The sequence below is a fragment of the Crinia signifera genome, chromosome 1 (genome assembly GCF_055691185.1).
Source record: "Crinia signifera chromosome 1, ASM5569118v1, whole genome shotgun sequence".
NCBI lineage: Eukaryota > Metazoa > Chordata > Amphibia > Anura > Myobatrachidae > Crinia > Crinia signifera.
In genome coordinates this window covers 351923753-352067931 of record NC_139217.1, presented here as the reverse complement: position 1 = coordinate 352067931, position 144179 = coordinate 351923753, and the positions used below count along the sequence as shown (strand labels likewise).

The following is a 144179-nucleotide window of genomic DNA, read 5'->3' as shown; positions in this document are numbered from 1 at the left end:
CCACCATGAGGCATCTGCAGTCGGCTGCTTTACAAGAAACCCATTCCAAATTTATAAATAGGGCATATATGGCCCCAGCGCAGAGGGCGCACTGTGTTCCCACAGATACTGGGGCATGTTATAAATGTCAAAAGTCCAGTGCCTCCTATTTTCATAACTTTTGGGAGTGTAGAAAAATCAGATCCTTTTGGGACAAAGTAATCAACTATATAAATAATATATATACATTGAAACTTCAAAAGCACCCGACTGCATGCCTATTCCTATGTTTCCAAGTCTGGGACCTTGGCCCCAGGAAACCACAGATCATACCTGTATTGACCATTATTCTCACTTTAGCAAAAAAATGGATCCTTACGCACTGGATCCATAGAGTGGCCCCCTCTATTGCTGAGCTAAAAAAATCCATTATAAATACTCTGTTCTACGAAAGACAAGCAATGAGATCAGACCTTGAGAAAGGGGCTCCACGCTTTTATAAAAAGTGGGAGACCTACATATTGAGTCTTGAACAACAAACTCAGCTACAAATACAAAAAATATTTGAGTCCACCACCTGGTTTCTTCTCCGACAGATTTAGATTTCACCTTTTTCTAATGAGATGTTTGTCTAACTTAGAGAGATCTATTTACTGATAAACAATAGACTATATGAAGAGAATGTTATGTTATAATTGAAAAAACTTTTTGGTTCTGTCTTGTGTTCCCCCCCCTCCCCCCCCCCCCCCCCTCCTTGTTCCTTCCTTACCTTATCTTACCCATTTATTATTACCTCCAGATTGAAATATAGAATAATACTATTTTGTCATAAATTAAATTATGTTAAATGAAGAGAGGTATAAGATAGATACTGGTTAAATATTTTGAGGATGATAGATATATTTAGGACATGGTATATACAATAAGAAATAAGGAGCTCAGACAAAGTGAAGGATAGTACTATGTTTATTGATTCGTTCTTTGTTTGACGGACAAGGCAACAGGACCATTGGACTTGACCAATATTCTTTTTATATTCAGATATAAGTAACGTTACATTCCAAGAGGTCATGTCTTTCTGATATATGGTAACAATATTATTTCTTATATGAAAAACATGTATATCTGGTTCTCTGAAAACTTGTCTCAATATTGTATACCTCAATTCATGTTATTTGTTATCTGTATTAAGCTATATTGCTTTATTTTGTAAAACAATAAAAATTGTTAAAAAAAAAAAAAAAACCTCATTCCCTGTGCCCCTCATTCCCTGGTTTTGAGATATTCTAAACTCTGTTTTAAGAGTGTTTCCATCAATTTCCATCAATTTCCCCACTACTGATATAAGGCTCACCGGTCGGTAGTTTCTTACCTCTTCTTTGCTTCTACTTTTGTGCAGTGGGACTACATATGCTATTTTACAGTCCTCTGGAATTACTCCAGTAGCTAGTGACTGGTTGAATAATGCTGTTAAAGGTTTTACCAGCTCCCCTTTAAGCTCTTTTAGTATCCTTGAATGTAGCCTATCTGGCCCCATTGATTTATCCACTTTCACTTTTCAGAGTTCTGTTAGAACATTCGGTACTTATGTATTAGCAGGGTGTCCGGCTACGCTATGCTGACAACATACCTTAGGCTACTGCTTAATTTTAAAATGGGTGTGGCTTAATGTAAGGCGTGGTCTAGCAGGAAAACAATTACCTTATATCACACTTTTGCAACCTGCATGACCAGACATTGGTCTCGCGCCCGAGCTCTGATTGGCTGACAGCGGCAGCCCAGTGACTTGAGCGAGGGGACGGAGAGACGCACGATGCGTTCCCCTCCCCTCTCCAGCGTGTAGTCGGGCCGGCTGGAGAGACTACGGCGGCGGCGGAAGCGGCTACGGGGTGTTGGGGGGGAGACTGCCGGGCGCCCTGGCTGTTTCAGAGGCGGACAAGCCGTGCGGCGCCCCGGGCTGCTGCACGGCTTGTCCGCCTCTAGAAACGGCCCTGACCGGGATGACCTGTGAAGGGGTCCCGGCTCTGAAGGGCAGACGGCAGGTCTTGAGCGTAGCTGGGACGAGCTCCTTCCGGCACTCATTTTTCTGACTAACTTGTAACTTAACTGTGGCCCTTTCCCCTCTTTTTTGCAATGAAAACTGAGCAGAAATAATTATTAATATTATCTGCTATTACATTCTCCCCCAAGAAGACTTACACTCTCTGTCTTTAGTGTTATTATTTCACATTTTGTTTTTCTCCTTTCACTTATACACCTACAAAAAGTTTACCTTCTTAGGGGGATATTCAATCTCCGGCGAGCACCTCCCACCGGGGAGATGGCCACCGGGCCCTATTCAATGCTGTCTTCCCCGACAGCATTGAGCAGGGTATCTCGGCAGAACAAGCCCGACATCTCTAGCTGTCGGGCTCGTTCTGCCGAGAACAGCCGGGAAGTGACGAGCTGCCGGCTGCAGCTCGCCTCTTCCCGGCCACAACTCGCGGCCACGCCCCCTTTTCGCTCCCCGGCAGGCGGGACATTGAATCCCGCCTGCGTGTTCTCGGTCGAGCTGACCGAGAACGGGACTGGGTCACGGCGGTCGAGCAAGCTCGACTGCCGTGACCCTGACATTGAATACCGCCCTTAGCCTCCTTCTGTTTGACACCTCTTTTTCTTCATTATTCTGCGTCTGCTTATATATTTTCTAAAGGCCAACTTTTTTGCTTTCACAGTGCTTGCTACTGTACTTCTTTCGGAAACCACACTGGCTTCCTTTTCCTTGTGTTTTTCCTAACTCTCTTGTCACAAAGTTCTGTTGCTTTTAGTATTGCACTTTTTAATTTTTCACATTTCTCCTGCACTCCTTTGGAGTTCCTTCACTCTGCCAAAGAATCGCTTAGAGTTCTCTACAAAATCAGCCTTCCTAAAATCTAACACCTTTGTTTTTGTGTGCGATGAGTCAGTCTCTGTCTTTATTCCGAACCATACTTCTTGATGGTCACTGGGTCCCAGGTTTTCACCCACATTTACATCAGATATTTTGTCACCATTTGTAAGTATTAAGTCTAATATTGCGTCCTTACGAGTGGGCTCCCTCGCCAATTGTTGGATGGATGCTTATTGCAAGGAATTCAGAATGTCCCTACTTCTGGTGGAACTTGCAACAGACACCTCCCGGTTTACATCAGGTAGATTGAGGTCTTGCATGATTATTACCTCTACTTTTAATGCCATTTTATTGATGTCCTGCAATAGACTCTTGTCAAGTTCCTCTTACAGGTCTGTAGATCGTCCCTATACGAACAATCACCTTCACCCCTGTTTCTATGGTCACCCAAAGGGCCTCAGTTTTTTCTTCAATACTTTGTATTAAGGTAGTCTTTATGCTTTTTTTCACATACATTGTTACCCCTCCTCCTATTCTTCCCATTCTGTCCTTCCTAAATAAAGTATATCCTGGTATAGCTATTGTATGCCCCACCCATATTCTAGAGGAAATGATATACAGCAGTGGTTCCCAAACTGTGTGCCGTGGCCAGGGCTGCCAAGAGAAATCCTGGGCCCCGGTACATCAACTTCCAGGGGCCCTCATGAGGGTGACCACAGCATGTTAAGGGTGTGTTTAGCACATGAGAAGAACCCACTCCCAGGAGCATGGCAGCCCAAATATACACACAAAAAGACATTCACTTTCCCATATAAATACCACCACTGTAGTCCCATCTCTCCATCCCCGCCGGGTGCCCGGGTTTGTCCTACCGGAAGTGCTTTGCACCATACTTCCAGTAGGAAATCAGGGCACACTCACGTGCGTACCACTGATCTCCCTCCACGTTCCACTGGCCGGCAGTATCCAGCTACATCATAAAGGCAGATCCACGGCACCCATTCACAGGGATCTAAAATCGCCTTTTCTGTTACAGCTGGGTGCCATGGATCCACCTGTCATGAGCTGGGTACTGCCAGACAGTGGAACACAGAGGGGGAGCAGTGGAATGCACGTGAGTGTGCCCTGACTTCCTACTGTGCGTGATAGGGGAAGTAGGGTGCCGAGCAGTTTTGGGAGGATGGACCTGGGCTACAGTGGGGGTATTTATATGGGAAAGTGAATGTCTTTTTGATTGTATATTTATGCTATATCGCCCTGAGGACGGGGGAGACCCTGCAAGTGCTAGGTGCTAATGCAGTCATTTCTGCATAATTGCTTGTGAGAACTATGTAAAAACCGGACCCGGACTAAACCCCGGACTACCGAACTGGACATCAAAATCTGCAGTCCGGGTCTTGTAGTGTACGGTACGGGGGGTGTCACGTCCGGGGGGTCCCTGTGATAGCTATCATCATGGATATGGGAAAGGGGAGATTACAGCCTTGCTGTGTGGTCTGGACCATCTGGTTTTTGCTACATGCCCGGACCATACAGGGAGGCTTTATTCTCCCCCCCCCCCCCACCAGGCCTCCCCTCAGCTCCCAGCCCCTATTTTGGAATGCACTTAAAGGGCGCAAGAAAGACCCAAATATTTGTGGGGACTATGTAAAAACCGGACCCGGACCAGACTTCGGATAGGACATCAAAATCTGAAGTCCGGAGCTTGCAGGGTCCAGTCCGGCGGGTGTCCTGTCCGGGGGGGGGGGGGGGGGTGTCTTGTCCGGGGGTCCCTGTGATAGCTATCACCAGGGACATGGGGGGGGGGGAGGGGAGATTACAGCCTCCCCATGTGGTCCGGACCGTCCGATTTTTGCTACATGCCCGTACCATACAGGGAGGCTTTATTCTACCCCTCCTCCTCTACCTGGTGACGGGTGTCATAGGCAGCCCCCCAGACAGGACACCCCCTGGACCGGACGCTACAAGCTCCAAAATGCAGAGTTTTGATGTCCGGTCCAGCAGTCCGGGGGTTTTGTCCTGGTCCGGTTTTTACCCATACCCATATTTGTGTGGTATTCCACCATGTACTCCAGTTTCCTTCTATACCCCCACTTCTAAAATCCCACTTCCACCACTGTCGAGAAGAGAGAGAGAGATAGACAGAGAGAGACAGAGAGATAGAGAGAGACGTTGGGTGACATTCTATGCTATGCGCTAAATGCGAATGTTTTATTTGCGCACCACATCGCCGCAAATCGCCTATTTTAAAATCGCATTTTTCAGCCTAAATGCGCATATTTAATGTGATGCGCATTGGAGGCTGAAAAGTGCGAATAGGGGCGATTTGCAGCGAAGTGGTGCGCTGTTTTTAGTCCTGAAAATGTGCGATTTTCATGTCTGAAAATCGCACATTTGCAGGACAGCGCAAGGTTGTAAAAAAAAGAACCGAGCGCGGGGTCCCCCGCCCGAGTCTAACCAGCCCCGGGCTCACTGAGCCGGTGCTGGTGACATAAAATCAGGGTCCCCGACAAATAGGGGTCCCCTTGATTTTATGAAACCAGCACCGGGCTCAAGGTCCGGCGCTGGTTCCCAAAATACGGGGGACAAAGTGACTAGGGGTCCCCCGTATTTTAAGAACCAGCACCGGACACAACCAGCCAGCAGGGTAATGCCACAGCCGGGGGGAGACTTTTTATACAAGTCCCCCCAGCCAAAGCATTAACCCCCTGGCTGGTCAGCATGGGCAGGGGTTCTGGGGAAGTGGGGACCCCCCCAATGAAGGGGTCCCCCCCCTCCAGGACTTACCAGCCCATGCTGATAGTCCGGGGCTGTCCCCGATGCCCCTGGGCGGTGGGCATCGGGCTGATGCTTTGTGTTAAAAAAAAGAATGAAAACTATTGTTTTACACTGGCGAACTATGAGTCCCAGCAAGCCTACCCCGCATGCTGGGACTTGGGGAACCACAAGTCCCAGCATGCGGGGCATTAAAGGGCCCGCTGGCACTTGTAGTTCTGCAGTGTAAAAAATAGTGCACAAAATCACACTGACACCCTGTAAAATCAAACTTTAATACACACAAAACACACACACACTGATACTTACCTACCTTGAGCCCGTAGGTCGGTCCCTGGATCCTGGGTCCGTCCTCCGGGGCTCCAGGGCAGAAGAGTCCGGTTCCGGGGCCTTGGTCCTGGTTCCGAGGCTGGTCCTGGGGTTCCGGGGCTCCTGGCGTGAAGAATCCGGGGTCCGGGATCCGTGGTAGTCCCCAGGGGTACCGAAGGAGGAAAATCCAACTCACCTGCTCCCCGGCGGCGACAGCGCTGCTACAGACTGGTACCCGGCTTGCAGGAGTTTGTCCGGCGCTGAGATGTTTCCTCCTCGCCGTCTCTGCACAGAATGATTTCTCGGCCAATCAGGAGCCGAGAAAGTCGGCTCCTGATTGGCCAGAAATCATTCTGAATACAGACGCCGAGGAAGTAACATCTAAGCGCATCCAGAGCAGAGATGTTACTTCCTCGGCGTCTGTATTCAGAATGATTTCTGGCCAATCAGGAGCCGACTTTCTCGGCTCCTGATTGGCCGAGAAATCATTCTGTGCAGAGACGGCGAGGAGGAAACATCTCAGCGCCGGACAAACTCCTGCAAGCCGGGTACCAGTCTGGAGCAGCGCTGTCACCGGAGGTCGCCGCCGGGGAGCAGGTGAGTTGGATTTTCCTCCTTAGGTACCCCTGGGGACTACCACGGATCCCGGATTCTTCACGCCAGGAGCCCCGGAACCCCAGGACCAGCCCCGGAACCAGGACCAAGGCCCCGGAACCGGACTCTTCTGCCCTGGAGCCCCGGAGGACGGACCCAGGATCCAGGGACCGACCTACGGGCTCAAGGTAGGTAAGTATCAGTGTGTGTGTGTTTTGTGTGTATTAAAGTTTGATTTTACAGGGTGTCAGTGTGATTTTGTGCACTATTTTTTACACTGCAGAACTACAAGTGCCAGCGGGCCCTTTAATGTCCCGCATGCTGGGACTTGTGGTTCCCTAAGTCCCAGCATGCGGGGTAGGCTTGCTGGGACTCATAGTTCGCCAGTGTAAAACAATAGTTTTCATTCTTTTTTTTACACAAAGCATCAGCCCGATGCCCACCGCCCAGGGGCATCGGGGACAGCCCCGGACTATCAGCATGGGCTGGTAAGTCCTGGAGGGGGGGGGACCCCTTCATTGGGGGGGTCCCCACTTCCCCAGGACCCCTGCCCATGCTGACCAGCCAGGGGGTTAATGCTTTGGCCGGGGGGACTTGTATAAAAAGTCTCCCCCCGGCTGTGGCATTACCCTGCTGGCTGGTTGTGTCCGGTGCTGGTTCTTAAAATACGGGGGACCCCTAGTCACTTTGTCCCCCGTATTTTGGGAACCAGCGCCGGACCTTGAGCCTGGTGCTGGTTTCATAAAATCAAGGGGACCCCTATTTGTCGGGGACCCTGATTTTATGTCACCAGCACCGGCTCAGTGAGCCCGGGGCTGGTTAGACTCGGGCGGGGGACCCCGCGCTCGGTTCTTTTTTGTATTTAACCATTTCTTTTATTTTTTACAGCAGAACCCTGCACGGAACATTGCGATCTGTGCAGGGTTCTGGCTAATTCGCCTAACAGACCCAGGTCTGAAATAAGTGCGATAATTAGTCACTTAAAAAATGCGATGTGCAAATGCGCATAGCATTAAATAAGCGACTTGTATACTTTTCTGTGCGAAAACATCTGGATGCGATAAAAATGCGAATTAATCTCGCATTTTTATTACCAGACCTTAACGCACATAATATGCGATTTCAGCCCCTGTGCGCATCCCATTAAATCAACGATTTAATGGGAAAATGCGATATCGCCAATTTGTGGTCTAATTACCGCAAAATAACGATACTCGCATAGCATAGAATGTCACCCAGAGAGAGAGAACAATTAAGTATTAAGACAGGCAGGGCATAAAAAAAATTAACTTACAGGGCAGGACTCGGAGTCAGCCAGATTCAGGAGCTCCCCCGGCTCCAGCCTCCACTTCATCTTCCCCTGTCACATGCACGTCCTGCACGTGACCTTACGACCTTCCCCTCTCACGTCCAGTGTTGTGCTCTGCACTCTGCAGACACAGAGTTTCTCTATTCTCTGCAGACGCTCCGCAGCATGCCGGCCTCTGTCACTGTATGCAGACTGCAGATCTGCACACAGTAAGTGAGTGACACAGGCTGCCGCTGCTGACCCGCTCTCCCCGGCGCCCGGCCGGCCACCACCCCCCGCGCTGCCGCTGCATTACATTTTTTTTTTTTATAAAGTGGGTCTGTGTATCCCCTGGCCCGGGCCCCCCTGATAGGCCCGGGCCCAGGTAAAATGTACCCGCCCCCCCTGCCTCTCGGCGGCCCTGGCCGTGGCTCCCTGGGGTGCCTCGGGACACATGCAGGGGTGCCCTGGGTTGGTGGTCCAGGACCAACTCAAATTATTAATGGTTAATTATTTATGAGCAAAACCAGTGCTGGCAGCTGCCAATCATAGAATATGTACAAACAGAAGCAAATCCTATCCATTACCACATAACTGACCCTAAGAACCGCATATAAACCCCATCAAATTATTTTTTAATGGCCTAGGGGTGTCGTGAAAAAATTCTGATACTCCTAGGGTGCCGTGATTTAAAAAAGATTGGGAACCCCTGATATACAGTATTGAATTTCAACACTAAAAAATGCAATTAACTGTTGCAGCAAATCCACAAACATAGGTTTTTATAGTATGTCAATTTATTTTGGTTTTATACATTACTGTAATTTAATACAGTTCAGATCAATCTTAAAAGGACCGGTCGTCTCCAGAAGGCCGGCATGTTCATTTTCACAGCTGCTGAGATACCACGGACTAAAAGAATACATAAAGGGTTTTTTGCTGTTTTAAGGTAATATATTTTTCCTCGTGAATGATTATGACCATTTATTACTTTCCCTGTGACCTATTCCTCTTAAGTGTCGTTATTTATTTATAGTGTGGTCCTACTGAAGCACCTTTTAGTTGTTTAGTAGTAAATTGGTGTTAATGTGGCATCTCTGTAGCATCCATCATATTAATGCAGCTCTGAATGACCATTTCATTGTATTGAAGTCTTCCAGTACCCTGCCCTGGCCTTGCCGCTCTGAGAAAAGCTGGATAAAGCATGCAGATCTCATAAGTGACCTTCAATAGAGAGAACATTCCTTTCTGATTTATCATTCTGTTGTGTGTGTGTGTGTAGGCTGGCTACACACAGCTAAGCATTAGTGAAGGGGTAAATATTATATATTGAACACATCAGGTGCTAACCATTATAATACACAAACCCAAATCAAAGTCGACACCTACATTTCTGGCCAGGACTTGGCATAGGAAACATTATCGTATAACACTTGCCCAGTAGGTCATTTTTTTTTAAACTAAGGATTTATTGCCTTTAAGTAGTGTACACACAGTGCGATTAATTTTCTATTCAATCCCGATTGATCGGGATCGAATCGCACAGCGCCATGTACACATTTGATTAAAGGCCCCCTTACACTTCTGACATTTTGTCAGATTTGACCCAATTCAGATGGATTGGACCAATTTATCTGACAAAATCTGATGTGCCTGATATGTAGGACCCAATGCACGTTCCCATGCGCATTGGGTCTAACCAAGAGATTGATCCTCCTGCACGTAGGATAAATCTCAAGTCAATCAGGTCCAACTTCTCCCTCAGAGAAGTTGGACAAGTGTAAAGGCCCCCATACATTAGGCCGACTTGTCCTAACGACAATTCGGACTGATGTTGGCCCCGACTTCCATTGAGCTCCCCCGGTAGCTCCTGATATGATTTGGCACTTGATGTGTAATTTGTTACATTTGATAAAATCGGATCAAATTATCACATGTAAATCCGGGAGAGCTGCAGGAGAGCAGGATCTGGGGAGAGCTTGCAGGCGGGGTGGCGTCAGGGCCCGTGGCGGGGGCAGGGTCCTGGTCCTTGGGAGCAGGTCCTTGGGAGCAGGTCCGGGAGAGCGGGGACCAGAGAGCAGGGTCCGGTCTGGTCTGTGGAAGCTGCAGAAGGGGTAGTGAGTAGTGAGCTAGCGGCAGGAGAGGTGGCGGTCAGCAGGGTCAAGCTGCAGGAGGGGTAGTGGGCTAGCGGCAGGACTGGAGAGGTAGCGGCAGGCAGGGAGCAGGGACCGCATAACAGAGTCCGTGTAGCGGCGAGAGGGAGAATAGGAAACATCCTATTCAAAAGACTGGGTGTCACTCAGCCAATCATCGGCCACCCTGCCCTCTCAGACTTTTGAATAGGATGTTTCCTATTCTCCCGCTCGCTGCTACTCGGACTCCGTTATGCGGTCCCCGCTCCCCACCTGCCGCTACCTCTCCAGTCCTGCCGCTAGCCCACTACCCCTCGTGCAGCAGGACCGGACCCCACTCACCGACACCTCTCCTGCCGCTAGCTCACTACCCCTTCTGCAGCTCCCATGGACCGGACCCTGCTCTCTGGCTCCCCCAGACCTGCTCCAGGCCGGCTGCACATAAGATTTATCTTATGTGCAGACCGTCCGACATCCAGATCTGATCTGATGCGCATGGGACCACGCATCGGATCAGATCGGATGTCATACGTATGGGTATGCGATTTGGGCAATTTCACCCGATTTCTTGGCCCGATACTCCAGAATCGGGTGAAATTGGGCCAAAATTGCGTAGTGTATGGGGGCCTTAAGGGGACCTTTAGACTCTAGTACAGATCTGTACTATATAGACTTGCCTGCACAGTTTTTTTTTCTATTTTATTTCAATGCCACGCATCTCGATCGAATCGGGATCAAATGCGGCTGAACACCGCTCGATTTTGATTCGAATTTGCTCACATAAGCAAAATCGAATAGAAAAATAGACCAAATCGAACTGTGTGTACACCACATTAGAGTATTCAGGTACTATTTGTGGCCCATCTAACCTCCTTAAATCCAGGGTTGCCGACCCTCCCGGAATTCCCGGGAGTCTCCCGAAAATCGGGTCCCCGTCCCAGCCCCCCGGAAGGGTGGGCAACCCTCCCGGAATCTGGGGGACCCCCCTGAGCCCCCCCCGAATCGCGGCATGTAAATGCCGCAATTCGGGGGTCTCAGAGGAGGGGGCGGGGCTAAAATGACACAATCGTGTCATTTTAGCCCCGCCCCCTCCATAGAGATCAGTCATTTCTCCTATTTCCCGTAATGGGGGTGGGGCTTAATGAGTTCACAGTCAAGCCCCGCCCCCGATCGGGTAAGGAAACTCTCCTCTCCGGGCTTCTCCACTTATAAGTCGGCAACCCTGCTTAAATCACATCAGCAGCTGTTAAGAGGAATACACACTTTGAGATTTGAGCTAAGTGATTTTGGGTAAACTGTTTCCCTTGAACTTCCCAGGGCGAGATCACCCATGCACATAGCGATTTGTGCGAAGGGAAAAAAAAAGGTTCTTTTAAATAGTAGATCGCTATCGGTTTCTGTACACACGTGATGATTTGAACTCTTGCTAAGCGTTTAATTATATATTGACTGCATGCACACAAGATCTGAGCCATCGATAGTGATCCATGGGACAGCATATGGAGCGATTTGTGCTTAATTTCTAAGCAATCTAGGCAAAAATAGGTTAAAATCACAACATGTGTTATGCCCCTTAATGCCCCTTTCCCACTGCAGCTAAAAAACGGTAAATTGACGATTTTCAGTGCAATTTACCGTTTAAGGCTGCAGTGGGAAAGTGCCAGAGTTGAAATACCGTTTAAAGCTAAATGGTATTTCAACCCGTTTTTAAAGCCTACACGTTAAAATAACGTTTAAGAGGCAGTGGGAATGCCTCTTAAACGTTATTTAGCCTCCAGACAGTCCCAGTGCCTGATGAGACCTAGTAGTTCTCACTTTGTGCATGTGTAATGAGTGCACATGCATAATAAAGAGCCGCTCATTACATATGCACATATGTAATGAGCGGCTCATTATTATGCACGTGCACTCATTACATATGCGCAAAGTGAGAACTACTAGTTCTCATCAGGCACTGGGACTGCCTGTACCTGCATGGACCCCCGCTGCCTCCCCACTGCCCTGCATCACCGTGCGGGTAAGTACAAGGGGAGGGGAGGGCACAGGGCAGGTACGGGGGGTTAGGCACTCTTCACACTTGGGGGGGGGGGAAGGATTAGGCACTCTTTACACTGGGGGGGTTAGGCACTCAATGGTACTTAAATGGTATTTAAAACGGTAATCTGCTGCAGTGCGAATGCTAATACCATTTAAATACCATTTAAGATTACCAGTACTTTAAACTGGTCTGCAGTGGGAAAGCAGCATTACAGGCATATAGTTACAATTCAAAATATTGACAATCATGTTAATACTACAATAATGACATTGTTGCAATATCAACATGGAACACTAGGGGGAGGGTTGGAGTTAGCATTACTCCCCAACCTATGTAGATAACAGGCAGAAGTCACAATCACATGACCACTGGACCTAGAAGACCGCGCCAAGCATGTCCACATTACAACATCATGTTGAATAAAGATATCCAACCCTCTGTTACATGGTGTCCAGTTTTTCATTTAATAACCCATCATATACATCCGTTTTCAGGGTTTAGCCGCAAATATTAAGTATCACCTAAATGTATCAAAGGGGGACTGCAGCAGGAATCTCTGATCCCCCCTGCACCGCCGCCGGCTGCATCCCCCATAGGTTTCTATGGGGGATGCGAAGCTGCCCGATGTAATAACATAAGGCAGCCCGGCTTCGCATCCCTGGGCTATCGCCATTCTGGGATGGCGATAGCCCATTGTAGCCTATGGCTGCGGGATCGTACTACCGAGCGGGGCAGTGCGGTCAGAGGGGTCAGCGCATTACCGCACATGCGCAGACCCCCCGGCTTCCGGGTCAGGGCTTCGCAGGGACGGGCTTTCGGAGCCCTGTCCCTGCGCCCTGGTAATAATACATCCAGGCGGTATAATTCAAGACCACAATGCGATGTCCGGCGATGTTATCGCGCCGGCATCGCTGTATATTGATAAATGCGCCCTTTAATCACTAATGTAATATAGGCAAGTGGTTTTAACTCTAGTAAAAATACATGTCTAACGTATGGGACATGCAATTTTACTACATTGTAAGTAGGCTTTCCAAAATATCGCCTGCAGGAAATGCAATTAGCATTAGAAAACAATTAAAACAGGTAACATCCCAACTGATGCCAGAGTGTAATGGGGATGGTAACAGTAGGAACTAGGATAGCAGAATCTGTTTCTATAGTTGTTAAAAAAAAGAGTTTTAAAAACTCCAGTGGGAATGAACATAATATAGTATAATTGTCAATTTTTAGTAAAAGTAGCAAATGTCTGATACTTTAAGACTATGGGGGAATTCAATTACAGAGGAATTACAATTGCAGTACCCTCGCTTGCACCCTTTGCCTGCCTGGCAGAATTCATACAAAAGTGCTCAGTATCCTATGGCATAGCGTTCACTTTAGTGCGAGATCCGACTGCCATGCTGTGTGAAAATATTTGCCGAAAATTAAATTCCCCCCATTTAACAGCATACATAGGAAGCTTTTATGGACTAAAATGGTAACCCCTAACCAGGGCCGGATTAACAATGAGCCTGATGGAGCTACAGCTCCAGGCCCACTCTCCAAATAGGCCCATTGTAGCTGAGGGCCAGGGCTTTCCAACGAGCCCAGCCCCGCGTCGCTAGCCCCCCGGGAACCGGAGATACCGCCAGACAAACCTGGAACATTTTCCCCATAGGATAACATGGGACCCGCTAATTCCGACCTCCACCCGGTTCCAACGGCTGCCAGTTCCCCCTCTGGCATCACAGAAGCTCGAGGTTGATCTCAGTCAAACTCAAATCGCTGGGTCAATATGGGTTCATTGGTTCTAGAGATATTGCGGGTAAACCAATTTTTTTTAATTTCTGAAATGTAATTTCATGGCTATTCATGTTGTTTGAGGACAGATTTCTCTGGAACCAAACGGCCCAGGTTCACGGGACCAAAATCATTCGAAGCGTACATGTAAATGGGTCAGTTGGTTCTGAAGATATAGCTAGTTGTTTAAAGGGGGACAAGGGTGGTTTTCTCTTCCCCCTCACACCAGAAAATGCAGGGACTAGGCTGGTGTAAAAGGGGCCAGTTCGGGAATGTGTCTGCATGATGCTGAGACCATATTCCCAGGTAAATCCCTGCATTTTCTGGTGTGAAAGGGGTATTATTTCAAATAGCAGTGCTCTGAATACAGCCCCATGCTCTCTGCCCGGCTGTCAATGGCTGTCATTTCTGCCCGGCGGCGGCTGTCCCCTAATTACCAAGAGCATGTATTCCCCCTTGGCAATGAGCATGTACTCCCACATGACAACGAGCATGGAACCCCTGGCAATGAGCATGGAACCCCTGGCAATGAACATGTAGGTAAGCAACACTTATGTAGCATAAATTTTAATAGGCATTATGGTGTTTGGCATAATACGTAAAGGAGATTATGGTGTGTGTCTTAACATGTAATGGGCATTATGGTGTAAATTTTTAATGCGCACCAATGCCCCTATTTATGAAGCATATTGTGAATTATTGCTCAATCTGTTTGGTATAGTGACACAAGGAAGATTACCATTACCATAAATTTTGAGGATTATGGGTGGACCCCTAATTGTACACTGAATATTCTGTTACAAATACTGTGGCGGGTGTGCTACCACTGGACATCAAAATTGACATATATAACAAGAGAAGAAAAGTATGTCCTTATGTGGTGCACCTGTTTGGTATAGTGCAGACATGTCAAAACTATGGCCCTCCAGCTGTTGTGAAACTACAAGTCCCATCATGCATTGACACAATTTTGCTATTAGGGAATGCTAAAACTGTCAAGGCATGCTGGGACGTGTAGTTTCACAACAGCTGGAGGGTCACTGTTTGGACATGCCTGGTGTAGTGTGTATTTTGGCTCAATCCATGTGGCACAATGTGAATTTTGCCTTAATCTGTGTGGCATAACGTGAATTGTGACTCACTCGGTGTGAATTTTGGCTCATTCCATGTGGCATAATGTAATAGAGGCAAGTACAGTATAAGGGGGTTACTATTGTGTTGCATGATTTGTATTAGGGGTATATAGTGTAGTAAACTTAGGCGACCACAAAAAAGGTGCTGAAATGTTGTCTACCGGCTTTCAGTATTTTTTTACGACTGGAGTGCCACCTCACCCCGCAAGTATCTTAGGACATTGACGTCCTGCTGGTGCACCTTTGGAGTGCACCCGCCAATACAGTATATCTCCCTGCATTTTTCTTATGCCAGCCCCCTGCCTTTTCCAGGCATATATAATTAGTTGAAAGTATTTACACAAAATACAGACACACCCATGAGCAGACCACCCAACCAGAACACTGGTCATGCCCCCCACATTATTAGGTGCTGGCCACATCCCCTATTATTGCGCATAATAGGCCCTTGATCATTCAGCTCCAGGCCCATTTAGACCTTAATCTGGCTCTGCCCCTAACCTTATATAGATGTGCTCATTCTCATACTACACTCAGCAGCAGGTAATAATGGCATGTTTGCCACAATTGAGTGCTCACTGTGGCCCACGCTGGCTTCACAAACGCCGGCCCCCATTTGCACGCGAATTAATGTATTACATAGACCTACATTCACAGCCTTGCATGCGGGGCAGAAATTATCCGATGGTCACCGACCATCGAATGATTTCTAAGGCGTTCGCAATCTAAGATATTCTCTGGTGTCTCAGATTTGTGGCGCCTTGGTACGGGAAGAGGGCAGGCAGCTGATATCCGGTGACGTCAGCTGCCCGACCTTGACACCCACGTTACACCGCAATTTAAATGGGAACGCCTAGAAATGCTGGGCTTACCCATGGGCGATACCCGTCGCCACCGCCTCATGGGCCGACGTTTAATCAATTAGCTGCGCCCATTTGAACATGCACATAAATGTTTAAACGCATGGGCAGTTGCACAACATCGCTCCACTGTGCGAACGCGCAGGGGAGCGGAGCGATCAGAATGAGGGCCTGCGTGCAGGCGCTTGCTGTATGCACACGCAATCACATAGGCTTGAATGGTGCAAATACTCCCATGGCTGTGTCACACCGGTCACAAATAATCGCACCTGCGATGCTTTCGCAGATGGGTGTATAGATAACAGACAATATAATGGATATTTAAAACTATATTCAGCATGGCTTCATAAATCCGTTTACCATAACTTTCCACTGTTTTGAGGCTGTGCTTCCTCAATGGCAATGGATTCTGCATGCAAATAAATGGACAGGTTCAGCAGACAGGCAGGCAGTGGCTACCATGAAAATTAAGCTTTCATATAATTTGTTCAAACCAGTGGCGGAACTACCGAGGGTGCAGGGGATGCAGCTGCTATGGGACCCGGCGGCTAGGGGGGCCCCATGGACAGCAAGCAATCTCTTGCACCCTCAGTAGTTTAGTATATTGTAGCGCGGCCGCCGGTCGCCTGCTTTACCTTACCCGTGACCGCAGGGCAGGGGGGGTGGCACCATCAAAAAGGATCCGAACGGTGGGTGGCGGCAGGCAAAGGAAGGAGCTTGGCAGGGGGAGGCGCTATACAAAAGGGGGCGGCGCCGAGTGGAAGAAGCCGGGCGCCGTGCGGGGGCTGGCAGTGCCTAGCAGAAGCAGCCGAACCGCCGGGTGGGGGATGGCGTCAAGCAGCATCAGAGGGGGGGGGGGGGGGTTCGGAGGTGACACCATGCGGAAGGAGGTGGCGGCGCTATTGCAGAAGGAGTCGGGCTGGGGGGGAAGGCCGAAGCCGGGCAGGGGGTGGCAGTGCCAGTGCCATGCATAAGTAGCCAGACAGGGGGTGGGAGGTGGTGCTGTGCATGAGAAGCAGGAGACAGACACGGAGCCTGCTGGTGCCCGCCCCACGTCCTGCTTGACAGACATGCCATCCACCTGACCCAGCCAAGTGCCAAGACCGAAATCAATGTAGAAGATGGCCCTGCTGGCTGCTGCTGGTGAGATGGGCTACTTTACATAATAATTTTTATTTACATTTTTTTTAAATGTGTTTACCTGTCCTATGCAAATATAATCTTTGCTGTGATGTGGCATTCTGCGCCAGGCTGTGACTATTCACAGGTGGTGATTGGTGATCGTTCCTTTAGAAATTAATGGAGCAATCACTAGTTACAAATAGTCACAGACAGGCGCAGCATGCGGCATCACAGTAAACATTAACATGACTACATTGTCCTGCAGACCACACAGCGACTTGGGGGAGCCAGCACCGGCAGGGTCTGTCACCGCTAGGATGATGTTGCGCTGGCTGCAGACACATGGGGTTCACTGTGCCGTGGGAGTTCGCAAACTCCCACCCCCCGTTTGTTTTTACGTTCCAACCCTGGTGTTCTGACAGCATATTGTGTAAGGGACATTGCAGTGTGTCACATAAGGTGAAAGGATATTACGGTGGGTTATATAAGGAGCATTGTGGTGTGTTGCATATTATGTAAGGGGCATTATGTTGTGTGGCATATTGTGTAAGGGGCATTGCGGTGTGTCGCATATTGTGTAAGGGGCATTGCGGTGTGTCGCATAATGTGTACTGGGTATTGACGGGGGGCCCCATTATAAATTTTGCTATGGGGCCCACAAAGTTCTAGTTACGCCTCTGGTTCAAACATATTTTTCTTGGAGAATTACAACGTTAAACTCATTTAGTAATAAAATGGGATGTAATCAGCATTCCGGCAGTCACAACACCAAAGCCGGCATCCCGACTCCTGCCAGAAGACCAGCGTTGGAATGCCAACTTTGATGAGGATGCCAGCACTGGAATTCCAAAATCCCAAACATACAGTATGTGGGCAGCATTTAAGTTAGGCTGGGGAGAGAGATTTAGGTTTAGGCACTAGTGCAGGATATAGGTTTAGGCTGCAGGGGGAAAATTCGGGCTTAACTACAGGGAAGGTTAGGCATTTAAAAGGGGGGGGGGGGTAGGCGGCAGGTATGGGAGTTAGGGCTAGGCTCTAGTGGGAGGTGTATGGATATGGGGAAGGTAAGTATACGCACCTGAAACTCCCTCCTTCGGGATGTCAGTTCTCAGTATTCTGACCACCATTCATCCGTATGTATCCTAATAAAAGCACCTATTTATGTGATGTAGGCACATATCAATATAACACAATGCAGCAAACTCCCCCATTACCCAAGTGAGAATATAATTAGAGTGTGGTTGTGTCTTGTTCAATTAGCTGAGCCGACAGTGGTATCAACATACAGTCAACTCTTTATCTTGACTATTCTTCAAAAGCAGAACGTGAAACTCAATCAAAAGGTGAGGGCAAGGGAGTATTACCGCCCAGGATCGCATTGTAAAATGCGATCACATCACGGGGATTTATACATTTTGAGGACTCAGGGACAGGGCTCCGAAAGGAGCCAGTCCCTGCGCAGCACTGACCCAGAAGCCGGGGGTCTGCACATGCACGGTTATACGATCCCGTAGCCATAGGCTACAATAGGCTATCGTCATCCCAGAATGGCGACAGCCCAGGGAATCTAAGCCGGGCTGGCAATGTTGATACATCAGGCAACTTTGCATCCCCCATAGAAACCTTTTTTTCTGGGATTAAGCCGCAAATATAGTTTGATAAATGGGCGCCTTAGAGTGGGACATGAATAATACACTATGGACCTTATTCAGATTCCTTTGGTCCTCCAATCGCACGGAGGACGATGTTTTGCGTCTGCACAGGTGCGTTTCTGCGCATGTGCAGACACAGTGTGCGTGCACCCACTGCACGCACCCTACATGCCGAGCAGGGGGCGGAGAAGGGCAGGGGGGCGCCCAAGCAGCCCTATTAGCAAATGGGAATGCCCAGCGTTTCATGGGCATTTCCATGAAAATGCTGGGTGGGTACTTGTGTACAATCACGGCTCCCATCGCATGCCATATGTAATGGCATGCGATGCGATTTTACCGTGTTTTTATGCATTTTTGTTAAAAATCGCATGCGATCTGAAGCGATGCGATGTCATTTTTCACTGAAATTATGGACTTGGGTTGAAATCATGTAAAATGCACCCCAAATGTCATTTTTCACACTGTACCACCCGCACTATCAACGCCAACCCGAAGCGCGGCGAGCCCGCGTGGGGCGTCGATACGCGTTCTACGACCTTTTCATACCCCCACTATCCACGTCAGCGTGGAGTTGAGAATAGAAAGTCCGTGTGCACTCGCCGCGCTTCGGGCTCGGGGGCTCGCTGCGCTCGCCACACTTTCTATTCTCAACTCCACGCCGACGTGGATAGTGGGGGTATGAAAAGGTCGTAGGACGCGTACCGCCGCCCCTCGGGGGCTCGCTGCACTTGCCACGCTTCGGGGTGGCGTTGATAGTGGGGGTGGTAGTGTGAAAAATGACATTTGGGGTGCATTTTACATGATTTCAACTCGCCATAATTTCAGTGAAAAATGACATCGCATCGCATGAGATCGCATGCGATTTTTCGGTATACGATGCCCATCGTGGGAGCCGTGATTGTACACAAGTACCGCTGGGTGTTCTCAGGCTAAGGAGGCCGTGACGGACATGCGGGGGGCGGGAAGCTGACATCACCGGATGTCAGCTGCCCGCCCTGTCCTTGCACATGGCGCCCGCAGTTTAGAGTGACTATATAGGTCTCTGAAATACGTGTAAGGGAGAAATCATTCGATGGTCGTCGACCATCTAATTACTTCTCCCCACCTGCGAATGGATGATTATGTAAATCATCCATTCCCAGCCGTGCGGGGGGTACTGCGTGCGAGGGGGGCTTCTGATGGACTTGCAAGGCTGCGAATCTTGCAGCCTTGCAAGTCAATCAGAATAAGGTCCTATAGGGGAGGCCCAAGAGAACTTGTTCCAGTAAAAATGTAAATAGTTTAAAAATCTATTTTTCTCTCTAATATTTACCAAATTTAGCAGTTTACGCCAAGGGTACGATAAAATCATATAGTTCATCTGCTTGCTTGATATGAAAATGCCATTAATTGCTTATAACAATATAGTTTTAAAAAGTTTTTTTTCCACTTTTGTGAGGGAGGATCCTAATTGCATAGCAATTTTGTGATAACATTCTGGGCAATATGTAATAGGATGCGATTTTTAGCCATGTTTTAAAAGCTCTCTTAAACCACATGCAAAAAAAAAAAAAATCGCACATTTTTTTAAAAACTCACAAATGTAATAGGGTGTTTTAGACAAAGTCTGAATTGGCATGTGATTTTTAGAAACAAAAATGTGCGATTTTTAGTAATGTAATGTGCGATTATTTTGACTTTTTTTTTTTTTTTTAGACATAAAACCGCAGTATTTAGTAAAAAAAAAAAAAAATGGAGTGGGGTTCCCCCTCCTGAGCATGAGCATAACTAGCCCCGGGTTAATTGAGCCAGACCTGGTTCCGAGAAATATACAGCGGACAAAAAGAGTAGGGGTCCCCCGGTATTTCTGAAACCAGCCCCGGACTCTTGGAGCAGTCCTGGTTTCAAAAATACGGGGGACAAAAAACTGGGGGTCCACATTTCGGAACCAGCACCGGGCTCCAAACGTCAACAGTGTCATGCCAGAGCCGGGGACATTTTTTACATAAGGCCCCCCGGTCCTGGATGGAGTACCTGAGGGATTGGGATCCCCTTAATAAAGGAGTCCCCCCAGGCTTCACCCACTCCCACTTCCTCCACTCTAATGACAGTGTGGTTCCGTGCTGTAATAGTGCTATTGAAGCACTCCGTCCCGATTGGCTCTGTGCTTCTCCATGGAGATGCCTACATGCAATCAGGGCTGAGTGATTTTATAGCACTATGATAGCGGGGATCCCTGCTGTCATTAGTGCAGAGGAAGCCGGATCACCCTGTAGTCAGTGGGAGGGGAGCCGGCTCACCCCGCAATCAGTGTGACAGGAGCTGGCTCACGCCGCAGTCAGGGTGAGGCTGCAGCAGAGAGTCACCTCTGGAGCCTGGAATGGTAATGTATGTTGGTGTAAAATTACTCTATGCATTAAAGTTATACTTTTTCTATGTGTGTGTGTTTTTATTTGAACATTCTTTTTACAGGTGAACTATAAGTCCAAGGGGGCCCATTAATGCACGCATGCTGGGACTTGCGGTTCACCAAGTCCCAGTATTCGAGGGAGGCCTGCTGAGACTTGTAGTTTGACTGTTAAATGCAGTGTTTTTCTATTTTACACATAGTCCACTGCCTACAGGGACAGCCCCAGGCTTTAGCCCTGGATGGGTGAAGCCTGGGGGGGACCCCTTTATTGAGGGGGTCCCCACTCCCCCAGGTACCCCGTCCAGGGCTGGCCAGCCATGGTGCGGCCAGGGGAAAAAAGAAGAAAAGTAGACCTTCTGCGCAATCAATTAGCAGCTGTTCAAATGGAAGTGTGTAGCTCCCAACTTATATATGTAGTACAAAGGAAAAAGGGAGTAGAACAGAGCTGATGTTATACTGATGTATAGAACAATACCACGGCTAGGTAGAACAAGTTTTATTATTACACAATTAAAATGGGTACTTATGTATTATCTGGGCTCCCATGTTAAATGTACCCCATTTTTTCATACCCCTACTATCCAACTATGCATGGAGTTGATTTCATATAGTGTGGCGAGCGCAGCGAGCCACCATGCCCAAAGCGTGGCGAGCGCAGGGAGCCCCGCGAGGGGTTGCAGTCTCATAAGAAAAACGGGAGCCCAGATATTACATAAGTACCTTAAAATGTTTTATTATATTCTGTTACCATGCAATGTTGAATAAAATGAGCCTTAAATTTGTAAACAATTAAGTACTGATTCACTGCAGCTCCACACAAATATTTCCAGGTGGAGAAAGGTCCATATAAAAATCCGGTCTAATACCCTGCTAAGGGGTGGTGGAGTCCAGGCAGATTTTTTTGTCCATATTTCAAATATACTCAATAGTGCTGTTTTGCAAGGGGTCCACACATTGGAAATAGTGGAGACCGTCTCTCGCTGAGTAGGATTAAACGGTACCTGGAAGTCGGTTCGGAATTGAGTAGAATTGTATCCCTTGATGTGCAGATTCTTTTGTCCAAATAAAAGTGTGGCTCAATTTTTATTTATACCTAGCCGTGGTATTGTTCTATACATCAGTATAACATCAGCGCTGTTCTACTCCTTTTTCCATGGTGCGGCCAGTGGACCTTACTTAAAAAGTGTCCCCCAGCTGTAGCATGACACCGCAGGCTGTTGGAGCTCGGTGCTGGGGTTTTTTTTGGAACCAGTTCCGGCTCAATGCTCAGTAAGGGGGACACCACGACATTTTTAAATTTTTTATTTTCAACGTTACACATTTTTTTAAGACAGAACCATGCACATATCTCAATGATCTGTGCATGGATCTGTCAAAATTTGCTTGCCAGAACCTGGTCTATTTTATTTTTGCGTGTTTTTGGGTAACGTTTACCAAAAAGTCGCAACCTATTACATTTGCAAGTTGTATACTTCAGAATAGGAAAACATTTGGATGCAAATTGAAGTGCAACCACAAATCGCCAGGTCAAAATGTTTCGTGGCAAAAAGTGCAATTTTTACTTCATTTCGCACCCTATTAACCCCTTCACAGGCAATCCTGGAGTTTTTCCAGGCTATGCTTCAGTGGTAACACTGGCATTCCTGGAAAATTTCCGTGATTGCCACCGCCTCGCCCCTCCTTGGCGCCAGGCAACGCCGCTGTGCTGAGCTAGCGATGACCCCAGCTTCATACGCTGCCTGGCTCCGGCTCCTTCCTCCTGGCCGTGTGAACTTGCTAACGTCCCACTGCACACAGCCGGGTTGCCTGGGGCAGGGCCGGGCAGCGGCTGATATAGTGCACAGCAGAGCTGCCAAGCCCCGGGAGACAGAGTTTTTTTTTTTAGGAAGCTCTCTCCAAAAAAAACCCAAAAAAACCTGCCCTGGGGGGAGCGTTCCCTAAAAAAAAAAAAAAAAAACACACCCGTGAAGGGGTTAAATGTGCGATTTTCAGAAAATGTGGCCGTTTTTGACAATGAATCGCACGTCTAAAAAAAAATAAAAAAAAAATCATACCCTATTACATTTCGCCCTCTGTCTCCATAGTAATGGCTCCCACTACAGTTCTCATAGCAATGATAAATGGTTTAACAAAATAAAAAACATGCATTTGCAATTAGAGATGCTTTTAGAGTTTTGTATAACAAATGTAGTGGATAGATAAATCATCTGCTAGCCACTACCACTTGGAACCTGTTTCATACATTTAGAGCAAATGTAAAAATCTGGTCAGCCAAAAGCCTAGTAAAATAAGGGTTGTACTCTGAATATCAGACACGTCTCAACAGCAGCAGCAGCTTGCTCAGACTAAAGCAAGATGTGTTCTGCAGCATCACTCCCTCTTGCCCTGTTACCATGGAAACAGAAGCTTCTATAAATCTCATTCAGTTGCTGTGGAAACTGGTACAGACCTTACCCATCTCTTCCATTACCTGTACTGAAGTATGAATTATTCAGGTCACATCCAAAGGCATTTGGGGACCACTCAGCACTACTGCTTTTCCTAAATACAAGTGTCCTGCATGGCAGGTAATATGCCCACCTTCAGAAGGCTAATAGCAGGGTTGGGCTGAGCATAAAGGCTCCGATGTATAATTTATCTGCTGTGTCTCGAACTAGTAAGGACAAAGATGATTGTCAGAGGATTTATATCCATTGAAAACCTTCAACAAGTTTACTGAATATATCCAGTTTACTGGTAATATTTAAGTATACCATTTCGGAATATCTGTAAAGAAAAAAAATAATTACTGACCAAAAGTAATATGTCATGAAGCAGCCAGAATTACACTGGAGAAACTCTAGTACAGGGTCTGACACCACCTTGGCTCCCGGAGTTTTTACCTACTAAAGAAGGTGATTTAACTATTAGTGCATGGAAGGTTGGGAGCTATACTATGGATACATTACCATATCATTAACTTGAGCACATACAAGATAATATTTTAGATAAAATGTTAGGGTCACTATTACAGTTAAGTACAATGTGTCAGGTCAAGATAATTTGCACCATAAGTAAAGGTGCTGATATGGCAGTAATACCCCTTTCACATTGCAAATGCCAGATCTCCCGGCATTTGCGAGGTGAAGCTCCCCTCAGTGGCCTAGCAACAAGCTGGGTCGTTGATGCCACATGGGGGTGGGACGGAGGTACGTCATCGGGGGCAGGGGAGGAGGCCTCATCCCTATAGTGTAAATGGGACCCGGGCCGCTTGACTCGGGTTACCCGTTTATACTGTCCAGCAACTCAGGTTCAATCCAGGTAAAACCCTTCTTTTAACCTGGGTCAGAATGTTGAGTTGCTGGACCCAGTTTTTCCAAATGGTGCTTTCACACCGAACAGAGACCCAGCAATAACCCAGATTGGACCCATGTTATTTGTGCGGTGTGAAAGAGTGATATCCAATTAGCCTCCATATTTTCTCGTGGCTAATAGTTTCACCCAGGGCTATCCAACCAGCCCCAAAAAGCTGGCGAGAGCTGCTGCTTATCGGAGACTTTGTTAAACCTGCCTGAAAGCAGCCTCATAGTAGGGGGTATTCAATTAGCCCCCCCCCCCCCAAAAAATGGACTTTCCCTATTCAATTGCAGCTGTTTTTTCTGTAGTTTCCCTTATGTATGAAAAAAAATCAAAACTGCATTGGTGTAGAACATGTGGATCTTCAAGTAATTCACCAATCCATGTGTTTTCCGAATGTACTGATTTTTCCAACAGTTGAAAATTTGGCACTTGAATTGAATAGGTCAATGTAAATTCAACCAAAACTCAGCGAAAAGTGACGATTTTTCGATTGCCATTAATTGAATAAAAGTGTGAAAATGGGGCTGTAACACTATTCACAGAAACTGTGCGAGTCATAATAGGCTTTGCCGCCCTCCCCCCCACCAAAAGATTTTCACTGCTAATTGGATACCCTCTTAAGTAGTAAAAAAAAAATTCGATAGGTGACTTGAGTTCTTTGACTAGACTATGAAGACATTATTACGCGATGAGAAAAAACTAGCGGTTATCTGCATCGTACCAATCTGCAAGTACCATAGTATCAATATGTAATAGGAGATTTTTACCTCAACTACATCCCTGCAATGTAGTGCTATGTTTATACCAATTCTAAATCATTCAGCTGAACGTCTTTTGTGTTCATATTTAGAATAGGGTGCAGTAAGCCATGATGGTAAAGTGATTTTAAAGATATAACTGTAGGCTTCAGATTTTAGATGTTGGGTTCTAATAACCAAAATCAATTTTGTGGAGGTAAATCACTGGGTTGAGGATTCCGACTCTTTTCTTGGTTCTTCACACCTGCTGTTTCTACCCAAAGAGACAGTATTACTGACATACAGCCCACACCTAGAAGATAAGGAACAAGAGATACTTTCATTGTAAGTCATTTCTATCAAAGAGACAAGAGGCTCGTGCGGATATAATATCCTCAAAGCAGCATTTATTTCATCCACGTAATTCCAACACATTTATATTGGGTGTCTGGCATTTTAGTGGCATCCATCATAACAGGCTAATACACACTGTGCAGATGCAGACAGCCCCGAGGGCTGGCTCACACAAGGCTTACAACCAAATAATGAGGCCCTTGAAAATTTACCAGAATTAAAATGATTAGAATAAAAAACAAAGCAAAAAACAAACAAAAACCTCAGATACATTTCGGGCATTCAAACTCATAAGAGGTGCAGAATTATCATGCCATAAGTTAAAAGGGCAAATATAAACTTCACAAAGCTCACATTTAAAAACGTCTATTGGTAAGCTAACAAAAACAGGTGGACCTCCATTCCCCATTATGGGATCTGCAGCCAATCACAGTATGGAGCTGTGTGGTGCCTCCTTCATGGGATGAAAGGAAGTGGGGAGTCAGTTACATGCACAGGGAATGCTGCACAAATGGAAACTAAAACCAGTTTCTTTACGAAATAAAACGGGACCACTTTGCATCGTTCCAGCCCGTACGTGCCCTATCGGTAAGGAGAGCGTGGGCGCCTCTCTGAAAACTGCAGCTTCCCTTTCCCCTGAACAATGCGTGGGCAACCCGAGAAACGGCTGATGCACCAACGCAATCCAGCAATGCCCAAGAGGACGCCACGAGAACCCGTCTCCCCGGGCACGCAGCAGTATGAGCAGTTGTGCCAATGATACGGATATGATAAGCACAGGGACATGTCAAGGGTAGCGATGAGGGGTGGCATGTGATGGAGGGGAGCGGGTAGGTAATGGGCTGTAGCAAGACGCAAAACCCTCTTTAATTGTTGCCTTCTCCGGTCTCTTCATCTTGTTGGTCACTTGTCCACAAGGTCAGGTTATCACGCAGGAGCTGCATGATGAGGGTGGAGTCCTTGTAGGAATCCTCGTTTAGCGTGTCCAGCTCAGCGATAGCATCATCAAAGGCCTGCTTGGCAAGGAGACAAGCCTGTTCAGGATTACCTTGTATCTCATAATAGAAGACTGAAAAATTGAGGGCCAGGCCCAGACGAATAGGGTGGGTAGGCTGCATGTGTTCCTTGCTGATCTCAAAGGCTTCCTTGTACGCAGCTTCAGAAGACTCGGTCACACTCCGCTTCCTATCACCTGAGCCCACTTCAGAGAGATAACGGTAGTAATCTCCCTTCATTTTCAGGTAGAAAACTTTACTCTCATACTGGAAGTCATTGCAATTCTTGATGAGGAACTTGTCAAGCAGGGACAGCACTTCACTACATACTCCCTCGAGTTCTGCCTCAATCTTCTCTCTATAGGCTTTCACCTTCTCCAGCTTCTTCTCATTACCGTCAGCCAGGGTCTTCTGCTCAATGCTGCTGATCACTCGCCATGAAGATCTTCGTGCACCCACTACATTCTTGTAGGCTACAGAAAGCAAGTTCCGGTCTTCGTTAGATAACGGCTCATTAAGTTCTGTAACCTGCATAGCACAAGGGTGACATGTTCAGCTCTTACTGTACTGATAAAAAATACAATGTGTTAGACCAGCAACTCTGTCAATCACCTTCTAATGTGATGTCATACATAACTGATGCGTAAAGACATAAAGCACAGTTCCAAGTTTGAGTCACCCTATACTGTAAGTAGGCACACCCCAAGCCTAACATACACATGTACACAAAAGATAATGACCATACCATGCAGCACACAGGCACACTCACCCCAGGCAAGGCAGACAGTCCATCAAATGGCAATGTACAGACAGACACATGTGCCCAATGCATTAGTGCACTCCTAGCATTTCCATATTTGCACTCACATTAAGCACTACTCCATAACCAGGAGGAAACACTCACCCCTGGTATCATCTCACAATCATATACATACTTGGTCCAGGAGCCACATCACAGGCACATACCTACTCCCGTTGCCAACTAAAACTCCATCCAAGAACACAGTGACTCCACCCCACAGCTCGGGATTCTCTAATCTAAAGCCAGACAACCACCACAGCATGCACAATACTGCAACCTATTCCTGTACAAAATATATATAGTATATAACATTCAAAAGATGCTGCCTGTTTATAAAGTCCATATGTCAAACATAGTTAAGGTGCAACCATCTCTTACTGCAAATAAATGCTACCCGAGCTGTCAAAGATTATGTGAATAAAATATTGATATGACCACTAGGACTGTGATTGATCATCTGCTGTGTCACTTGTTCAACATTGTACAATTCCTGGCAGCTGCTAGATCCTCCATATTGCAGGCTCTCTCCCACACTTACTGTACAAGGCAGAAATGGACATTTATCCTGCTGGAATATCTTCTCTCATTTAATGTTGTATAATGAATAACGCTGCAAATACTGGTTATAAGAGCACGGCTTCATGATCAGCTCAACTGCTATCATTTTCTTCTTAATGAAGAACATATCAGGGAGGGTCTGCTGCTTTAGAAAGTCCCCAGCCATAGATCTATAGTGGCTGGAATGTGAGAACAGCAGAACCCAGACACATCTATACATACTGCTGTACACGATGCTGTCAGCATGCCATATACTCTTCTTCCTCATCTGCTATATGCATAAATTCACTCACCGATCTCATCGCTGCCGCCATATCCTCATATCGCTCAGCCTGTTCTGCCAAACGGGCTCTCTGGAGCAGCTGCTCCCGGTCCGCCATGCCGTCTGGATGAAGTGCCGGTGATGGGTTCTGCTCTCGGTCAGCTTGGCTGCACTGCTCCCGGTTCTGCTACTCGCGGCGCTGCAGCCCGGGACGCACTATGGGTGGGCGGGGCAGGTGGGCGTGTCTTACATGAATATTTCTAGGTGACGTCACGAGCTATTTATAGCCCGAGACAGGAGCATGCGCAGTGCGATTGCTGCAATGCACAGCAAAGAGGTGGGGAGCTGTCACACAGAGGGAGGGGCTGCTGATGGAAGGGGACCAGACTTGGGGTCGGCGAACATAACACATGGCATTTTTTTCTTTCTTTTTTTTTTGCAGACAGACAGCTACTGGCTTACACACTGCCCTTTCTGTACACTTATTTTACTATTAATAAGTCACGACATGAAAGTTGTACATGATGATCAATTTATTTGAGAGAATGCAATGGACAGCTTCTGTGACCTTACCCAAAAGAAAAGGTCAACTTTCACATTTTGTTTCCTGTTTAGCGTACTGCAGTATAGTATTTTACTATGTTGGAGAAGCCTAAACAACCTGCAGATTTATGTATGTTTGGCAGCTCAATACAAATTTGATCATCCTGTGCTCGGGAATTAAGAGCCTGATTCTTTGGGAAATCTCCGTTATTCCCCATAGGGGATCTGGCTGAGGCATTAGGGACTGATTCGATTTATATGAGGTGGAAGTTGCAAATGGCAATCTCAAGACAATGTTCAATGCAGGCAGAAAGCCTCACAGAGGTCAATTGAACTGCCTTATAGTTAGGGTTATTATTTACAAAATGTATTCTACTCTTAACTAAGATTCTGGTTTTCTTCCAAAGAGGAAAAATCTATAAAAATAACATTTCTACATTCTTTCCCTAACCTAAAATTTAGCAAGCAATCAATTAAATTAGCAACTGACTCAAGCTATAAAAACCGAAGTGAAGGCAAAGCGTAAACTCAGGGTTCACTCATATTCATTTTCTCCAAGCAGCTGGCCCAAAAGAGAGCAAGTCTATTTTCCCGGTTTGCACAAAAGTCTGTAAAGTCCTTTAGCAGCCGGTCTGCAAAGCGTTCATCTCCTGTGCCGCTTGACCGCCAGGTTTTGGTCAGCATAGTATTATAGGCCCAGTTATAACCGATCTTTTCTTCACCAAACAGGCTTTGAGTGGATGAGCTTGTGGAGTTTCTCCTCCGTCTCTGTTGGCCTGAAGTATACTTCCTTCTGGAATAAGGGAGCTGTAAGAATACAGTACCTGAAATCAGAATGAAATGAAATAGTCAGTCTGGAAAAAAATCTAAAACAAAACATTAAAGAAAAAAAAATGAAAAAATATCTATTTGTTAAGCGTCGATGTAGGTTGCAACACCTGCACCCAATTATTTTGTCTCGTAAGGAATTTACACACATCACTCTGAACTGTCCCTATACCATGAAAAAGATCGGAGAGGGGATAAGGTCACTAGGTCAACACTATGAATGTTGACATACATTAGGTCGACCGTGGTATAGGTTGAGACATGAAATAGGATGACATGGCTAAGGATGAAGTGGTCAGAAGGTCGACACAAAAGTATTCGGTCGACAATAGGAAGTTGGACAGTCAAAAGGTGGACATGAGTTTTTCACATTCACTAGGGCATGGAGGGAGAATATAATAGTGTGCCGAGCTGGGCACTGTGCCCAAAGCATGGTGAGCGCAGAGAGCCATGCAAGGGGACGTGGAACACTGATACTGTGTCCATGAGACTAACGGCATATGTTGGTGTCTATGTTGACATAGACACCAAAAACACGTGTCAACCTTTTGAGTGCTGACCAGGTCAACCTTCAGCTTGTGTCGACCTTCTGCTAATGTCGACCATTTTTAGGTGTCGACCTAGTCACTGTCGACCATTGGTGGTCGAAACCCTATACCAGGCATGTCCAAACTATGGCCCTTCAGCTGTTGTGAAACTACACATCCCATCATGCCTTGCCACAGTTTTGCTATTAGGGAATGCTAAAACTATGCCAAAGCGTGCTGGTATGTGTAGTTCTACAACAGCTGGAGGGCCACAGTTTGAACATGCCTGCCCTATACCATAACCACTGCATGCATTCCCAACTTCAGTCCCCAAGGCACACTATCTGTCCTGGTTTTAGTGCGATCCATGCGTAATGACAGGCAACTGGTTTTGATTTAACTATCCTGAAGCCTGGATATCACTAAAACATGCTCGGTTAGTTCTCCTTATGGACCAAAATTGGAAATGCCTGGTCTAACGTATGGCCAGCTCTATCCACATGAACTCCTAGCTGTTATCGCTGCTACAGGTGCCGCTGCCAAGTGATTAAACAAATGATATTATTAGTTTTGTAAATAATTGTCTGCTTTTTACCTATTATTTAATTAAGAAAAAAGCTTTCAGAGTATTTTTTATGAGCCAGTGGTAAAATCAGTTTTGATTACACAGTATGAAATAAAAATGTGAGAGCAGCAGTGAATATTTTATAGCTACTGTGTACAAAACAGAGGAGCAGTTATTAGCCAATGCATCTTTATTTACCTGTCACGTGTATATACTGTGGTTTATTCTCTGATGGAAAGTTGAATGCAGATGCGGAATATTTATCCTGGATGAAGCCGAATCTACAGAAGGGGACAATGTGACAGGGAATCAAGGTGGGAAAAAAAAAAAACGGATGAACGATAATGATAAGCTACTGAGAAAAGAATATTACCGAGACGCAATCACTTCCTGGAACAGGTGCATTCGTTCCCAATAGGTCTCCGGTTCAAAACCTAAAACAGGAGCAAAGGATTGCTGTAAAACGCCTCCATGTATCCTTCAGTAATGGACAGCTTTATGCTTCCTCCTCATCCTATAAACCAACTCTTTCATCAGTTAGTACTTCAAAGAAGACATTGATTTCTTTGGTGAGCCATAGCAGTAGAGCACTCAATATTTTAGCCTTTTGTTTTATTCAGGAGAGCATTATGTGTAATTTACAGCAAACCCCCTATTTGCGTATGTGTGTGTGCCAACTGTCCCTATTGTGTATTCCATGGTCCAGTCTGCACCACCACCGTAACTCATTTCAATTTTCAGCAATTGAACAAAAGAACTAGATTAGTAATTAAATAGTATAGAATTAATTGTTTTTAGGGAAATGAACAAACCGATGACTGAAAGTTAGTTTGCCCATCTTTGTTGATGGAAGGATAGAATAATCAAGTAGAACATGCGCATAAACCTCATGTGCAGCTACAGGTAGATTTTTTTATTCAAATTGGGAGACCAAATAAATGATAATGCAATTCATTTTAAAATATGGCATTGTATTTAATACATTGCACTCACAAGTAAAGACAATATAAACAGCTCAAGGCAATAACTGCTCACACGTCCAAAACGTCCTGAGAAGGAAAAGGGTCACTGCACAATCCGGACAGGCAGAGGTCCGGTGAGCAGCGATTGCCTTGGGCTTTGATGTTTTATGCTGTTTATATTGTCTTTACTTGTGAGTGCAATTTATTAAATACAATGCCCTGTTTGTTTATTTGGTCTCCCGATTTAAAAAAAAGGGGAGATCATTCTCTCCAGATCCTTAGTGCAGGATATTATTGATTTGTTATCGTTGGAGTCTTACTAATAAAAGGGACAGTACCATTTATTACTAGTACCAATTCTGTGTGAAGCACATTTGTTGTTATCTTACATGGTCACCTCGTAAGCGCAGTGGTGTAGTTTTGCTTTTTACTTCTATACTGCTTTGTTGAATGGGCACACTGCAACTCTGAGGCCCAAAGTGTTTATAAAATCTATATGGAACATCCTTTCATAGAGTTCAGTTGCAGAGCTATGGACAGTCTGTTAACCCATTCACTGGTGTTTTTTTTTTAGGGAGCGCTCCCAACAGGTCAGGATTTTTTTTACGGAGAGCGCTCCCTACCCCCCCCCCCCCTCCCCCACTGTGTCTCCTGGGGCAGGGCAGCTCTGCTCTGCACTATATCAGCCGCTACCTCGCCCTGCTCCCAGCAACATGGGTGTGCGACGTGACATTAGCAAGGTCATGCCACACACAGTCAGGAGGAGGGAGCTGGGCAGTGGCTGAAGCTGAGCTCATCGCTAGCTCAGTTCAGCACAGCGGTGCTGCACGGCGCCAAGGAGAGGGGGGACGGTGGCAATCCCGGAAATGTTCCGGGAATTCCAGTGTTACCACTGAAGCACAGCCCGGAAAATTTACGGGATTGCCAGTAAAGCGGTTAAGACTCCACTGTTAAGAACTGGGGTTATGGGAAGTGAGCCCAGCGGGATACATATCTAATAAGCAACAATCCCAATAAAGTTGTAGAGGATATTTCATGTGGGTGACCATTGATATTTTTGACACTGTGACTTCATAATGCCTTAAAAAAACCAACATTTTCACTACGCACCCTCAAACAGATGATCGCTTTCAGCCTTTATCAAGCAGGTAATGTTGAGCGGAATGAAGAGCTGAGCACGCAGTGGGTCTCCATACAGGTAACTTGGCAAAGCAAATGGACCCTCCAGAACAGGTACGAGAAGGAAGCCACAGGAGGTGGCCTTTCTGTGCCAACCCTGAACCTACAGGGGAAGCAGTAACAGATGGAGAAAGAAGTGTATGTGAAATAATGTGTATGATCGGAATATTAATGATAAATGGAATAATATAACAAGGGCCATGATTCCTATAGAGACCACAAGACATGCTCACCATCTCAAACAGCACAGCAGCCGTCACAGCCATCCAGTGTAGCTTGACCTCAAATGCAGCCGTTAGAGAAAAGTTTCCATGATAATAACAACTGCACCACTCCAGTCGGTCAGTGCGGTTGTTAACATCCACGTCCAGGGTAACTGTTCTCTGCTCTGGGACAGTGGCAGCTTAAAAGAGTAAGGGCAAATAAGAAATAGAAAAGGACACTTGGAAAAAAGAGAAGGTGGCAGTTGAAAATGATTAGGAGACATAATAAAAACATGAAATGATTGGACACAATAAAATGGAGAACGCAACATGCTGCGTATGTACTAAAGCATGCACTAATTCAAGCATAGGTGCACAATGGAAATCACCCAATAAATTATGGACCAATATCACAAACCTATCAGAGAATTGATATTAAATGACAGAAATGACACAAATATGTTCACATGATAGGATGTAGAAACCCCCAGGAAGTAAGTGGGTGAAATGTGTAACAGAGCTTGTTCCAGAGCTCCAGATAGATGCATTGCATGCAGGTTACGTGATACCCGGCAGCAGAGGAGCTGTTGGAGATGGGATTACAGCCAGTAAATCAAGAGAGGAACCAATGATGTCACATGGACACAGTAATGGTGTAGCCTTAAGCCTTGTTCTGCTGTACCTTTCCTTTGATAGAGCAGAAATGACACCATGTAGAAAATTGTTGATGAGGCATGACCAAGCATTAAGCCCGAGATATGGTAGGACAGAAGCAGCTATAGTCATCATCTCAGACACACAAAACAATTTGGTTACTGGACCCTTTTATGGAATGAGTCAATCAGAGCTAAAAACTAAATAAATCATATCACCAATACATTACAAAGAACACATGCCCATAAGCTTGGATATATCAATTTAGTAAATAAAAATTTCTATAATTGCTAAATGGTACCAACTGCTGATAGAAATATCGAGGCTGACCAAGTATTTATGGAAAAGGGATCATCTTTTTAGAACCTGTTACAAAAGCCACTGTATTTAAGATAAAATCATGGAAACTAATAATACATTGAGGCCCCTTATCTCCATGCAACAATATTTAGGTCATGGATGGTCCACGGGAGATCATTCTCTTAGACCTGGCACTCCATCAGCTCCTCTGCCCTCTGCGGGCAGCTACCTAGCAGCGCTGCGGCCTGGCTCCTTCCTCCGAAGCTGCGACTGAAAGAACTGTGCCTACTTGCATAAGAGGCGGGCCGACTGGGCAACCAAGGCAACAAAAATGGTGGTATTTCAGAGTGTAGCAGCTCCTCTTCCACTAGTGCAACCTCAAACCATTTCCGCTGAAAAGCTGTGAAGTCCTCCATTGCAGCAGAATGCCATGGGCTGGGTTGTGTCAGGGTTCCTGTTGCTGTTGGAGAAAAAAAATATTCATGACTTTTATTAAACAAAACTTCTGTACACAGGGCATGATTCAGAGGTGGACGCATTTAAAAATCAGATTTAAATCTGCGTATGCATCCCAATTGCTACCACCGGAGACACAGATGTGAATTGCATGGAGATCTGTGCAATTACGATAGCCCTTTCCGGTCTGTGACTGGAGCTTGGCTTTTGTCAGCATGCGTGCTGGTGTTAAGGACTCAGTTGGAAGACATAATTCTATTGGCACCAGTGGCCATATACAATCAAACAGTAAGAGCAACCATAGACTTTTATAATGTCCAATGCTGTGGCTGATGTCTGCTCAATGGTGCAACTATTTGAGCACCACAGTGGATTAGAGCCGCAGCTGGAGGGAGTCTAAGACCACAGTCACGAAAACAGGTACAACCTCATACAGAATCCAAATATATATATTTTTACTGTATCTCATGTATGCAGAAATGGTTCTTATTAAAAGGCACAACTGTTACTCTCACTTCTCTCAGGTTCCCTTTCAGGCGGAATCCTATATAAGTAAAATCCATAAATGAAGGTTCTAAGTGTTTCTCCGGAAGCATGAGTGATATATTGATCATCCAGCATCTTCTGCAAGGCACAAAAAAAGTTGAACATAAGATAAACATGGGGAGCCACGATATGCTTTTTATCTACATAGTTTCTAGAGAGGACAACCATGTTTCTTACCTGCATGATGTCCATGGCCATGACCTGAGTCTGCACCCAGCTTATGTTATTCACCAGCCAATGCACAACCTCAGCACTGATGAAGCAACATGGAGGAAGGCCCTTCTGTTCAGACAATAGTGGAATACCTGTACTGCATAAACAATATCAACATGTCAACTGACACACCGATTTCAACCTCAAACATTTTCCCCCTACAGTATTTCATACAACTTTTGTACAATATCTTCTAAAATGTCGGTAAAAAGGTGGTAAAGCAGCGCTGGGTTTAATGGAGATATAAAAAACATACACATGGATCTGTATATATATATATTATTTAATCATAATAACATAGAATAACAATACGAGCTTGCATTGGCAATTTAAAAACAGATAACACATATGGAATAAAAGTATCTTTTATAAATAGTAAGTCCAGATTCCTGGGGTTTGTCAGGTATAAAGGGGGCAAGTTAATATTTATATACACTGTAGTATCCATAAAGATAGTTTGTGCATTAGCACGATGAGTTAGTATCTCTTTAAGAATCTTGCAGTAGAGCGCAATATGTGATCAGGAAGTAGGAAGATACAGGAGAAGGACAAGGAGAAGGAGATCAAGCATGAGGGTTTGATGTTTATCTGTACTCATGCAAGTATTACTAAGAAATAAAATACCTAAGCTTCAGATTGCAAGACTCATTGAAATGAACAAAGGTATGTCAAGATACAACATACACCTCACCCTTGCTTAGGGCTGAAGAATTTTGTTGTGCAATGGTGCCTCTCGGATGCTAAAGGAGCAAGGCATATATAAAGTGCCGATAAGTGCAAAGTTCTGGTGAATAACCACCTTAGGGTGGAATATTTACCCTGTTCAATTGGCCAAGTCCATCTGGAATGATCTGTGTATTGGCAAGTTTCCCTCACGGGCAAGGCAACAGATATGGCATGGTTCACCATATGAAATGGCTTCGGCAAGGGCGTACCTACCATAGGTGCAAGGGGTGCAGCTGCTATGGGGCCCATAGCTGAAGGGGCCCATCTTGGCTGTCTAAGTATATGTTTTACATACATTTATCACCATCAGTTGCTAAATAGGGGCCCTTACAAACTTTTGCTATGGGGCCCACGATTATCTAGGTACGCCTCTGGGCTTCGGTACTGGTCCAGAACAATGTAGAAGCAGGCTCAATGCGTTTCAGTGTTGTCAACTAACACCTTCCTCAGGAAAACTTGCCAATACACAGATCATTTTTCTACAGAGGGTTTTCACACTACCCTCCTAAGCAGCAGCTTAGACGGCGCCCTAAGATACGGCATTCTACTTTTCTTTGTTTATCTTCTAAAATGTCCTATAAAACAATAGTGTTACAACAAGAAACCTAGTACTGTCACTTAGAATATCGTCACACACATAGAAAATAGAATATGGAGGCTTGCAGCACCTATGGCTAAGTCACATAATGATTCTTACTATGCAGTTTTAAAATACATGTCCCCCTCAATTCCATCAGTAAGAACTCCTTTTTATACTCTGGCACCTACGTTGGGTGTTTCATAGCCTCCACGATTTCACCTAGGCTGGCACTGGAAGGAAGATTGATTGGTCCAACAGACACCTGTGTCACACTAAGACAGATAAAGAGTTAAAAATGTATTTATTCAAAGTCACACAGAATACCACTAACTATAGTTACCTTGATTCAGATGAGGGAAGTGGCTGCTCTACTGAGTTCCCCCCTTGGCTAGGAGCTCTGTCTGTTGGAGCACAGTTTGTCAGAGCACTGTTCCCATCAGCGTAGGGGGAGACTCCCTGGTCAACAGAAATCTGTCGGAGGACACAATTTTCACTATTAGAATATGAACTGATCATGAAGACAGGCAACATATCACTTAAACAAAAAGTTAAAGGTATGCTCATGCACAACTACAACCATCAATCTGTAAATGCACAGGATGCACCCTTTATATATATATTAGAATATTTTACCCAAGAAATCACAAGCCAACAGCGCCTACTGCAGGACAATTACTGTAATCCAATGCACTTATATTACCTTTCAGTTCTCTTTCTTTAACCTACACTCCAGGACATTTTTTCAGAGACATTTACGATTTAATGTAAATGGTCAATGTTCACCACGTATGTACAGTATGTCCCATAGGAGTCCACTTTGTGCTGTATATTTAGCACTGCTTGTGCCGAACACACACATCAAAGGGTGATTCTAAGATACAGTATTCGCATTCCGACCACGTTAAGTGAGATGGTGTTAAAGGCATGATCGCTGAATTACCTTCTATTATGTTGTTTTTTTTAGGTATAACTAAATTCCAGAACATGGAGAGCTTTCTGACAAACTAGCAATACAATCCTCCATATAATGACATGGAGAGAGTTTTGTGACAGTGAAATCCAGTAAATCAGTATGGGTATGGATCATTGGATAGACAAGCATTATGTCGAGAAGCAATAGGTCAACACCACTAGGTCAATATGCATGAAGGTCGACATGACTGAATGTCGACATGGGTTAGGTCTACAGGGTCATGGACACTGAAAGATAGCGCCGCTGCGCTCGCCATGCGTCGGGCACGGTGCCTCGATACGCTCGGCACACTATTTTATTCTCCCACCACGCCCTAGTACATGGTAGGGCATCTAATGCCGCTATCGGCACATGTTGGCTCAAATAATAGTGAAAAACCCCATGTCGACCTTTTGACTTTCGACCTTCCCCATGTCGACATAATGCTTGTGTCAACCTAACCCAGGTCGACCTTTAGTCGTGCCGACCTTCAAGCTTTTAAACCTGATGCTTGTAGACATAGTGACCATATCCCATCAGTATTCAGTGAAAAAAACCTGGAGATAGCATTGTGACTAAACTTCAGAACTAGTAAGATGTACTTAAAGATTTATTATGGAGAGACACAGGCGTATTTAAATTGGGAAACGGCTGAGTGGGGCATACGGCCTCTCATACCACACACCTGCATCCAAAATATACTTACCGTGTGCCAGCCAGTGGTCATTCCTCCGCATTGCCACCATATTACCAGTGACAAGACTGTGGCACTGTGCAAGGACCTATGCTCTCTTGTGCTCATTTACCATCTTTCCCAAACACTAGGAAGATGGTGCCGGAGGGAGTCAGGTAGGTTGAGGGGCTATAAGGGGCAGGGGGTCCTATGGCATGAAGCTCAGAGGACAGGGCCTGCAGCACACAGGTCCCCTCGGGTGTGAATATACCCCTATTGTGGTGGTGACATGACATTTGAGCCCAAAATGTAGTACTCAGTCTGTATCTTGAAGAGTATTGTGACAGAAGATGTCATTTAATAAATGAAAACTCAGTCTATTAACACGGAGTATTATTACTAAACATTTGAGTTATTATATATATATATATTATATAATGCACAATCAGGTCAATGTAAACTGTGAAGACATTAGAACTAGCAAGCCTGTATACATTAACATATATAAATCAAGTGGTTGAGAAAATACCTCACTGCCCTTGTGGCCTGACATAATCAGGCAGAGCAATATCTAATGCTCCTCAGCTAGACTCTCAGTGTCGGGCATACCTTCTGTGGCCACTGGTCATCTTGGATCCAGACCTTTAAATGAGTGGTAACTCCTCTGTAAGTGATCTGATTGCTGATTTCACCCTATATTCTAGATTCTATAGGTCATGGCAGGATATAGATGTTGGTGTAATGGGGGGATAGGACCTCTACTAACCCAGTCTCAATTGCCTGGTAATATTAACCGCAGTACACAGAGCTGGGAAAAAGCCTTTACAATTTTAGTTGCCATTCATCAATAATGTCCACAGATCTACTGGTAGGTTTCTGATGAAATTAACCCTGGCATTTGTGGTAGTAAATATAGATATGCTCCACAGTACTGCAACAAATGAAGATGTTTAAATATTTTCTCTAAACACTGCCTAATATAGAGGTGTCATATAAGGAACCGTTAATAAATTTATTTATTGTGGTTTTATTTTCTCAATAAAATCTGGTTTTTAGGATAACTTTGCATTGTGGATAAACAATCTATATGACATTTATTAGCATGCAAGGAACTAGTGTCACATACCAGGTCATTTGTGTGTAGACAACACTTAGGAACACGGCATGCAAAAATGTATTGTGCAGACATACACTGTTATTAACTGGTTGAAATACATATTGTGGACATGCTATTGTACAGACACATGTAAGATACAATGAGCTATATATACAGTATATTATACTGTATTCTGTATAAATACATAGAGTTAGTGGCAGGCATTACACTTCCAAGTGCATAGATAAGATCATTAGATACATTTCCTAAGCATCACATTTACAAGTCCATGCAAAAGCTTGTGCTACCAATTATCTGCTCATTCAGACACTGACCTGAGGGGTGAACGATGGTGCTGTACGTGGACTGCGAACAAAATCCATAAAGAAGGCCCCGTCCTGAGAGGGAAGCGATAGTGCAGACACAGGCATGAAGACAGTCAGAGAGAGACTGAACACCACACGTTTGAAGGACACAGGGTTTTGGAGAACAGTATGACCAGAAAGAAGTTCCCAAGCACTGGCACAAGGCAAACCAATCTCTAGTTATATATAACCGCTACACTTTACTCCTCACCTTTCTAGGACTGTCCACATAGGTTGGAGTGACGGCTGGGTCTGCAGACTGACATGGCACTTTACCGGCATGCACAAAAGGTTGCTGTTCTCCCAAGCCCCTGAAAATACATTTTAGAATTTGTTTTCAGTCACCTCCATCACAATTTGTGGAGTAGAAAAGTTATTACTTAGGACCTGAGAGATGGACATTCTTACTTCTGATTTGCTTCCATCTCCAGCAGAGCTGAGAGTGCAGAGGTTCCTTTCTTTCCTAATGGAGGTCCAGGGGGTTCTGGTAGGTGAGAGGGGAGCTGTAGTCCTTTCATACCTGCTCCTTTCTAGGAATACATAAAGAAAAATAGCATTTCCATCATATCCTAATCATATAATACTGCACAAATCCCATAAGCGGGAAGTATTTAATACCCGAATCATGCGGTCTGATCTGTGACGTCTACGAATGCGGTTCAGCCCCTCCACAAATCGCAAGAAGCCATCCAAAAGCTGCGCTTCCTCTTGCTCAGATCTGGGACGATCTCCGTACAAGTCACAGTGTTGCTCCCCCTCAGTGATACGCTTGGTTGGTCCAACGCAAGAGGGGAGGAGGAGGAATCGAGTGCGCCAAAACTTCAAGGACTCAATCAGACTGAATAAAATACAATTATTAGACAAAGGTTTACTACAGACAATATAAAGTGTGGATTCATATGTATGACCTGCCTAAAGTCTTCAGAGCCAGCAGAGCAGATGTACTGATCCAAATAGTTCCACTTGTAGTCCTCCAGACGCTCGTGGGAGAATTCTACCCAGCTAGACACAAAATCACAGTCCGAGTGTGAGGGACACAAGTTGTAGGTGTAACTGATCTGGGCTGATTCACATGGATACCTGGGAAGTGAGACAAAAAAATACATTTGCTATTCAGAGAATACAAAACCTTTTATAGCTGTGGTTTGCAGTTTTTAAACAATTATGTTTACTGCAATATAAACCCAAAAAGTATAATAATTTGGGGAAACCCTTATATAGACCATTGCTCCCCTTTATGGATCAATTTGAATTTCCCTGAATTATATAAATTGGAGGATGGCTCGAGATGGTCTTCTTTTGAGGTGTCTGCCATAGAACAACTATATAAAGATGGAGTCCTTCATACTTTTCAATATCTATCCTCCACATTTAACATTCCGGGTTGTAATTTTCACTGGTACTTACAGCTTAGCTTTTCTCCATGCTAAATGGGTGGTGGATTAGGGTGAAATAGATGATGAGGACTGAGATTGTATCTTGAGCTCCCCATAGTTGCCACTTCATATGCTAGATTTCAGCAGATACAACTGTATATTTTGCACAGGATCTACTGGTCTTGTAGACTATGTAGTATTGGTAAATTATCTTCTGATGTATGCCCTAAATGCTCTACAGCTGATCCCAGAAGCTGCTGACTTCTGGCATCTACTCTGGTGGTGCCCTCTGGTTTACCCCGATTGGGAGGAAGTGACTAAAAGTATACGGGATGCTGGTATACAAATTCCACTAATGAATCCCCGGATTTGATCGTTTGGTTTGGAACTCCAGGAGTCGCTCTCCTCCTACACATGTTTGTATGTCACAACCTCCTAACCTTGTCTCTGGTATGTATTGCCTGAACTTGGATGGCTGGAGAGCCCTGTCATTTGATGCTTGGGCAGCATTAGTCAATTCTAGTCTTTCCTATGAAAGATTTATGTATGCAAAGCGTAAATGCGCAGCAAAATATGATGGGGTTTGGGGACTATGGCAGGCCTCTCGATATGCTCTTGAACATAGTAGCTAGGATAAATTCATCCTAATTATATGTCTGGCTATTGTCACAGGGTTCTTTACATGTCTTGGGCTGCCTCCGTTTATTATTATATTTCACTGTATATGTTGTGCTCATTGTTGTATTATATATTTGCTGATTTTACTTCTACAGACATTCCTCACTTAACGACCAGGTTCCGTTCCTACGACCAGGTCGTTAAGTGAATTGGTTGTTAAACAAGCATATATAAAACCCCTTAAGACTTCTGAGACGCTGGTCGCTAAACAAGCAGGGCAGGTTGTAACTGCGAGAGGGGAGGCGGGCAGGTCGTAAATCAGAGCAGGCAGGGTCGTAAGTCCGAGGAGTCACAGCACGGACGCTAAACGAAGGCCCAGGTCGTAAGTCCGGGTGGTCGGTAAACAGGTAGGTCGTTAAGTGAGGAATGTCTGTATCCTACTTCGAAAGGATTATTTTCTGTGATATTAGATTTATATAATGTTAGGCACACTATTTTGTTTTTATTTGTACACGGTCTTTTTCTTGTTTTTGTTTTGTTTTCTAATTATGTTTTAGATCTGTAATCTGTTAAAACAATAAAATATACCGTACTTGATTTAAAAAACATGTATAATTTAAGTTTTTGGACTTGCAGAACATGAAATGATTATTGGGTTCTCAGACCTGATCGCTTCTCTGCTAATTTGCAGAGCCCTGCCATGCCCAGCTCTGCCAGCTGCTGCCCTGCCAGAGTGAAATCCGGCCCTATGTAAGGCTGCAAAAGGCTTGCTAAATATCACAGATCAGCGATTAGCTGTAATTGTATTTGCAACTCACTCGCCATCTACTGATTTTCCAGTATGTGCAGTCTGTGCCTAGCCCAGGACCTACTCGGCAGTTTAATAGAATCAAGCTGATAAGGGCCGGAGCTGAAATCACGCACCCTCCCTGAAAATGCCTGGGCACACCTGAATTTTTCCCGACACTCCCAAAAAATGTCAGATGACACCCACAAAATGCCAGCTTCCTGTCAATCAACATGCAAACAGCTTGGGATCAAAAAAGACGCTGGATTTTATTGCTGGATGGCCTTGTGCATGCGCGCTACAATCTGTACGCATGCACAGTCATTTCACAAACGGCCAGCCTGCAAAGTCGCGGCCCAGAGATCCGGTCTGAATAACTCCCTTAGTCCATGGGTGAACACTAGATTCCATGGTGTTGTGAGGTAAAGAAAAGGAACTTGGTCATCTTAAATGAGGATAAGGTCACTAGGTTAACCCTATTTAGGTTGACATGCATTAAGTCGATTACTGAAGGTTGACACAGCTAAGGCCGACAGAGTTGGAAGGTCAACACAAGCATTAGGTCGACAACAGGAAGGTCGACAGTCAAAAAGTTGACATGTTTTTCACGTTTATTTAAGCTGACATATGCCTACCATCCACTACGGCATGGTGGGAGAATAAAATAGTGTGCCGAGCGCAACAAGGCATCATACCCAAAGCATGGCAATAGCAGCAAGCCAGGCGAGGGGACGGGGTATACTTTGACGGTGTCCATGTCGATATTCAGGACAAAAAAAGTAGAAAAACTCATGTTGACATTTTGACCTAATGCTTGTGTCGACCTTCCAACCCTGTCAACTTGAGCCATGTCAACCTATTTTAGATGCTGACCTTCAGTGGGCGTCCCAATGACCCATACCCCTTTAAATCTTAGAGCTCAAACCCTACATCTTGATGTGTCTGCTGGGGTGTTCAGTATATATTCAGTATATATTTCTTGAAAAGACCCAAGGACATAACCAATGGTACAAACAAGAGGGAAGAGAGAACAATGTCCACAAGCTTAGTACCGACAACAGAAAGAATAAAAACCAAAGACGGTAATGGAGGAACTGTGCAATGTTCCCCAATGGACTGTCAGAAAAAGATTTAACTCAAGAACAAAAATCCCATTTCCTCTGACATCCAGTTGTGGGAGCTGCACCACACCCTCAATCTAAACTAGTGGTTCTCACCCTCGGTCCTCAAGGACCCCCCACAGTGCATGTTTTCCAGGTCTCCATACAGCATCACAGGTTAAATAATTAGCTCCACCTGTGATCTTTTAAAATGTGTCAGTGAATAATGAGTGCAACTGCCAGGTGACCTGGAATACATGCACTGTTGGGGGTCCTCGAGGACCGAGGTTGAGAACCACTGGTCTAAACCTTGCCTTCTTTGGCAGCCAAAGAAAGAATATGTTCACCTAAAACCAGATATCGACACAACACAGATGTAGTATACAGGAGAAATATCTATCACATTGCTCACAGAGTCCCCCACTGATATGGTGGAATGCACCACACAGCGTCAGGTACAAGATATCCTGCACTGATGAATTACAGTAACAATCAACCCCCCAAAGGACCGGTTAGAAACCGTAAAGTACTAAGAGGTCACCTGTGGTAAAATAAGCACAGGTGTTCCTGATCACCATACTCTGATTCACTATAAACTTTTTTTTTTATTTTTTTTATGGGATTGATACGCATGTATCTAATGATTTCTAGTACAGTGGATCAGAGTATGGTAGATCAGAAACACCTGTGCTATTTTAATACAACCAATGAGTGCACATACAGTAGGATAAATACAGTCCGGTCCAAACATTTGTCACTCTTTGAAAAAGCCCCTGTTGCGGAACGAAACACGGACCTGTCCCATCTCCTACTTTAGTAGTTTATTTTCTGTTGAAATCCAGATTAAAGGTGATTCACTGCCAGCGGTATCTTCCACACGGAGGAGTCACACACAACTGCACTACACTCATCAGTGGGGTCAACTGTGGACATACTCCAACATGCTGCAAGCCCCTCATTGGAGAGGTCTAGGGCCAGATGTACTAAGCTGTAAAAGTGATAAAATGGAGAGTGATAAACAACCAGCCAATCAGCTCCTATCTGTTATGTCACAGGCTGTGTTTGAAAAATGAGAGGTAGGAGCTGATTGGTTGATGGTTTATAACTCTCCATTTTAACACTTTTCAAGGTTTAGTACATCTCACCCATAGTGTTGAACGGAATGCACGTCACCTCTCCTATAATTAATCATATATTTAGCAGTGACTCTCGCTCAATAGCCGCTGCTAGATTTCCATAGCTGGACTCAATTCACCTGTATAAATATGTATATAATGTATAAATATACATCAGATATATACCACCGGGCCGGCAGCTCCTAGGTTTACAAAGGGACATACCCATTTTTTATTTTTAAAGTTGACTTACTAATTGGAAGCTTCCATTTCATTTATTCATTTTTTTATATAAATATTTATTTTGATCCTGATCCACCGATTGTGTTTTAGTATTTTGTATTTTCTGTACATGAATGTTATATTGTTATCAGTATATTAAATATCTGACTTATTATATAAAGTATATGTGATTTACTAATCCATAGCTACCTGGCTCCTCATTTGTAATTAGCGCAGACATGTTATTTTTTTTTTCCAATAAAATGAACCCATGCATCACCGAGAACAATATCTCATAAATATTTTGTACAGCAGCATAATGACAACGATGCAAGGAATAATTTGTTTATTGTGGCACAATAAAAATGAGCTTAACATTTTGGGACAAAGTAGCTACTTCTTACCATATAAAAATAAAATAAATGTTGCTTTTATAGAATAATTACTATTTTACCCATACTATGTTTTACTCTAACATATAAGAAAGCTGAAATGGATATGTGGACTCTATACTGCACATAAGCATACAACTAAAAAGCACATAGCCCAATATAGTTACATTAGCTGTCATTTATCTCTACATTAGAAGTGTCCTTTATTGGTCTACATGATACCAGACCAGCGCCTCTGAGGGGGTGTGGAATATTTTGATATTGACTGGGTAGACCTAACCTTTCCATCCCATAGCACAACTCTAACCTTCTGCTGTCTGTCCATGTAGAACAGGGGTTCTCAAACTTGGTCCCCAGTACCCCGCACAGTTCACGTTTTCCAAGTCAACCGACAGGTGCATTCATTACTCACGGACACATTTTAAACGATCCACAGGTGGAGCTAATTATTTAACATGTGATTCTGTGAGGAGACCTGCCAAACATGCACTGTGTGGGATACTGAGAACCTGTGGTGTAGAATATCAACATTGCTGTGACTACATCCCCCTCTGAGCAACAAATGTACTACATCCCTATGAGTCAATTCATTCACTTACTTTGGCAAATATCTTGTAACCGTGATTATCTTGTCTTTGCAGGTCACCTTGTGAAAAGTCCGACCCATACTAAGCCAGTACTGGTTTTCTTCTTCTGGACGTTTACAGGATACCAATCCTAAATAATAACATCATACATTAAAACGAATGTTATGCTATGCTTAGACATCTCAAAGCAGGAAAAAAAAGGATCTATACCTCGTCTATAGAGTGGACTGCTGCTGAGTGGGGGTGGAGCGGAGGAGCTGGCTTTCGGTTGTTTTGGTTGAACAATAATTTGATAGCCCTGCATGAGACGCTGGCATAAAAATTCTTCAAACACTTGTTGTGCTGTCATCTGAGCACCATCCTCATCACGTCTGTGAAACAGTGAATACAGTTCAAATCTCCTAATAATTATCTTCATTCATATCCGGATGATAGGTGGACAGTGTCTAGATACACGGTCAATAGGTCAACATGCACAAGGTCAACATTGTCAAAGAGTGAACCTGGCAATGAGCAACATGAGGTTTTCATGTTTTGTTTTTTTTTATTGGGACTTTTTCATACTTTACCATCCACGTGGACTCCGTGGGAATGGTAAAGTGGCCTGAAGCATGACAAGCCATGCGAGAATATGCAGTACACTATTATTAGGTCCACACGGAAACAAAAAAAAGTGGAAACTCATGTTAGCCATTGTTTGTGTTGACATTTTGCCACTGTCGACCTTGTGCATGTCAACCTTTTAGTGATGACCTATTGACTGTCTATCTAGACACCATAGGCTCATTAATCCATAACCATCTTTACTTACCTTCCATAAACACATAACTGGTATTTGAGAAAACTGTAACATTATGCCCTGGACCGCACTTTGTACCACCTGGAATGAAGTTCCAGTGTCCCCAATGGATGAGAAGTGCAAAACTGAATACCATGTGTATGCTGAATGATACCCATCTTATGTGGGCATGTAACATGCATGAGAATATTCTAAACAGGTTTAAGAATAGACCATGCTGGCCCTTTGCCAATGGGTGCTTGAGTAATAAAACATTTAAAGGTAGATTTCAGCATTTTGTTTTCTGGTGTACTATTGGCCCAGGAAGCCTTGGCAGATGTAAACTATTTGCATATGCTAAATCTTTTAGAACCAAATTTCTCTGCATGCCCATGGCTGCCAGAGGATATACCATTTGTGCCGGGGAATGTAAATAAATCCAGAGACTTTTATTGAAATTTAAAAAAAATAAATAACTCCCTCCACAGTCATTTAGCAGTTTGCTGTGCACCTTAAAATAAGGAAATCCTCTTCTTTCTGCTTCTGAGGCATCGACTGAAACAAAATTAAGTGCTGGTTTGTCCGCGCTCAAGATGATCAAAAGTTCGAAGGGGCTGCTGAGCTGGAGTGTGTCCACGCTCCTAAAAGTATAGCAAAATATGGTGATAGCTCTTAGCTCACCTTCTATTGTGTGGGATGCAGTGGGTAAAATCCCTATTCAAGCACGGAATGATAGGAATAGTCTATAAGTATGAGTGAAAACAGGATTTATTGAAAATACAGACGTGTTTAGAAGTGCAAAACAATAGCATAGAAATACCATGAAAATTAAAATAAATAAATAAATGGAGTCCAGTGCATGCAGCTCTCACAAGCTACAGCTGTGTCTGCTGCCGACTGGTGTGTAATACCTGCAGGTGGGTAGGGAAAGCAGGTATGTGGGGTAGATGAATGCACTCTGCTGTTGGGCAATACAGAGATATGATGTGGATGCGGGGTCTCAAGGTAAACGTGGGCTTAATGTCAGGGCGGATAAAGTCAATGCACTGCGAGTAGCACGCCGGCCGTAATTCCACACTGCTACACTGCTCATCCAGAGAGTTGAGCGCACACCGCTCCGGCTGTCCGTCACACCGAAACCCGGAAGTGATCGACGCAGCTGTAGTAGCAGTGTGGAATTACGGACGGTGTGCTGCTCGCGGTGCAGACGCAGCTATACCTACTTCAAGGAACAGACAATGAGGGACCTTCTAGGAACATGGAAATCTTTGGGGGTATCAGGTAAGGGTATAGTGCACCACCGGGGTGTTTGGGACGCCAGCCGCTGGTGCCATTCATACGCCTTACATGACCCATTGACTTTATCCGCCCTGACATTAAGCCCACGTTTACCTTAAGACCCCGCTCCACATCATATCTCTGTGTATTGCCCAACCGCAGAGTACATTCATCTACCCCACATACCTGCTTTCCCTAACCACCTGCAGGTATTACACACCAGTCGGCAGCAGACACAGCTGTAGCTAGTGAGAGCTGCACGCACTGAACTCCATTCATTTATTTATTTATTTTATTTTTCATGGTATTTCTATGCTATTGTTTTGCACTTCTAAACACGTCTGTATTTTCAATAAATCCTTTTTTCACTGATACTTATAGACTATTCCTATCATTCCGCGCTTGAATAGGGGTTTTACCCACTGCATCCCACACAATAGACGGTGAGCGCAGAGCTATCACCATATTTTGAAACAAAATGAAGTCTGTCACAGCAATTCCTCATAAAAAAGACCTTTTGAAACCTAGCAGTGATCTGCTGTGGAACTGTTTTTAAGAAAACCAAAATCTGTCATGAGTATTGTACAAAGCCAGAAGGAATCCATCTTGCATAAAAACACCATTTTTAAAGCTCACACTACCTAGCCCAAAGGCCGAGATGATGAGTGACTGACTGAGGTGAAACTAAGAGACAAGGAGGGTGTGATAAGCAGCACTGCTCTATCCACAGGAACAAACAGGAATGAAGACATAAATGAGACCTGAATTGCAGAAGCGATCAACAAGAATGAACCTAAATAATTTAAGTTCCACGGAGTGAAGAGGTTCAGACTTAGATTTCTGTAGTGCTAGAAGATCCAGGTTAAGGTCCAAGGTACATATGGAGGTTGGATATTTAAAACTGATTGAATACAGTTTAGAACTCTGGAATAACTTTTGCTGACAGAGACTACTGCAGAAACTAAAGAAGACATATCAATTTAGCCAAGAAACAGGAAATACCCTCCCTTACACACAACACAATGTGCATTTTGGGGAAAATCCTCAGCATGGAAGATCATGCTCATAACATTCATGATGATAAAGCTATGCATGTCAAATTTATATGGAAGAAGGGCACTTGGCGTAACAGAGCAGCATATAGCAGCTATCACCAAGGCCATCTGCATACCTAGCATTCCTTGGCCAATCTGGAGTAATGAGATAACAGCCACACTTTCATTTCTGGCTTTCTTAATCTGAAGGATCACGGAACTTGTTTGATACGGAACAACAGACAATGGCATCTATCATGGATGGACCCAAATGCTAGGTTGCAGACAATAAAGATCCTCCTTGTGGTACAATCAGATGGCCATCATATAAACCTTTGGCTGTCTATGACTATCTGCAAACTGGCAGAAAACGTCCAAAGAAACCAAAGGTGTCATCAAGTGAATGGTATGACTCCCATTTGTCCATTCCTTGTACAATTACTATTATTATAGCTGGGACATGGCATTCAGCCCTGCACACAATCTTGGTAATTTCCCACATGACCCGGCAACTGCAGATTCTGTCTTTGTAGTGACAACCATAGTGTTGCTCCTAAGCCTCGGAGACTGATGTCTATGATGATCTGACACCATTACCAAATTCAGAATGAATAGAATTACAGACGATTTCAGTAGGTCAACTAACTCAAGGGGAACTGTTTATATGATCAATTCTGCAATGGACCTCTTCAAATACATGGCCCATGCCAGCTGCACCAGGTCAACCGTCTCACTCTAATATAGATGTGAGCCATGGGGGCTCAAGCTTCCCAAGTTGCACATAGGGAGTTCAGTTCCAAGACTAATACTGGGAACAAGTACTGACCATATTTGCCCCAGCAGCCATGGAACGGATAGTCCACTTGTCAGAAAAAATTGTTAACGAACATCAGAAAAACAAAATGTGTACACATCGAAACTATTTAGAATGCAAAAAATTGTTATAGGACACAGAAGTTGCAAATGACTGAAAAGAAACAGTAAAAACCCAAACAGCACTCGTAAGAAACACATACAATTATGATATCTCAGTCAAGTGAAATAAGATTTCTTAAAATCTGCAAGTAATGCCAACTGAGAAATCTGGTGATAATAAAAACCCACTATCTCCAAGAGAAACCTTCCCAAAGTTCTCCCTTCTAATACCACTGTTCCTAGGCACAGCAGTGCAAGGATTTCCTTAATGGTGGTCACAGTCAGAGATTGTTGTATATACAGTGCCTTACTGTATATACAACATATAGCATTGACGCCCTCTATTACCATGGTCGATCCATGTTTCCCATTATGCAGATTTTATGCTAAGCTAATGGAAATATGCCCAAAATACCAGAGTCAGTGAGAGGCTGGTTTATACGAGTAACATCTGAAGATCAGTATGTAATGACTGCTGACTGCTGAAAAGCCAACATAATTGTGTCAGATCAAAGTGGTAGGCTAAATCCTTACAATGGCCATCTAAAAATTCTCAGACACGTCTATATATCTGCCTTTTTCTATCTCACCTGTCTAGGTCAGCCTCCGGCAATAGATCATAGCAACCCTCCGTGTAATCATTTTGTAGACTCTGCTTGTCCGGGAAATAGTCTGTGGTGAGTGGCAGGCAGGCTGGGGTGGTAAGGGACTTCCAATCCACCCCAACTGTGCAGCAGAAACCAGGCACTATGGGGGGAGCAGACAGCATCAAAACTGCCCAGAGACCATGTAATGTGTGTTTGAGAAGATGGAAGAGATCCGTATAAGAGAACAAAGTGAAGAAAATGTGAGCGGTAAAAGTTGTGGAAGAAAATCAATGGGCATGAGACACAGAACAGTGTTTTAAGGGAGTGAGCAAATAAGAAACACAATTGGACAAGAAATGATGAGGTAAAAGAGGGCAGTAAAATAAGAGTAAGAAGTGGTGTTGCATTAAAGTATACAAAAAACAAATGGGACAAGTGAGTAGGAAACAATGCAGATAGGAGAAAGAATTAAACAATAATGGAGATGTGAAGGAAAGAGATACATGCATATGGTTTTGGATGATGCAACAATTTGGGTGAGGAGTGGTAAAATGTATTCAGTAGGAGTGATTTGAAGGTGGAGCCACACACAATGGGAGAGAAAAGGAAAAGAAAAAAAGAGAGTAGGTTAACATTGCCATGCATAAGATGCATCCTGTCCCATCATGCATTGGGAATTACTTTGCGCTTCATCAATACCTCAGATTAAAAAGTCATATGCCACCACCCAATCAATATGATCTAATACAATACTTATTAGAGTAAGACATGCAAGAAATGTGAGCCAGTGTCAGCAAAAGAGGTGCACGAACAGCATAACAAATAGTGACCACAGGTAATCTGCAGGTTAGGATGATATAATTACATAATGCAAAAATACTAAAATTAACACATCAGTGTGTATATAATATGATCAGTATCAGAGTAGGGGAGGAGGGAGGGGGCAGAGAAGGGTCCCAGGAAATGAGAAGACGGGATAAAACAAAAGGGCAATGATGAGGGTCCCGGAAGAGAGATGAGACAAGTTGGCAGGGTGAAGTGAAGGAGTCCTGGCGGAGAGAGAGAGAGAAATGGGACAAGGTGAGAGCAGACAGCAGGGTCCCAGGAAAGAGAGGGGAGGATACAAGGTGGCAGGGCAGTGTGCTTGAGTCCTTATAGTGAGAGAGAGAAAAACAGAAAACAAACAAACTACCCCTGCACAGAAGGGAGAGAGCGTGGAGGCAAATTAAGTATGCATAGGAAAAAAGAAAGACAAAATCCTGTACAATAACTAGCGACACTACATATTATATTATACAGTATATATATTTTGCACACAGGAGTAATTACCACTGCAATGCTGAGGAACAGCTGCTTAGTACAGAACAATACTGCAGTAGTTCTCACCCAACAAACCTGGGCATTCATGGCCACATATTTTCCCGTGCAGAGGCCTTTACACACCATCTCCACCAGAGATACAATAATATAAAATATCATTCAATTCCACAATAAGTTACCTGGTTTTACAAATAATTCACTAAATTCAATGAGTTCTTGCAGTCACGTTTATTATTCATGTAATACATTATTAGAAAGATGAGAATAACTTTCAAGACAAATAAACGTGTTAAGAAGCAACACACAAGGTTAAATAAAAATACCTAATATTAGATAATACCAGCAACTATAAAGTGAAATCAGATGCATCCTCTCCCCACTCAATCAGAGGCCCTTCCCTCCACTCCCCACTCACTTGGTTCAGGACAGCACAGCAGGCTCTCATCAGGGGAATCTCTCTCCTTGTGGTTAGTAACTGTAGCAACAGAGCAGGACAGCATTAAATGCACGTCTCAAACCGTTATCAACACTACTGGTGACCTGTGTCACAGCTACAATCACCTGCACTGTGGCTCCTATGTCCATTGATTGATACATTTCCAGAGAACTCCTCTGTGCTACCACAGGAGTTGTTGTCCAATGGTGTGCGAGGACCTCCATGTCTGTAGTCAACAGAAAGATGAAAAGGTTATACTAATAAATGTATACTGACAAAACATCATTAATTCAGTTGAAACTAATGAACAAATGTTTTTGAAAATATCCCCAATATAATATAATAATTTCATTTTTCAAACTGAAAATAACAGATTGCATCAGTATTCTTTGCACCCTAGAGTTTTTACTTAGCGAAAGCAGCATCAGTTTTACACATAAAGAAACTGTATTTCAATCCTGTTCTTTGCAACAGCGCTCAAGTGCCACGGGTTGGATTGTGATTTTCTCACCCAGCACACGGTTTAGGGAATAAATAAAAAACATGTGCCAGCGCTGGCTGTGAAGAGAGTAAAAGAACATCTGTATATGAAACAAGAAAAACATCTGTATATGAAACAAGAAAAATGTAACAATAGTAATGTAAATTTTCAATATACCTTTTGTCTATATGTTCTATCTTATTAAAAAGTCCAAAATTGTATTTACTGCCGATCAATACTGTTGTATTCAAGTGGGTCCTTGATCCGACCTCCCTATAGGGAGATCGGGCTGTTGGGCGTTGCTATGCAACGCAGCAGACGCTGCCCAGCATGTCTTTCAGCTCTGACGGCAGACGTCACCATCCAGGCGTGCTTACGCCAACCCTCCTTCGGGCTGGACGTGCGGGGGACGCCTACTCTGGAGCCGGGCACGACCTGGATCACGTGGCCAGGATCGTTGCCCGGCAACGCAACTGACGCTGGTCAGGACTCAGATTGTGCGCCACTGCCGGCATTGCCGATACCGGCAATCGGCTGCTGGCGGTGACGTGCATCTGATGTCCCAGACCCGCATCAAGGTACCCTATACCACTACGTTGTATAGAGGTAATTTTACACCTCATTCTACTCTATTATTATTATCATTATTAACGAGACCTGTTTGCTGAACTACTTCCGGGTCAAGTGACCCTAACAAACGGGATTAAAACCTTCTTTCTATAATATCTATACAGCAAATATGCTTTTCATTCAATCTGACTGCCTCCTATAGTAATAAAGTTAATTATGTATTTGTATGGTACACGGTTCTCTCATGCTTAGCTTATTTTAGATGTTAATTAATTACACAGGTGAATCACTTAGACAATTACCTATCAGGTATAAAACCATGCTCTGAGCTTGCAATAAGAACATTCGCTCCTGATGAAGCCGGAGGTTTTGATTCCGGGGAAACGTGTTGAGCACTTGTAAAACTGCTGTCGACATCCCTCCATCCATTTAAAGTTGACGTGTCCACCATCCCACAGACGACCCTCGAATTTCATCTGGATATACAAAATTCTATATGGGATATTGCTTGATCCCTAATTACACTCCAGCAATCCAAGAGGACAGTCTCACTGGGAATCTTGAGTCCTTGCAAATATAGGACAACTCAGGACATCGTCACGGATCCTGGATAAAAATCTACCAGGCACACATGGGATGGTAATATACACAGCTCCATTACCTATTCTGTTTTCATAAACAGCTCAAAGCCAATATAACGTTCACTATCCCTGTGATAGCATTTTATGATTGTGTCATGGACATTTGTTCTAAAGTGATTCACTTTTAATTCATCCTTTATTTTTTATATTAATAAATTGTTATCATATTTTGAGAACCGTGTTCTTTTACTCTCTTCACAGCCAGCGCTGGCACATGTTTTTTATTTATTACCTATATATTATTGGGGCCTGACAACCCTGTGCCAGCTGCTGTTGATAGCGCACCACACATTTTGTTCTTTATTTAAATCTGTTGTAGGGAATGTTCTAGACACACAGGGGTTTATTTACGAAGATGAGAGTTCTATTTAAAATGGGATGTGGCTATGGGCAACCAATCCGAATCAGTTATATTTTGCTAAATAAAAAAGTAGTAGATTCCGACTGGTTGCCCATAGCAGCATCCCATCTTAAATAGACCTGCAATCATAGTAAATCATTTGCACAGTTGTTCCATACGTTCTCCATAACATATAATAAAAGGTTAATTCTGCTTCTCACCTCTGGGTGAAATAAAGTGTTTTGCATGCAGGCAACACACACCTTACCTGCACACAAGAATAGGATTTTTGCACTTACCATTTAAATCACTCGCTCCAATTACAAGGAGGACACTAGGGAATCTGAGTGTGAAAATAGGGATGCCAATACCAGGGCATTTTTTAATTTGGGATTGAAAAATGCTCAATCCTGGGATTCAATATTGGCCTTAATAACCCCCTACCAAACCAGCCGATTTACACATTTACTCACATGGGTGGGCAGGAGCGATGTGGCCGGGAATGGCAGAGCCTGAAATTACCCGTCAGCGACTGAGCAGGTGATCAGACACTGCCCGCATTAAACTGTGCATGTGCAGTCTAATCCCGAAATTCAAGCAATTTTAGGGTCATACCCAGGATTCCGCAGATCCCTGTATTTGTCACTCTACTTGAAACATCAATCCAACAACACAGGCATCCCAACAGGAGTTGTCACAACAAACAGCAGGTAACAGGAAGACATAACAACAGAGTAGCACTGGGAGGGCACCCAGTGTCACCCATATATCGGAGAAAGGTATTTTTGTGGTAAGTACAAAAGTTTTCCCCTACTTCCACTGGGGGAACCTGGGTCTCTTGGGACGTCCCAAAGCCATCCTCACAGTAGGGAATAAGTTGAAGCAGCATGGAGCACCTTGCATCCAAAACTTGCATCTCTAGATGCAAAGGTGTTAATCCAATAGAATTTGGTAAAAGGTATGCATTGAAGACTAGGTAGCACACATCGACCAATTGGAATGAGCCGTACCATGGAAGAAACATGGTGGCCTCCAACAATGTAAGCCTACTGAATACAGCACACAACCAACAAAAGGAGATTTTTGAAAGAACTTACCGTTCGAATCCCTTTCTCGGAGTCCAGTCCGGTGACACAGCTAACCTTGGGATGTAGGAGGGTCCGCCAGGAGCCAGGCACCTATGCTTCTAATTTCTTTGGGAGCAGGCTCCTCCCTACTGCATCCCATAATGCTTCAGTTAAACTTCAACAGCACACTAGGATACACAACTCCAGTACAATGCCTGAACATCATATATGCAACTTATAACACATAACATGGCAACCATGAACGGTACAACTTACTGAGCGTTAGGGAGGGATCGCTGTGTCACCGGACTGGACTCAGAGAAAGGGGTTTGAACGGTAAGTTCTTACAAAAATCCCCTTTTCTCTTTCGTCCAGTCCGGTGACACAGCTCACGATGGGACGTTCACGAGCCGGTCCTTTTGGAGGGTACGCTCAGACTGCCAGTCCTCATCACTGCCCGTCCAAATGAAGCGTCCTCCGACGCAAACTCATGAAACCTGTAGAATTTTGTAAAGGTGTGAACAGAGGACCAGGTGGCTGCCCTGCACAGCTGCTCCACTGTGGCCCCATGACGCACTGCCCACGAAGACGCAACGGACCTTGTAGTATGGCCATTTATGCAAGATGGCACAGGCCTACCTGCCTTACAGTAGGCAAACGCAATAGTTGATCTCAACCAGCGGGCAATAGTCTGCTTTGAAGCAGGCCACCCAATCTTATGTACATCGTACAAAACCAGCAGCAAATCCGATTTGCGAACATCCTTTACTCTACTGATATAGATTCGCAATGCGCGAACCACATCTAACTTTATTAAACTGTCCCTATTCCTCGTTCCCTCAGGCGGGGAAAAAACCGGGAGCATAATGTCCTGATTCAAATGAAATGAGGAAACCACTTTAGGTAAAAATTTTGGTACTGTCCTGAGTCCAGCCCTGTCATCATGGAAAATCAAAAATGGTGACTTGCAGGACAAGGCACCCAATTCCGACACACGCCTAGCCGAAGCAATGGCCAATAAAAAAGGTAAGCTTCCAGGTGAGATACTTGAGATCAGCTGATCTCAGTGGCTCAAATGGAGGTTTCTGCAGCATGGATAAAACAAGAGAAAAGTCCCACGATGCAACCGGCTGCTTGTAAGGAGGCTTAATCCTGGCCACACCCTGCAAAAAGGTTTGTACCTCCGGCAACAGAGCCACCCTCTTTTGGAAGAAAATGGAAAGCACCGAAATTTGCACTTTCAAAGACTGCAAACTTAAACCAGACGACAGGCCATCCTGTAGGAACTACAGTAGCCTCGCTATCTTAAACCTGGAGGTATGAACTCTCTGCCGTTCACACCACCTGATGTAGATCCTCCACACCCTGTGGTAATTAGCCGCAGACACCGGCTTTCGGGCTCTTAGCATGGTCTGTATAACCTCTTCTGAAAACCCCTTCTTTCTCAATAAGGAGGATTCATACGCCACGCTGTCAAATTTAGACGAGCTAGGTCCAGGTACAGGAACGGTCCTTGGCTTAGCAAGTCCGGCTGAAGAGGAAGTCGCCACGATTCTGTCGACAATCTCAGTATGTCTGAGTACCATGACCTCCTGGGCCAATCTGGTGCAACCAGAATGGCCGATACTCTCTGGTTCTTTATCCTCTTCAACACCCTCAAGATCATTGGAAACGGGGGAAAGATGTAGACCAGATTGAAAGACCAAGGAATTGTCATGGCATCCACTGCCCAAGCCGACGGATCCCTCGACCGAGAGCAAAACCTCGGCACTTGACAATTGGCCCTTGACGCCATAAGATCTATGTCTGGCAGTCCCCATCGGTCTACAATCTTCTGAAATACCTCCCGATGTAGTGACCACTCCCCTTCCAGCAGATCCGCCCTGCTGAGATAGTCCGCCTCCCCGGAATGAATACGGCTGACAGTGCTGGTACCTGCACTTCCGCCCAGGTGAAGATCCTCACAATCTCTGCCATCGCCATCTTGCTTCGAGTTCCACCCTGGTGGTTTAAGTATGCCACCATAGTGGCATTGTCGGATTGAACTCGTACTGGCAATCCTTTCAGAATTCCTCTGCTTGGCACAAGGCATTCCATACCGCTCTCAGTTCCAGTATGTTTATGGGAAGTCTGGATTCCTCCTCGGACCAAAGGCCCTGTAACCTTAGGTGAAGCACAACTGCCCCCCAACCCCTGAGACTGGCATCCGTCGTGATGACCAACCAGTTCCAGGAGCAAAGGGACCGCCCCATCTGCAGAGTCTCTATATCCATCCACCATTCCAAGGATATTCTTGTTTCCTGAGACAAGACCAGCCGTTCCTGTTTCATTGTCTTGGCATTGCTGGACCAGCATGCTAGGATGCTCCACTGGAAGGACCTTGAATGGAATCTGGCAAACTGCAGCGTCTCGAAAGTCGCTACCATTTTGCCCAGCAGCCTTACTCCCTACCACACCGTCGGTGCAGGGGCCAGGAGAATTGTCAGCACCATCTGCCGAATCTCCACAGCTTTCGGGTGTGGTAAGAACACCCTGTGAAGGTGTGTGTCCAAAATTACCCAGAGGAACTGCAGACTCTGAGTAGGTGTTAAATGTGACTTGGGAAGGTTTAGCACCCAACCCTGATCTTGCAAGAACTGTGTTGCAATACTCAGGTGCTCCTGGAGTTTTCCCGCCGACTCCGCCTTGAATAAAAGGTCGTCCAGATAAGGAATAATTACTATGACCGCCATCACTTTCGTGAATACTCTCGGAGCCGTTGCCAAACCAAACGGCAGGGCTTGAAACTGCCAATGGTTTTCTCCAATTGCAAACCTGAGAAGAGATTGGTGATCCTTGTAAATGGGCACATGGAGGTATGCAGCCAGAAACTCCCCCGTCTCTATGCTCAGGAGCACAGAACGCAGAGACTCCATGCGAAAATTATCTACCCACAAATGAAGATTTAAAGATTTTAAATTTAGAATAGGCCTGAAAGACCCGTCTGGCTTGGGGACTAGGAACAGGATCGAATAAAACCCTTGTTTTCTCTCCTCCTGAGGTACCGGAATCACTACTCCCTTCTCTTTGAGAGACAAAGCTGCGGCAAGGGTGTAGGAAGAAATCTCTTGGGTGGAATACCCCTGAGATTTATCCGGTAACCCTCGGAAATGATGGCAAGGACCCACGGATCCACAATGGATTCCCTCCACCTGTCCCGAAAGTGTAGGAGGCAACCCCCCACTCTGAGCCCAGAACGGGGAGCCCCACGCCCCGTCATGCAGAGGACTTGTCATCACTCTTCGCTGCATGCTTTTTTTTAAAGGCCCCAAATCGGCCTTTGGAAGCCTTTCCTCTGCCGGCCTGAAATCTGCCACGGCCAGACTGTCCTCTGTTGGACGACCCGCCCCGAAATGGCGGCCGAAAGGATGGCTTGAAAACTCCAAACTTGGAGCCTGAACTCTTGGAAGTAGTGGGGAGGAAAGTACTCTTACCCCCAGTAGCCTGCTTAATGATGGCTTCCAGCTCCGAGCCAAACAATAACTCCCCCTTAAAGGGCAAGTTCTCAAGGGACTTCTTGGACTCACTATCAGCTTCCCAAGCTTTGAGCCAAAGAGCCCTTCTAGCAGAGACTGAGGTTATAGACACTCTGGATGCCATTTTAGCTCCCTCCTCACCTGCCTTACAAACATACTCTGCGGCAGATCTCAATTTCTCTGCCAGTATAAAGGCCTCCGAATTCTGGTGGAGTAGCCCACTAAGCTCCTCCGTCTACTTGATCATAGCTTTTGTAACCCAAGCAGACAAGATAATGGGCCTCAAGGTATAACCCACGCCTTCAAAAATAGCCTTCAAGCAACCTTCCACTTTCTTGTCCACTGGGTCTTTAAAGGTAGCACCACCCTGGACAGGCAAGCCAGTGGCTTTAGACAGTCTAGCAACTGATGCATCCACTAATGGGGCTTTTTCCCATAATTTGCTATGTTCCTCCGGCATGGGATACATATTAGCATACTTTTTTGCCATCAAGAATTTTTTATCCTGCTTCATTTAAAAGAGATGTCATTCCCTCATCAGAAGGGAAACACACAGGGTCCCTGCGACTCTTTTTAAACACACAAGAGACAGGAGTCTTTTCCTCCTCTGTAAGATTCAAAGTCTGCTTAAAAGCCACAATCAAATCCTCAATGCCTGAAGTTAAGGCCTCGGCTTCATCACCCATGTCCCAACTCCAGTTCTCCTCACACACACCATCATCATCTAAATCCTGTGAAATAGGTGGTGTAGAAACCGTGTGCCTAAGCACACTCTCATCATAGGATTTTGTAAACTGCTCCATCAGGGCAGTCATTTTATGAACCCCTTGAGCAGTATCCTGCATAGCTTGCAGTAAAATGGGGTCCCCCTGAGCCGGGGTAACAGACCCCCCAGACACCTGAGACAAAGTAAAGTGGCCAGGAGACCATAACAAGGAATCCTTCTGCCTATTCAAAGCCTCAGTAAGAGCATTCATAGACCTGCCCAACACCAAAGCCCACGCAGGTTCAGCTATCTCCGTTCTGGGGGCGCGTGACCCACTGGGAACAGCCTCACAGGATGGGCATAAATCCCCCTGATCCTCATGTTCATATGTAAATTTAGCCTCACACTTTTTGCAGTAAATAAACATGTCCAGCGTTCCCTCCTCCACAGCAGCAGAAGTAAACCCCTCAGCCATGTATTTAAACACAATGCAAAATGAACAGGCACCGCACAGAGCAATGTAAAAGTGTACTTATCTGAGCTGGTAATCCTGTCAGCAATCAGCGAGGGAAGCGCTTCTATGAAGAGACTGGAGACTGTGTAAAAATCACCTTGTCAGCTCCGCAGCACAGGGAAAAGGCGCCAAAACACAGTGCAGGAAGAGACCAAGTCTCTGCATCAGCGGGGAGACCAGCCCCAGCTGGTGCTTTCTCCCCCATCAGCCGCTCCCGCAGTTGTCTCTTCTCACCTCCTTGTACCTCCCTCAATGGGACCACAATGGAGTCGTCCAGCAGCGCCGGACTCCTGTAAGGGACTTCACTTCCCTGGCGGGATTTCCGTCCCTAAACCCTTCAAGATGGCGGGCGCCATCGCGGGGGGTCCGTCCCCCAAGATCCCCTTCAGCAATACACCACCGGGGCCCAGGAAAGCCTCTTACCAAGAGAGACTAAGCGCTGTGCAGAGGGAATAAAAAGGTGTCCCTCTGCACACAGAGAGCTGACAGGACGCCCTTCTGTCAGCCTCTGCTGCGCTCTCAGTGTGTATGCACTTCTGTGAGAAGCGACACACTGGCAAACCTAAGCTCTAAGCTAGTGCATTAACCTCTTCAGTGGCAATCCCGAGAATTTTCCGGGCTGTGCCTCAGTGCCCAGTCTGGCAAGCCCGGAAAATTCTCGGGATTGTCACTGTTTGGAGTCGGGCAGCGCTGCTGAGTTCACTCTGATCTCAGGCAGCGTCGCGCTGCCTGGCTCCCTCCCCTCTGCGGCGTCGCCTCCTCCTCCCTCCTCCTCCCCCCTTCCCTCCGGGTTTTCAATAGAAGTCCCCGGCGCCGGCTTATGACAAGCCGGCTGCCGGGGACAGCGATGCGGTGGGGGGGGGGGGGGGGGGCGCAGGTCCGGGCAGCCGCTGATTGACAGTTCAGCGGCGCTGCCCAGAACCAGGGGGGTAGTGGTGGTTTTTTTTTAAAGGGAGCGCTCCCCATAAAAAACTCGCCCAGTGGGGAGCGCTCCCAAAAAAAAAAACACCACTGAAGGGGTTAATAAAACAATAAAAACCTAACTATCTGAAAAAAAAATCCAAAGAAAAAAACGCAGCTGCATCGCAGCTGCGAAGCATAGCACCCACTCCTGTGGTGGGCACCTAAAACTAACTGGAGCATTATGGGATGCAGTAGGGAGGAGCCTGCTCCCAAAGAAATTAGAAGCATAGGTGCCTGGCTCCTGGTGGACCCTCCTACATCCCAAGGTTAGCTGTGTCACCGGACTGGACGAAAGAGAAAAAAATATATATTTTTTTTAATTACATTTTGAAGTCAGCCAATTCTGCGGTGGACAGACAAGTGCTTATGAAAGGAAGAGGTATAGAAAACATAGGTCAGAAGGGCACAAGCCACATGCAAAGAACAAGCCTCACCCTCAGGGAAAAAGCCATCAGTGGACAAATCAGGAAATACAATCGGTTAATTTATGTGGAACCATTGGTAAAAAGGGAAGGCCGTGTACAAAGCACTGCTCTAACATTGTGAAACACTACTAAAGGGAAACAACTAGATAAGGAGAAATGGTCTCCAAAACCTATTAAACTGAGGCATGTGCAAAGAGAAACAAAGACCACTTGAGTCTCAGAAGTATCCAACTACAGAAAACCTAGTACCGTGTTGAGGTCCCCAAGAGCTATGGTAGAAACAAATGGTGGTTGTATATGGATGATATCTTGTATGAATGTGTGAATTTTCAGGGGAAGACACACTGAAAAAAAAAAAAAAAGAACAAACACCTGCACCTTCAGGTAACACAAACCCGCATTCAAGCCCTTCTAAATGAACAAATGGAGACTGGAAAGCCTAAAGGAGAAAGAAAACACTATATCTCACACCAAATGACAGCCTCCCAAATCTGGTGGTAATGTTGACACAAAACCTGCTTCCATGCCATCAGCATTGTAAGAAGTAGCCACATCTATGATCCCCTTGGCCCTGAAGATGGTGGTCTCAACAACCATGCTGGTAAATGTATCCAATCTAATGTGGGCAGTCTGAAGACTCCTTGTTGAAGAAGGTCTGTATCAGCTGGAAGACACCATCTGGTGTCCCCCCAAAAGACCTTGTAGGTCTGAGTACCACAACCTCAGAGGTCGGCCCGAGTGCACCAGAACAACTATCGTCTGTTACCTCCTGTTGCATTTCAGAACCTGTTGCAACAAACACTGTGTGAAAAAAGATAATACTAAATGGACGTTGTATCAACCAGGAGAGCTGCAGGATCCAGAGAACTTTTGCAATGCAAAGGAACTTTGTGATTTAGATGGGACACCATCAAATCAATGTATAGCAGGACCCATCTGTCTACTAAAGCCGGAAACAAGTCCTTATGGAGGGAACATTTGCCAGGAAAAGATCCTGACAATTTAGGCTTCTCAAAAGTTTCTCCTAAGAATAAATAAAACTGATATCACAGAGAAGTGAAGTTCTGCCCGCCAAGGTGTCAGCCATCTCTCTGATAGCCAGGGGATTCTTACAGAATGCAGAAATGGACCAAAGCAGCCTTCACCTGCAGAACCAGAAATATCAAGAGTATGAGTGGCCACAATCTTTTCCTGGGGCAGAAAGAACTGCTTTAGGGAGGTGCAAGCATGGTTACGAAAATCATTCTCTTCAATGGAACAAGGTCGGATTTGTTGAAATGAATAATCTGTGTATAACAAATACTGATGTGTCAGACAAAAATTGGACTTAAGTTTCTCTGAGGAAGGGTTCATCTTCAGTAATCAACGGTGTGTGCCACCATGACCACCGTCACATTCGTAAAGCCACAATATTGTGCTACTATTTCACTATCAATGCAGCAGCTTATATGAAATTGGCTAAATTTAACAATTTTATCTTAGCAGGGTAAATACGACATATTGATTGGCCACATATGCATCAGCTTTGGAAAGACGTTTTTATAAGTAGACAATTCAAACTATAGCCTGCCTAGATTGTAAACTTGGTTCATCAAAAAGATCTTGCAGCGTGCCAGATGAAAGCCAATCTACAAATCGGTTCAGTGAATATACCAATACGGCTCTAGATCGCATACCTGCCAGTAGCTTCATGATATGCTAGCTCAAGAAGCTCTGCTGAGGAATGAACGAATTCACGCTGCCCATTCCCTTGTAGATCTGCCATGTTCTGGCGGGTTTGGTGATGTATTTGTATGGCTTCTCCAGAGGGACCTAAGAGAGGTGATAACAAAATGCTCTTAATGGGACACAGAAATCTGAAAAAATGTGATAAATTTAAAACAGGTGGAAAAATAAGGAAGAAATTTGGAAGTTTTGAATAGATTTACAGGAGTCACTTAGTTTTACATGGGACATACCCACAGGGAATGTGTGCATCCACCTCCGGCGATTTGATGTGAGCTTCATTGGCATGCGTGATGGTGCAAAGGGGTTTATAAGAGCCCTTTGGGGATGGTATCCCCCTGGTCGGATGTGCAACATAGATTCAGCACTTCCCACATGGAACCTGCCAGGGGCACTGGAGTCCCTTTGCTGAGATTCCATCATTCTCTCCAGAAAATCTGCAACAATAAAATATGAAAATATATCTTAATAAAATATGGATTATTAATGTTTAGACCTTCTTGCAGCTAATTTAAAGTTTAACCCAAATATCCCTTTCCACCAAAAACCCAGGTCAGACCTGGGTAATCGTACACCATTTCTAGCTGTGCCACAGAGCTTGAACCCCATTCACAATGCATGCTGGACCGGGTTAATCCAGACCAGCCCTGGACCCCCTATTGGCCTGAGGGAACGCCTGCTCCCCCCCTCCCCAGGAATATTCACCTCATCTAACAAACGGCCAGTGGATTACAGCACCTATTGGATTACTTCCAAAGGCATGGAGATTGCTAACTCCTGCGGCCCAAAAAGCAACTGAGGTACTAGGGACAAATCAATATTGCGGGCAGAATTATCACTGAGGCATCGGAGCTACAGTATACCAACATTACCAGCACTCATCATTAAGGGACAATCCACTCAGGGCACACTAGGAACAGACTCCCAGCGACATATGTAAGATTCAACTATTAACATTGATCCAAAGAGTGATGATATTAATTTGCTATGTTATAATATATTCTATTAATCATTTTTATTAAATTGTTTGTGCTATCTTGACTAAACATCTGGTGTTAATATTCTTTTTTTTTTTTTTAAGCACTGTCACCCCCTTCTTTTTCCCTATCTATTTAAAATTCTGGTACCAGTATTTATACACCAAGTATGCCCTACCCTTACACCCTTGCAGATGCTACTAGGAGGTAAATCCCCTTCTGCATGCCCCTCCACTAGTTGTCCAGGCTGTTAAGATTTGGCAGGAGACCTGTTGTTTGATGGGTTATACTGGTACAGATCCGGACACTCCCCTCTGGCATTCCACACGGCTTCCTGAACTCACCTGTCTTGCACCTGACTCTGGTCGTCTCGGGGAGTAATAACAATTGGGCAACTATATGAGGCTAATGTATTGTAGTCATTTCAACAACTAAAGGAGTATGGACTGTTCCTATTTTACTTTTTTTGGTATCTACAGCTACGGTATGCTCTTAGTACTCAATTTAAGAACCATCCCCCTGTGTTATTACCTTCCCCAGTGAAACTAATTTTAAACCACCTAGGGCAAAATAAAGCTATTTTCTTAGCTTCTTGCTACTTTTACTCCCTGAGGAAGCCACTGATAACAAAGGACAGGCGGGGAAACGCGTTGGTGGTTATGTTCAGCAGTTGCACAAGAGGGATATCCTAATTCAGGCATGTCCAAACTATGGCCCTCCGGCTGTTGTCAAACTACACGCCCCATTATGCCTTGCCACAGTTTTACTATTAAGGAATGCTAAAACTATGGCAAGTCATGCTGGGATGTGTAGTTTCACAACAGCTGGAGGGCCACAGTTTGGACATGCCTGTCCTAATTGTTTTACCTACTACATAACACTTCTCAAGGGACACTCCGGATATAGTTGTACATAAAGGTTAATCAGCACCAATGACTGGGAGGCCTGAGAAGAAGGTGATATCTGTAAGGTACCTCTGTTATAGTGTCTGGCCAGACATAAAAACTGGACATTTCTAAAAAACTAACATCTTTATACTACTTCTGCTAATTGAAATTGTCAAAGTGAAACCGTGCTAACAACTAATGACGCCTCATATGGGATGCAGCATGGCTTACTAATAAGCTGCTATGAACTAATCCATTTTGCTTATTTACTAACCCATGCTAGACACAGTATGTGCTGTTTTAATTAATAATACATGCCTATTTGAGGTAATGATATTTTAGGAGCTTATGTAGTCACAACCGGTTGTGCTTTTTTCTTTTATTATGTATATACTGTAGATATGTTGTATGTGATTTTTTTAGATTATTGTGTCATTCATTGGGGCAATATTAATAAATGCCATATTACTGTTTAAACTTATTCCTGATATTGCGCAGTTCTATTTCTTACTATTTTATTTCAGACCCAAGGAAAAATCTGAGGAAAAACTTATTAACTTTAACCAAGTCTGGTCATTTGTTCATAAATTTGTCTGTCTCTCGTGGCGCAGGACTTTACATAGTTTTTTATTTCCTTAGCATAAACCTTTTTGACATCCTATTTACATAAGGAACCTATTAGCTCTTTACGAGCCCGGTGGGAAGTAGATGTTGGGCCTATTAGCGATGAAGAATGGGAAGCGGCAGTTGAACTTCCACGATATGCCACGGTCTCTGCGAGATTCCAACAGGTCCAACTATTTATACTGCATAGAACATATTTGACCCCAGTTAAACTGGTAACATTTGGAGGTCGCACTACCTCAGACTGTCCTAAATGCCACTCAATGCAAGGGAGCTTAGAAGGAGAATGTCCTCTGGTATCCTCCTTCTGGGCACAAGTTAAATCTACATCAGTATCTACTGGTATTTCTGAACAAACTTTGACATCTAATTCTGTGTGCTGGGGGGCCAGGATTATATTACTCTTAATAATTCAGAAATTCAATATGTGACCAATCTCTGTTCCCTAGCTAAGGTTAGCATAGCTCGTTCTTGGATGGCCAACTCAGGACCTACACTAGTTGAGTGGAAGGCCCTGGTATATACTACCGTGCAACATGAAAAGGATGTCTATATGTCTCGTGGCTCATTCTCTAAATTTGGGAAGATTTGGACTAGGTGGTTGGATTCTCCATATTCCCTGATACTCTAATTATAGAGACATTGTGTCAGAGGTAGCCACCCCGGGCGCTGCTTGTTGGTTTATCTGAATGTCGATATATACCTTATATTTCAATCCGACAACCAGTATTTACTTAATATGTATTCCACCAATGATTTACGGTTTATTAGATTTCTCTTGGCTTGCTTATTATATAAATGTTTTGTTTTACCTTTCCTTTCAATATATCATTTAAAATAATTGTACCACTATAATGTTTGAACAAAGTACAGAAACCATAAGACTCAATCATTATATGTTTTGTTAGCACCAAAACGTCCATTGTACCTTTTTTCAATTCGACATTTTACAACTACTTTTACCTTGTAATGGTCAGAATTATTCCTACATGTGATGTCATTACTGTGGCGTGTTGCTCTGTGTTATTGTCTAATAAAAAGACTTTATTCAACAACAAAAAAAGGCTGGTACCGGTACAAGTATGCTTTAACTGACCATGGTTTTATAATATATGCGTAAAATGAATACATATATAAAAAGAACAATGTCTATGAGGGAAGGAGTCACCATAATGGGGGCCTTAAAAGACACCGGGATAATGGCCTTCTATAATTATGTTACACTGTAACATATAATATAATTATAGGAGGCCATAATCCCATGTAACATATAATATAATTGTAAATATTAGTTCTTTTCTAGCAGGCAGCTGGGGCCCTCCGTGAAAATTAATAAGGATTTTGTTTCTACACACACACTTATTCCTGCATCTTCCTCATATATATACCTGATAGCAGATAAAAATAAAATATGCGCTTAGATACCTTGAAGCGCCTCTGCAAGGAGGTCCTCAAGTTGAGTAGAAAAAGGGAATTCAGCCGTCGCTCGCAACTAACACGTATACCAGGTCTGTTTAGAATTCTCTATCAAAAGTACAACTTTAACTACCCTTATCAGTGCTTCTGCACCCTCCTGTGTGATAGGGATTTATGTGGCTCAGAGGAGGAATATGAATCACAAACAGACATTCTGAGCACTGAGTGTAAGGTATACACGGAGACTAGGGGGTATATTCAATGCTTTTTCCGAGCTGTGACTGTGCTGCACTTGCTGTCACAGCTCGCATGGTCAGTATTCAACTGACCCCCCTGCACACGCCATTTCCACCTCACTGGGTTTTTACAGCAATGTGGAAACAGTGTGTGCAGCCGCCAAAACAGCGAGGTTCACGCTACTGCAGCCCGCTCCCTGCATTAGCCGCGAACCTTGCCGTTTGGGGGAATCCTCTCTGTCATCTGACAGCGAGGATTCCCCCAGAACGTTGAATAGGGTGAGCGGCCAGCGTGGGTGTTAAACGATGGTCGCTTTTTTTCAGCCGCATTGAATAGGAGTCTGAGCTACGACTGCAAGCAGAGAGACACTGGGCCCTCTGTGTGTCTGGCTGCTGCTCTAGGAGACATCCCCTATGTGTGGAGGAGTCGCGATTGAAGTCACAGAGGCTATATAATATTGATGTAGTGATCACATGACGCAGGTAGTAAAGGGCTACATGTTCCTCCTACTTTACCACAAAATGAAAGTGATAATTGCAAAAAGACAGATTGCTAAATATATTATAATTTCCATTTATAACAGTGAGTCATAATGTTGTGTGGACTGAGGGGGTGTAGGAGATAATATAACTATGGTAATGCAAGAAAGTGAAAGCACACTTCTCAATAATATTAATGGATGCAATATTAATTTAGCATCAAAACAATAGCACTGGAGCTGAGGCAATTAACAAAGTTATATAATTAAATTATGGAGTTCAATATCTTCCAAATTATCAACTCAAGTGAGAACAGGTCACTTAATTACAGTTTCACATCCACAACATCCCACATTTCAAATTATAACTAGGAGGAGAGACTGGGTGCGTCACTACAAAAGGAATAAGGATGGTAGCAGCTAGACCCTTGGGTTACCCAAAATCCCTATTTGCAAGCATATACAATAAATATATACGCAACATTGAATGTGGGTCAGCGCTTTGAATAATTGAAATGTAAATTTGAGTAGGATATACTAAATTGTTTATTGTATCGTCACAATGCTCCGCATACATATGTGTATGACAACTCCACTCCGGCGTGGATAGTGGGGGTATGAAAAGGTCGGAGGACGCGTACCGCCGCCCCTCGCGGGCTCACTGCGCTCGTCACGCTTCAGGTTCGCGTCAATAGTTGGGTGGCGTTAACAATGGGGCGGGGGGGGCATTAAACATATTTTTTAACCATATTCAATGAGAAATTGCCCATATTGGCCCATTTCACATTGTCACCTATGTAAAATCGGGTTGATCGCGTTGATTTTCACTTTAAAAATAATTTAACATTGTTCCCTATGGGAAAATCGCGTTGATCGTGTCGGTCGCATCGCAGCCCCTTATTGGGGCCGCGATGGACACGATCAACGCGATTTTGTCTTTCACCGGCAAATTAGCTGGTGATTGACATAAAATCGGGTCCATCGCGTTGATTGTATGCCCTAAACTTAAGGCATGCAATCAGGGCCGGCGCCACCACTAGGCAGCTCTAGGCATTTGCCTAGGGCGCAGGCACCTGGAGGGCGGCAGTTCGCCCCTCACCCCCAGCGAACTGTGTAAAAAAATTGCTGCCCCGGCGTCCCTGCAGTGCTGGGGCGGTCAGGGGTGTCCGTGCCGTAGGGGTACCTGCGGCGCCGTCATGTGTATAAAGCTGGCTGCGGCCGGCGGGGTCCCTGTAGTGAATAGCAAATAACTAGCGCTATGTGCGCGGCGGCGCCGGAAGCGCTAGTTATTTGCTATTCACTACAGGGACCCCGCCGGCCGCAGCCAGCTTTATACACGACGGCGCTGCAGGTACCCCTACGGCACGGACACCCCTGACCGCCCCAGCACTGCAGGGACGCCGGGGCAGCAATTTTTTATACAGGTACCACCCCCCCCTCCCTCCCCCCGGCACCGGGGCGCCCCCACCCCGACTCGCCTGGGGCACTACGGTGCCTTGCACCGGCCCTGCATGCAATCAACGAGATGGGCGCCATGCTAGGAAACAAGTACCGATCGTTGGTTTTCTGCAATCTCCGCCGTTTAATCCCCTCGCCGGTCGCGCGCCCCTGCATTGAATACTGCCCATGGGCACCGTATAAGTGTACCGCTGCGCTCGCCATGCTTCGGGCATGAGCACTATTGAAAAAAAATCATGAAAAACTACCATTTGTCAATGTCGACCTAGACCATGTCCAACTTTTTCATGCCTGTCGACCAATAGTGGTTGATCTATTGACTGTCAACATAACGAGCACATACCATCCTTAAAATTATTTTAAAAGATTGTGACATATTTTACATTGTAACCTGTATATATCACTTGTATACTGACTTTGATTGGTATTAACCTATGTATTACATTTGTTGTCATACACATATGTATGTGGATCATTGTGACTCCGATATAATAAAAGTTTTAGCACATCTTACTCACGTTTACATATCATTTATTCCAAGCGCTGACCCACTTTCGATGCTTAGACCATTTATTGCATATACATTTCAAATGAACTGCAGAAAACACTTGGAATGTGACAGTCATTAATGCGTACTTTACCTCTGTTACCGGTATATCCCAAAGAGCTACTGGCTTCATATTGATGGAGGTGTGGTCGTGGTATTAGTAGAATGTTAGAGATTTTGCCCAAGGAGCTCTCATCTGAAGTCTGGCTCCGCCCCTCCTCAGATGGGAATGGACGACTCTGCTGGGAGGGGCTGCAGGATGCATCATAAGAACAGGAGCTCTTCCGGGTCTGAGTCTCTCTTACCGGCCTATAAAAATGGAAGCTCTGTTACTGAACTAACACAATACACAGAACTAGAATTTGAATTACTTAGGAAAATATACAGAATGTCAATCATTTATAATCTGCATTTACAGGGCATGCAGTATAAATATAAATAAACGGTACTTGTGTATTACCTGGACACCCGATCTTTTCATCGCACGTTAAAAAATCGCGTCGCATCGCATACAATCATATCGCATGCGATGCGACGTGATTGGACCCGATTTTTAATTGTACAGGCACCCAGATGTTAAATGCCCCCCAGACCTGATTTTTGATTGTACACCCACCCTGATGGGTGATTACTATGTTAAATGGCCCCCCATTGTTATCGCCACCCCACTATCAACGCCAACCCGAAGCGTGGCGAGCGGCGGCGGTAGGCGTCCTCCGACCTTTTCATACCCCCAATATCCACGTCGGCGTGGAGTTGATTATATATAGTATGGTGAGCACACCAAGCCACCGAACCCGAAGCGTGGCGAGGGGACGCGTATTACTTCACATGTATTCCGCGTCCGCTCGCAACACTTCGGGCTCCGTGGCTCGCCACACTATATAAAATCAACTCCATGCCGACGTGGCTAGTGGGGTTATGAAAAGGTCGGAGGACGCGTACCGCTGACGCTCGCCAAGCTTCAGGTTAGCGTTGATACTGGGGTGGCGTTAACAATGGGGGGGGGGGCATTTCACATAGTAATAACCCATCAGGTTGGGTGTACAATTAAAAATCAGGTATGGGGGTGCATTTATCATTGTAATCAGGGTGCCTGTACAATGTAATATTGGGTATAATCGCGTCGCATCGCATCGCATGCCACTAGTTAAGGCATGCGATGCGACATTAAAATTGTACACTCCGCCCGGGAAAGGCTCAAAATCGGGTCCAATTGCATCGCATCACATGCCTTAACTAGTGGAATGTGATGCGATACATCGGGCGCCCAGATAATGCACAAGTACCAAATAAACTCCTAATTTGAGCAAACTAAATCCTGTTATTCTGAGAGACACAAAACTATTATTCTGGGTGCATGTTAAGGTGCCCATACACGTTACTATTATAGTATACAATATTGGATACAATATCGCATCTCGGTTTTGCGATGAGATCAGATGAGATGAGATCTAGTACAAAATGTATGTGCTGCACATACTTTTTGTACTAGATCTCATCTTATCGCAAAACTGAGATGCGATATTGTATCCAATTTTGGATACTATAATAGTAACGTGCATGGGCAACTTTACGCAGATTAAGTATGGCTGCTCTCTACTGGTCACCTGAAGGTAGTAGTGCGCTGTGCTCTAGATGGACCAGGTAATCGGAATACCATAGAGTCATAGGCATCGTAGTCCACTTGAATGGGCAGAGCATTCTCTGTTTCTTTGGGACTTCCTAGTGCTATAGGAAAAAAAGAGATTGGGAATTATATGACATTCAGTAAGTAACTTCTCAAACAGCAGTTAGACAATATCCTGATTGATTTATTAAGGCTAGAGAAAAACTGACAAGAATACATCACCATTAGTGAATACTGTGAAGGTACATATAAATAGCAAAACATCACCTGCAAAAGGAACAAAGGGGCAGATGTATTAAGCTTTAACAAGAGATAAATGAAAGGGTTATAAACGTCCAGCCAATCACCAGCTAACTGCCATGTTACAGGCTGTGTTTGGAAAAAGTCAGTTAGCAGGTGATTGGCTGGATGTTTATCTCTCCTTATCACACTTGCATTTATCTCTTGTTAAGGCTTAATACATCTGCCCCAAAGAGAGATACTGAATCAAACTTACAAGGATCTCTTCCAATTCTGCCCTTCTCATTAGACACCTAAAATGTAAAAAAATAAAATCAATATTTGAAGGAATGTATTCCCAGACAACATATATAGGCAAATAGGTTACAGAAAGCCAATGGCAATTTAATTGCAGGATGGACCCAGGGGAAGACTATTTCATATTTGGTGGACCTGCCTATGATTTTGTGACAAAAATCACTCAAGTATCAACCCTCTAATGGGAATGAAAAATTACCTACAGTAAGTCTGGTAAATGAGAACTGGGAAGGGAACTTTTCCGCCCACTTCCTGCAGCACTATCCGGCTGCGCATGCCCCCCTGATGATTTACGTAAGCCACTGTCGTGGTATTGTCGGACTGAACCTTCACCGACTGATGATGGAGCAGGCATCCGGAACCCGGAGAGCCAGATAAACTGCACGCAGTTCTAAATGTTGATCGGCAGTTTTTGCGCTCTGAACCGTCCATCGGCACTGGAAGGAGTGACACTCGACTACCGCCCCCCAACCCCTGAGGCTGGTGTCCGTGATCAAGATCACGAAATCGAGGGTAAGAAACGGGCAACCTCTGGTGAGATGGGATGACTTCAGTCACCAGAAGAGGGAGAGGAGAGTGTCTCTGGAGATGGTAACAAACTGACACTTCAGATGAATTTGCGAGCGGTTCCACCGTTGGAGAAGCTCCATCTGCAGAAAGAGCGAATTCCACCATTTCGAAACATGCCACCTTCTTGCCCAGGAGCCTCATGCAAAAATGAATCAAGACCGCTAAATGGGTGAGGAAATCTCATATCATCTTCTGTATGGAAAGGCATTTGTCCTCAGGCAAGAACACCCTCTGAAGGCTGGAATCCAACAAGGCACCCAAGTGGACCATGCGCTGAGTGGGGATGAGACTGGATTTTTTCCAGTTGAGCAGCCAACCGTGTGATTGAAAGACTGATAAGGTCAGCTGTACATGATGGCGAAGGCTGGCCTGAAAATCTGCCAATAAAAAGTGGTCTTCCAAATAAGGTACAATCCGTACCCCTTGAAGTCATAAATGCGCTGTCATTACTTTTGTGGGGCCAGTGAGAAGCCGAACGGCAGTGCTCGGAACTGGTAATACAGCTTTTGTATAGCAAACCTGACGGTCCTTCCGGATAGGAATGTGTAGGTAGGCATCCTGCACATCTAGGGATGCCATGAAATCGCCCTTGCTTAACGTTTGTAGGTTAGACCAGTGGTTCCCAACCCTGGTCCTCAAGTACCCCCAACACGTTTTCTAGGTCACCCAGCAGGTGCACTCATTATTCAGACACATTTAAAAAGATCCACAGGTGGAGCTAATTATGTCAATTGTGATTCTGTGTGGAGACCTGGAAAATGTGCACTGTTGGGGGTACTTGAGGACCAGAGTTGGGAACCACTGGGTTAGACTATAGTAGTAGTAGTAGTAGTAGTACGTTTATTTATAAGGCGCCGCAAAGTGTCCGCAGCGCCGTACATAGCAAAGAAAAAACAAATTACAAGGTAACGTACAGGGTGTGTTGAAAAATACAGTATAAATAGGGGTTTATTTATAAACCCTGGTAGAAATAAAATCAGCATCAGTTCAGAAGTAGGTGTCAAAATTGTCGAGGAGACTGAAGATGAAGTAGAGGAAGGGAAGAACAGGACAGGAGCACAGGTGAGGTAAAGAGGTAGGGTGAGTACGTGAGGAAGGAGGACCCTACTCATAAGAGTTAACATACTAAAAATAGGTGGGTGGACGAACGAAAAACAATAGGATAAGTAGGAACGGAGGGGAACGGAGGCAGGATAGGAGGATCAAAAGAGGTTAGGAGGAGGGATAGGCTAGTCGAAAAAAGTGGGTTTTAAGGGAGCGCTTGAAGGAGGTAAGGGAATCAGAAAGCCTGATGGGTGGCGGGAGGTTGTTCCAGTGCAGGGGGACAGCGCGAGAGAAGTCTTGGACATGGGAGTGGGAGGAGGTGATTAGGTGAGAGGTCAGTCGGCGGTCAGCGATGGAGCGAAGAGGACGGGAGGGAGTGTGGAAAGAGATCAGTGAAGAGAGGTAAGGAGCGGTGGAGGAGGAGAGAGCCTTGTAGGTGGTGGTGAGGAGTTTAAAGAGAACTCGGAAAGGAATGGGGAGCCAGTGAAGAGATAGACAGAGGGGGGAGGCGGAGGTAGAGCGGCGGGAGAGGAAGATGAGCCTAGCAGCAGCGTTAAGAATGGATTAGAGAGGTGCGAGGCGGGTGAGAGGTAGCCCAGAGAGAAGGATGTTGCAGTAGTCAAGGCGGGAGATGACAAGAGAGTGAATGAGAATTTTGGTTGCGTCAGTGGAGAGGAATGGTCTGATGCGTGAGATGTTGCGTAAGTGAAAGCGGCAAGACTGTGAGAGAGCACGAATGTGGGGGGTGAAAGAGAGGGAGGAGTCAATGATGACACCGAGGCAGCGCGTTTGGTCGGTGGACGTGATCTCGGTTTCACCAATGCTAATGGAGATAGTGGGAGAAGAGGGGATGTTCGGGGGGATGGAAGATTAGAAGTTCAGTTTTAGCCATGTTTAGTTTCAGGAAGCGTTGAGAAGGCTGAGATGGCCGTGAGGCGTTCGGAGACCTTGGACAGGAGTGATGGGGATAAGTCGGGGGGAGGAGAGATAGATTAGGGTATCATCAGCATAAAGGTGGTAATGAAAACCATAGGAGCTGATGAGGGTGCCCAGAGAGGTGGTGTAGAGGGAGAAGAGGAGAGGGCCAAGGACTGACCCTTCCTGAACCTGGAGACCCTTGTGAATTTGTTCAGGGTTTTCAGATTGAGGAAAGGTCAGAAGGCGCTGTCTGGTTTTGGGACAAGGAAGAGATTCAAATAAAACCACATTCCTCTTTGGAGAAGAGGAACTGGTTCTTTAATTCCTGCTGACAGAAGGAAGTGGACCGCCTTGTTTAGAGCAGAAGCCTTGGCGACATCTGCAGGCAGACCTGTTGAAATAAAAAAAATATTTGGGGGATGCCCTTTGAATGACATGGAAAAACCCCTGGACATGATATCCAGGATTCAGGAGTCTGAGGTTGTATCCAACCAGACATCTGCAAAAAGAAGGCAACCCCCTACCCTAACTGCGTCGGTTGAAGACAGGATATAATCAAGTTGCTTTGGGGCCTGACGGTGTTCTGTCCATGATGAAGACTCTTTGACTTTGGTGGCTTGGGCTTTGTTAAAAGTGGATATGATGTAAAGAAGGTGGATCAATCCCTATCTCAGATTCAAGAAATACAGAGAGAAACCTTATTTGCTCCGAAAGAGAGAAGAGATGACCAAACTGACAAATTTAAATTGTCATTTATAACTAATTATTCATCGCAGCATAAAGACCTCAAAAACATAATTGGGAAACACTGGGGACTTTTGAGAAAAGACCCAGTGATTGGTACAGAAATTCCACCAAAACCCGTGTGTATATTTAGAAGGGCACCTAATTTAAAATCAAAACTTTAAAATCCGGATGAGCGAGCACCTACGGAATATCCGAAAAGGGCTTGAAATACATGCTCTCTCAATGCACTTTAAAATACATCATGACTGCAATCCAGATTTTATCAAAAACTTTTATATTTTGAAAAAAATCACTGTGAGCAGTGGGGGGGGGGGGGGTGATTTAGCAACAAATTTAGCAAAAAATGAAAGGACCATGATATTCCAACATCAGACCTTAGCCTTGGGTGGTCTGAACAAAGATTTCAAGTTGAAATGGTTCATGTAATTCCCCCACCTCACTTGCTTTTATAATTATTTTAAAACCTTAAGAAATTGGGATTTTTAACAATAATTATCATTTTAGAAAATATGAGATTTTAATATGATGTTATTAATTCAGGAAGTGATATTTGTATCTTTTATAGTGTATGTTGTATACCTGCACTTTATTAATATGAAGACCTATTTTAATTTTATTTATATTTGTCTCTTCTTGATTATATGTAAATGGCTGGAGAATATAACTACAAATCAAAATTATGGACATAGAATCAAAAGGAAATCGGCAAAAATCTGTGGGACGCAAAACGGAGCCAAATACCGGAAGTCCGGGTCTGTGGAACGCAAACAGCGTCACTTCTGGTATCGGAGGTCCGGACCTGTGGAACGCACGAATGCACTTCCGGTTCCGCCACGTCCGGTTCCGTCACTTCCGGTTCCGGTGGAAGCGGGAAACCGGAGGAGATTACCGCAATTAAGAAACAGCTGATGGCTTTATGGCAATAGGAAATCATGGAACCGGATCTGTCTGTATATGTATACTTTATGTATAGGCTTAGCTGGATAGAATATTCCATGTCTGGAAATAGGTCTTCCCCGGATAGGGGTATAAATATAGGAACTGTACTACACCTCCTCATGCCTTGAAAAAGAAACCTATAGGGTTTTGAAACGCGTTGGCGAGGAGGAGAGAGGGTGAACTGGGTGTGAGCTTCCAGGGACGCCTGCTTTATACCTCCTGCTCTTTTATCTACACTTGTGTTGTGGACCAACACACTCGGTGAGAGTCCATTGTGCTATAACCCTGATTTTATGTTGTCATTTTATGAATAAAAAAACGGTATTAAACCATACCAGTCTTTTTCTCTAAATCTATGCTCACTGGACATATCTGAAGCCTTCACGGTGACGTTACCGCCCCCTGAGGATGCGCTAATTGTCTGCCTTAAAAAGCAGACCACCTTGAAGGGTACGGGTCCAGTCAATTACATACAGCTTGGAAAGAGTGTTATATCAGTTTATCAAAGTGTAATACACTATTGTGTTCTCTTTTTTCCTTCTCTTTTTGGGTCAAATTGAGAAATCGGGAATAGAGAAATTGGTCAGCGCCCAGGAATTGTCAGTATTTCTTTTTGTCTTTACAATATTTTTTGTATGATTGGTGTCTTCATACTAATTGAGCAATTCCAAAGGCAGCGGCAGACGCAAGGGTCTCCCTCATTCACTCTATTGTGGAAGAGAGAGGAGGATTGGCCCTTTGCTTTTCCTTGAGGACGAAAGGAACGAAAACCTAAAGTCCAAGGCTTGGAGTAGAGGAAAGCAAGAAAGCAGTCTTTAACGCTGCTATGGTAAGTAAATTTTATCCAACTTGGTTCCAAAGAGAACTTCCCTAGAAAATGGAAGGGCCTCTAAGCCCTTCTTGGATTCACTGTCCGCTCGCCATGAACGAATACATAATGCACGTCATGCCACCACGGAAGAGGCAGAGACCTTTGAAGAAAAGGTGCCTGCATCCAAAGTGGTCTCCCCTATGTAAACATTGGCCTCCCTAATTTTATCAACTAGGCCCATAAGATCAGTACCTGACCATAGACCTTCAGACATTGCATCCAACCAGCTAGTGTTAGCCAAGGAAACCCGAGATGCGTGGAAATCCAGGTTAAGGGCTGCTCCAGTATTGGAATAAATGGATTTCAGAAACTGTTCAATTTTCCTGTCAGTGGGTCCCTTAAGGGAAGTGACATCAGGAATGGGGAGAGCAGAAGACCGTACTAAACGAGCAATGTGCTCGTCTATGGGAGGTGCCGATTCCAAAAGTTTTATCTACTTGTGTCCTGTCTGAGAACCTGGAATACTCCTTGGTCCCACCATAGGCTGGACAATTTGCTGCCTTTTTTTATGGGTTTCCTATTGTGTGTTGCTACACACACTGAAATATAATGTGTGATGTTTCTGTTTGGCAGCAGATAAATGGTAAAATACTTTGAAGGCATGAAACAGCATCACTGTTATTTGTTCATTTTTTTCAGAATTCATTGTTCTGAATTTGCTACCTCTTTAAAAATAAAAATTTAACAATAATGACACTAAATTACCTTACGAGCCGCCAGTTTGATACGTGGGGTGAAGCTGTTATTCATAGGCTGACTCTGTGATGTGTAGAAGCTGAAAGGGGAGAGCAGTGTTAATATATGAGTTTATGTCAGAACAGCTCTTCCACTCATGCCCTCACCTGTGGTTAATCCAGTGTGGGATGTTATAATCATCCACAAGACGGGAGTCTCCAGAACTACTCTTGTTATGCAACTGCAACGAAAACATGCATATTGCAACATGTAAAGACTTTCTAAGCCCAAACCACAGGGAACAGTCATGCAAATAAAATGACTTTGGACGTATGCCATTATAAAACATCCATTACCTTAAAGAGTGGCACAGCATGAAGAGGCTGCTCTCCCATACAGACCAGGTCTACACCAATCCCTGTTACGGAGACAATGCTAGATCAATGAAATGCAAACATAACTTTATACTTCACATTTTCAAGTACTGAGTCTAATCAATTGTTTAATTTATCTATTATCTAACAGACTGCTGGAAATAGTCCCTTTCAGTTCAAAGCATATTAAAAAATGGTGAGCTAAAATAAAAGCAATGTTTGCAGTAAAGCTGATGCTCACAGATACGACCAATTGGATAGTCCTGATCTAACAATACCCCCTGAACCATAGCTCACAATATTATCAACTCTATTTCATCCATCTATTACCAATTCCTCATTTCTCTATACGTTTTCTTACCATTATCTATCATACGCTGCTTAGTAAGAATCATGAGGGAACGGTCAACCTGAAAAACCCCGACTCCAGGAGTGATGACAACGGACATCTGTCCAGTGCGGTCAAAGTTCCGGTTTATATAGTGCTTATCGAATACTGAAAATGAAACATACAATAAATGATTTAAGCCAAGACAGAAGTAACCTGCTAGAAAAACATAATCACTTTCAGTATTCATTTTCAAAAGAAAGTGACACGTACCATTAAAGGACAGATTAATGGCTTCTAGATAATTCCCCTGATCAGAGGTAGAGTTGTGTCCTGGTGGAAAGCATTCTAAGAACAGAACATCATGGAAAAGACGCCACATTATTCAGTTACAACACAAGGCTTGTTTTGGATCATTCAATATTAGGCCATTGCCTCTTAAACCTACACAAACCTGCATCTTCCAGTCGTACCAGCACAGGGTATTGGATGAAAATCTTTTTTACAGTGACAAGCAGTGACGTCCATTCTTCGCGTCTCTCATTCTGAACTACCACCCTAAACCGAGAGAAAAAAATGTTAACCCTTTGAGTGCCAAGTGAATTTGTCAAAATATATGTGAACATTGCCAAACAAACATTTGTATTCATCATAATGACCTGTAATGCCTACCTTACATAAGAAATATCATCTTTTTTTGCACATTTTTTATTTGAATTTATATAACAAATGTGAGCGACGCTGGTATTTTTAGAGGATACTTTAAACATCTTACACAGAGATGTTGGCGCTCACAGGGTTAATACACACAAATAGCTATTTACTAAGAAAGGTGCGAACTTTGACATTACAGTAATATACAGCAAACAAAAGTGCAATTACATATATTACACATATATATATATATATATATATATATATATATATATATATATATATATATATATATATATATATATATATATATATATATATATATATATATATATATATAGTACAGTTCATAGGCGGCACCCGGAGACTCATTCAAATAAGTAATAATGCAGCGATTGGTGATCAAACGTTTTCGATGTTTATTACCATCGTCATCAGGATGACGATGGTAATAAACATCGAAAACGTTTGATCACCAATCGCTGCATTATTACTTATTTGAATGAGTCTCCGGGTGCCGCCTATGAACTGTACTATTTCGGTGGGACCTCAAATCCCTCTCTGGAAGGGCACCGGAGCAAGCTAACTACTAGTGGGAGTGCTGCTCAATAACCCGTTTGTATATATATATATATATATATATATATATATATATATCAATCCAAAAGATCCGGCACTGCCCACCAAATTAGCGTTTAACACCTTGCCCGGGTGCCCGTCCAGTTGCCAAGGGTTACCCCTCAGCCACATATACAGTCCAAATAATGCACGTCACTCCAGGTCTTTTTCAGTCAAAAAACGTAGTTTACTGGTTTGCCTACGGCGTTTCGGGCTAGGCCCGTCTTCAGGACATACTCCTGATACATAGAGATACATAATCAAATTCTCACGTCTCATCGACGGCCGTTTCGGTGCATAGGCACCTTCATCTAGAGGGGTTGACAACCCCTCTAGATGAAGGTGCCTATGCACCGAAACGGCCGTCGAGGAGACGTGAGAATTTGATTATGTATCTCTAAAGCCTATGGGTGTTGTTTAAATGCTTTGATTCATATGAGCTTGAAGATGTTTGCATTAAATATGCACTAAAGTATTCCTGTTTTGGACTTCCTCATTCCTGGTGCCGGTGGTCTTGTTTACAGGACCATACTTCTATATATATATATATATCTATATATATATATCTATATATATATATATATATATATATATATATATATATATATATATATATATATATATATATATATATATATATATATATATAGATATATCTATATATATATATTTATATGTGTAAAATTGTTGCTTTCATGTAAAGCTGGCCATACATCTACAGAGCTAGGGCAAAATGTAATAGGGTGTGAGAATCAGAAAGTGAGAGATTTGGGGAGTTTTCCCATTGTTTTAAAGCGGCAATCACATGGAAAAATCAACCTGTTTTGCAGTGTAATTGATTGCTGCTTTAAAAAAATTGGAAAATTCTCACTTTCTGATACTCACACCCTATTACATTTGGCCGATATTGTCATATCTGGCTGACTGGAACAAAAACCTGGTAATATCTGAATGAAAGTCAACTGTCATATGCTCTCATACATTACCAGGGTTTTGTTCCAACCAGCCAGAAGGTGGCCATACATTAGAGAGACCTGCATAGGATGCATACTTTATGATTGATCGAACTATCAATCGTATGTGCTAAAACCACATACGAGCTGCTAATGACAACAACCCATCCCGATTGATTATATGTGCAGCACATAAGATCATAGGAGCAATCTCATGACCCACGGGACCACGCATTGCATCCTCATCTTACCGAAATACCTCACAATGGGGCAGATGTATTAAGCTTTAACAAGAGATAAATGCAAGGGTGATAAGGAGAGATAAACGTCACAATCGATCGCTCAATCTGTCAAAATCGTGCGTTCAGTCCTGGAATCATTCTGATGTATGGCCACCTTAACTCACATGGTCCTGAAAAGTTTTTCTTCCCCATGGTAACTGCTATGTATAATGCTCTAAATACCTGAAGACATACAGTGAACTAAAGTAGACAGGTACATGATATGTTTGTTATATTTTAAACATAGCCTAAGTACTAGAATAAAGGGGATATAGTCAGCATCCCAGTGTTCAGTATACTGATGCTGGCATCCTGACTTCAATCAGAAGAGAGATCATCAAATACATCAGGATGCCGATGCCAGTATATCAACAGCTGGCATCCTGATAGGTGAGTATGCAGTGCAGGCTAGCCTGCGGCCAGGGATAAGGGTTAGGCACTATTGGGGGATTTAGGATTAGGTTGCTGGGGTGGGAGAAAGGGTTAATTTGCGAGGATGGGGGGTTTTAGTTAGACACCAAGAAGGGGGGATTAGGTTATGGGGTGGAGGAGTTAGGCTTAGGTGGCGGGGTGCGGGGGTTAGGAACCTTATGGAGGCCCCATCGGGATTCTTTATTTGGGGATGCTGAGGTCAGCCTTTTAAACGGCAGCATCATGACCACTAGGATATTATATGTATCCCAAATTAAGGGTAATAAAACTGAAACCTGTACGTTAACAAACCAATAGAACAGACTTAGCAGAATGTTTTAAAGTATTAAAAAGAATAAATAAAAATGAGAAAAGATAAGAAAATCCCCATAGATGATGTATTTACTTATAGAAATCTTCATAGAATCTCCCCATGTGATCCTGTATGATGGCAGCGTTGTTACGATGTGCTTCAGGAAAGTCATCTAAAAGAGACAATTAACGATAAAAGAAGATTTCTTGATTCTAGAAGGATCCTTTAAATGCAACTAGGGGGGTGATTGCACCGGAGTTTAAAATATATGTCAATAATTTAAACAGAAAGGAGATGATGAAATCTCCCAGCAAGACCTGTATACAAAATAAGAATAATGACAATAAAATTCAATATTTTAAATATTTTTATTTTAAAATTAGGACAAACTAGAAAAAGATAAAATTAACATATTCACATCTCACTTTAATGTAACAACTGGATACAAAGATTTGCTTCTTTTTTCACCACTAAAACCCAGAGTGAGAGCCTTATACCCAATTGGCAAGCTATAACTAATATCAACTACTGACCTTCTCACAATTAACCGTTCAAAGCAGTAGACTAAATATTATTTATACATCAGCTCAGCAGGCCAGCTATCTCAGAGTGCATATCTTTGTACATACCTAAGGATTTTGCATCATAAAAGGTTCTAGAGAAGAGTACGACTGTGACTTCATGACTGCAGTTCTTCTCCTGAATAAGGAATACATAGCAGCTGTAAATCCCTGTGCATGAGGCAACATATAGTTACAGGGTATGAACTGTATCGAAGTTGACATGGATGTACCAGGGTGCATGTAATACTCACAGATAACAGAAGATGACGTGCATTCAGTCCCAAGAGAAGTGGGTTGCGGTCGGCAGTCAATAGGTTGAAAGGTCAAAGGCCGACACATGAAAAAGGTTGACGTACCTTTAGCGGACAAGGTCAAAAGGTTGACCCTATACAATAGGTTGACATGAGGTTTGTTTTTGGGGGTTTTTAAACTTTCATAGGGGGGTTCATTCTTTACTATCCAAGTGGATATAGAGGGAGAATAATATAGTGTAGCGAGGCACTGTGCCTGTAGCATGGCGAGCGAAGCAAGACATGCGAGGGGACGCGGTACACTTATTTGCTGTCCATGTCGACATATGTTGACATAGACACACAAAAAAAAAACCAGGAATTTGGTACTCAACGTTAATTCTCTTTCTTTGATTCCACAGCAAACACTGCAGGTCTTCTAACTATGGGGATAGAGTGGTGGTCAGATAGGAGTCGGAACTCCTCCCTCTCAATCCCCAGCAAGATCCCAGTCTTATAAAACTGTGTACAAGAGGAGGAGAGGTCAGGAAATCTCCAAGGTAGGAATGGCAGAAGAAGACAGCAGAATTCCACAGCACACAATACACACTCAACAGGCCAGGAGGAAAAGCGCTGGAAGGGCTTGCAGTGTCCCCTGTGGTATCGGAGAAATGGAATTAGCGGTGAGTACCAAATTCCTCTTTTCTCCTTCATCCACCAGGGCGCACTGCAAGTCTGCTTGCAGGTACCAGGGGAGGGGGGGGGGGGAGCGGGGGTACCATCTGCCAGGTATGGGGGCAGGGGGGGGGGGGTGCAGGACAGGTACCAGGGGACACGTGGTATATTACTGGTGAATTAAAACGGGTTTAATGTGACCAGTACAAAAGCGGTAATTAACCAGTAATATACCGTTTACAACATGCAGTGGGAAAGGAGTTTCAGGCTAGACACGTTTTAAAGTCCCATTTAACAATACCGGGTCTTTACCCATTTCTGCAGTGGGAAAGCAGCATAAGAGTATCACAGGGGGGGCGTGGCTTGGCTGAGCAAGAAGAAGGACGAAGGGTGCTTGAGCTATGTATATATCCTGCCTGCGGGAATTTGAACACTCCTGCCCTGATCACCATGACTCGTGGTGCTCCCCTGCCGCTGCCAGGCACTTTTCTAAGACTGGGGTCTGGGTGGGGATAGAGTGGGAGGAGCCTGCCACATTAAAAAAGTGCTGACTCCTATCTGACCACCAATCTATCCCCATTGTAAAAAGACCAGCAGTGTCCCCTAGTGGATGAAGGAGAAACGTGGAAAACTCATATCGACCTTCTTCATATTGACCTATTGCTTATCTCGACCTTTCAACCTAAGCCATGTCAACATTTTAAAAGTGTTGACCTATGGCCTTTCGACCAGTAGTGGTTAACCTAATGACTGTTGGCCTTCTTATAGTCAACCCTATGACCCTGAGAATCTGCATAGCTTCCATGTTTGGAAAGGTTTGGAGAGAAGCATTACCCGTATCACTGGCCCTGCCTTAACAAAGCCTTCTTTCTCACTGGTTACAGACATATTTTGTACATAGATTGCCTTCACAAAAATGAAGGTACTTCCAAACACTTTTAATCTATATAAACACATTGACGAGTACAATGCATAATATTCACTATTCTTGTTACTTTAGGGAGTTTGTAATTATTTTGTGAGTTATGCCCAGACAAATAGACAAGAGCCTCTCGGGACTTACCTTCCACTTATTGAATAGATCAGCTAGGAATCCATTGACTGCCTTTTCAAAGTATAGATCACCTGTAATAAATATTACAAATATTACATGATTCCTCTGGATCATCAAATAAAATAAACCTTGTCCACTCTTTACAAACGTGCACCCAGCAGGAGGTGTCAGAATCCAGCCATCAGCAGCATATGGTGAGCACAGGAGGAGGCCACAGAGCGGGATATAGTAACTCTCGTGTTTTTTAACATTTAGAAAGCAGGACTGCAGCAGAGTTATTGAAAGTCTATTGTTCATGTCATTCATTGTCCATATACACTGTAGCATAGGTACAGATTGCATATATGCAGGTGGGTTACTTAATTGTAATAGGCATTTAACATAGCTAATGGTAAAACTTCATGGCTGTGTGGAAAACAAACTGAGAGTCTCAGAATGGTGAATTAAGCATTATCAGTACCTCTTTTTGTTGTCTTCCCATTATCAGTAAACAAAATTAGTAGTGAAAAGTGGCACTGATATGAAAATAAACCATTGGAGTAACAACTTTAAAAATCCCAAAACCCATGCCTGTGTTTCATCATACCTAATTGGATACCCCTGTGTCTTATATGTGTGGTATGTTTCGCAGACAGACGGGATCCCGACAGTCATTATCCCCACTGGCCGGTGACAGACAGCGTGGACAGCGCAACAAAGCCCCTTGCGGGTTCGCTGCGCTCGCCATACTGCGGGCACGATGGCGAGCTATGCTCGCCACCTATTCTATTCTCCCTCTATGGGGTTCGTGGACCCCCACGAGGGAAAATAGCCGACGGCCGTCGGAAACCCGGTCGTCAGTGTTTTAACAGTCAGGATCCCGACGTCGGGTTAATGACTGTCGGGATCCTGACTGTCAGGACCCCGTCCGGCACCCGTATGAAACACCAATAAGCAGAAATCTTAGGATAATGCCGAAAAATAAGCAGCAGACAAAACTACAGGGATGTGAAAGCATTCCAGTGTTAATAGACATTGATAAAGTCATACCATAAATATCAAAGTCCCACATCTCACAGCTCATCTGTATAAATATATAAACCATGGCGGATGTAGAACGGAACACTACCTGCAGAAATTGGAAGATGATGCAATCATCAGAACAGCAGCATGGGAGGAGGAGGCAACAAGAGAAAGGTATAAAGAGCACACCCACCCTGGTATCCTCACTGATGTAGCCACACGTCACCTTTTCGCTCTTCACCCATAACTCTCCTGCCTGCGCTCTACAATATAGAAAATATCACATTGCAGGCTGCATCAAAATACAATTTAGGGAACACTATTCACATCGTATCCAAAAGTAATTTAATTTATTTTCAATCAATTATTGAAAAAATAAAATCAAAACCTCTTAATATACTAATCATAACAGAAGAATGTTCAGAAACCCAATGGCTGTTTTTTTTGGTACCCTAACAGCACCAACAGTCAAAACCACAACACAACCTGTGCAAGTGCAGCTCACACCAGAGAGCACAATAACTACAAGACACTAAAGAAAGCAATAATGTGTAATGTGTCAGTTTAACATATATGTTGGACAAAGTTTATAAAACAGTACAGCAGGGTGCACAATATGCAATCCACCAGCTGTTGCAAAACTATACATTTTGTATTAGGGAGTGCTAAAACTGTGACAAGGCATGCTGCAGGGGCAAACGTAGGATTTTCATGGGGAAGTTATGTACATGAATGTATTTATGTACTTGATGTTTTATCATTTTATATGTATACACACACATACCTCTGTACATTCACATGCATACTGTATATACATAAAATACTGCACACATATTGATACCCTACACATTGCGGACACAAATACACACACTGCATACACACTCTGCACATACATACATACATACATACATACACAGCATAGATACATTCGACATATACACACAATTTGCATACATACACACATTGTATAGACACAGCATAAACACAGGCACACATAATGACAGACATAGCATACATACACACACACACACATATTATATACATGACATGTATGCACAGATAGCATACATATAGACAGCAAGTATACACACAGCATACATACACACACACACATTACTTTTATGTACACAGCACGTACACACATCATACATACACACAGCATGTAAGCGCAAAGCATGTACACATATAGGATACACACACACTGAATGTATGCACACAATATACAAAAAGCATGTTTGCACACATAGCATCCATACATACAGTTTGTACACACAAACACACATCATGTACACACACATAACATACACACACAAAGCCTGCTTGCACATATAGCATCCAAACATACAGCATGAACACACAAACACACACATAAAATACACACAGTTCTTTCCCTAAAATAACAGTCTGCCTCAAGCAGGCAGCATAAGTACCTTAGCCCCCAGGATATAACCCAAACACTTGTCTGCTCCATCGCTGAGGAGTGAGGACAGTCAGTCCCTGTATCACCACGATCAGCTCGACACTATAACAGCCACATGGATCACTGCCTGTGGGAGCTGCATGCTAGCCCCCCTCTACTTGCAGCCAGTTCAGCGGCAGACTGTCTCTATTTGCAATAGGAGATAGATGCCGGCAGCCCTATGCCTGAGGCTCCATCTAAAATCTGATTAAACACGTTACACCTATGCCGATAAACTGGTGGGGGGGTTCTAGGTACTCGGAAACCCCCCTGCATGCGCGCATGTGCTTGGATGTGTAACACTATAAATGCAACATTTTGAGCACCCCTGCTCACGAGGAAAGCAAAAAACAAAAACAACTGAAATAAATATTATTTATGTCAATACCCAAAAAAAAACATTCTAAACAAGAACAACACTCAAAACAAGGATGGATAAAACAGAACGGAACAGAAAGATGGAGAGAATGCAGTGTCCTCCAGATGTAGTAAGAGAAATAGATTTAACAGAGTACAAAAAACCAGTTTGTCCTAACTCAGGGACACAGGATAACCATGTTACAAAGATTAAACTTTTGACAACAAAACTGGCATTTTTGTAAATAAAAAGATCAAATTTGTTGAACTCTGTGAAAGGAGGAATTGAAGAGCAAGTAAATTCTATTTTCTTGCATGATTGCTCTACAAAGGCATTCTCTCACTGAATGGGCCAACAGGCAAATAGGAATAGGGGCCCCCTCTGAAATATATGCTTGTCATATAGTCACTGTGATCCATCTCACTTGTGTGGATTATTGAGCACTAAGAGGTTATTAGTCTTACAGAAATTAGATCTATCCACACAGATCTGTAGGGATTGGACATTGTCAAGGCCCAACAAAAGGTTAAAAAAATAAAAAATAAACTAATGTGATTATGGGTTGCTGAGGCAGAAAAGGCAGCCCACAAATAAACGTTGCTTAAAATTGTGCCTGCTCCTGGGACAATACTCTACACCAGTGGTGGCCAACCTGTGGCTCTTGAGCCTCATGCGGCTCTCCCCCATGTAAAGTGCGGCTCCTGCTCCCACTGCTGTCCGCCGTCTGTCCCAGTCCCCCCTGCTCCCTGAATCCCTTCTCCTTCTGAGGGGAGGAGAGCGCGCATCACGCATCTCTCCTACCCCTTACTGTGCATTCTTGTGACTGGGCCGTCTGCCAATCAGAGCTCGTGGGCCAGCAGCTAATCAGGAGCCGGCCAGCGAGCTTTGATTGGTGGGCGGCCCAGTCACAGGGAAGTGAGGGGGAAGGAGACGCGCGGTGTACTGTGCTCTCCTCCCATCGGTGACATGACAGGAGGACTGCAGGGGGACGCCAGACTGTCCTCTCCCCGCCTGGCAGCAGCAGCAACAACAGTGAGTGCTGCTGCTGGGAAATTTGCACTGTGGGGGCATAGCAGTTTGTGGCACTGTGGGGGCATAGCAGTTGGTGGCACTGTGGGGGTATAGCAGTTGGTGGCACTGTGGGGGCATAGCAGTTGGTGGCACTGTGGGGGGCATAGCAGTTTGTGGCACTGTGGGGGGCATAGCAGTTTGTGGCACTGTGGGGGCATACCAGCTTTTGGCACTGTGGGGGCATACCAGCTTTTTGGCACTGTGGGGGCATACCCGGCACCGTGTGGTGCATACCTGGCACCGTGGGGGGCATATGTGTATCTGGCACTATTGGGGGCATATGTATATATGGCACTGCACTATTGAAGGCATATTTGTATCACACCCACCCAAGGGGTCAAAATAGACTACGCCCCTTTTTTTGGCGCGCGCATGATGTCGGCTCTTTAGCTTGACTATCGATATTTTTCGTCTCTTTACCTCTGACCGGTTGGCCACCCCTGCTCTACACACTAGTGTTATCCGGTGTCCCTCAGGCAGGATAAGGGAGTTCATGAAAACAAAGAATTTTTACAACTGATAATCCATTAACTAGCGGTTCATAAAAAGCATGCAATATTAGGGTTGTTATATAGAGACATGTCCATTGAGCTTCCTAGCGCAGCAATAACCTCTTCTGATGTACTCAGGGACTTGTCCAAACTGGAATAAGTTCAAAATCACAAATGTATTATATATTTTGTGTATATATAACCATGATATAAGTTTGAAGAATAACAGCTTGTCTATTAACTCCATCATATTAATAATATATGTTGCACAATATTAGCTACCTACCTGATTCCCGCTAACTCCACCTTCTGAGTAATGTATGCACAAGAGCTGACCTGCCAGGAAAAGTATGAGAAGTCTGTTCAGTAACGAATAATATAAATCTTTAAGAATAGTAAAAAGTTGATCTTTGCTTAGCCATCATGAAAGTGGCAGATAAAATGGGTGTTTGAGGTGGACCACGGTCTTGAAAAATGATCCAGCCTTTTCCCCTCTAATTTATGAACTTGACCAGCAACAAGGTGATCTTGCGTTGGGGGAGTGAGGATTAGGCACTAATAGGGAGGATTAGGGTCAGGCTGCGGGGGAGGGTTCAGGTTAGGCTGCTAGAAGGGAAAGTTATGGTTGGGGGCTGGTGGAAGGTAAGTAAACTTAACTGACCCGTCAGGTTTCCCACCTTTGGGATGCCAGCATCGGTTTTTGGACCGGCGGCATCATCTGTATGTATCCTATTTTTACATGTACTGACAAAAAATGTGTGTGTGTGCGTTTTACTTTTACAACTTACCAAACTTTTCTTCAGTCTCCACATGTCTCCACGGCCTATGTACTGATCCTTAAACGTCAGCTCCACCAGGTCAAGTGTAACATCCTATTGATGCAGACGTATTATTAGCACATTGATAAGAACATTGTAAATTTCTTTGAGGAATGAAAAATTACTACATTATTTATTATTATATTTTTATGTATAAGGCGCCACAAGTGTTTTGCAGCGCCGTACAAAGAAACAGTACAGGGAGACAAACTTAACATTACAGTAAGTAAATAACAAAAGCAGAGTACAGGTAACAAGAGCGGCACAATTCAATACACAGTACAGCTTGGATGTAAGTAGTGAGGAAGTGATCAACGTACTAATAGGGGCTGGTGGCCAATATGGAGATGAGTATGCGGACAAAGATGGTCGCTGAGTGTTTGAATATGGGAGACCTGTAGGTGAAATGTGGAGAGAAGGGGGCTTTGACAACAGGAGGGAAGAGTGCCCTGCTCTGAGGAGCTTACAATCTATTAATATACAGCAAATGGATTTTTGTACAAATATGTTAATGACTCACTCACATCAAACAGCGTCTCTCCATGTGTCATTACCGAGGTGAAGCAGGAAGGGACAATGGCAAGATGTGCAAACATCTTGTCAGCCAGAGCGGGTGAGCGAAAACTCCCCCACCAGCAATGCCCTCTTGAGCACACAATGGGCGGTATTCAATGAGCCGGAATCGCCAAGTTTTATGGCGATTCCGGGGTTTTTTCGTGGCTGACGGTGATTTTTGGAGCTCCAAATGCGAATCACCGTATTCAATGAGCTAGAATCGCCGTTGACGACCGGTGAATGAAGCTGCAATCGCCAAATGTTTTCCTGTACAAATCGCCGTTTTTTGTGTATAGGATTTTTCATGGGGAATCGACGGTAGTTGAGGGGAATCGCCAAAAGTGTATTCAATGTGAAGTTGGCGATTCCTTTTTCTTGTTACATATCGCCGTTCCTCACCGAGTGTCCCTCGTCATTTTTTTCTGGTGAACTTTGATAGGAACATGTCAAATAATTGGTTTTAAGTGTTCTATTTAACTGTGCAAGTGTAATGTATTATTATTTGCTGCCCTTGTGTGATGTCATGGTCGTAGAAGTGTTATACAAATATATATTTAATTTTTTGAGGTATTTTTTTTTTCTCCCACAAAGCACTGTTCTTACCCATGGTGCACCTCACTTACCCATGATTCTCCTCCCCACCTCACTCCTTCGTTTGCCCTTTGTGCAGATTACCCCGATTTTGGCGTCTGCTGCATTGGAATGCGTTTATTCAGGGTAATTAGCATTTCTATTGCATTTCACTGCTTTTTTTAAACACTGACGACATTACTGACGCTGCTTTGGGAAACGCAGGGTTGGCTGAGAATCGCCGTTAGGGCCGGCGATTCTCAGCCACGTTGAATAGGGTGACTCGGCGACTCCCCACGAATCCCCATGCATGGCGATTGACAGCAAAAAACCGGCGATTGGCAGGCGAATGAAAAAACAGAATCGCTGTGACAAACGATTCATCTCATTGAATACCGCCCAATGCATCAGTGCATGCTGACACACTGGGCCATATTCAATGCGGCCTGTGTGGGGGTTAAATGGTGAGGATCAGCGAAAACAAGCCACCCTCGCCATTTAACCCCGCTCCAGCCAATCCCCCTATTCATCGTTCATAGCCGCAAGCCTCTCTGTTTTGGCGGCTGCACATGCTGTTTCCACCTCGCTGTAAAACCCGGCGAGGTTGAAAGGTGTTAAGGTGTCTATATATACCTGATTTACCATGCTTATTTTTCCTGATTTACCCCTGCTTCAATACCCGTTATGCTCAATATACTTGGGAGTCAGTGCGTGCCCAGCAATAAGGTCCAGCCACCCGGACTGATTGAGGCGACCACTGCATGATATACAACTGTAAGGTACCAGCACGGCTGAGAGATCTGCACGGACACTGGGCTCCATCTCGTGGTCGGAAGGTGTCTCCTCGTTGCCGCGTCTGACTGGCTGATGCGACGCTTTACTCCAAGTGCTCTCTGTGTTTAATATATTGTTTGTTTTAGTGCTCCAGTAAACTAATTGGGAGCTGCTGGAGGTCTATCAACTAATCAGTTTGAATATAATTGGACACAGAATATCTGCACATACAAAGTATGTCATGAACAATAAAGATTAACTTGGTTATATATTCCCACATCTGCTCATGACATAATTTCTATGTTCTGCGCCTGATTCCTTTTCTAATATCCATCACAAAACGTGCCTGCAAAACCTGCTTCATGCAAGTTTTCTAGTTGTACTTGTATTGTGGAGCTGGTGCATAGGGACCCCTATTTTGGTTCTGGTCAGCTGATCACATCTCCTCCAATCCATACCTCAGCTTACTTATTAATTTGAGACCTGCAGCTCCTATTTAATCCCTTCCTTTTCACCAGCACACTTCAAGATCAATAAGTCACAGTGCTGTATTCCTGCCTCCATGTCTGCAGAAAGCATGCAGTCTCAATAAGTTTCCTATTACTCTACTGCTGGGATATCTATATACAAATGGCAACTTCATCTCTGCTCTCAAGTATCAGTGCCGTTAAGCTGCAGCCTGTGGTTCCTATATCTCAAACTCAGAACTGAACTTCACTGATTACAAGACCCTCCTGTGTTCAAAAGAACTCAACTCTCATGAAACATGTTCCTAACTTCTGCACTTGTTTATCTGGCTGCATCTTAGTGCTGCTGTTATTTCTATCCTAATTTAGTTTTCCACCTGTTAGGCTTCAACTAATCTAAAACCAGTGTGTTCCTGCCTGCTGTTTTCTAGTCCAACAGTGTTCTTTTGTTATGTGCTATTAGACCATCCACATTCTAATCATTCCTCAATACTGCTTCGTCTATTCTGCAGAGTTTCTGGATCTTTGTGTGCTGTTAAACGTTGCCATTCGGAAAGCAAGTTATCCATCTGCTAAATATACAAGTTCCAGACTAATGATGTGTACACACCGAGAGATTCCTTTGCAATTCGACTAATGAGCCCCTGGGTGGAGACAAACTGCAGTTTAATAAAATATTTTAAAACCCCTGTTTAAACAAGCTATCAACCCTGCACCCAACGCCCCAGGCTTCAGCCCAGGCCTGAGGTGCCTTGGAGAGGGAGATCCCCTTTATTTGGGGGGTCCACATCTTCCCAAAAACTCCAGGCCTGGGCTGACTTGTTAGGGTGGGTAATGCTTTGGCCACGGGTGCTGGTCCCTAAAATACGGGGGAACCCTACTCATTTTGTCCTCCATATTTTGAGAACCAGGACTGCTCCAAGAGCCTGGGTCTGGTCATGCTCGTGGGGGGACCCACACCATTTTTTTAAATTCATTTTTTTATTATAGACAAAGAAGATGACACTCCCCCATGCTTTATTCCAACCCATTATTTAAATTTGAATACTTTTTTTTTATTCCCCTGAAGTCATCTAAACACTTGGTGAGAGATTTTAAATCTACCATGCTGAATCTCCCATTATGAATCCATGGCCATTACCGGTCCCAGCCCAGTTTCCACATGAAGCATTATTGGCCCCAGCCTGGGTATCCATGTGAAGCATTATTGGTCCCAGCCTGGGTATCCATGTGAAGCATTATCGGTCCCAGCCTGGGTTTCCATGTGAAGCATTATCAGTCCCAGCCTGGGTATCCATGTGAAGCATTATCGGTCCCAGCCTGGGTTTCCATGTGAAGCATTATCAGTCCCAACCTGGGTATCCATGTGAAGCATTATTGGCCCCAGCCTGGGTATCCATGTGAAGCATTATTGGTCCCAGCCTGGGTATCCATGTGAAGCATTATCGGTCCCAGCCTGGGTTTCCATGAGAAGCATTATCAGTCCCAGCCTGGGTATCCATGTGAAGCATTATCGGTCCCAGCCTGGGTTTCCATGTGAAGCATTATCAGTCCCAACCTGGGTATCCATGTGAAGCATTATTGGTCCCAGCCTGGGTATCCATGTGAATCATTATCTGTCCCATCCCAGTTTCCATTTGAAGCATTATCAATCCCAGCTTGGTTTCTATATGAAGCATTACCAGTCCCAGTCCAGTTTCCTTGTGAAGCATTATCGGTCTCTGCCCGGTTTCCATATGAAGCATTATGGGTCCCATCCCATTTTCCATGGTTTCCATGTGAAGCATCATGGGTCCCATCCCATTTTCCATGGTTTTCATGTGAAGCATTATCGGTCCAAACTTGGTTTCTATGTGAAGCATTACCAGTCCCAGCACAGTTTCCGTGTGAAGCATTATCGGCCTCAGCCCGGTTTCCATGTGAAGCATTATGGGTCCCATTCCATTTTCCATGTGAAGCATTATCGGTCCCAGCCCAGTTTCTATGTGAAGCATTATCGGTCCCAGCCTGGTTTCCATGTGAAGCATAATCGGTCCCAGCACGGTTTCCATGTGAAGCATTATGGGTCCCAGTCCGGTTATGTGAAGCATAAGCAGTCCCAGCTCCATTTCCATGTGAAGCATTATCGGTCCCAGCCCGGTTTGCATGTGAAGCATTATAGGTCCCAGCTCGGTTTCCATGTGAAGCATTATAGGTCTCAGCCCGGTTTCCATGTAAAGCATTATGGGTCCCAGTCCGGTTATGTGAAGCATAAGCGGTCCCAGCTCCGTTTCCATGTGAAGCATTATCGGTCCCAGCCCGGTTTCCATGTGAAGCATTATAGGTCCCAGCTCCGTTTCCATGTGAAGCATTATCGGTCCCAGCCCGGTTTCCATGTGAAGCATTATAGGTCTCAGCCCGGTTTCCATGTGAAGTATTATCAGTCCATGTCCGGTCTCAGTGTTAAGCTCCACCAGTTCCAGTCCATGATCATTAATTTCGAGCATGGCTACCTAACCTACTGCAGAGTCTTCTCTGGAGAGTAGCAAGATATGCATATTTATCAGGACTCATATCAGCAGTCATCTATACAGTCCAGTGATCCAAGTTCCTGTGCCCAAAAACAAATTCAGATACCAATGGATCCTGACAACCCCATACAGAAAGAATTACAAAAGATAATTTTTTCAATTTACTGTTATATCTATTTTTCTGAATCCACCTGGAAGACTCAGCGCGCTCTCTTCTTCTTTAGTGATGTTCTGTTCACTCAGTTATTGAATATGGTTCTAGTTATGGATTTTCTTTTGGCCCTCCTCTCCACTAGCAAGCATCACAAACAAGTTTTATTTCATTTTGTACCAGCTCTTGGTTTTGCGACCTCCATACCCGTAGGTATGGCAGTGTCACTCACCTTAATTCAGAAAAATGGATTAAAGAGTAAGTACCTGTTTTGGCACTGAAGTGGACTTACCTAGTAGATGAGTCAATTCACTACCTTATTACAGTTTAGTACAAAGATAAGCATGTTATGGGAGAAACACTTGAACATTATGGGGTATATTCAATGCGGCGGAGGGGGGGTGAGCGGCTGCCATTTTCACCTCGCCTGTTCCCTGAGGCAAGGTGAAAACAGTGAGTCGTCATCAAAACAGTGAGGCTCACCTCAAAATCCAATAGGCTTGCTGCATTTGCGGCGAACCTCGCCATTTAGGGGTATCCTTGCCACCCTCTGACAGCGAGGATTTCCCCAGAATGTAGAATAAGGCGAACAGCTGGTGAGGGGGGTGGACAGCGAGGATGGCTTTTCAAACCCTGTCCCCGCAGCTCGCCCTGCGGCATTGAATATACCTGTATGGCTTGCATTTAGAGTTAAGTGCATCCAACTAAAAGGTGCAAACCTGCAAACGGACAATCTATACTGCTATGCGAGAAGTATAGCACTGCCTTCTTATGCAGGAAGGTAACACCTATCTATCTATATACACTACCGTTCAACAATTTGAGGTCACTTGGGGTCTCAGTTTTAAGGAATGTCCTTACATACATATACATACATACATACATACATACATACATACATGTAATGACACTTTTACAAGATATCTGAAATTGCACCTAATTCATTTTAAACCTAACCCTGAAAGAGTCACTATGCAGGTACCTTAAACATTGACGTTTTTTATTCAATAGAGTATTGCTTTTACATAACCTACAGATTGTAAGCTTGCGGACAGGGCCTTCCTACCTCTATGTCAGTTTGTTACTACCAGTTTGTTTTATCACTGTTTACAATTGCAAAGCGCAACGGAATATGCAGCGCTATATAAGAAACTTTAAATAAATAAGGTGTCGCGGCCCAGTTACATAGTTCATGTATGTGTAAGTAGGGAACAATTGCCAAAAATAGGACAGAGATGAGCACATCAATGTGCACAAAGTGTTTGTCGTAAATAGGTTAAGCAAGAAATTTGATGTGCTATAATTTGGGATAACGCTTACAAACATATTTATGCAAAATAGCAATAGACACAGTCCTCACAGCCATAGCTGTACCTGGGAAGCTATTTGAACCCATAGAGAACAAGAGTTTCCACCTTAAGATGTTAACCAGTAAAAATAGCTAGGTTTGTGCAAGAAATACAAGAAATCTTTCTATTGTAGAGATTATGAATTTACCTTTGGGTCAACCACATTGACATAGACATCTTGGTAAGCCCTGAGACGAAAAACCTGAGCCACTGTCTGATCAACACTAACAGTCTCTGAAAATAGAGTGAATGTTCAGTGGCGAAAAATGAAGTTGAAAATAAAGTAAAAGGAAATGACAAGAATATTGTACCTTTCTGCAAATCATCTTTCAGAGACTTCACCTGCAGTAAGAGAGGACTGGAGAGAGACAGATCATGAACAAGAAATCTGAGAACAAGGTCACCCTAACCAGCAAAATGTCTAAGGTTAACCAGGAAAGATCACACCAAGTGGCCTAAAATCAAATAATATTTGTGGACAGCCACCCACAAAAACACCCACTTGACGAGTGGGAGCCCCTCTCCCTGCATGTGTATATTAGTACATCCTGGATAATCCTATTACTGTGGACAGCAGCAATGAGAAATTTTCGTGTCTAGGGACCAAGTACTGTCTTTTTCATCATACTAAACACTTAAATGTAAATTATGTTTGAAGTTATTGTTCAAGTTCCTGTAAGGTTACAGCATCAAAAAGGCATCAATACCTCTCCATTATATCCTAGGACAGGGGTTCTCAAACTCAGTCCACACAGTTCACGGTTTTCAGGTCACCCAGCAGGTGCACAGGTGCATTTATTACTCATTGACACATTTTAAAAGATTCACAGGTGGAGCTAATTATTTAACTTGTGATTCTGGGGCAGATTTATTAAGCTCAATGAAGTGATAACATGTCTGGTTTTTATCACCAGCTAATCAGCTCCTAACTGTGAAGTTACATGCTTGGTTTGAAAAATGACAGGTAGGAGCTGATTGGCCGGTGATAAAAACCCAGACCTCTGTGAGGAGACCTGCAAAACATACACTGTGTGGGGTCCTGAGGACCTGTGCCCTAGGAAATCCACTTGTTAAAACAAAATAGTCCAAAGCAACACAGTCATTGTGTAGGCTAACCTGCCAGTATTGTCAAAAATTGTATATTATAAAGTCACGTCTCTTCTCACCTGTACTCATCATTGGGATGAGCAATTTCCACAATATCTCCCAGCTTGATATGTGGGAAAATCTTAGGATTTATCACCAGCTCATCATCTGAAAAGAAAATGTAGCACTGCTTACGAATGTTGGGACACAATTATTGGAGAAAAATATTCATATAAAACTATGCCAAATGTATTGCTGTGGGATTTTCTAAAATCCTTGTCCAATCATCATTCTTAACAATCCAATACCGTAATTGAGAAAATTACCTCCATTCTACATGACACTCCCTCTAAATTTATTGAGATCTGGTTGCCTTGGACCACCCATTTCCACGCTGAGGCCCCGTTGACTACCATGTAATGATATTATTCTGACAACCATCGACAACTCCACTACCTCTAACTCTACAACTCTATATCAACCTACCTACATACATACATATTTCTCCTTTCTTTCCCCTCACCCTAACCTTTCCATTCCTTTCTCACTGTTATCTTCCCATCCCTTTAAATAGACCCCCACTCTCTTGTTTAAGATACTTTACTTATACGTCAAGTTAAATGTTCTGCTATTTTTATAGATTATTTTTATAGACACTCTTGATGACTAACAACAACCCTGTCTCTACCGTTCATTCATAAACAATGTAGCTTATATGTCTTCTCATTATAAATAACAAAGCATTGTTTCCTTCTGTATTGAATTCATGCTAACATTTAATGTAAAACCAAATAAACAAATTTTCTCAAAAAAAATAAAAAAAGAAATCCAATACCGTATAAGACATTTGCCACAAATCTATGTTCAAGTATCTGCAGTGTCTTTGCAGTAAGAACATTCAAGTGTATTTTTCTTACAAATAAATTGTTTTTCATGCAATATTTAATTACATAAAATGTAACCATATACACTAAACGAGTCCCCATCATCACTGATATTGGCGGCAGAAGGGACCCGGCATCGGCAAGGACATACACACTTACGGATGGCCGTGAGGAAGGGAGGGACAGCATGGCCATCGTTAACGATGACCTCCCTCGCCTACATGCAGGAGGGGGTCATTAATGAAGTGTGCGAGTGCGCATCATTAACCATATTAAGTGCACACCCTAGAAGATATTGTGAGTATCGCTCAGAAAGCCCTAGTATAGCGCCTAGTGTGTATGGGGCTTTACAGTTCAATGTTTGCATTAAGATGCGGAAATAGAATAAAAAAAAAAGATACCCAATTACTAGAAAAAAATGCAAGCAAATAAAATGGGCAAGAATTTATGAAATGCTCACACGAGATAATGCTAAACCAAAGTAGTAACGGTTTGATTTGATAAATATAATCAATTTATATGCTCTACAATTAAAGAATAAAACTGAAGAGGTTTCCTGTGTTGATCCAATGTATTTTTCCCAAAGTCAATCTCTAATAAATGTATATCTTATTTTCTTCTACTTACATAGAACCACACCCCCATCCATACCCTGATCATCCACAGCACAACACAGTCTCTTTCTCCCTGATATTTATTCACTCCCACAATTCTCCTTTTTTGTCCATACAATACATATTGACATATTTGTAAATGTGTAGACTCTGTACAATTTTACACACCTACTTATTCAACTGCTTTTCCAGTACTTTGTAACAGAGGAGAGGATCCAAAGGCATGCAACTTTTATACATACAACACTGTACACATGTTTTTGACTATATTTTTAGAGGGGTAATTAACCCTAACAGTTTGTGGCCTATGGTCCAACAGACCTTAAAACATGCACGAATCATGCCCTATTACACTAGAGTTCAGAATATCAGATATATGCTCGTGAGGACCGATATTACAAAAAGATCATCCATAGGTGCCTCCGCCAGGCCAGGAGGCTGCAACAGGTGTTTGAGGTGTACCACGTGTCAATACATGACACCTGGAAAATTCTTTAAATCCACATTCAGGGATAAAAATCAACATCCGATTACCCCTCACATGTACCAGATCATGTCATTTACCTTATCAAATGCCCATGTGGTATTTGCTATGTTGGCAAGACCATTAGATCTTTCAGAGAGAGAATGGTGCTACAACGTCATTGTCTGAAAATGACCATGAACAACCTGTTGCGAAACATTTTGCATTAGCCAAACATAGCCTTGCATCCCTGGGGTACACTATAATTGACCAGATCCCATTTGATATTTGTGGAGTCTAATGGATACATTGATTGGACACCATCAGTCCCCATGGTCTTAATAAACAATTGTCATTGAACATGTTTTTTTAAATGATATATGATCCAACATCCTGTCATTTCCTTCAATATTCTGCATGTTTTGCTTTAATCCACATGCTTATATTTTTTACTTATTCTTTTACACAGAGTTTTTTGTATATCATTCCTTCTCATTTTTATATTTATTGTAGTCTGTTCACATTTATACCAAAGTTATTTTCACTATTTCACATTATATCCCTGGTCTCCCTAGCAACGGAAGATGCTGCAATGCTGCGATTCCCAGCGTGAGCCAGCCTGACAGAGCACACAGAGGGGCCGATGTGATGGCGACTCTGAACTTCCGGGTGACCCTGGCGTGTCGGCGGCCACGGGATGCCAGTCCACAGCGTCTGCCCGGAGAGGGAGGACCTCTTCTCACCCACATTATATAGGTAAGATTTCAATACCTTCTTATGTTTATGTACATTGTTTTTGCTTTGATAAAGGGAGTCAAATCCTAAAACGTCAGCGAACTTCAAACCTGTGTTTGTTTAATTTGTGGATAGGCAAGTCCGTGGGAGTGCCACTGCTACCCTGCTACTATATATATATATATATATATATATGTCATGAGACCAGGTTGCATGTAAATATATAAGTGCCCAAATGAAAATGAGACTATGGTTGTATGTAAAAACATATTTAAAGTTCATGTGTGACATTACAACTACATATACTGTAATTGCCATTGATATTGATGCACTAATCCCAGCACGTAGGAAGGGAGTGGATTGCTTCAGTGTAGAAACTGGGTTGCTGACAGATCCAGTTTTCCGCGGTGTCCTGCACCTCCTTGTCACAGGTAAATTGTTGACCTTTCAGCGATATTTTTAAGGGGCCAAAGATATGGTCATGTGGGGAGATATCGAGGTTGTATGGAGGATGGTTTAGGACACAGGTCTTCAACCTGTGGCCCTCCAGATGTTGTGGAACTACATGTCCCAGCATGCCCTGACAGTTTTGGCATGCTCTTATAGGAAATAATGTGGCAATGCATGTTGTAACATGTAGTTTCACAACATCTGGAGGGCCATAGGTTGAAGACCCATGTTTTAGGACCTCCAAGGGTCTCTGCATACCAACACAGATAGGTCAAGCAAACACCCATTCTCAAAAAACTTTGCATTCTCTGACAGATGCTTGGGAACCCACTGTGCACAAACATTGCAATAACCAAGTTAGTTGTGGATTATGCAAAGTTCCCTTGCTTATAGACAGTGCAGCAGCAATTCCACATGTGGTTATCCAACACAATTGTGGCAGGTTTGGTGACAACGTGTGCCTGCACAGGCCATAGTAAGTGCTTGAGTCTTTCGCATCCCGTCTCATAACACTGACACCACTGGAATATGGTGCACTGTGCGAGAATCTGCTCCTCGTACACTGCCTTCATCCTGCGATTAATTTCTGAAGCATGCTCGCCTTCTGTGCAAAGATTTTGTGCTGATCTGGAGGAATCCATCATGCATCTGACTGCTCAAACAACTTTCCAGGAATGAAGAAAGAGTTTAAACCTTTTTCTACACATGCACTACTGGGAAAACCGCCACACCATCTATTGGCAAACACAGTAATCCTCTGCGATTAGATACAATGCCGCTAAAGCAAGTGTATCCTTTTCATTTGGGCATACCTAATATTATGTCTTTAATAAAGCTTGAATGACGATCAACAGGCGGAATACCTTGTGTTCATTCTAGCACCCGCAATCTTTGAAAATCCCTGCAGTTCCTCTTCCCTGCCTGGGGTGTCTCTGTCTGCTGTAGTGCTTTTAGCAGTGTGGTCTGTAGATCAGCACTGATATGCAAACCAGACCTGTGCTAGAAACACCACAGCAGACAGCAACACCCCAGACAGGGAACAGGAACTGCAGGGGTTTTCAAAGATAGCGGGTGCTAGAGTGAACACTAATACCCTTCTGCCCGGACCATGGCGATTGCCCATATACACCATCAAGGGTAAATTAAAGAAAGAATGGCAACTGTTCTGTTTTTTATTTATATGCACCGGGTAGCATGCAATATCTTCTGGTAGGACATGCAGCACAGCCAAACGGAAGATACTGTATTCTTGCAAATCATAGGTAAACAACGTACACTTCAGACAATACTTTATTCCAATTCAGCCTTCAGCTAGTGGTTCCGACATCACTGAGGAGTGTACCCACCATTACTGTCCTCACACACTATTGCACCCCCACATCTGCACCATCTCCTCTGAACCACTCTCAACTCTCCTCTTAGCTACACCCTTCTCCAATCAGAATGTTACATAGTTACATAGTAGGTAAGGCTGAAAAAAGACTTGCGTCCATCTAGTTCAACCTGGTATAGATATCCATTGCTGATTTGGTAGGTTCTGATATTTTACAGACAGATTAGATTTCTTATTTGAACCCATGGATGTTTTTATCCAGTAAATGTTTGTCCAACTTTGCCTTGAACGCATTTAATGAGCCAGCCGTTACCACCTCTCTGGTTTGACTGTTCTGACCGTAAAGAAATTCTTTCTACTAGCTGAATGAAATCTTTTTTTCTTCTAATCTATACTCATGCCCTCGTGTCCTAGATTCCTTTCTAGTAGAAAAGAGGGTGTGTGACAGTTCCTTATATTGGCCCTTGATATACTTGTACATGTTGAGCATGTCCCCACTTAGATCAGTGGTTCTCAAATTCGGTCCTAAAGACCCCACACAGTTCACAATTTTTAAAAGATCCACAGGTGGCGCTAATTATTTTACTTGATTCTGTGAGGAGACCTGCAAAACATGAACGGTGTGGGGTCCTGAGGACCGAGTTTGAGCAACTATCAAACATTCGCACTACGATGGGAAAGGAATCTGGACTGAATGTTCAAATATTGTCTGGACTGAATGTTCAAATATTCTCTGTAAAGCGCTGCGGAATATGTATGCGCTATATAAGAAACTTAATAAATACATAAAACATCTGGAACATCAATGTTTGGAATTCATTGGCTCACAATATCCATACCTTAAGCAGACCTCTTATACGTTGGTGTAAATTTGCATTGAAAGTACAGATTATTATGCAGAGTAGCCTTTATCCCACAGGTCATACACTGACACCCAGACCCTATCCCACTGTGGAACAAAGCTCTATGCCCCCATTCCAGCAGTAGCTGGCTGTGGTAAGTAGCCCCCAGTGTGATAGATGACCAGTAGGTAATGTATAGGTTTCTCTGCTCTCACCGCTTCCCCCAAAGCCCTTCTTGTGGATGACCAGCTTGTACACTCTGTTGGTTCTCATGGTGGCTGCACCCGGTCCTGGGCACACAGTGTCCCCGGCCTGCGGAGACAGGGAAAGGGCAGACATGACTCTAGGGACATAACATGAATACAGTAGGGTGGAGATGTGTGAGCACCGGGGCTGTAGCTATGGTGTACTTGCTACTTAGTCACCTGTTGCACTCTCCCGCTGCCCGGCGCCGGAGTCTTTACCGGGCACTAAGAAAACACCAGCGGGGGCGGCGGGGGGAGCACATCACACAACTGACACACACGTGACGCCACACCGGAAGTGACGCGCCAAGCTGGCAGGAAGTGAGCACAAAGCAACTCCGCCGCCGCCGCTACTCGGGAGCAGACTGTGATGGGGAAATGGAGCGTCCCAGAAAGTGAGGGACAGACAGGGGAGAGCGGCAGGCAGGATGGGCGGAGTGAGAGCCCTGTACTATGGAGCGCCTCATATTCGCGGGGGGTAGGAGCGAGTTCAGTACAGAGACAGGCGGCTACCGCGGGGTGGGAGATGCTGTCGCCGCCGGGAGGAGATTAGTACTGTGAGGACGGCAGCTGAAGTTTTGTAGCCTAAAAGTTAGAGCCCCTTAGTACTGTCCAGCGCACAGCCGCTCCCGGATACCGCTGCTGGGACACTTTGTTTTGCATGGAAGGAAACGGCACACTGGCTGCTCTCAGCCTGGGGTCTGTGTGCTAAGCCTTGGATAAAGATAAAGCGCCTGTCAGTCTTCAAACACAGCCTGTAACACAGCAACTAGAAGCTGCTTGGCTGATAATTTGTCTCTCTCCAATATTTACTTTTCAAGGCTTAGACACCCCACTTGTTTTTTTTTATTTTTAAAGTACTGATGAATGGCAGACTTCCCTGCTTACTAACTCCATCATAAATATAGCTTTGTAAGCTGCTTTGCAGTGGGGTGATCACTGGACTGACTGCCCTAGCACAGCAAAGAATGAGTGACCAAAGGGGCATGACCACCTTAGAGTGACAGTGTGATTCTCTTCCACCCACCCTCCAAATCATTCAGCTCATACTTAACCTAGGGCAGGCACGTCCAAACTGTGGCCCTCCAGCTCTTGTGAAACTACACATACCAGCATGCCTTGCCATAGTTTTAGCATTCCCTAATAGCAAAGCTGTGGCAAGGCATGATGGGACTTATAGTTTCACAAAGTTTTGGACATGCCTAGTCTAGGGCATGTGGTTTCTATGGGTTAACTACTCATGAAAACTACAATGGTACCCTATATTCATCACTAAAGGTGGCCATACACACACAGATTTATCTGCAGATCTGTCTGGTTGGAACAAAAACCTGGTTATGGATGAGAGCAAATGACAGTTGACCATTTGCTTGGAAATGCTGGAAAACTGCCAAAAACTGTCACTCATCCATAACCAGGTTTTTGTTCCAACCAGCCAGATCTGAAGATAAATCTTACTATGGGCACCTTAACCCTCATTAAAGCAGTGTAGAGAGTAGGAAGTTATCAAGTTTAGGTTAACAGTTGTATGTGAGCTCTTGCTAACATAATCCTTTGATTGTTTCTCCTTAGTACTTGCAGACTGACACTCTACCTCGCCTGCCATAATGATGGGACTTCATGATCTGGATCTGCCCCGGCTTTATCCTTTTCACTCTTCCCTAAATTGTACGGCCAGACACAAGTGGCCTGTACTGCATATGCACCTAATTGAAGAGCTAGAAATTGTTCCAGAACCAGTTACAAAACGCAGTGGTCTCAAAGAGGAAGCTTATGAGCAGGAGAGACTCCTACCACAAACCAAGATATTTAAGACTACTGAGCTCTTTGAGACATCAGAACTTGTCACTTATACTGTGACCCAAGACTCTAGCAGACTATTTATTTCCAACGCTGGGGAAATGTTGGATGCGTTGGAGAGAGTGGCTTCAATGGAAATGTCCAATTCTTCTCCGAGACTGTTACTGCAGGAGTCTGTAAGTAATACACATTTTGTACATCTAATATGTTTTGAAATTGTGTGTAACTCGCCTATTCTTGAATGCTTTTGCACTTTAATTGACACTGGATCTGCTCTCTACCTCTGTCTTGTGCCTCTACTGTGTTCCCATCCTTTTATGCTTTACAAATCTACAGAACCCCTCCTTTTACATTTCAAATTTTCTCAAATAATATTGGTTCATATGCCCTCTAGTACTGTTATGGAACTATGGAGCAGATGTATTAGGCCTAGTAAAGTAAAAACCGATGACGCACCAGCCAATCAGCTGTGTTTGATAAATGACAGGAGTTGATTGTCTGGTGTGTCATCACCTTCCACTTTACCAGGCTTAATATGTCTGCTCCTTTGTGCCTCACACTTAAAGGCAGAAATAATTAACAGCAAAACCGAGACAGAGGCGTTAAATTGGTAATATAGCAGTACATCATCCGTATTTAAAGGAATAACCTACTCGGTGGTATTTAATCCAGGACTCCGACAGTCGGCATCCTGCCCATTTTGTCGCTGGCTTCTGACACTCGTCAAAACCGATTATCAGTCGAAAATCATTCGATATCAATCTGATGCACGCTCCCGCGGATCTTTTACTAAATCTTCTGATTTTAAGGTGCCCACACACTAGAAAGATCTGCGATCATAAGATGTGTGCATAAATTAGCCTTCAAATCTTTTGTCCGATCTGGACAAAAGATTTCAGGCAAGCGCACATCTTTACCAAAGATTTTTCTTAAGATCCCGTGTGCGTTCCTATGGATCTTTTGTTAAATCTTCTGATCTTTTGTGCAGCACGTAAGATCAGAAGATTTAGCAAAAGATCCACGGGAGCGAGCATCGGCCGATTTTCGACCGATTTTCGATAAATATCGGCCGATATATCGGCCGATTTATCGAAAATCGGCCAATCGGCCCAAAAATCGTTCTAGTGTGTGGGCACCTTTACATTCTGCATGAAAGATCAGAAGATTTAACAAAAGATCCAAAGGAACGCTCATGGGATCTTTGGTAAAGATGTGCGGACAAAAGATTTCAAGGCTAATTTATGCGCACATCTTAAGATCGCAGATCTTTCTACTGTGTGGGCACCTTTTGTCAAATTTGACAGCCTTCAATGTTTTGCTGATATTTTCAGTTGTCTAATATTGGCACAGATTGAATGCCCCAATAGACCGTTCCAATTCCTAAAGGTGCCCACACACTAGAACAATTTTTTATTTTTTGCTGATTTCCGATAAATCGCCAAAATATTGTCCAATGTTTACCGATATCGGTTCGATGCGTGCTCCCATGGATCTTTTGCTAAATCTTCTGATCTTACATGCTACATGAAAGATAAGAAGATTTAACAAAAGATCCATAGGAACGCACAAGGGATCTTAAGAGAAATCTTTGGTAAAGATGTGCGCTTGCCTGAAATCTTTCGTCCAGGACGGACAAAAGATTTCAAGGCTAATTTATGCGCACATCTTTCGCAGATCTTTCTAGTGTGTGGGCACCTTAAGAATTGAGTCCTACTTAAAAAAACATTAAGTGGCAGTAAGATGTCATCAGACACTTAAAACCGAAGTGGCACAGGAGCCGCAGTTAGAAGGTGTGTAGGGCAAGGCTTCCAAGAGGTATCTATATACGTGTCAGTAGCTACCCTCATCTTGGCATAAATCAAAATGAGCCCAGCTCTTTTATTTATGGGCTGTATTTCCACTGGTATAATCAATAACTCTGAGCAGCTGTATACTGTAGTTGACAAATACCTTCCACTTACGGCAGTGAGGGTATTCTGGTGCAGATTTTGTGTTGATAATTTTGGCAGTGATTAGGTGGAGCAGTTTTTGAGATAATGTAAAAAACCTACACCCAAAGCTCATGAATACCAAACCTTTTTACTAATAGATTTTAGTTTTGTTTAAAAAAAATTACGAATAGCTTGACGTTGAATTTATTTATTTATTTATTTTTGTCTGAAATTTCTATAATTTTATGTTGTATGGTTTGTGTTTGTCCAATTTTACTACCTGGACATCAAAAGCAAATACATTTTAAGTACATTGTTTGTAGTGCAAGTTTAGCTATTTAACCCAACCAGTTAATTTTTACCCTAGTTGCTTAGTGGGGTATGGCGATAAAGCACTAACCAGTCAGCTTCTAACTCTAATCTTACAGACTGTGAGGGTTGATGTATTATGCAGCTATGTGGGTGAGAGGTAATATCAGCACATTATGTGTGCTGACACCACTACTACCCCATGTAGTACTGCATGTGTGCTGACACCACTACTGCCCCATGTAGTACTGCATGTGCGCTAAATGACTGGGAAGCTACTTTCTTTAAAATAGTGAGACAGTGTGGGGTAATGTAAGAACAGTTAGTGTTACTGACTGTTCTGAAACTTGCAGCTATTGATTTTGACAGCTGCTGGTGTCATTGCCCATTATCAGTGACTGTAGTGGCTGCTGGTCTCCAGGACTTCTGCGAGATCTCACAATAGTTACAAGATCTCCCAGCCGAGAGGAGAGACGCAGCACATCGACATTAGGCTCATGCACTGTGGTGGGAGCTAGTGGGGAGTCTTCATTGGCAGATGACATTTTAATACATCTTGGTACTATAGGCTTCTACTCTGCTTCAGTAAGGAAGCAAAGCAGGAAAAACCGTAGTACATTTTACTCCTTTGTTTGAAAAATGAGAGGAGCGGATTGCGAACTGCTTTATTTCTCTTCACTTTTATCTCCTCAGGTTTTGTACATTTATGATACTTGCCATGTGTGAAATATTGTCTTATTATAATGTTAATGGCAACCTTTTTGGTTTCAGACTGAAGCTTCAGCCTTGCAGATGACCACAGAACTTCTTGAAATGACTATCCATCCAGATTTCCCCCCCGGGCTTCGTATTAAAGGTACAGCAGAACTTTTGTTTCACATGAACAAATTATCCAGTGTAGTACAGACTAATGAATGTTCATCTGGGGGCTTTAGTTCAGTAACAATTGTTAAGTCCCTATTGGTTGCCAGCCTGTATGACACTGTTTGTAATCAGGTTAAACCAGTGGTAGCCAACCCTAGCTCTCGAGAGCTACCAACAGTTCACATTTTCCAGACAACCTAGCTGCTGCACAGCTGCACTCATTAATCACTGACACATTTTAAAAGATACACAGATGGAGCTAATTAGCTCACTTGTGATTCTGGGAGGAGACCTGCAAAACATGCACTGTTGGTAGCTCTCGAGGACTAGTGTTGGCTACCCCAGGGTTAAACAATAAAGATTACTAGGAAAAAGTGTATTAGGTCCAAACATGTTTGTGTAAACTCTCAACCCTCTCCATCTAACATTTAAGGGTCCAATAGAAAGACCCTTAAATGCAGCCCGAGATAGACATGCTTTCTAGAAATGTTTCTCTGGCCTTGATATCTGTTTCTGTGACTAGTTGGCATTACTGCCTTTACCAAGAGTTTACCGAGTAGGAAATGTAAGCAAGGAGCAGGTGTTTCTTGTAAGCAGGGTAGGAGGGTCCATTGCATACCTTAGGGGGAAGGAGACTGACAAGTAGTTATTACTTATGTTTTTTTCATGCCTTCTGTCTTTGCAGATGATCCGACTGTGATAGATTCTTTGCCCAAGCTGAGTGATAAAGCTGCAGGTATGGAAGCTGTGGGCAGTGGGGATGTTTTACATTCAGAGCAGACTCAAAGAGTGAGTAATCTGCAACCTGCAACTAAGCGAAATGAGTCCTCAGATTTAGGAAAACCTGAGTCTATGGGGAAGTTTTCAGAAATGTGCAGTGCAACGGTAAAGCCTGAGACCTGGACTCCTGAAGAACATGTTATTGGAAAGGGTTCTGCACGTATGTCCATAAGCCATCTGTGTCCAGCCTACAAGACAGAAGAGGGAAAATCCTTAATGTGCCTTGAGGATAAACACTTGCCATTTCTTTGTTCATCTCACGCTTTGACCAACTCCAACTCTGAACAAGTTGATTCTGCAGGAGGTTCTGTCAAGGATGAAGAACTGTTTGTTTGTGAAGAGTCAGAGTTATCTTCCACTAATGATGTCCATGATTCACATTTCCTTTCAACAAGACTGGATAGAAGTACAGCTGCTGATGGTGCACCTTCGCTCAAAGAGAACGTCTTGCTGCATTCTGTGCCAAGGGACAGGGGCTTGAACTTGAATATATTGCATGCCCATCAAGAAATGGAGATTGCCTCTTCTGAAAAAGATCAACAAAAGGACCATTCAGATGCACCTATTTCCATAAGACACTGTGTAGAGAATTTATTTATGGAAGATATCCATTCATCAAGTAGCTTCGAGTCTGATTCTATGTCTTGTGATAAAACTTTATTGGAAAAAGAGAGTAAAGCAACAGAGAACGTAGAAGAAGCACACTCATGTAAACCAAATCTTCCACCATGCCCTGAACATTTGTTAGGTGCCAAATCACTTGACACACAAGAATGTTCTTTATCTGTTTGTGCAAATGATTGTAATGTCCCCCTCAAGAGAGACTGTCATCAAGGGCTCATTTGTGCCAACAAATCTGTGGACTGTTTAGACAAGTGTCCACTTCTTGACTTCAGTTTAACAGCTCCTCTCACAAGGATATGTTCTGAGCCTCCTTGCATTGAAACTACAAGCAACTTCTCCTCCATAAATTGCAAAGATATATCCACTGTTTGCTGTTTGAATTCTAATTGTGTAGGTCAGGAACAGGACTCTGAAATGGAAAAAGAACCTTTTGAAGAATTTAAGGACATTTCCAAAAAGGCTGTCATTGCACATGAAACATCCAAATCTGGTTATAGGGTATTGGAGGAAACCTGCTACGCCATACACCACAATGAGAACTGTTTAAATGCATCAAAAGAAAAAAGTACATTAGTTACTTGCTGTAGTACACAAACACAGCAACCTTGTGACATAACACCTTCACTGAAAGATGACTTAATCGCACATCCCGAAACAGGAGACCTTCAGTCTTTGAGTACAGAAAAGGACTTGAATGATATGTCAAAAATGAAAATACATGATTCATATTCGAACAGTACTAATGACCCCAACGAACGAGACCAGTCTGTGGTTTCCGGTCTCATGCAGCCAAATTTTTCCGTAGCACTTAAAGAAACAAACTTGAAATCTGGATACTTAAAAGTGCCTTGTCAGACGGAACACAACTATACTCTTGAAGTGGTACCTCAACGGGCACTTGTACCATATGTCAATATTTTTAGTTTTCTAGCACAGACAGAAGTACCTGCTACATTATCCTTCGATAATCTTGAAAACCTGAGCTTCAACAAAGCGGAATTCCAAGAATTTGTGTTGGATACGGAAACCTTAACAAGTAAGATGGAAGAAAGTGTGATCGAAGAACCTCTGCCTGATCTGGAAACAGAAAGTGTTCAAACCTCTGATTATAAACCCAAAGAAATAGATCAATTGTACATAGACTGTGATGGGAATGATAGGTTATTTGTATGCAGTGCATTATATGAACAACCTAAGCAAGAAATACATACTCACAGTCAGCTGGATACAACAATAGCTCCTATTGAATGCCCCACTGCAAAATGTAATGACCTGTCGGGGTCTTTTCCTAATTGCTGCGCTAATAGTCACAGTATTGAAGTGTCTGTGGAAACATCCAGTGTAGTCTCCACTTTTAACCAGTCAAACTTTACTTGTCCTTTTAATTTGGGTACATTATTTGACATTTCTGTGCCTCTAGATGTGAGTAACCCATTTCTACTCTCTTCATCAGAAGTAGTCTGCAGTGAAAATGAGACCAATTATAGTGAACAGATAAATGAGTGTTCTTTGCAGAAAGAAGATTTGGCCTATGCTTCATCCAGCAGTCACAGTGTCCAAAGTACTGCCTTATCGTTCTGTGCTTTGTCCTCTTCCTTGCTAGTCACTGCTGTTGAACAAACTGAGAACACAAATAGAAAGGAAAACTTTATTAAGAACTTGACGGCAAACTTACAGAATGCTACTGATCATTCATATGCTACTGATCATTCGTATTCAATGCTTGTACTGGATGAGGAAAGCAAACCATTTCTACTCAAAGAAAGTAAGGAACCTGACCCCCCTCATGAAAAACAAGAATGTTCAAATACTATGGAGTCCTCTTCACCACCAAATACAAATCCAAAAAACATGCAGGCAGTTGATCCAAATGATATCCAACCTGTGTTTACACTACTTGTGGAGGATTCTATGAAATTTGAGAAAAAGGCCACTCGTGTAAAAGCACCTAGTGTAATTAGACAAAAAGTGAAGCTTGCCATGACCCAGGAAAATGTTTATACTTCGGGAACTAAAATGCAGGACAGGTCACTGTCGTTACATGATCACCAATATCTTGGCATGCTAACCAAAGAGAGTCCAAGACAATCTGCTTCTTATATGAACAAGGTCACTGGTAGAAGAGGAACTAATGAAAAATTTAAGAGACCTGTCCCACAAAGCCTTACTTGCTCCCCATCACAGGAAGCAAAAAGACCAAAGATTTGCAATGAAAATTGTGTCCAGCCTTCCAGTTCAAACTTGCTCAGTGACGCCAACCAGTTTTCTCATACCACACAGCATTCCTTTCCTCCTCCACCAAGACAATCTTGCAAGAGAGAAGAACCTCCAAGTGTCCTGAGAAACAGCGTTCAGGTCATGGACCTCCCTGTGAAAAAACAACCAAGCAGAAAATGTAAGATCATTTCAGCCCAAGGCAGCATGATAACAAATAAAAAGACTTTAAAGAATTGTGAACCTTTCAAAGCGCACACCTCACCTACTATCAGTCTTGACTACAGATGCTTGCCATCTAAACCTATGGTTTCCGATCTGAATCCAAAGCCTCATTATCCTAAAGTCACCAAGAGAAGTATGGCAACGAAGTTCATGAAGCCTATGGTTTTGCAGAAATATACCCAGGATCAAATGTTGCTGCACCAGTTAGCTACAATTGCTAATAAACTAACTGCCCCTAGCCATAGTTCTTGCAAATTAAACCATTTCCCTAGCAATCTGAAAGTTGCTCCTATTCGAGTTGTGCAGCTTCAGGCCAAGAAGTTGCTTAATGTTTTTTCCTGTGTTAACCTGAATATAAGTAACCAGTCAGGGCAGATGTGGTCAGAAAATGTGTGCCTTAAATCTAGCCGAGACCATCTTATTTCCCAATCTATGGATCTTTATCCTGCATCTCTCCCAAAGACCTTGTTCGGTAATCTCTCTGACCCTGTATACCCATGTGATACTTCAACATTCCCTGTTTCTTTTAACATAAAAGTGGATCCTAGTTATTTAGCAGACTTGATCAGATTCAATCCCCCAGATTATATGTTTCAAAGCCCATTACCTACCACTCAGTCCTCCCAACTATCTGAATGGACACTATCCCTTTTTCTCTCACGCATACCCACTGCCTTTGAGAATGTTCAACTCCTCACGCAGTGGAACCCACACTTCAGGTCTTTAGAATCGTCAGGTTCAGATTCCCGCTCTAGAAGTCAATCTACGAGAACCTCTGGATGCTCCATGCTTGGCCTTCACACAGTACTTGCACTTTCGTCTCCTGGATGTTATAGATTATGGACTAGAAAAAGGAATTTGGGAAGTAGAATCCCAACAATACAAAAACTTTCTGTGACCCAATTTGCACATGGACTGATAGGCTTACCAGCACGATTTCCACAGAAAAAAGAAGTATTCTCTTCTCTTCCTTTCTCTATGGGCCGCATTTTATCAACTTGGAGTCGCCATGGGTCGTCTGCTTTATCTTCTGTTTGTACCACACCCCATCCACACTGCAATTTATGGCTGCCTAGCCAGAGCCTTGACATCAGGTAACTTCTGCACATGTATACACCATTATCTGCATATATTTTCTAGTATTGAAAGATATGATCAGCCTTTTCCAAGTGTACAGGGGTGAGTATAGCGATGTTATAGTTTTCTATTCGTTTTAGATGTTTTTAAATTAACTTCTAGACTTTGCATTATTATTAACTAAACAATCACATGAAAGTAAAAAAGATGATTTTGCATTCCGTGATATCGAAGCAAGACTTCCAAATTGACTAGGCTAGGCATCTCATGTTGTTCTTGAATGCAGAAAGTAGCATACCTACTTAGATGTGAGAAAAATTAGAAACCTTTTTATGTTTTCCTTTTTTTATTAATTTTTTTTTAAATAGTATTTTTTTTTTTTATGTGATATACTGTAGCAGTGTCTCTATTATATCAGCACATTAATCTTGTATGATTTTATTTTTCTTTATTTTTTTCTTTTTGGAAATATCAAGAAGTCGTCCAGATCCATTACTCACTGTTCCTCAACTACCTGTGGATATCGCGCCTCCATGGCGTTCATACACGTGGGTTCTTGCTTATGCTTACCTACCACTGCAAGATTAGTTATACTGTTTGTGTTCCTGAGTAATGACTAACTTTTCTTCTTTTATCATTTTTTACAGCACAGCAGTTCAGAACTCTACTTCTCCTTCTTTTAAACTGAAGATCTGCCATCAAGTACAGCTAGGACATTCATTGTATTCATCACCTTGGCAAGACGGTGATCGACGGTTATCAACATGTTTTGATACTAGTCACGGAGATGTTCTAGCTCTTTCCACTCAGCAAGAAGAGAATTCATGCCATCCATTTGGATTGTCCTCTCTGCAAGATGATGGTCTAAAGCCTCCTTGTGTGTTGTCACCTAAGGCTCAGGCCTGTCCATTTCAGCAGCGAGAGGCTCTGAGCAGTCCATGTTCAAGAGTCCAGAACAGTAGCCAGAGTCCTGAGGCAAGTAATAAACTTCAGTCCCATTACCCTTAACTAGGTGAATGTAGAAGGGGTTCCTAATCCTTGGATGCTTACTTAATGTTTATCCACTTGCTAGCAACATTGCATGGTTCCATGAAAATTAAATGGGTATTGCTACATATGGAGGTTTTTTCCATAGCTTGTCTATCAAGCCAGACCTGATGGTAGCCTCTATCTTACAGTATTTTAGTATTCAAATCTCAGGTTGTAAGCAGTGACTAGTAAAGTTGAACTTCCTTGTAAGCAGTGACTAGTGAGGGTGAGCTTCCTCAGAGCCACACAACCGTTCTGGTATTAATGTATTTAAATATAGTCTAAGCACTTTGGCTGCTATGCAGAAGAACACAGTCTGCAGTCCCCTTTTTCTAGTTTATTCAACAAAAAACACTCACCTAGAGCACATAAGGCTACAAAACACAAGCCTGTATCTGACTTTTTTATAAATCCGAATTATCCACTTCATATTCTTCCTATGGTTAAGGACTCCTGTTCTATTTTGTTTTGTCAGAAAGAAGACTTAGAACGGAAACCTCAGAGAGTCTCTCAGATTCGTATCCGGAAAACTGTTCCTAAACCAGATCCCTACCTTACTCCGATGGGTCTCCCAAAGGCACGGAGGTAAGGAGCAGGCACTCCGGAAAACTATATAGTAAATATGTATTGCATATAATAGTGTTTAGTGCAGTGCTCCAAACTCACCATGTTGTTGTTTTTTGGGGGTGGGTGTTGTTGACTGTGATGGATATTAGAGTATGCATGGTCATATAGGTCCTGCACACAGCATAAACCAGCAAGTAGTGTAGGCATATTGGTATCAAATGTGTGGTAAGCTTGACTCGACCAGGACCACACCCGGACAACATTGAGCACAGTTAAGGCATCCACTTGCTTGCATAGGGGTTGCTTAAGGATGCATTGGCCTTTCCTAATTGGTGTTTTCGAGTCTCAAAGTGAATTGCAGCAATTTTAATCTGTACCCTGCCAAGGAGTATACCAAATGGGAGACTCCTCCTCCAGTTTATGGCTACTTTTACTGAGCAGGAGTCGGCATTGTCGCCCCTCAGCTGGTATTGGGGGAGGGGGATCTTAGAATGCACACCCAATGTACATGAGGTGCTATCATGCTGACACTTGTAGTTCTGCAAAGAAAAACACATGGTGCAGATGCACCTTCCATATTATTAGTCAATCAATAATAGAGATTCTTGGTATATGACCAAGAAATATTTGCCCACCAACCAGCTTCACGGTGAACTCATTTCTGGTGTGTCCCAAACACTAAGTTTGAATCTGGGGCGCAGAACCCCAAAAAGGCCAGCATAAGCCAGTCACCCCAGGGCAGCACACAAGTGAAAAACTATAAGTGTGTTAATAAGAAAGAAGCATAAGCTAGAGGTTACAAAGTGAAGTGCTAGAAAGTATAATATTAGTGAAAAATAAATAGTGCTAAATAAATGTTAAGGTGTGCCACCCCGAAAGCAACTCGGTTACACCAACCCAAGGGGAGCCGCGCCCCAAATCCATCACCAAGACTAGCAATTAGTGTAAATTTTTAGGTCTTACCTTCATTGTGCCTACAGTTTGCAGTCTGTGGCTACCAGGGACCAAACTGGTAAACTAATGTTCAGATCAGGTGAGCGGGGTGCTATTCGAAGTTGAAGGAGTCCCAACCTTCAGGTGTACACAATATTAGCTTATTGGAGGTGGGGGGATCTTAGAATGCACACCTGATTTACATGAGGTGCTATTATGCTGGGACTTGTAGTTCTGCAAAGAAAAACACATGGTGCAGATGCACCCTCCATATTATTAATCAATCAATAATAGAGGTTCTTGGTATATTCATTGGCCACAAAATATTTGCCCACCAACCAGCTTCACGGTGACCTAATTTCTGGTGGGTCCCTAATACGAAGTTTGAATCTGGGGCACGGAACCCAAAAAAAGGCCAGCATAAGCCAGTCACCCCAGGGCAGCACACAAGTAAAAACTTGTTGTTGGGCAAATATTTCTTGGCCAATGAATATACCAAGAACCTCTATTATTGATTGATTAATAATATGGAGGGTGCATCTGCACCATGTGTTTTTTTTCTTTGCAACACCCGGGACATAAGCCTGGGTGAGTCTACCTGTACTGTGCATAATTTCTCAGAGTCCCCCGGCAATTCAGCGTTTTCCATCTAAGCTGTTGCCAAAGGCGGACGGCTCGCTCTCTGCACACAGAATTATCAGCTGGTCGTCAACAGGCGACGACAGCTGGCAGAGAAGCTGGAGCTGTCTGCGGACAGGACAGAATACAAATACAATTACCGGCTACCTATCATTCAGTGTCCTTCACTAAACTGCTATTCTATGAATGTACACAGAGAGAGACTAATATAATTTTTAATCTATGGCTCCAGGAGAGCTCATTTGAAATACTGATTATTGGGACTATGAGCTGCTGATAGAATTCTTAAAGGAGTGCATATATGTTTTTTATATAACCTTTTTATTATAAGTCTGTACCAAAGGTATAGTTTTATATTATTTGTATGTATTAATACATTTTAAAACACTTTGAACTATTTCCAATTGTGTGGCGCTCTGGATGTGTGTGTTTATTCACACACACCCCTCTTCTTTTCCAAAATGGGTACTTACCTGGTCAATCCCTTTTCTGTGGGGGCTTTGGATGCTCGCCCTTAACTCCTGTTTTGCTACCAGTGTGTGGTATGGGATTTGGCATTTGGTTTTTCAAGAGTTTAGGTTTCAGTGGGGTTTTACAAGTGTCCTTTTATACTTGTATAGTCCTACTTTTAGGAAGAGGTACATATGTAGAAATGAGTGAATTATATCGCAGCCTGGTTTTTACAACTTTTGACAACATCCTTGCGACCATTAGGCTTATGTGGAGTAAGTTTCTTTCATAGAATACCACGGTTACTTACATCCACATCCAGGAGAGCTTTGGATCTGGTAGCTCTGTTTTTTTGTTAGTCTCCATTTATTTTCTTTCACAAAGATATGACTGTTCTAGCTTCTAAACCGATTTATATTTATTAGGTGCAAGTTGTTCATATATTTATCTTTGTGGTCATTATGAGTTTACAGTGTGGAACTGGTAAGAGAAGTGGGTTAAGACAACACTCACATGTGAAGAGATTTAACATAGAAAGGGGAAGAGACAGACAGTTTGGATAGAACAAGAGAGAGTGACATAGAGCAAGACCTCAGGGGGTAAAATACAAGTGACAAATAAAAGTCCTGCTACAGTTCCAGGTTGTTGTTTGTTGTTTTTTTGTTTTTTTGGACTTTTTGCAAGTACAAATTCTAGTTTGTAGTATGTAATTTTATTTTGTACACACCCTTTATTTCCTGTAAGTAGCTATAAGATAACTTAACTTGTATAAGCAATGCATTTTATTTTATTTTTTTACATTTCCTTTTAGAGTAAATAAGAAAGAATTCAGCCTGGAGGACATTTACACCAACAAGAATTACAAGTCGCCCCCATCAGCCCGGTAAGTAACCTTTAAAGTGAATATTTACATTTTATGGCATTCTTTGTAATATATCGACTGGAATTCACAAATGTAAATTATAAAAATAATATATTGATCTTTGCTCCGTTAAGTTGTAAACTTTTTGGTTTACCTTCCTTTCTGTATTGATGGGATGGGCCTCTAAAGAAGAAAGAACAGACTAGCCCAGGAGTGTCAATAACCATGGAAATGTGTTGGAGAACTGCCGCTACTTATAGCTACAAACACCGTCAGAAATGTATAATGTAACAGGAAAAGTGAGCCCAGGAGTGTCTTTACATCCCATTACCTGCACCAGAGATTAATTAAGCTTCCTAACTACTGTGGTAGCAGTGTGTCACCTTGGCTCTTTTTACCCATAACATCTAGCACTAGACATCCAGTCAATGATGCTGGGCAGCATCAGGGTTCTGCCCAAAGAGAAAGCTGTGGTTGTTGGTGAGCACGTTCTCACCAGGTGTTATGATCAGTATAACAAATTTGGAACTGCAACACACAGTAGTTGAGGTAAGGCATTCAATGGACAGCAGATGTTTGTCGTTCTTTAAGCATTGATTCGGAGAACATTCTTGCTTAATGTGCTAGATGTGCATTATTTACTGAATCTGAGTTTAATGAATTCCTGAACATTCAGGTGCCTGCTTAATGCGTTATGCTTATCCAGCTGTATGTGCCTGCCTCCTCCTCCTTCCACTGTTCTTATGACCGCAGTTCTCATTGGTATTGGTACTTACACCAGCCCCATGTTGGGTGTAAAAGATTGTTGAACAGGCGTCCCAGGTCCATCCGCATGCTGTGACTGTGCACTGAGTATAGCCAACACCTATTACACTCCCATGAGATGCATCCATTCCATGTAATTGCATGGTCAGCACCCAGAAACACCCATTTCATGGATAATGTGCTCCACTGATAGATTTTCAATTTTCACCACCGCTGCTGACACATGAGTCACCAAGCATGTTTGGTCAGTACAGATGATATAATGGTTAGCATTATTGTTTCACAGCACTTAAGTCATAAGTTCGATTTCCCACATTGGCCCTAACTATGGCCCTTATTCTGATTGTGTTGGATGGCTCCGAATGCGGACGGACGGCCGATGGTTGGTGTTTGCGCATGTGCAGAAGTCTATCTGCGCATGTGCGAACGCCGCGCACATCCAAATACGGCATGAATTCTGTACAGAAAACGATCGGTTGTAACAATCCGAACAGGGGGTGGAGAGGGGCGTGAAGGGCTGTTTGGGCTCATTACCATATGCGTAAGCCCGGCGTTTCATGGGCGTTCCCATGAAAACGCTGGGTGTACGTATGGTAATCCGGCCGTCACGCACATGTGGGGGGCGGACATATGACCTAGCTGGATGCCAGCTGCCCGCCCATATCCCTGCTTTTGCACGGAGAAATGCCACTCGGTCTAGCATTCGATGGTTGGTGACCATCGAATGATGGGGGAGGTTCCCACAGATGGAGGAGGTGTGCACATGAAAAATACACTCGCGGTCCATTCGGACGGTGTGAGAGATCCGTGCCGAAGGCGGGGCTCTGAACACTCGGTTCCTGTCTGAAAATACGCATCCAACCAAAACAATGTAGACAAGCAGAATGGTGTTCGCCCACAGTAGATAAGTGTTCCAGAAAGTTTAAAACTAAATGGCTTAATGAGTTTGAAACAGGGATCATCGTAGGCTGCTCGATCAACAGTATGGGAAGTATTGCAGATGTTAGGAAGAACCCTAAAATCCATTTTTTTTTTTTTTTTTTCAATAATGCATGGAGGAACATCATTGCAGGAATGCACCTCACCTAGGAAGACACCCATAACTATAACCCAGGAACCATAGAGTGCTAGCCAAGGAGCTACAAAAGGGCAGGGTATCATCCCATGCATAGCATTGAACACCAGTTCTAAATGGCCCTTAATGCATCTTCTTCGACAAGAGCACTTCATAGGAAGGCCCATGCACTTCGATAATATTGGTGAGCAGTTGCCCATACACCTCTAATTACAATGAAGAATGTAGCCCAGTGCTTATGATAGTATAACATGTAAAAAAAACTGTAAAGCGGAACAATGGCAGTGAGTGTTTTGGATTACACTTTTTTTGGATCAGATGGCTGTGTTTTGGTATAAGACGTTCTTCTGGCAATTGCCAAACCCAGAGTGCACAATAAAGCATCAAATCAGTGGCATTATGCTGTATAACTGGTTTGGCATGTCCACTAGTTGTAATGCATTTTCACATTCATTTTGATAAGTATCGATGTTCTTGATAACTCTATGCTCCATACATTGTGACAGGCTTATGGAAGTGATCAGGACGACCGTGCTACCTGTCATGTTTTCAGGGCTGTGCTGGTCTGCTATAATGAAAACTCGGACAGACTAGATGGGCCAAATGGTTCTTAGCCACTGTTAAATTCTATGTTTCTTTGTCTGTAAAGGAATTTTTTATTTAATGAATTACAGTTATGGAAAGTCCCCTCGTTCAATCAATTATATCTCCCATGGGGATTATTGCCTACTGATTTTCAGTGATTACAGACAAGACCTACACTAGGGAAAAAACAGCGGTGTGCTCCGCACTGCCCCAACCTGCAATCTATAAAATCAGGGGCACTAATTACTGAAAAAAAAAATGGATCCAATTGTACATCAAAGATAAGACTAAGTATTACAAATTTGTGGGCACCCAAATTTAAAAAGTTACCGATATAGAAATAACCAGATGGCTAACAAGTGAAGTGCGCAGTTTACAGACTTTTTCCATAAACTGCTAACCCTTTATTCCTAGCTACGTGCGAACAAAGCATAACGCAGCGTAGCGAACCTTGTCCGTGTATTATACATGCTATACCGATACTCATAAGACAGTATCTTTCGCAGTACTTAGTACCCAACTTGAGTACACCTTTTATAGGACAATGTCTGTATTACACCTTTGTCGCTAAATGCGAATAAAAGTCAAAGCTCATGTATAACTCAAGAAATAAGGAGATAGAGTCTCCAAATAATTAATTTAGTCCCTAGCGGACAGCAGGGGGTTACAGCAGGGCTGCCGCTGTGTGTCAGGAGAGATAGGACACAATACAGTGTCCCAGCTCCTGCCTAAGGGGGTCACATCGCCGTGGATATCAGTGTGACCCTCGTCGAAGCATATCTCTGAGATCCGACCCCCTCCTGAGTGTGAGTGGCATTCTACTATGTTATTAGCAGCAGGAAGCCGCGGGTGTCAGCGCGGCTCCAGGCACCGTCCTGCAGCCTTGCTCTGTTCTCGTCCCGGGCAGTTGGTGAGACAGCACCCTTCTAAATGTAAGTGCGGTGGCTCCTCTGCCCCTAGCTCTGTACACCTGGAGTAAGCAGTGGCCTCAGTAATGGGAAGCTGCGGCTCTAGTCTTCCAAACTTCCAACCACCCTCCTGCAGTGCTTTGGTCATCCTCCCCCGTCGACCCCCTCAGAGCGGCAGTTTTCTAGGGAACCCTGCACAATAATCTAATTAATACTGGATGTGGTGGCCTGTCATTTTATGTATAGAACTATAAATGTGGTGGGCAGTCAAAAAATAAATTATTATGCAGAGAAGACCTATATATGGTGCATTTCTACAATAAAGTCAGTAACTGGATAATGTCAACTAAATTACAGTTGACATCCAGTTACTGGCTTTATTCTAGAAATGTAGTATATATTTCCCTTCTGTGCAGCATACACACCTTGTCCAAGTTTTCAGTAATTTTTATTGGTACTCCCTCATCTCCCTCATCTTTGCGGCCACCTCCTATGCCAGTTACGGATTTTCACCGTGGGTCCATGCCACCATATATTACCTTTAAGTAAAGTTGTGACAAGCGAGTGCAGCTAGCCACCGAGCCTGAAGCGTGGCGAGCGGACGATGATGCTTACGTATAGATGGAGCTGGTCTCTTCTTTGCTGGAGCTGCGCCAGAATCTGGCGAAGAGGCGCCCCATCTGACTGAGACGTGCGTACGTCTCAGTTTCCTGTTGGCGGGGGGACGGGAACCCTGTCCGTCTCCGCTTCAGAGAGATGGACAGGGTTAGGGGGGGGCGGCAAGGTGGCAGGGACCCCGGGCGAACCTCGGCGGGGACCCGGGGGGGGGGAGCCCCGTTGTAAGGCGACGCTCACGCATCCCCTTACGGCGACTGGCGAATCTTCCGCCATCCCCTGCAAGAGCGAGACCCGCTCCATCTGTAAGTCCCATAGCGTAAGCACTGGCCACAAAGAAGAGGAAGTACCTTTTTTTTAGTTTTTGAGGGCGATTTTATGTTCTCCTTCGGGAGACATCAGGGGCCACAGCGTTACAGTGGGGGTAGTAAGGAGATGGAAGAACACCAGCACCCTAGAGGTTAAACTTGAACTGCCTCCCAGGCAGCCGGGCTCCTCCCCTCCTCTACCCCGCCTCCAGGCCAGGAAGCTCAGTTTTTTTCGGGTGCTGGCAGGAGCCAGATGCACCTACTAGAGGGGCTGCTATTTTAGCAGCCTAACTTCATTTTTATATTTTATTTATCTCCTAGATTTTAGAAAAATTTGTCAAACCCTGGGTTACAGAAAGAGAAACAAAGTATCACACAGTGTACAGTTGTCCAACAATACAAAATATGTTATACACTACTAAGGGGAAAAGAAACAGATACAAAATAAAATCAGCCATAACTATAGAAAATACATACAGGAATGTAACAGTTTACCGTCTCCTCTATTGCGCAGCGCAGTCCGGTCGAGCTCACTAGGTTCTAATAGAACTTAGTCCGGGCAGGATGAAGTGGGGAAATATAGTGAATCAATACTGTCCACACAGAGAGGTCAGTGAGAGTCTCCATTGGTCAGAGTTCAAAAGTAAGGTTCTTGTGGATTGGTGAAAGGGAATGCACTTCTTGAGGATTGGAGCAGAGGAAAGCACTTCTGTGTCCTTTGTCAGCTGGCATCGTCATAGAGGGTCGTAAATCAAACACAAGAACCGGTTACAGCTTAATCCTTTGTCTTCCTCAGCTCACATGGCAAAAGTACATAGATTATGGATTTTATCCGTAATTATTGGACATTTGGACTTGCAAACTTTTCGTTACGACCGGAGTGCTGCGCATAGGACACGGAACATAAAGATATGAAATATCTTAAACTATGTGCTGCGAACTAAACCTACATTTAACTATATTTTATTTTATGTAAGTATGGGATATGAATTTATGTGTATTAGTATGGCAGTGCTCAAGGTTCGCCTTGTTACATAAAACTTGGGTATTATACTTTATTTGCGTAACTCTGCGAACCAAAATGGCGGCCATACCATTCTAAAATGGCGTGTATGCAATACGACTTTGACACCTGTGTATGGAGTTTAAGGGCACCTTTTACCTAGGTTTACATGTGTGGTAGGGACTTCCTTTCATGACCTTTGTGTCAGTAAGCCAGTTGAAAGGTGGATGGAGTAACTGGCTTGCTACAGGATTAACTGGTTTAAGCCACCTTGGTTTAAATCAAATGGTTTTTAACGAAAAAAAATGTTTTTAATATGTTGTGACTACAGGCACAACACCATGACTACTTTGATTTTAGAAAACCATATGGGTCATTCAATGTAACTATGGACATTTCTCTTTCAATGGTCCTTGTGACACAGCTCAACATTGGGATGTAGGAGGGTCTGCAGGAGCCAGGCACCTATCCTAAAGCTTTTGGAGGGTAGGCTTCTCCCTTCTGCATCCCAGACTCCTCAGTTCGTGTTAGGTGCCCACTGGAGTGGGTGCTATTCTAAAGGGCTGCTGGCGCAGCCGAAGGATTAGAGTTAGCCAGGAGTTTTTTATTTTATTAACTTTTACACTAGCTAGGTAGGCACAGTGTGAGGATTCTCACTGAATCCTCACACTGACAGCGCAGCAGGAGCTGACAGAAGCGCGTCCTGTCAGCTCACTGTGCACGGGGGAGACACTGTCTGGTCTCCCTGTGCAGCGCTTACAGCTTCTATTAAGAATCTGCCTGGGCTCCGGAGCGCCCTGAAACCGGCTTCACGCTAGGTGGGGATCATGGGGGACAGGCGCTCCGTGATGGCGGCGGCCATTTTCTGTGGAGCTTACACACTGAGCTCCTATATGAGATGACAGCAGTGTGTTACAGGCATGTTCCAAGTGGTCCCCAGCAGAGGGGGAGACACTGAAACTTGGAGATCCTGCAGTGGGAGCGGCTGTCTGGGGGTGGTTGGCGCCAAAAGCCACGGTCCCCGCAGCAGCAGGGACTTGGTCTCTTCCCTTACTCTGTTTTGGCGCCATTCGGAACGCTTGCAGCGGAGCTGAGCTGGCTGACAGATCCTGACAGAGTGATTGGATTTCCTGGGCATCGTTTTTCCCCACTGTGAAAGCTTCAGACAGATAAGTGACTGAGTACTTGGCTCTGTATAAAACGCCTGTACATTTTGCGCTGTGACGGTGTTATTTTTACATCATGTCTGAGCAACAGTCTGAGGCTTTGGGGGAGGGAGCCCTTAATGCATTGAGCGCTTGCAATGTTTGTACACTGAATTTTGTCCCTGAGCAGATGGCCAAGGGGGGCTTGTGTATTACTTGCGCTGCTGTGAGACCCATGGGGAGTGAACCCCAGAGGGTAGAGCAATCGGAACCTGCGTGGGCCAGTGCCCTGGGCAGGTCTGTTAATGCCTTAGTGCAATTGCTGGACAGGCAGAGTGATGTGTTGGTAGCTTACCCGAGACCTATGTCATCATCTCAGCAGTCCTCTGGCTCCTTGCCTCTGACCCAGGCAGATCCTAGTTTCTTACAGGTCATGCAGGATACTGCTAAGGGGATCAGCAGGTTTAATGATTTGTTAGACAAATTTGATGGTGATACTGTGGGGACCCCTAAAAGGTCTTATTCAGTGCCATTGCTTGTTGCTGAAGAGGAGGGAGAATTATACAGACATCCCCTGGGATCAGGGTGATGATTCTTAGAATTCCTCGGCCTCAGGGGTGGAGGATTTGATTACTGCTGTTAAACAGACTTTGAATTTGTCTGTGGAGGATAAAACTCCTGCAAAAGGTGTTTTTAAAAGGCAGCGTAAGGAAACTGTTACTTCCCTGCGGATGAAGGTTTACAGGATTTATTGGAAGGGGCTTGGAAAACGCCCGATAAAAGGCTGCAGATGCCTAAGAGATTTTTAAGTCTATACCCCATGCAGACCTCTGGGAAAAAGTTCCGGTGGTAGATGCTTCTGTGGCACGGCTTTCTAAAGCCACGGTGCTACATGTCCAGGGGGGGGGGCAGCCTTTAAGGACCCCGTAGACAAGAAGCTGGAAGGTAACCTCAAGGCAATATTTGAGGGGGTAGGCTTCACTTTACGCCCTCTTATAGCATCAGCCTGGGTCTCTAAGGCCATGATTGTGTGGGCCAATGACTTATGTACAATTTTGCATGCTGATCCAGGTGTGTTACTGCTTGATGAGAAGCTAAAGGCAGCTGCAGAGTATGTGCATGAGGCTGAAGAGGAAGCTCTCAAAATGGCTTCCAGAGTATCCACGGTATCCGTCAATGCCAGGAGAGTGCTTTGGCTTAAAGCCTGGGAGGCGGATAACGAATCAAAAAAGGCCTGAGCGGCATTAGCTTTTAGTGTTCATTCTAACACCCGCCAACTTCGAAAACCCATGCCGTTCCTCTTCCCTGCCTGGGGTGTCACTGTCTGCTGTAGTGCTTCTAGCACAGTGTGGTCTGTATATCAGCACTGATATGCAAACCAGACCTGTAATAGAAACACCACAGCAGACAGCGACACTCCAGGCAGGGAAGAGGAACTGCATGGGTATTCAAAGTTGGCGGGTGCTAGAATGAACACTAGCTTTTAAAGGAAAGCTGTTTGGTTCAGAGCTGGAAGAGATTATTAAGCAGGCCACGGGAGGCAAAAGTACTTTCCTGCCGGCTCCTGCAGCTAAGCAGGCCTCAAGGTTTTATGCTTTTAGGCCATCCTTTCGGCCCTCCCCTAGAGAGGGTGCGTCCTTTCGAGGACAGTCTTTTAGGGGAAAGTTTCAGTCCTCCAGGGGCAAGGCCCCAAAGTCAAAGTTCGGTTCCTTTCATAAGAAACCGAGCACCAAAGGAGAGGACAAGCCCTCCGCATGACTACCTGGGGAATATCCCAGCGGTGGTCATGGTGGGGGGGGGCGTCTGAGATGGTTCAGGGACGCGTGGGCATTGTTGGGCCGGGATTCCTGGGTGCTAGACATTGTATCCCAGGGTTACAGAATTCCCTTCAAAGGTCTTCCCCTGAGAAGATTCATTCCTACACCACTGCCAAAGGAGTCTCGGCTCCGTGTTGCTCTTTTGGGGGCGGCTCAATCTCTCTTAGAGAAAGGTGTGTTTATCCCGGTCCCTCGAGCGGAGTGGAAGAAAGGCTTTTATTCCACTCTGTTTTTGGTGCCCAAGCCAGACGGGTTTTTCAGACCAATCTTAAACCTAAAGTCCTTGAATCTCCATCTGTGGGTAGACCATTTCAAGATGGAATCTCTACGGTCTGTGCTGCTAAGCCTGGACCAGGGAGAATTTTTGGCGTCCATGGATGTCCAGGACGCATATCTTCATGTGCCTATCCATCCGGAACATCAGGCTCTCTTGAGGTTTGTGATAGGAGACCTGCATTTGCAATTTCAGGCGTTGCCCTTTGGTCTGGCCACAGCGCCAAGGGTATTCACCAAAATAATGTCAGAAATGACGGCGGTCCTCAGACTGAGGGGAATCACTGATTCTGTATTTGGACTCACCTGCTGTTCAAAGCAGAGTCGGCGGAAAGGTTGCAGAGTCACTTGGCAGAAGCCATCAGGTTTTTGCAGGCTCACGGTTGGCTTTTAAATTTACTAAAGTCTCAGTTGGTGCCGTTTATATAGACTCCAGTTCCTGGGAGTTGTCCTGGATACCCATCTACATCGGGTATTCCTACCAGAGACAAAGGCCAGGGACCTGGCCTCCTTTGTTCGGGAGATCCTGGGGTCTCAGAGCCCATCGGTTTGGAGGTGTCTCAAACTGTTGGGGAAAATGGTGGCGACTTTCGAGACGCTACAGTTCGCCAGGTTCCACTCTTGAGTGTTCCAGTGGAACATCCTGACATCTTGGTCAGGGAACACTCAGACCATGAAGTCAGAGCACATAGTGTTGTCTCCAGAAACACGGTCTTCCCTGCATTGGTGAATGGAGGTGGATTCCCTTCAGTGGGGTCGGTCTCTGCAGTCCTGGGACTGGCTGATAGTCACTACCGACGCCAGTCTCAGAGGCTGGGGGGCAGTGGTTTTGGACCTGCGCCTCCAGGGCTTATGGACCTCTGAGGAGTCTGCCTTGCCGATCAATATCCTCGAACTGCGGGCTGTGTGGAAAGTGATATCTCTGGCAGGAGAAAGATTGCAGGGTCTTCCTTTAAGGATTCAGAACGACAACGCCACGGCTGTGGCGTACCTGAATCATCAGGGAGGCACACGCAGCAAGCTGGCCATGTGGGAGGTTTCCCGGATCTTCTTGTGGGCGGAACAGAATGTTCCAGGGTTGTCAGCGATATTCATCCCGGGGGTGGAGAATATCGAGGCCGATTTCCTGAGCAGGGAAGAGCTGCTAGAAGGGAAATGGAGCCTGAACCCACAGTTGTTTCATCAGATTACACTGAAGTGGGGAACTCCGGAGGTGGACCTGATGGCATCGAGGTTCAATCATCAGGTGCCCAGGTTTTATGCCAGGACAAGAGATCCACGCGCTGAAGCAGTGGATGCAATGACTATTCCCTGGGAGGGGAATCTGCTTTATGCCTTTCCGCCGTTTCCAATGCTGGCGAGAGTATTGAAAAGAATCCAGTCCCAAGGAATTCTGATGATTCTAGTAGCCCCGGATTGGCCAAGGAGGTCCTGGTACTCGAGGCTTCAGAGATTGTCTGTGGACTCGTGGCGTCTACCTCTGAGGTCAGATCTGTTAAACCAAGGGCCGTTCTTACACATGGATTCAGCTCGGCTAAATTTGACGGCTTGGCTATTGAAACCGCCATCTTGAAGAACAAGGGTTTCTCGGAGGCTGTGGTTAACACCATGATGAAAGCTAGGAAGTCAGTGTCTTCAGCTAACTATTTATAGGGTCTGGAAGACCTATATTAGGTGGTGTTCAAGGCAGAAGTCGCATACATCGCGGTTTCGACTTTCAAAATTGTTGGAGTTTTTTGCAGGATGGTTTTTTCGTCTGGGTTAAGCCTTCAATCACTCAAGGTACAGATATCGGCCTTGTCGATTTATTTCCAGAAAAGGATAGCTTTGCTACCAGAGGTACAAACTTTCCTGCAAGGGGTTTCATGATTGAAACCTCCCTACAACCAGTGGCTCCTTGGGATTTATCGCTGGTACTGGAGTGTCTTCAAAAGGCACCCTTTGAGCCGTTGAGGTCGGCTGACCTTAAGTTCCTTACATGGAAGCTTGTATTTTTGTTGGCAGTTGTGTCAGCAAAGAGAGTATCAGAGTTGGGAGCGTTGTCATGCTAGTCTCCTTTTCTTATTTTTCATGATGACAGGGCTGTTCTTCGAACAGTACCCCAATTTTTGCCAAAAGTAGTCTCTGCTTTTCATCTGAATCAATAGATAGTTCTGCCTGTGTTTCAACCCCCAGAGGGTTCAAGAAAAAGGGACAAATTGAGGAATTTGGACGTTGTGCGCGCCTTGTGCATTTATGTGGACAGGGTGAAGGGTGTCAGGAAGACTGACACTTTGCTAGTCTTGTATAATGTGCACAAGATTGGTTGGCCTGCCTCTAAGCAGACCATTGCTAGGTGGTTGCGTTCTGTCATTGCCTTTGCATATACTAAGGTTGGTAGGCCTGTGCCGGCCAGGATTAATGCGCAAACACCAGGTCGGTCGCCACCTCTTGGGCGGTTCGACATGGGGCCACAGCTGAGCAGGTTTGCAGGGCCGCCACTTGGTCATCTGTTCACACTTTTGCCAAATTCTATAGGTTCCATGAGTTCGCGTCGGAGGACGCATCATTCGGGTGAGCAGTGATGAGAGCTGCAGACCTGAGCGTACCCACCCAAAGGACCGGCTCTGGAACGTCCCAATGTTGAGCTGTGTCACCAGGACCATTGAAAGAGAAAAAGGGATTTTTGTAAGAACTTACCGTTTGAATCCCTTTCTCTGATATGGTCCTGGTGACACAGCGATCCCTCCCTTACGCTCAGTAAGTATGCCGATGTTCATGTTATATATGGTTGAAAAGTTATTTTTGAAATTGTGCATATAATATGTGCAGGCGTTTGTACGGAGTTAATGTATTCCAGTGGCTTTGAAAGATTGAACTGAGGAGTCTGGGATGCAGAAGGGAGGAGCCTACCCTCCAAAAGCTTTAGGATAGGTGCCTGGCTCCTGCGGACCCTCCTACATCCCAATGTTAAGCTGTATCACCAGGACCATATTAGAGAAAGTTATTCGAACGGTAAGTTCTTACAAAAATCCCCTTTTCTGTGTTTTTTTTTTTCACAGCAACACTTATTTTTTTTAAATTATTATAGCACAACAATGTGTTTTCCCTCCAAGAGTTTTTTTAAGCTAGTAGCATCATTGTTGCTATGGCAACCATCTTGCTTTAGGCTTGCTTCAGTTCTAGAAAGACTTTGAACACACCAGAATTCAAAGTAAATTTTCTAATGTTAATAATACTTAAACATGGAGGTTAGAGTTCTGGCATTCCTTTTTTTTTTTTTTTAATTGAGTCTTTATTTATATGATTTTCATATTAAAACAAACAACATAGAAAAACATACACTTTAAAACATATACAATCCCAGTACACAAACATAAGACATTAGACATATACACTTGTTTATCACATGATCATAAATTCTCACGATCTTAGACACAGATCATGAAAAGCATATCACCCGCTTCCAATTAAATAACAAGCCTAGATATCCCAGATATACCTTTCACCCTCCACACCCCTTTTCTTCATAACCTTTTCTATTACACTGGATTAGGCCCATAGTGTTCCTCTTTCGAATCTAGAGAGGAAACATCCTTTTCCTACCTTATCTATCCCTTGCTGTGACTCTTTAAACTCTACTTTCTCGTGTCATTATCTTAATTTGTTTATTAAACCATTTCTGATACAACCGTGCATTTTGTGTTCGTTATTTTCCTATCCAATAAATCATTTGTGTGTTTTTTTTTTTTTTTTTTTTTTTTTTTTTAAAGTGAGTGCCTATCTATCATATTATCTTCTATATATATATTATCAATAGTTGTGAACCACTTTAAAATATTTAGAGTTGTGCCATATGTCCCAAATTTTATGGAATTTCTGTATTACTTTACGTGAAGCGAATATAAACCTCTCGTGATCAAACGTGTAATTAACCAAGTTAATCCACTCCTCCATATTCGGGCTCTCCCGTGCCATCCAGTGTCTCGATATCACTACTTTAGCTAGTGACGTCAGATTATGTGCAAGTTGTACTTTATCCCTTATTTGAGGGCCCACTTTCCATATGCCCAATAATATGTTTCTTTCATTCAGTATGTCCCCTGGAATGCCCAACTGGATCAGTACATCCTTAACTCCATCCCAGAACCTGCTAACCTTCTGGCAGCTCCATAGGAGATGCCAGAATGTTGCCCTTATTTCCCCGCATTTGGGGCAACTGTCTGAACTCCGGCATTTAAAGTTTTTTAATCTAACCGGGGACATGTAAGTCCTGTATAGAATGTTAACTTGTATCTGCTGCACGCGCATCGAATTTGTAGCCAGCGATGGAGCTTTCAGTGCCATCAACCAACTTAGCTCATCTAGATTTAAGATGTCTCTTTGCCATCTTTCTTTAACTGATCCTATTATCTCCCCTTGCTTATATGAATGCAAGTATTTATAAATTTTTGAGAGTCTCTTCTTACTTCCCAATTGCATCAAATATTTTTTCCCTGGCGAATCCTCCAGTACCATGGCTCTATTGTTGCTATACTTCTTAAGTGCGCTTGTTAGTTGGAAAAGATTGAAAACCCTATTATTGGGGATGCTAAATTCTAACTGTAGTTGGAGGGTTGTTTTTAACTCATCCCCTTGGAACACCTGTCCAAGGGTTGTTATCCCATATCTTTTCCAAATACCCTTTCCCTGTGATTCCTCCAGGGCCCTAATTGTGTTTATGGACAAGATTGCGGTGTCTGGGTCTATGCCAGTGTATCCCATTAGCTTGTTTGCCCACCTCCAGACTCTGATGGCCTGGCTTACTAGGGGGGGAAGGTTTCTGTGTGACTCCCTCACCATCAACCTTTGAAATGGAGTTATGCCAGGGTCTGTTAATTCTATGAGATTCTTCATTTCTAACAACTCTTCATCACCCCGCATCCAAGTGCTGATATGTAGCAGTTGTGTTGCGATATAGTATAACTTGAGATCAGGGAGGGCTAAGCCTCCCTTATCTCTATCTCGACTGAGTGTTTCTATCCCGATCCTTGGCTTTTTATTTCGCCACACAAAAGAGCTTATCAGGCCATTGATTTTTTTAAACACCTCTTCTTTCAAGTATACCGGGGAGTTTTGAATTACATATAAGAATTTAGGCAATATAGCCATTTTAATAAGATTGATCCGCCCTATTTGTACTATTGGTAAACTACCCCAACACCGCAATTTTGTCCTCACCTCCTCATACAGGGGGTCTATGTTGTCATATACATAGCTCTCGGCAGAGTTCGTCAGAACTATCCCCAAATAACGAAATTTATCTACTCTCTTCAGCGGTACGTCTCTAGGTATATGCAAGATGCCCCGCCCCCCCAGTTGTAGTATATTTGATTTGGCCCAGTTTATTAATAATCCCGAGTACTCGCCATATGTTTGTATTAACTCTATCACTATCGGGAGATATTTCTGCGGCTGCTCCATACCCACCAATAGATCATCCGCATATAGGGATATCATGCAGTTCTCAATCCCGACCCTTAGCGCCGTTCTTAGCATACACGCCAGGGGTTCCACCGCGACCGCAAATAATAGCGGAGACAGCGGACATCCCTGACGTGTACCCCTAGACAGAGAGAAGGGAGTGGAAAGCTGACCATTAATCAGTATTCGAGCTGTAGGGTTTTGATATAGTAAGGAAGCGAGTTTAATAAAGCCCTCACCCACTCCGAACGCTCTTAATACAGCCCATAGAAACCTCCATTCCACGGAGTCAAAAGCTTTGTTGGTATCAAATGACGCAATAATTGACTCCGTGGAACGCCATCTCACATGTTGTATATATGCAAAGACCCTCCGCAAATTTATCATGGTAGATTTGTTCGCCATGAATCCAGTTTGATCTCTATGTATTATCTGGTCCAGTACCTTATTTAGACGGTTAGCGAGGATCTTTGCATAAATTTTTGCGTCGGCTGTTATGAGTGAGATAGGTCTATAAGAATCTATCTGTAACGGATCCTTCCCATTCTTTAGTAGCATTATTATTGATGCCTCCATCATAGATGGGGGTGTCCCCCTCTCCTCTCTCATCCCCAGGAACAATTTATACAGATAAGGGGCTATCTCGCTAGAGAATTTTTGATAAAATTCTGCAGGGAATCCATCTAAACCGGGTGCCTTGCCCGCTTTTAAAGATTTAATAGCCTCCGTTATTTCCTCTAGCTCGATCGGGCCGTCTAAGAAGGCTCTGGATTGGTCATTAAGGCGGGGTAGTTCTATTTTATTCAAAAAATTTTGTATCTCTACATCATCATAAACAAGTTTGGATTTATATAGTTCATTAAAATAATTCATAAATTCCGCTCCTATTTTTCCGGGATCTAGGGATATTTCACCAGATTCTAGCCTTATCCGAGGAATATTATTTGGTGGTTTTTCTTGTTTGATTAAATACGACATCAATTTACCTGCCCGGTCTGATTCAAAATACCATTTATATGAACCATACTTCATCCTACGACAGGTTATGTCTTTCAGGTACTCCACCCACTCCTTTTCTGCATTTGCCCATCTCTCTTTGGTATCATCTGTAGGTTGTCTAAGGTATTGGGTTTCTAGATCTAATACTTTATCCTCCAATTCCTCCCGGCGTTGCCTGTGTTCTTTCTTTAAAAATGCAATTTTCTTAATAAATATACCCCTCAGATATGCTTTGCCAGCGTCCCACACTATACCCCAACTTGCTGTTTCCGCGTTAGACTCAAAGAAATCACACACCACTTTTCCCACTTCCTCCTGAGTGCCCATCTGTTCCACCCAATATGGTTGTAATTTCCAGGGTATAAGCCCTGTCGAGATCTTCAAATCCAGATGGGCAATCAGGGGGGAGTGGTCCGAGATCCCTCTGGCATTATATTCAATATGAGTGACTTTATGCAGAAAATTTTCGGAGACCAAGATCATATCTAATCTAGAAAATGTGCTGTGGGATAGCGAATGGCATGAATATTGCTGGCGCTTTGGGTATCTTAGCCGCCATGGGTCTGCCCACCCTATTTCAGTAACAAATTCGGCAAAACGATTTCTCGATCCCACATCATATTTCACATCTTTATGCCATCTATCCAACCGTGGACATAGCACATTGTTGAAGTCCCCCGTACATATCACCGGGTTATCAGGAAAGGAGGAAACAAATTCTACTGCGGCCTTCAGGACCTCAAGCGAAAAGGGGGGGGGGATGTACACTGCTAATAGACAGACACGTGTTCTTTCTAAACTGCAGTTTAAGAACACGTATCTACCTCCCGGGTCGATTTTACATGCATGCAATTCAAACATCAGGGATTTTCTAATCATGACCGAAACCCCCCTAGAGCTTGCTGTAAAGAAAGAGTGGAAGGAGTGTGATATCCAAGGGCGTTTTAAAGCAGGGGCTCTTTCTTTACACATATGTGTCTCCTGGAGACAAATCACCTCTGCATTATATTTTTTGCACTGTTTAAACACTAGTGCCCTTTTGCACTTATCATTCAGGCCCCTAATGTTCCATGTCATGATCTTAACCATTGGAAACTTCCTTCCACCAATTCCAGGCTGGCATATAGGGAGGTTTAGGGTTACTTATTCCCAACATTACTGCATCTTTGATCTTTAATTTCAACAAGTGTATATCAAACATAGACCTAGACATTGACATGACAAAACAAATACCCTCCCTCCCTTCCCACCCTGTATGACCTATACCCCTAGGCATACTTTATCCAAACCCTTTCTAACTAACCCTATCTTATTCCTCTGGCTTTGTTACTATAAAGCCACTGTCAGGGTCCGCCTTTACCCTCCCTGTGCCGGATTAAATCAACAAAAACTTGTCGTGAATTTTACCCATCCCCCTCCCCCCCGCACATCCCACCACTCCTAATGTAAGACTACTACAATTAATCAACCGGTTCAATTTTACTTTAAAGCTACAAGACATTCATGCAAAGTCGTTAATCTCCAGCTATCATATCTGTTTTTTGCCCTGATGGTTTTGGTCGAGCCAGTGTGCAGCCTCACTGGGTGTTTGGAAGAACTGAGTCCTGCCGTCGACCACCACCCTCAGCTTAGCCGGAAAGATCATTGTATAAGGCAAACCAATTTCCCTGAGTCTTGCTTTCACTTCACGAAACCTGGCTCGGTCTTTCTGGACCTCCATCGCGAAGTCTGGATATACTGACACACATTTTCCATTAAATGAGAGATCTTTTTTTTCTCTTGCCAGTCTTAAAATAGTGTCTCTGTCTTTAAAGTGCAGCAGCTTCGCAATGAGGGTACGCGGGGGGCCTCCAGGGATTGGGGGTCGCCCGGGGATGCGATGCGCCCTTTCCACTGCGAACTGTCCCGTAAGTGACTTATTACCCAGGGCTTGTATCACCCACTCTTCAATAAATTTTTCTGGTGTGTTTCCTTCTGCTCCTTCGTCAAAACCAATGAAACGCAGGTTATTACGCCTGAGCCGCCCCTCAATGTCGACCATTTTGCGCTGCATATCCTGCATTTGGCCTGTCATTTTTTTGACCTGGCTCTGGAGTGGCGCTACTGTATCTTCTACTGCCGATACCCTATTCTCCACTTCGGCCACTCGATCTCTGATTTTACGTACGTCATCTCTCAGCAGCATTAGGTCACTTTGTATTTTGTTGGTTTGTTCCACCATACGCGACTCACTAGAGTTAATGGCCTCTAGCAGTTGTTGTAGGGTGACTTCTTGAGATGGAGGGTTTTTATTCTCCTTCACTGGAGTAGTGTGCGGTGTACTGGCCTGGGAACTGTTACCAGTCTGGTGCCTGGCAAATTTTTCTAATCGTGCTGCAGCTGTATTTTGGCTGGCTTTCCCCATTATTATTAATTCGTAATAACTTACTGTTCAAAAGTTCTGGTTGCACCGCAAATTTTATGACCAGTATGGGCGAGGCCCTTTCTCAGCCAACCTTCATTGCTTGATTCTCAATATACTAGTTCTGATATATATTGATTAATGCAAAAGGGTACAGTTCAAAAATACCTTTGTCGCTGTTGGCAGGTCAATTTCTCCTGGTTTACAGCATGCAGCCTGGGTTCCTGCGGGCTCTATAGGCCACCTTGCAGCCGACCGTCTTCACCAGTATATTTCCCAAAAGATGCTCAACTCCTTTTTTGGGCTCTCACATGGGGCTGGAGCCTGGGATATCGGTGCCACTTATGCCACGCCGCACCTTGCGCCCTCTTTCTCTACAGCGGGGGGCCCGGGCTGCCGCTCTGCTGTGCCTTGCACGCTGTCCTCAGGGCCTCTCTCTCCCCGCGCGTCGCTTGTTGGCGCCGGGTACTCTGTGCTGCAGCTGCGTGTGTTGGCTCCGGGATCTCCGAGACACAGCCTGTGCTCGGGACCTCTCTCTCCCAGCGCGTCACTCGCTGGCGCCGGGAGCTCAGGGATGACGCTAGTGATGACGCGGCTCCTGTATCTCTGTGTGGCAGCGCCTTTCTCTCCCCGCTGATCCAGGTGCTTTCTCACCAGTCTCTTCTGCCGGCGCCCAGCACCGCCGAATCGAGGGACCCACGTGCTGTACTCCTCCACCAGGGTTCACCGCATCCACAGGCTCAGGCTCACGCTTTTTTCTTGGAGTGGTATGTGGATGTGCATGGGAGAGAGCTCCTTAGTTCATGGCACAGGGAGGTTCAGACACACGCTCTCACTCGCGCCCTGCCGTGGCCACGCCCCCTAGTTCTGGCATTCCTAATGAGAATAACCTCAAATGTGTAACGTGAGTTACCTAAAATTTTCATCTTTTTGTTTAATCTTGCCAGATTGTTGGGAAAAAAATCATTTCATATTTTCCTAACATTAGACCATACTTGGTCCAAAGCCTATGAACATTTATTCAATGAAGTAGCATTACCAAATAAATGAATAAAACATTTGTGTAATGCGAGTTCCCATCTTGGTAACTTACGTTACAGTGCATTGATGTCAATATATTTAATGGTGTTAGTTTTATATTCTCTGGACTCTAATTGATCTTAATGTTGTAATGTGGGGTTCCATCTGTCGACTTTTGTTTTGTAGCATCTTAACTTCCAAATAATATCAAGTGAACCTTTTCCCAGTAGTAGCTTGGCATTCTGGAGACTTGCATTCATCTGTAATAGTATCAGATTACCCTGTCCATAACAAAGAAACTGTAGTTCCATACGTGTACACCTTGTTGCAAGTATTTCCTTCAACAGTATAAATGTAAATATCTGGTCAGATGGTCCGAGCTCTCTGTTTAAAATCAGATATATAGCGGACGCTATGAAACCTTTAGTAAAGCGTGGCGAAAAAATGTATTGGAATTTTTTTACCACATCTCATGGAAAGGGAGCCATTCATGGGATTAGTAAAAAGACGTGGGCAAATGTGGAAAAATAGGAAGTACAATGTGCTTCAGACTTTGTTAAAGCTGTTGATGGATGGTCAAAGTTATTTTACTGAACCAAGATGAGATTGCTGACATCAATAACCAACTTGATTTGGAATCCATTACTACAACTGCCAAACCATTAGAGGGAATAAAGCATCAACACTACATAAAAGTGGAAGACCATGACATTCCTGGCTCCTCAAGTTGTCACAAAAATTGCCACACTGCAGAGATCCATAGATAGTAATGGGGCAGATGTATGAAGGGTCGTTATGGAGAAGGGGTATCCGCGCACGTTATGTGCACTGATACTGCTTCTCCCCCATGTATGAAGGAGCCGGGATACGGTAATAGCGCCCCTGTCCATATCGGCACTGCTATCTATGATAGCAGCCCGAATGTATTAACGTCTGCATCGCTGACCGTTCCGCCCGATGCCAGTTTTGGCTTCGACGGCAGCAGGCTGGCGAAGCCCTATCTAAACAGCAGGGACAGCCCTGTCCCTGCTGTTAGCTCTGGGCTGTGCTGGGGATCTCACGACATCCTGCACATGCGCAGACAAGCCGGCCGGGGGACACGGGGGGGGCTAACTCCCCCCTCCGGCGCAGTCAAGCCCCCTCCTACAACCCCCCCCCCGGTGATGAGGCGAAGCAGGAAGTATTATAGCCACGCGATAAGCCCCGCTAGAATACATCTGCCCCAATTTCCCTTACCTGAATGATCTCCTAGACAAAGCGGTGTTTCCAACATTTTGTTTCAGGCACATCAGTAAAAGTATATACTGTAATATTCAGGTTCTCACTTCTAATATGTAATTTGCATACAAAAGTAGCACTGCTGCCTCAAAGGGAAAGTTTCTGTTCTCAGCCATACAAAAATGTTTAACATAAAAAAAAAAAAAAATGATGGTTTGTGGCAGATATACATTGTGTGTTCCTAAACTGGCTCCTTTTTTAATATGATTTATAAAGGGGTCTCCAGATAGATGATGCATTTCAAACAGCAGCTGAATCGTTGATTTATAGAGATCATAAAAACCATGTGGCTGTGTACAGTAGTTCTCCAATGTACGGAGTCTGTTAATGATAACTTGGCTGGATGACCTTTTATAAAGTATTGTAGATTGCGACAGTTCATCAAAACGACCTAATCTAAATATTGGCCAGTGTGCAAGCACAATGTCGCTGACATCAGTGACCTCCATCATCATGTGGTGCATGGCCAAAACTCTCCAAATCTCCATCACTACAGTTGCTCGTCACGGCCTGTGCCTCGCTGCTAACTAGTTTGCCAGGTAGGCACATCCATTTAGTGCGTGCCCAGCTTAACCAGTATAAGAAAACAAAAATGTCATTGTGTAACCGCAACACCAGTCATGCTATCAAGTTACCTGGAAAGCATTTTGGTTTCGGACGACTTTTTACTGTATTGTTAGTATGTACATATTTCATATAATCTGCGTCAGTCTAGCATATGATTTTTATGCATGTAATACAATGGTCAGGTATGGTACAAAGAGAAGCACAGGCCCTAGCAGAGCCCTGATTGGTGGTTGTTAGTGACTCCTCCTCCCTAGCCTTGCTAAGCTACTGTACATACCAACTTGTACTGGCTTCTGTAAGTTGTTTATATTATATTCTCTTTTTTTATCATCTACTGTATGTACAGGAGTCTTGAAACAATATTTGAAGAGCCACAGGAGAAGAATGGAATATTAGTATCTGTTTCCCAGCAAAAAAAGAAACGCATCTTGGAGTTCCAAGACTGTACAGCCCCCAGGAAGAAGAGGGCAAAGGGCAGAGTGAAAGTTATGACTAGCTGCAAGCGGGGGAGGAAAGCTGCCATGCAGGGGCTACAACTGGAAGCACTACTGTCACAGAAACTCATGGACCTGGAAAACTATTTCTTAGAGGAGGAAGCCCTGGAAAGAGGGTCAGCACCTGAGGAGACATTAAGTTAATAAATTGGATTGAGTGTAGCTAATTGTGTACTTTTATAATAAGGAATCTAGATTGGTTTTAGAGAAGATTAGTGGTGGCATTTTTGATCTGTCACTACACAATGTTGCAGAAATCTACACAGAATATTATGGTCTCTGACTGATAATTCAAACCCTTTATATCAGTGTCCAGAGTATGGGACTTGCAGCTTCCTGATGGAACATGTGTTTTTCTGATCCGTGATGGTCACAGCAAACCCATCTAAGCTCTGGAAGTGAAGGAGAGCATCATTGCACTTATTTAGAATGTGTGTTTGTATATACTTTTTAATGTAAAGGAAAACAGATTTTTAGCATATGTAATATGTTTTAATCAGATAAATAAGCTGTTTATTGCTGTGACAGGATTGTGCTTCCTCCTGTGTCCTAAATTGCTTATTTATTGAGCCTTCACTGTGTTTTTAGGCCTCGAGTAATACAAAAAAAGGTAATAATAATATTATGATCCTCCAATACGATCAGGGCCAGTCCAAGCATAGTCCACACAAGTACACCATGTGTCCTGAAATGTTCTTCTCTGCATTGCTATAGTATATGCTGAAACCAACATTGAAGTATCACTGTAGTATTGAAATTCCATATTACAGTTTGCACTTTTAAGGGGACTGTGAGCAAAGCTCTGTTCTACATATGGGGTAGAAAGCTTTCATCTACTTCACTGCTTGTGAATGGAGCTCCCGGGCACACTGTAACGTTTCTCATTACAGGTACAGTTTAGATTCAGGTATAGAGGACGGCTTTGATGCAGTATACACATGCCAGGCTCATATCATTACGTAATGGGTATATATTTAGTTACTGAATTGTTTTTTTCCATCCACACACTGCAGTTCTTTAACTGTGGTTATGATCAGTGTGCTAACTTCACTGGCTGCTTGAGTAAGGGTTATCAACATCTGCTTGGTAGTGATAAAGTAGCGTGTGCTCTTGGCGTGTTCTTTGGACACTGCACTTTCTGTGAATTTGAGATAAGTCTGTTTTTGTTTTTGTCTTTTTAAATTATACAACTTTAATAAATACCAATTGGTCTTAAACGACAGAATAAGATGTGGTGATTTATACAAACTCCTATGAAATAATGGGCCCTTTTTCATGTGTAATGGAAATATGAAATAATGTTCAGCTGACATTTATTAGTATTCATCTTTTTGATTCCGTCTGGGTTTTGTTTATTTTTATTATTTCACCATGCCTTTTTATAGCATTCTGTTTTTTACAGTGTGCACTGAATACAAGTCTATAAAAAAAGAGCAGTGTTTTGCAGTGTCCCTTTTTAAAATCAACAATTATGCCTAGATGTGATAAATGCCTTGGATAAGAAACAACACAATGACGCAAATTCTGAAAGTAAGCTGTTTTAATTACACTAAACTGTGTGTTCTGCATCAGACACTTATCGTAATGTTAACCCAATAGGAATCACATTAAGAAGACTAATACAATTTCTTTCATAGATATGAACAACAGGAATTTGGTAAGTGGGTAAGTTTTTTATTTATTTATCCTTAAATCCGTTTATCTGTAACACTTTCCCCACATTATTGTGTTAAAGTGCCCATACATTGTACAATTGCTGGGTGCGATGAGATGCGAGCTCCCTTCACACATCATCGCACAGCTCAAAGTATGTGCTGCACATACTTTTTGTACAAGATCGCATCTCATCTCATTGCAAAACCTATGCGATGCGATCTAATCCTAATTGTACCATGTATGGACACCATTATTCTCTTTAGCAGAATCATTTTTCGTCTTGCTGACGTTTGTGCAAGCACTTCATGCACCAACAGCTTACACATATTACATTCACAATACCAAAACCCCTCAAAACATCCATACGTGTACCCCATCTGCATCCAATTTGCCACAGATTAATATTAAATCTACTATTATTTATTAAGTTTCTTATATAGCGCATACATATTCCGCAGCGCTTTACAGAGAATATTTGAACAGTCACATCTGTCCCTGCCCCAGTGGAGCTTACAATCTATATTCCCTACCACATGTACATGCGCACACAGACATTCTAGGGTTAATTTTTGTTGGGAGACAATCAGCTTACACATTTGGAATGTGGGAGGAAACCGGAGTACCCGGAGGAAACCCACGCAAGTATGGGGAGAATATACAAACTCTGCACAGTTAGAGCCATGATGGGAATGGAACCCATGACCTCAGTGCTGTGAGGCAGTAATGCTAACCATTACACCATCCATGCTGCCCCATGCCAAAAACGCGCAGTATATAATTTATACACAACCACACATTACATCCGAAACATCTTATTAATTGGTATATGCGTATATCTCTGGCACCCTTAGGTGTTATCCTGCAACTATTAGTACACCTGCAAAGGGGAGGCACCTTGCAAGCTAGCTGTAGCCGCCCATGGATAATATCACTCTAGGTGCGCAGGTTACAGATAAGATACTCAATCACCATATCAATATCCTCAAAACATGACCTGTTTGGAAAAAATTTGAAGGTCAACGTTTAGAACTACTGGACTATATGATTTTGATCATTGCCTGCATTGTTACAGTGTATCATGCCCAGAGAGTCTGTTAAATACAATTCAGCATTTACCACATGCGGAGTTTGTATATTCTCCCTTGTGTGGGCTTACTCTTGGTACTCTGGTTTCCTCCCACAATCCAAAAATATACTGGTAGGTTAATTGGCTTCTAACAAAATTAACGTGTGTGTGTGTGTGTGTGTGTGTGTGCGCGTGTGTGTGTGCGTGCGTGTATGTACATGTACATGTATGTACATTTGGTAGGGAATTTAGATTGTAAGCTCCTCCACTGGGGCAGGGACTGATGTTAATGTTCAAATATTCTCTGTCAAGCGCTGCCAAATATGTATGCGCTATATAAGAAACTGATAATAAATAAATAAATATAGTATGTTGTAATTGTGCCAAGCTCTTTCTAGTGCGTATCTGGCATAACATGTAATTCTTTTTGTGACTTTCTGTCCAATTTCCAATTGTGTTATCATTGTTCTCATCCCATTATGTTCTGGCTGAAGGGTGCTAGAAACAATTTACATATTGGTGTGTGAATGCATGAGTAACTGAGGAGCGCCATGTGTTGCAGCAAACAGAACAGTGGCATTGTGTTTTTACCAGATAACTGCTTTGAGAGAGGAAAATACATGTCCTAGCCAATTTTATATACAATTTAAGAAAACCTTTACATTAAAGCTGGCCTCAAAATATCCAAATAACCAACTTGTCTGACAATCTAAATCATCTTAAGTTTTGCACTACATACCTCACCAACTTTTCCACCACACCATATTTCACATAATCAAACCTCTCATCCATAGTTTTTATCACTTTATAGCCAACACGTTGTCACATGTGGACCCTGGCTATTCTGATCTGATAACTGGGCTGCCTGGCTCACTGCAACTAATGGAGCCTGTCCCCGTGTCCACTTCCTTCTGTCAATTTTCAGCTGAGGTGAAAGGTTTCAAATTTACAAAATTACTTCTGTTTTGTTGGTTAAATCAAATCTGTTAGATTTAATCAACTTGCTTTAAAGACGAGGTTGTGTGCGCGCAATATTCAACTGCTTGGAAGATAGTCTGGTAATGTGTGGCCATCTTAAGGCCTCATATATACAACTAGTGAGTAAATGGGTTTGTGCTTTAGGTTGCATTAATGATATTGAATCTGCGAGAAAGCATTGGTCCAATTTCTCATGAATCCAGTTGCTGCTTCTGCAGGGTCAGTTCAAATGGGACCAATTAAACAAAAGCAATGTGTGTACCAGAGATAGGCTAGGTTCAGTAAGTAACGGTGATAGTGGGGTTATGAACAGGTAAAAAATCGCATCGATATATATCGGCCGATATCGCATCCGATATATCGGGCACCGTGAAACTAAACAAGTACCCAGTCTTCTATGCTAAACCTGGTCAATCGAGCGCTGCTTTCTGTTCTATACTTTGATGGTTTCACTTCGATCCAGTTTGCCATTTCCACAGCCCCACTAAGGCATAGGACTGGAGCAGTGCCGAATTTCCCATTAGGCACATAAGGCACGTGCCTAGGGGTGGCACTTGGATGCATGTGATAGTACTGCCAGCCTGAAATGTACCAGTAACTGCAAAATGTTTCCACTGTACTGCACCAGGTTCCATCTTTAGTAGAGTCTAAATGGATAGGACATGCATATACTGCCCTTGTAAGTTGTCCTACTTAGTAAATATGTATACAAAATAAAAATGTTACAGTTGGTGGCCTTTTTTATTCTATTAAATTGGCAATCATCAAATGAGGGCTTATAACTAATCAATAAAGATAATGCTGTTACTCAGGGGGGGTGGCCATTATTTTTGTGCCTATGGGCGCCCTCACCCCTAAATCCGCCCCTGCATAGGAGTAATTATTTTTCTGAACCTGGAATAAACTTGAAGTATTAAATGTACCTGAGTAATGTCTTACTGTATCATCTAATTCAGGGGTGTCACACTCAAATTCATCGGGGGCCGCATCAGCAGTTTGGTCACCCTCAAAGGGCCGGTTGTATCTGTAGGACTAGGTGTCCACTCTTTATTATCATAAATTATTGTCACTGCATTCAATTATTACTGTTTTTTGTAATAATGAAAGTAATAACTAGCAGGGAGATTGGCTGGGGGCCTGGGACAGGGCACAGTGACGTGACGTCAGATCGCCCAGCAGGTGACCTGGGCCTCTGGGTTCGCTGGACTCTCGCTAGAGTTCTGGACTGGTGGTGACAGTGGGACAGATAATGATAATGACCCTGGACACAGGCAGCCGCACTGCAGATTTGTGGGCTCAGGCTGCGGCTGTGTGCTGCTGGCCTGGCTCTCTGCCTGCCTGGCCACGGACTCTGGACTGGACAGACTGGTCTGGACAACAAGAGACAACACAACTGTGCCCACCCCACTGCCGAACTTACAGTAAATCTACTGAACCAACTGATGCCACTGCTGCGCAGCGCGGCACCACAGGCAGGAGGCAGCTCACCGCCGGGCCGGTGTCCAAGTCCGACAGGCAGCCGCAGCAGCATGCACGTCACTGTGTCACTGGCACTGCTGTCAGGCGAGCGTGGGTCACACATGGCAGCGCCGTAGCCGCTGCCCGCAGGAGGAGCTGGGGAGGAGTCGGGCACGTCACACAGTGACACTAACAAGTCTGTGTCGACTGTCCTACCTCCCTCCTCCTCCCAGCGAGCGCCGCGGCGGAGTGACTGTCACCCGGCTTCCTCACGTTGTTAGGTATGTCTCTCAGTCTCGAGTCGTCATGTGAGTGTCACTGAATGTGATGTGACACTCACACTGTGATGGCTTTCCGCAGTAATGTAATCGGCGCCAGGCGGGGGTGGGTGGCGGCGGCTGCGCGGGCCACATGACTAGGTCTGGCGGGCCGGATTTGGCTCGCGGGCCTTGTGTTTGACACCCGTGATCTAATTCATGACTTTTATCATGAGGCGTTCATGTAGGACTGTGTTGAGAAAACTAGAAACCTGTAAGAATTGAAAGAGTGAGAAAGAGGTACCTGGGTGTCTCCTGTAATTGTGATATGGTCAGGGGTTTTAATTGGCGAGGTCTATGAATTGGTGCACATAGCGTAGTCCTTTCCTATACCAAGCATGAAAACATGGGTGTGTGGAATAGGGAGTGAAGTTGGGGCACAAATAAAGATGAATATTTTTTTCAATTTGAGACTGGAGCGCAAGAGCCGCCAGGCTACACATGTTGTATTTATTAATACGTTCTCTCTCAAATCCTTTTCAATTGAGCTAGGATGTGTATGTAGTAGCATAATGAAATCTTTGTGTGGGCTAAATGCCCGTTCCCTAGTCTTTTTAGTGTAGATGTCATTACCCTTGATCAGTGGCGTAACTAAATTTTGCTCCCCCCTGCCAAAAAGTTTGTCCGTGCCCCCCCCCCCCCCCCCAGGCTCCTCTCCAGTGTGTTTCCCCAGCGTGCGACGTGACGACCTCACACGCATAACGGAGATGCTGAAGCAGGATAGAGGAAGAGAGACCACTACTGCTTCCCTTAGCTCTGACACTTTCCAGGCTGCCTTAGCATACCCATACGCCCGCCCATCCTGTACACAGTAGCCAATAGCCGGCTCTGTGTACAGTCAATTGAATCAGTGGGAGAATTTGTCATCTCTGCCATGGCCGCACTCACGCTGTGGCTGACTTGCCTCCTGTGGACAGCGGCAGGCAGCAGCATGTCAATGCATCGAGCGGATGCCGGCGCCCACATAGACCCCACTCCGGCTTGCTCCCCCAAGCGGCAGCTGGGGCTGCCTTACAGTAGTTACGCCACTACCCTTGATCCAGTCCAGCGCAATTTTATAATTAGTCCCAATAGCATAGTCTCTAAGGCCACGGTAAGTTGACACCCCCAGTTCTCTTCATTGTTGAAGTTTGAATAATTAAATTCTGGGCTTTATTCCCCCCCCTTCCCTTATATATCATCTTATATAGGTGATATCACCCTATATACGAAAGGTGGATTTTTCCATTTCTCTGACATGCAGCAGGGACCACTGGAATCACATCGGGTATTAGAGCTGGGAATGCTGGGAGCTAGGCACTTCTTAATAATAATTAGGGGATACTGGCTCCTCCCCTCTAAGACCCACAATCCCCCAGTGAGAAAATTGTGCCAGGGAGTTAGGTCACAGTTTTTTCTGCTCCTGCACATTTTTCTAGCTTTTGCTATATACATAGATTTTTACATTTTTCGCTTGATAGCAGTGTGAATCCCTTCCCCACTTATTGAAAGGTGTGGGTCCGGGCATTCAGCGCCCCTGGAGTTCCAGGTCGTCAGTCAGGACCTCGCTAAAGGTACCTGCCTGCACGGGTTCCGTGCTCCTGCCGCCCCTCCATCAAAGGGGACGCCAGTCACGAAGGAGAAGCCTCCGGTGGTGAGTA

The 144179-nt window shown here is 44.0% G+C and overlaps 3 protein-coding genes across 9 annotated transcripts; 1 reads left to right on the top strand and 2 right to left on the bottom strand.

Annotated features, from left to right (window-relative positions):
- Positions 1-25385: 25385 nt before the first annotated feature.
- On the bottom strand, positions 25386-28209 carry YWHAH (tyrosine 3-monooxygenase/tryptophan 5-monooxygenase activation protein eta). The gene is made up of 2 exons (XM_083147933.1): positions 28001-28209; positions 25386-26875 (listed from the first exon to the last, which is right to left on the bottom strand). The coding sequence occupies exons 1-2, from the start codon at positions 28085-28087 to the stop codon at positions 26219-26221; spliced, it is 744 nt and encodes a 247-aa protein (XP_083004059.1). The 5' UTR covers positions 28088-28209; the 3' UTR covers positions 25386-26218.
- A 275-nt stretch (positions 28210-28484) lies between these two features.
- Positions 28485-102398, bottom strand: DEPDC5 (DEP domain containing 5, GATOR1 subcomplex subunit). 4 transcript variants are annotated; one of them, XM_083147897.1, is made up of 43 exons: positions 102246-102398; positions 102036-102132; positions 96580-96667; positions 95725-95771; positions 95562-95647; positions 89008-89091; positions 88506-88555; positions 85034-85103; positions 84868-84946; positions 83848-83909; positions 81946-82015; positions 81410-81488; positions 78541-78644; positions 78360-78434; positions 78120-78254; positions 77741-77802; positions 77552-77625; positions 77415-77484; positions 71580-71616; positions 71064-71184; positions 69548-69762; positions 63063-63266; positions 62781-62916; positions 52008-52108; positions 51862-51921; positions 50130-50313; positions 45745-45905; positions 45547-45664; positions 40250-40417; positions 39956-40175; positions 39746-39867; positions 39549-39648; positions 39308-39370; positions 36592-36722; positions 36440-36523; positions 34910-35042; positions 34702-34810; positions 33960-34190; positions 32807-32976; positions 32505-32676; positions 30806-30866; positions 30631-30713; positions 28485-29336 (listed from the first exon to the last, which is right to left on the bottom strand). In XM_083147897.1, the coding sequence occupies exons 2-43, from the start codon at positions 102091-102093 to the stop codon at positions 29041-29043; spliced, it is 4773 nt and encodes a 1590-aa protein (XP_083004023.1). In that variant the 5' UTR covers positions 102094-102132; positions 102246-102398; the 3' UTR covers positions 28485-29040. The 4 variants fall into 4 exon arrangements, with proteins under 4 accessions (XP_083004023.1, XP_083004040.1, XP_083004030.1 ...); XM_083147914.1 differs by having other exon boundaries at positions 34020-34190; XM_083147904.1 differs by having other exon boundaries at positions 50130-50286.
- PRR14L (proline rich 14 like) lies at positions 102311-138281 on the top strand. 4 transcript variants are annotated; one of them, XM_083147864.1, is made up of 9 exons: positions 102311-102460; positions 103638-104041; positions 106877-106961; positions 107655-111906; positions 112366-112437; positions 112537-112864; positions 113394-113503; positions 116319-116390; positions 136917-138281. In XM_083147864.1, exons 2-9 carry the CDS (start codon positions 103673-103675, stop codon positions 137206-137208), a joined length of 5580 nt encoding a protein of 1859 aa, XP_083003990.1. In that variant the 5' UTR covers positions 102311-102460; positions 103638-103672; the 3' UTR covers positions 137209-138281. The 4 variants fall into 4 exon arrangements, with proteins under 4 accessions (XP_083003990.1, XP_083003997.1, XP_083004011.1 ...); XM_083147871.1 differs by having other exon boundaries at positions 102369-102502; XM_083147885.1 differs by having other exon boundaries at positions 102372-102543.
- Positions 138282-144179: the final 5898 nt, after the last annotated feature.

Excerpts from the sequence above, each read along its gene's own strand:
- YWHAH (XM_083147933.1), bottom strand. The coding sequence starts at position 28,087 with ATGGCGGACCGGGAGCAGCTGCTCCAGAGAGCCCGTTTGGCAGAACAG. Across the intron at positions 26,876-28,000 it reads TGGCGGCAGCGATGAGATCG|GTTACAGAACTTAATGAGCC; the intron begins GTGAGTGAATTT and ends TGTGCTATGCAG.
- DEPDC5 (XM_083147897.1), bottom strand. The coding sequence starts at position 102,093 with ATGAGAACCAACAGAGTGTACAAGCTGGTCATCCACAAGAAGGGCTTT. Across the intron at positions 78,645-81,409 it reads TTCTATGAAGATTTCTATAA|GGTGGTAGTTCAGAATGAGA; the intron begins GTAAATACATCA and ends CTCTCGGTTTAG. Across the intron at positions 39,649-39,745 it reads GAGATGGAAGCAAATCAGAA|GGGCTTGGGAGAACAGCAAC; the intron begins GTAAGAATGTCC and ends ATGTATTTTCAG.
- PRR14L (XM_083147864.1), top strand. The coding sequence starts at position 103,673 with ATGATGGGACTTCATGATCTGGATCTGCCCCGGCTTTATCCTTTTCAC. Across the intron at positions 111,907-112,365 it reads AGCCAGAGCCTTGACATCAG|AAGTCGTCCAGATCCATTAC; the intron begins GTAACTTCTGCA and ends GGAAATATCAAG. Across the intron at positions 113,504-116,318 it reads GGTCTCCCAAAGGCACGGAG|AGTAAATAAGAAAGAATTCA; the intron begins GTAAGGAGCAGG and ends ATTTCCTTTTAG.